At 34.2% G+C, this 144,179-nt stretch overlaps 1 protein-coding gene across 1 annotated transcript; it reads right to left on the bottom strand.

Moving 5' to 3' along the window:
• Window positions 1–70,280: 70,280 nt before the first annotated feature.
• Window positions 70,281–71,193, bottom strand: LOC306641778 (transcription initiation factor TFIID subunit 12-like). The gene has a single exon (XM_079107010.1). The coding sequence runs from the start codon at window positions 70,950–70,952 to the stop codon at window positions 70,467–70,469; it is 486 nt and encodes a 161-aa protein (XP_078963136.1). The 5' UTR covers window positions 70,953–71,193; the 3' UTR covers window positions 70,281–70,466.
• Between the last annotated feature and the right edge of the window lie 72,986 nt (window positions 71,194–144,179).

The raw sequence follows: 144,179 nt of genomic DNA, 5'->3' as shown, positions 1-144,179 counted from the left end.
CTTCTTTGTCCAATAATTAATTGAATGATATAAAATTACTCTTTTTGTAATAAGTAATGATCAAATTGTAGCAATTTCATATGTGCTAACCTCAAAGAACACAATCTAAAAGTCTTAACATGATCTAAAAACTGTGGCATAATATTATGCTTGTATTTGTTTTTCAAATTCATCCCATGACATTCTGTTTTCCCCACAGTAGGGATATATCTTTTCATCCCCAAAACAATTTTACCCCAGAGTCATAGCTTTTTCTAAATACATATCCTATCCATAGTAATTTCCCTTGCTTTATGTCTGTCTTCTCCTTTCCATCAGTATCAACATAATTAGTAAATTCGTTCAGTGATCTTTCTAATCATTGCATTGAAAGTAGTTGATTTCTTTCACGATTCCTGAGCTCAGATCCTTGCTTACTTCTTTTGCGATTTAAAAGTTCTTTCTAAATTCATCATTTTATCTATTTTTGTCACTGTCTCTCAAAATAAACCATATATGTGATATATATAATACATATATAAGATATATAATATATATATATTTTACACATCTGTTTGTAATTTGGAAATATTTTTTAGTAATTTTCAAGCCATATGCTCCTAGTGTCACAGAGATTCCAGCAAAGGGTAGATGATTAGCAACATTTGTTTAATAAGACGACATATTTTAAAAATATTTTGAGGAGAATGTAAATAAGTATATTATCATATCACAATATAATGTGAATAATTTCAATAAAATCCTTAATATTTGGAAATATGATTTTTAGAAATCTAGAACCTGTGTCACATTTAGTTACTGTTCCAAGTTTGAAAATAAAGACAGATATGGAGTTAATTTTCTCTTGCCAGTTTGCTTTATCTTTCCTCAAAATTAATTGCAAACTCCTCTGAAAGTCATAGATTAACCTCCAAAAGAAATATATCCAATTGAGAGTATTGGAGAGTTCACAAACACAGAGGATTCTGTGATTATAATTGTGTCCCTCCAAAAGTTCACTTCATAACAAAAAAAAAAAAAAAAAGGAAATGTGCTTACAGATGTGACATGTTGAAGCAAAGCCAGCATCCAAAGAGATGTATTCACAAAGGCATATTGATAGTCGTAATGTGGCTTCTGACAGTGCTATGGGGTAAAACTGACACACACACAACTTTGCTTGTTACCTGCATCTACAACAATGATCTTTTCATGTAAAACAGCACATGTATAATTAGTATTCCATGGGAAGAAAATCATCTGTGTCCTACTATGAATGCAAATCCAAAGTAAATACAGAAGTATTTAAAGTAAATACTTAAATAAAGTATTTAAGTAAAATACAGAAAAGGATTTTTTTGTTGTTGTTGTTTTTGAAGAAACTTAAACTCTTATTAATTAACTGTGAATACAAGGCACATGTAACTTGTTGTAGCTATTACTTGATGTCAGCAAATATTTAGCAAATATTTTATCCCAATACACCAGAGGCAAATAATAATATAATTAACAGTAGTTTATTTCTTATTCAAGAGACATTTGGAACTGATATAGGTAAGATTGCTAGAAACATCACATACAATGTGTGTTAGACGCCATCTTGGGGAGTTACCTTAGTATGGCAGTTATTGAGGAGAGAGATGGAATTGCAAACCTTTATACATATCCAGGACAAATTACACAATTAGAACAGTTTGATGGGGAGTAATACTAGATATCCCAAAGGAATGAGAAGACTCCCAAAGGAATTCAGGAAGCAGCTCTGTTCATTGCAGTTCACTCAGGTAACTAACATCAGCTTTAAAAGGGGATAATAATGGTTGATGAACTTTAATCTTCAAATAAAGATGGGAAATAAAAGATCATTTAAAGGCAAAATTGTGCATATTAGCAAAATGTATATTATCAAGATTAAGATAAAAAGCAAGAAATAAAAAAATCTCAGTTCTTACAATAGGATTTTCTTTCTGGTTTAAAATTGATTTGTTAATCCCAGAGCACAAAAGACATTTTAACTGAGCATTGCATTAATACATTTTCTATTGCAATAACAACAAACAAAATTCAGCATACTTTGGAGGCCGAATGTGCAATATCAGGCAGCCCCAGCTGTTTGGCCTTTAGTGAGGGTCCCCTTGATCACATCACATTACCATGGATGGCATTGCAGGAGAACAGAGAAGAGTGAGAGGTCACAGGGTGAGACAGGAAGAGAGCTGGAGGGTCTGTCCTTTCTATTTTATGAAAATTCACTCCAGTGGCAAGTAACCTGGTTCCCAGGAGGACCTCTATCATTCCTTTCAAGGACAGTATCCCTAATGACCTAATGATCTTAGTTAAGTTCCACGTCTTAAAAGTTGCACCACCTCTTAATACCACTGTTCTGGAGACCACACTTCTAACACATGAATCCTTGGGAGACAAATTACATCAAAACCATAGAAAGGAGCAATGACTCATTGAAAACTTGTGAAGTCAGTCTCATGGGAAGCAATACTAGGATTGGGACTGAAAATAAACATTCAAATGCATGCCCCAGTTGAGAAAGATAAATGTTCCGACACCATAAAGGATAGGAAAGAATATGAAGCAACACTACATCAGCCTAAAAACTTTTCATTTATTGGAAATAACATATAATTATAAAACCCCTTTTATCTGTATTTAGTTTTTAGTTAATGGAGTTAGAAGAAATACAAACAACATGCAGCATAATGTGTTAATACACAGGATAAAATTCTTTTAACTGCTCGACAGACCAAGTACAATGAACAGGTTAAGGGGTAAGTAAAACAGGTTAAGCAGCATCAAAAGTCCTAGAATTGTTGAGACAGAAATCTCTGTGAAAGATGTATTGTGATTAGGAAATAAAAGCTTCATTTCTAGAAGTTTTGTAATCTGCCACATACGCACATAAATTGTGTTTGAATGCTTTTCTGTCTCTGAGTCCACTGTACTGCATTATTTGTCTCAGTTGATCTGAACACTTGATATCTATAACAATGTCTATAGGAAACACTATAAAAAAAAAATCAAGTGCTGCAGTTCACATTTTCATCCTTCCGCTTTCTGTTTAGGAAAACGTCCATTTTAAATATTTTAGAGTTGATGATAACTTACAATACTGGGATTTAAGGATTTGTTTTGCGAAGTTCTTCAAAAGCATGGTGAAACTAAAATGTCTGCTGAATATAGGGTGGACATTTACTTAGCTTGACTTTTCACTTCATGGAGAGTTGGAAAATGAATCATTTCAGAGGTCACAGTTTTATTCTATAATGTATTTTGAAAATTCTTCTCTTTCAGATCTCTAAAGCTTCTTGGAAACTGAAAAGGAAATATAAGTACTCTGAAATCAGCATATGAAGTTATTGTATTTACTCTTAAATTTCAAGAGGCTGGGATTTGTATTGAGTGCACATATTCAGAACAATTGGAGATCCAGCCCTTATACACAAAAAGGAAGGGATTTTCTTACTAGAATGTTTCTTTTCAATATAACTTACTGTCCAAAAAAAAAAAAAAAATTCTAGACGTGCATCCATTCCATACTAAATTACAGCACTGGGTTTTCTTGTTCTCAAGCCTGCACATGGTAGAGTGTGGAACTTTGAAACCTGTATAATTATGTAAACCAATTTAATACTATATACATACATACAAACATAAATATGTTCCACATAGGATCAAATTATTAATGAGTATGATTCCTCCCTTCATATTTGGTCAATTTAAGATTTTTGTTTTAGCTTTTTAAAATATTGGTAGTACTATGTATTAAATATTCTGGCTGAAATAGTATATAGTGTTCTTTTTAAAATTATCTAATTGGAATGACATTTAATTTATACCAAATTCTTTGTTGAAAGATTTATTTTAACTGATAATTTCTAATTCAAATTTTTCATTCGGGGTCTTATAAAGCACAGCAAGCAATATGTCGCTTTGGAAGTTCAAGTGTGCATGCACAAACATATGTCCATCTCTGTGCTTTGTCACATTTTGTTATAATAGTTACAAATGCATTATGGACTCCATTCCATAGATTATTTGTTTTCTTTCATAAGACTGTGAACAAAATGTTTGAATTCCAAGAGTTAGATATGTTAAAATTGGTTTCGAACAAATTCTTTGTTGAATGAGATGTGATTAGGCAATAAACATACACTCCTGCCAACACTGATTAACACCTTCTTTATTTTGATTTGTTGGATATTAACAATATAGTTAAGATGATATTCCTTATTTATCTGGAAAAATACAAAATTTGAAGGGAGGTGAGACAGTCATATGGTGATCCTCCATGCAAAGTATTTCAACATCTTTCCTTTTGTTGTGCGAATTCCCTAAAATGTGTACATAGTACCCTTCTTGTGTTATATCTTGCTGAATCTGAAAAACTTTTTAAAGTCCTTTTATACTCCCACATTCCAGATGAATTTATAGTTGTCCCTCTGTGCCCACAACTTCGGCATCCACAATGCAATCAACTACAGAACAAAAATATTTGAAAAATATTGCATGTGTACTAATCGTGTAGACTTTTTTCCTTCTCATTATTTCATCAAACATATAATATAACAATTATTTACATGAGAATTACTTTGTATTAGTTGTTACAAGCAATTTGGAGATAATTTAAAGCTTATGGGAAGATCCCTGTAAGTTTTCTGCAAATACTAAATCTTTATAATAAGGGATTTGAGTACTTACAGATGTCAGTATTTGTGAGAGGTCTGGGATCCTTGCAGTGGTCAAAATACCTGACAAGAACTTAAAGAAGGGAAAGTTTATTTTGATTCATGGTCTCAGAAGTCTCAGTCTATGGTCGACCAACTTTCTTGCAGAAATATTTCAGCATAAGGATATGGTGGAGAAAGTTGCTTAGTTACTAACGACCAAGAAGTAAGTAGAAAGAGGAGAAAGAGAAAGAGAGAGAGAGGAGAGAGGGAAAAGATAATCTATTCCAAGGCAAGTCCCTATCCAACTGTGTCTCACCTTCCAATAGTTCATTTGACTAAGAACAGCTCAATCCATTCAATGGACTGAAGGCAGAATTCTTTAGTCCAATCATTTCCTAAAAGCCTCACTTCTGGACCTCACTGCATCAGGGATCATGGTTTTAATGGATGAGCTTCTAGGAGCACATTCCACATCCAAACCATATAAAGTAAAATTTATGTGAATTGTAGGTCTTGCACAACACCAATTTTACTAATAATTAAAAATATATGCATAAGGTAGGCAAGACACAATAGGTTTCTGGAGGAGCTTGAATCTGTCAGGTGTAGCTTCTAAGTGTCCCCTCACTGCAGTAATAATCACATGTCGGATTAACACAAAGTGTAGAATCACTGTTTTTGTAAGAACCAGTTTCAAAATGGGTATTCCATAATTTATGTTCTTTAAGTACACAGGGAAAAATGCCTATGTAACTAATTCTCCTTTTCCTACCATCCATTCAATTCTCCATAAATGCATAGATCCTATTTTGTTTACAACAATTCATCAAAGCACATCATTTTTCTTTACTGAAAGTAATTTTCAATACTCTAAATTTGAAAGAAGACCAAAGCTATTACTATCTAATCCTCAGATTCTATTGAAAAGTTGACTCAAGTGCTCAACAATAATGTCTGTAATAGCAAATAATCCATTTCACATTTATGCTTCACATTTAATTGTCTTAATATTTCTTCAGGCTAAGTTATTACCCATAAAGATGCCAATTTTAAAGCAGAATAATTACTAGAGACAAGAAAGGGTAGGAGGGCTAGAGGAAAGTTGGATAACAGGTACCAAAACATAGATAAGAGGAATAAGTTCTAGAGTTCTCCTGCAACATAGGTGGACTGTCTTTTACAGTATCCTATTTTCCATTTTATAAAGATGGAGAAAAGAGAATCTTAAAGATTCCAAGAGGCAGAAATGTTGAGACAGAAATCACCATTAATTTGACTTCAACAGAATACATTGTACTGAAATATCACACTGTATTCCATAAATATGCATAGTTATTAAGTGTTAACAATAAACAAATAAATCATTTTCTTGAACTTTGACACTTAAGACATTTTTCAGGAACTCCAACGATTCTGTAAGTAAGTTCCATCAGTATGTTTACAAAGAGGTCTGGTGGGAGACAGTCTCTCTTTCTTCAGTAAGGGAGAAATGAACTTTGTTCTTGTTCTTCATATTTTCCATACCATGTTCTTGCTGTATCTTCTCTCTGTTGTGGTTTGGATATGAGGTGTCCCCCACAAGCTCCTGTGTTACTTGAGGGATGTTCGTAGGTGAGTAGATTAGATCTTGAGATCTGTAACCTAATTAGTGGACTAGTCTACCTGAGGGATTCATCATTTGAATGGATGGGGTGGTAACTGTAGGCAGGTGGGGCATGAATGAAAGATGGAGGCCACTGGGGGCATGTCTTTGGGGTTTATATTTTATTCCTGGTGCTTCTGTTGAGTTCTTGCTCTCTCTCTGCATCCTTGCTACCATAAGGTGAGCAGTGTTCCTCCAGCATGCCCGTCTGCCATCATGCTCTGCCTCCCTTTGATCCCAGAGCAATGGGGTTGGCTGGCCAAGGACAGAGCTTCTGAAACCAAGAGCCCAAAATAAACTTTTCCTCCATAAAGTTGTTCTTCTCAGGTATTTCGGTCACAGAAACAAAACACTAACTAACACAGTGTTTCTCCAGGGAAGTGCAAGATGACCCTTATCTTATAACTAAGATAACAAAAAATGATGGATTCCTTAGAGTTATATTCTTCTTGTTTGATGCTCATGTCCTTCCTCTGGTTGCCAATAAAATTTTATGAAAAGCTTTATGCTTGCTTTCTCCCCTTATTGTAACTTATAAAGCTATACTGTAAGAGGGCAAAGGTCAGGTCTTGCAGTACCATGCTACCCAAGCATTAGTATTATATTACAAGTCCTCTCTTTTTCACAAAGGATTTGAATTGTCACATAGCAAGTTACTAAAAAGAACCCGAATCTGCAAGGACAGAATTTGTTAAATGATCTTTAGTATATTCATAACTATGTGTAAATTTTTAAAAATCTAACTTGTATTATTACTTCATAGGATCTAGAATACATATAAACACTTTTTTTACCAGTTTCTTATTGCTACAGATTAAATTGTGAAAAATAAATTTTCTCCATGTTTATTCTTCAAAGATCTTAAATCAGTTTTTTCCCACATTTAATATGTACTGAGAGAATATTCCAAAAATTTAGTGGTTTTCCTCTGGTATCTTTTCAATTTGAACTATAGAATGTTGAAAGTCCTAAAATAAAAGCTTAAGGTGGTTAATAATTCAAGTTAGTGTCAGGATGAATGCTTATTCATCACTTGACACAATTAATCCTAGAGATATTGGAATTTTGGTAGGGATGGCCTCTGGGCTACATGTTAAGTATGTCAGGTGAGAAACATAGGAGTGTGCTCCATGAGATGCAAACATTCTTTTTTTCAGTCTCAGATTAGTCACAGATCTCCACAGTGAAAATATGAAGTTAAAAAAAACTTGAGAACACCAAGCGAAAAGTTCAGGCATTTTAGTTTGTTTTCCTCATCTATGTGGAAGATGCTTGACTGTTGTTTCTATTTCCATTTTCTTCATGTGGGTCATTATTCTAGTTCTATGAATCTCTACTTTTCCCCATATCTAGGCTAATTGCTGTTTTAGGAGGCCCAAGTTCTAGTGGGTCCAAATCTTTGTGGAAGATTGATGAAAGAGAAATTCTTTCATTTTCATTCCTGAAATCTATTCATTCTGATCCTTCCATAGAGAAAGGGAGTTTTTCCCTTTTGGTTTAAGATCCAAAGTGAACTTTGCTTTATTTTTATCAACTTCCCTTAATAAAACTATTTTCCTTAACACAGCAGACAAATAGCAGAGTTCATTTAGCAAGATAAAGATCTTGAAATACATAAATGTTCTATTAATGGGATTAAAACTTGTTTTTGTATTCTTGTAGGTACTTAATGCTTTCAGACCAGTATAGTAAGTTATTTTAATAGACACACTAACAAAAAAGAAGAGAGCTTTCAATTTGTACATCGTGCTGAGCTGAAATCTGTATTTAAATGCATCTGGGGCTCTCTTTGCTAGTTGGCTAGCAATTAATCATGATTACAGTGTTTGATTGCCTAACACCTACAGGCCATTACAGAAAGACTGTTTTCTAAGTACCATAGAACCCACATTCTGTTGGTGTATTATTTGATTTTCATCATAGCAAAGACTAGAAATGAGGACACACACGGGCACTCACACACACACACACACACACACACACACACACAGATGTGTGATCTAGAAATAAATTGGTTTAGGAAAACATCTATTCAAAAAGTAAAAAATGCACCAGGTAAATTAAATTGTAAATATATATTAAAAGTATAAAGATATTTTTGATATTTCCCTAAAAGAAGTTAGGACTACTATTAAAGACTATTCAAAACTGACTAGGAATATTGAGATAAATCTTCACCAAGTACATAGTTGAATAATCTGAGTTTTACCCTGGGCACACATAATACACATCTGTTCTTCAGCCTCATTTAACAACAGACCACTCTACTGTGTCGGATAAAATTCATTAGTTCTTTGAAAGATGAAGAAAATGAAGTCACATGCTAACATCTCACAGTTATTAATTTTGTGTACAGTTTCTGATTTGTGTGCAACCACGTTTCTTTTTCTAATCTACTGCAAATTCAATTTTTAAAAAGAATGGTATGAAACTCATGCTCTGGACCTCAACATGATAGTAGCACTAGATGATTTTCATTCCACAAAGTACATAAGAAGGTAACAAAACTGTAATTAAAAGAAAAAAGTAACAACTAAAATAAGAAAATGAAAGAAAGGAAGTAGAAAAGAAAAGAAGGAACAAAGGACAGAGGAAGAACAAGCCACAGTAATTCACTGAGAGTATCAATATACAAAAAATGGCATATGTGTGTAGTAAGACTCTAATGACTATGAGTACTTGGGTAAAAATCATTTCATTTATTATTAGGCCATTACATGGAAAATATAATTTACTCAGGGCATATGGAAACATTCATTCAAGGTTAATTTTAAGCAAACTAAACATCCTAAGTCATTTATTTTTTCCACATTCACCTGAAAATTTAGGCATGCTAAAAATAAAGCAAAGAGGTTTTATCTCCCTCAAAAGCTTTAAAATCTAATTGTTATCCACTGGTATTTTTCTGAAGCAAATATGTGTATGTGTATATGCATGAGTATGTTTTAAATCTATATAAATTTGAAGATATTACTTTCCATGATTTTAATTAACAAGAAGGACAATCACCATCCATTTGAAAAGAAAATCCTCATCATAATTTAATAAATATAATTCTAAAAATTTTATTCTTGGAAAGTAGCAAACTGCTTCACTATTCATTGTTTCCCAGTAAATGTTGCTAAAAAAGTGAATGTATATAATTGGTAAAAAGGGAAATGTATAATAGTCAATATAGTTAATATTCCAAAATTTCCCAGAGAAATTATTTTAAATTCCTGAATATATCTTAATCTCAGTGCTAAGTCATGAGACTTTCTCATGAATAAGGTTACCTATAGTTCATGACTGTTTATGGCTAAAACATATAAAATGATTTGAGGATTGCTTCATAGTCGCCAATAAAACAACCAACCAAGCGACGTCATAAAAGAAAAAAAAATGTGCACTGATATTTCACAGGTATGAAATGTAACATTAATTGTGATTTTTCATTTGGAATTCTGTTCTATCAGTCTACATTATGCAACAAAAACAAGAAACACTAAATTCTTACTAACTTAAAACAAAATATCTAAATTTATTTATTACTCAATTGATGACATTATAAGTTATCCAGAGCTCTGCTCTATTTTCTTGCTACAAGCTTCATGACAAAGAGACAGCCATTTGAAAACAATTCTCTTGTATGTTAGGATGTAAATTCATTTAATATCAGTTTGAATTTCTATATGGGCAAATCGACCATCTTGGACACTTACTTTTACAAGTGACAGTGCATGTAATTTTGAACGTTCATATTCAAACATATATTCATATATTACTCTAATGTGAGAATCAGAGTGAAAGCTAGAAAATAAAAACAATAAAGCCTATGTGATCCAAACAGTAGATGTTATCAAGTATTTAAAGAATTAGAGGGGGCGATCCAAGATGGCGGACTAGAGGGTGACTGCATCTCCAGTCACTCCAGAACCCAGGATTCAAGAAGGGGAAGCACTGAGAGACTCGGGCTAAAATACAGCCACGAGGTGAGTCTCTCTCACACGGTGAAGCTAGGCCCGGGCAGCAGGCCCAGATACAGGTGGCTTATTAGAGCAGGGCATGGCAACTAGAGTCCTCCCCAGGCAGCCCTGAGCAATCCGGCGGTGGGCTCCTCCCACAGGGCCAGATTCTCCAGCTTCTCTGAGCAGGCCCCCCAGTGAGAGCCTTTCTGCACAGAACCAGCTCCAAGTCCCTGAGCCAGCACGGCGAGCTGCAGCCCGCAGGTTGCTTCAGAGACCAGGACGGGGCAGCCAGGGACTTCCCCAAGCAGCCCTGCTCCCTCCAGTGGGAAGCAACTTTCTAGGCTAGCTTCTCAGAGCAGACCGCCCAGTGAGAGCCTTTCTACACAGAGCCAGCCACAGGTCCCCAAGCCAGCAGAGACCTCTGACCCACAAGCAGCCTCTGGGACAAGGACAGGGCAGCCAGAGACCTCTCCAGGCGGCCCTGCCCCCTCCTGCCACAGGCTTTTTCCATGGGGCATTCCAAGATGGCGGACTAGAAGGGGACTGCATCTCCAGTAGCTCCAGAACCCAGAATTAAAGAAGGGGAGGCATAAGAGACTCAGACTATAATAGAGCCACGGGGTGAGTCTCCCCCACCTGGTGAAGCTTGGTTTGGGCGGCAGGCCCGGATTCAGGCGGCTTATTAGAGTAGGGCAGGGAAGCTAGAGTCTTCTCCAGGCAGCCCTGCGCACTCTGGTGGTGGGTTCCTCCCACACGGCCAGCTTCTCAGAGCAGGCCCCCCAGTGAGAGCCTTTCCACACTGAGCCAGCTCCAAGCCCTGGAACCAGTAGTGGGCTAGGGGCAGCTTTCTTCAGAAGCACTGCATTGTCAAGTTACTCCAAGACTTCAGGCTACTGAAGGCTGGGAGGTGATACCCTGGAAATCTACAGGGGCACTATAAGCCAATAGAGGAAATCTGCAATATCACAGAGTGCCACTGACATCTGACCAATATGAGAAAACAAGGGAAGAAAATGTCCCCAAACAAACCTAGATACTATATCAATAAAACCCAATGACAGCACAGCAGAAGAAATGTCAGAAAGGGAGTTCAGAATGTACATAATTAAAACAATCAGGGAAGAAAACAAGGAGATTAAAGAGCAAATGCAGGCATTGAAGGAGGAGATGAAAGAGCAAATGCAGGCATTAAATGATCGCACCAATGAACACTTAAAAGAGCAAATACGGGAAGCAAGATATCATTTCAATAAAGAGTTAGAGATACTGAAAAAAAAAAAAAAACAGAAATCCTTGAAATGAAGGAAACAATAAACCAAGTTAAAAACTCCATAGAAAGCATAACCAATAGGATAGAACACCTGTAAACAGAAACTCAGATATTGAAGACAAAACATTTAATCTTGAAAACAAAGTTGACCAAACAGAAAACATGCTAAGAAATCATGAACAGAATCTACAAGAATTATGGGATATCATGAAAAGACCAAATTTAAGAATTATTGGGATTGAGGAAGGCTTAGAGAAACAAACCAAAGGAATGAACAATCTATTCAATGAAATAATATCAGAAAATATCCCAAATCTGAAGAATGAAACGGAAAACCAAGTACAAGAGGCTTATAGGACGCCAAATATACAAAATTACAACAGACCCACACCAAGGCACATTAATTATGAAAATATCTAACATACAAAATAAAGACAGAATTTAAAAGGCCGTGAGAGAAAAGAATCAAATTACATTCAGGGGGAAACCAATAAGAATATCAGCAGATTTTTCAATCCAGACCCTAAAAACTACAAGGGCCTGGAACAACATTTACCAAGCCCTGAAAGAAAATGGATGCCAACCAAGAATTTTTTACCAAGCAAAACTTACTTTCAGATTTGACTATGAAATAAGATCCTTCCATGATAAACAAAAGCTAAAGGAATTTGCAAAAAAGAATGCTGGCATTACAAAACATTCTCAGCAAAATATTCCATGAGGAAGACATGAAAAACAATGATGCAAATCAGCCATGGAAGGAACTAGCCTAAAGGAATAGCCAAATAAAGGAGAAACAAAAACATGTCAAAAAGCAAAAATGAGTCAAATGACTGGGAATACAAATCATATCACAATAATAACCCTGAATGTTAATGGCCTGAACTCATCAATCAAAAGACATAGACTGGAAGATTGGATTAAAAAGAAAAATCCAACAATATGCTGCCTGCAAGAGATTCAGCTCATAGAAAGAGATACCCATAGACTAAAGGTGAAAGGATGGGGAAAAACATACCATGCACACGGACACAGCAAAAAAGCTGGAGTATCCATCCTCATTTCAGATAATGTGGACTTCAAGCCAAAACTAGTCAGAAGGGATAAAGAAGGACATTACATACTGCTTAAGGGAAGCATAAATCAGCAAGACATAACAATCATAAATATCTATGCCCCAAACATTGGCTCATCCATGTACCTCAAACAAATCCTTCTCAATTCCAGAAATCAAATAGACCACAACACAATAATTCTAGGCCATTTTTACACACCTCTCTCACCGCTGGATAGATCGTCCAAACAAAAATTGAATAAAGAAAACATAGATCTCAATAACACAATCAAAAATTTAGACTTAACCGACTTATATAAAATATACCATCCAACAAAGAACAAATACACTTTCTTCTCAGCAGCACATGAATCCTTCTCTAAAGTAGACCATGTTTTATGCCACAAAACTACTGTTAGCAAATACAAGAAGATAGAGATACTACCTTGTACTCTATCAGATCATAATGGATTGAAATTAGAAATAAATGACAGAATAAGAAACAGAAACTTCTCCAATACCTGGAGATTAAATAATACACTATTATATGATGAATGGATAACAGAAGACATCAGGAGGGAAATAAAAAAATTCTTAGACATAAACGATAACAAAGACACATCATATCAAAATCTCTGGGACACTATGAAAGCTTTACTTAGAGAAGATTTATTTCATGGGGCGCATTCAACAAAAGAAGTAGAAATCAACAAATAAACGACTTAACACTATAGCTCAAAGCCCTAGAAGAAGAAGAGCAGACCAACACCCAAAGTAGTAGAAGACAGGAAATAGTTAAAATCAGAGCCGAAATCAATGAAATCGAAACAAAAGAAACAATTGGAAAAATTAACAAAATAAATAGTTGGTTCTTTGAAAAAATAAACAAAATTGATAAACCCTTAGCCACGCTAACAAAGAGAAAGAGGGAGAAAACTCAAATTACAAAATTCAGAATGAACAAGGAAATATCACAACAGACACAAGTGAAATACAAAACATAATTAGAAGCTATTTTGAAAATCTATACTCCAACAAAACAGAAAACCTCAAAGACTTCAACAAGTTTCTAGAGACATATGAATTACCTAAACTGAATGAGGAGGACATACACAACTTAAATAAATCAAGTTCAAGCAATGAAATAGAAGAGGTCATCAAAAGCCTACCAACATAGAAAAGTCTGGGACCAGATGGGTTCTAAGCCGAATTCTACAAAACCTTTAAAGAAGAGCTCATTCCAATACTTCTCAAAGAATTCCATGAAATAGAAGAAGAGGGAACCCTCCCAAACTCATTCTATGAAGCCAATATCACCCCGATACCTAAACCAGACAGAGACACTTCGAGGAAAGAAATTTGAGAGCAATATCCTTAATGAACATCGATGCAAAAATTCTTAACAAAATTTTAGCAAATCGCATACAAAAATATATTAAAAAGATAGTGCACCACAATCAAGTGGGTTTTATCCCAGGGATGCCAGGTTGGTTCAACATCTGGAAATCAATAAATGCCATTCACCATATCAACAGACCAAAAGTTAAGAATCACATGATTATTTCAATATATGCAGAAAAAGCATTCGATAAAATACAGCATCCCTACATATTCAAAACACTAGAAAAAATTGGGGTAGTGGGAACATTCCTTAACATTGTAAAGGCCAACTACGGTAAGCCCATGGCCAATATCATTCTAAATGGTGAAAAACTGAAAGCATTGCCCCTAAAAACTGGAACAAGGCAGGGATGCCCTCTTTCACCCCTTCTATTCAACATCATTTTGAGACTCTAGCCAGAGCAATTAGACAAACCAAAGAAATTAAAGGATACGAATTGGAAAAGAAGAACTCAAACTATCCCTGTTCACTGATGACATGATTATATATCTAGAGGAACCTGGAAATTCCACCAGAAAACTCTTAGACCTCATAAGTGAATTCAGTGAAGTAGTAGGTTACAAGATCAATGCTCATAAATCCAATGCATTTTTATACATAAGTGATGAATCTTCAGAAAGAGATATTAGGAAAACTACCCCATTCACAATAGCATTGAAAAAAAAATACTTGGGAATCAATCTCACAAAAGAGGTGAAAGACCTCTAGAATGAGAACTACAGAACACTAAAGAAAGAAATTAAAGAAAACCTTAGAAGATGGAAAGATCTCCCATGTTCATGGATAGGCAGAATTAATATTGTCAAAATGGCCATACTACCAAAAGTGCTATACAGATTCAATGCAATTCCAATTAAAATCCCAATGATGTACCTTACAGAAATAGAGCAATCAATCATGAAATTCATCTGAAAGAATAAGAAACCCAGAATAGCTAAAGCAATCCTCAGTAGAAAGAGCGAAGCAGGGGGTATCGCAATACCAGATCTTCAACTCTATTACAAAGCAATAGTAACAAAACGGCATAGTATTGGTACCAAAATAAATAGGTAGATCAATGGTACAGAATAGAGGACATGGAGACAAACCCAAATAAATACAATTTTCTCATACTAGACAAAGGTGCCAAAAATATGCAATGGAGAAAAGATAGCCTCTTCAATAAATGCTGCTGGGAAAACTGGAAAACCATATGCAACAGAATGAAATTGAACCCCTATCTCTCACCCTGCACAAAACTCAACTCAAAATGGATCAAGGACCTCGGAATCAGACAGAGAGCCTGCATCTTATAGAAGAAAAACTAGGTCCAAACCTTCAACTTATAGGCTTAGGATCAGACTTCCTTAACAGGACTCCCTTAGCACAAGAAATAAAAGCAAGAATCATCAACTGGGATAGATTCAAACTAAAATGCTTTCTCTCAGCAAAGGAAACTATCAGTAATGTGAAGAGAGAGCCTACAGAGTGGCAGAATATCTTTGCCACTCATACTTCAGATAGAGCGCTAATTTCCAGAACCTATAAAGAACTCAAAATACTCTATTCCAAGAATACAAATTATCCAATCAACAAAGGGGCTAAGGAAATGAATAGACACTTCGCAGAAGAAGATGTACAAGCAATCAACAGATATATGAAAAAATGTTCAACATCTCTAGTAATAAGTGAAATGCAAATCAAAACTACACTAAGATTTCATCTCACCCCAATTAGAATGGTGATTATCAAGAATAGAAGCAACAATAGGTGCTGGCAAGGATGTGGGGAAAAAGGTACACTCATACATTGCTGGTGGGATTGCAAATTAGTGCAGCCACTCTGGAAAGCGGTATGGAGATTCCTCAGAAAGCTTGGAATGGAACCACCATTTGACCCAGCTATCTCACTCCTTGGCCTATACCCAAAGGACTTAAAATCAGCATACTACAGAGATACAGCCACATCAATGTTCATAGCTGCTCATTTCACCATAGCAAGATGGTGGAACCAACCTAGATGCCCTTCAGTTGATGAATGGATAAAGAAACTGTGGCATATATATACAATGGAATATTACTCTGCCATGAAGAATGATAAAATGATGTGATTTGCAGGCAAATGGATGTAATTGGAGAATATCATGCTAAGTGAGATAAGCCAATCTCAAAAAACTAAAGGACAAATGATCTCGCTGATAAGAGGATGAAGACATATAATGGGCAGTAGGAGGGGTTAGCGTTAGGGTTAGGGTTAGGTTTAGGTTTAGGGATAAGGAGGGTGGTAAGAATGGAGGAAGGAAGGAGTGTATAGAGGGAAAAGTGGGGTGGGAGGGGTGAGGGGGAAGAGAAAAAATAACAGAATGAATCAAACAACATTGCCCTATGTAAATTTATGTTTTTTAATTAAAAATTTAAAAAAAAAAGAAATTGGAAGAATGTTGCCAATGATACTCTTCAGGGTTCTTAACATTTTTGACAATTTGTGTTTGCCTTAGGAAGACATAAGGCAAAAATACAGTATCTTAAGATTTGCCTTGACTTTCTATATCCAGGATTAATGAACACTAAAAGACAAGTGCTATGATTGGAATGTTTTTGAACACCCACTTTCCCCAACTCAGGTTGAAATCTACCTACCAGTGTGATGGTATTAAGAGCTAGGCCCTGGGGGGCTGGATTAGATCTGAGGCTTTGCCCTAATGAACGGTACTAGTACCTTCGTAAAAGAGGCCCCAGAGGACCTCTTTTATGGTATCTGGTGAGATCTGGTAATCTGCTGATGCCCTTATATTGGACTTCCCAGGTTTCAGAATTGTGAGAAATAAATCTCTGTTGTTGATATGCCAAAAAAAAAAAAAAAAGAATTAGAAATAATAACACAACTGTTTTGTTTTCCATGGATGCTATGGTTTGCATGTCCTCACAAAACCCACAAGTGTAGAGATTTCAGTTCCTGTATGTAGGGAGCTAGGACCTTGAAGACGTGACTAGATTATTAGAGCTCCACATTCTTGAATAGATTGACCCCATCACTATGGGAGCGGGCTACTTTCTAAAGAGTGGTTTTGCTATAAACTCAAGCTCTCTCATACATGCATGCTTTCCTACTACTGTCTCTTTGCTTCTCACCTGCTGTCTCACCACGTCATGCCCTTGACACATTACAAAGGCCTTCACCAGGTAATGGCACCTTGGCATTGGACACCACAGACTCCAGAACTGATAGAAATAAATTTCTTTTCTAGATACACTACCCAGTCTTCAATATTTTGTAATAGCCGCATAAAATAAGATGTCAAGGCAGAATCTCCTTTTTTTTTTCTGTTATAAACTAAGGTACAGATAGAATATAGTAGATATCATGAGAATCGTACAGAAATCCTCAAAAATATTTAAGATAAAAAACAAGATTGATTGTAAATTAATTTCAATTAATTCACCATTTTTTCCTAAATTTTTAGATAAAAATAAGCATGATTTCAGTAGACAACATCCAAAAGACATTTGAATGCCTACACTGGTCTCACAGATTTCAGTAAATCAACTGTTATTTATTTTATGAAAATACGACTTCATCAATAAGAAAAAAATGACTGTGAAGATGTCTTCCCTGAGTCTGTGGTTTACCTTTTCATTCTACTAGCAAGGTTTCTCAAAGAGCAAACATTCTCAACTTGGATGAACTGAAAATTAAATTCATAATTTTTCCTTTTATGGATTGTTTGTCATATAACTTTTAAGCAGCCTGAAAACAAAGATTTTTTTCCTTATGATTTTTATTTTGTGTTTCATAGCTTTTGGATTCACATCAAAATTGAAATTTCACATGGAGGTAATTACTAAATGTAGTTAAATGGTAATGATAGAAGTTTATTTTTTGCATATGGATGTCCAATTTTTCTAGAATAGTTTGTTGAAAATTGTATTATTTCTTTGTTTAATTGCTTCTACACTTTCTAGAAAAATTATTTGGTCATATATTTATTAGTTTGTATTTGAACCCTATTCTGTGTATCAATTTATGCATATTTTCTCATTCCAACAATTGGCTTCATAGCCAGGACTTCATATAAAACTTAATATCAGGCATTCTGTGTTCTTCAAATTTGTTCTTCTGTTTGAAAATTCTTGTGACTCTTCCAGTTAATTAGTCTTGCCATATAAATATTTGAATGACTTTGTCAACTCTAAAAACAAAAGAAATCCTTGAGATTTGATTGGAACTGTATTGAATGACATCATTTTAAGAGGAGCTGATATCTTAAGGATATTGAGTCTACTGAGCTTCAGTATAGATCAATTTACGTTTCATCAATGCTTTCCAGTTTTAAGTATAGGAAAATATATTTTGTTGTGTTTACATCAAAGTATTTCATGTGTTAGGTGGTATTGTAAATAATAGGTCATGAAAAATTTTATTACTATATAAAATTCAATGAATTTTTGTGCATAAACATTATGTTTGAGAAATAGTAAATTTCATGTGTCTATTATTTTCACACATTTTTTGAGATTGTTTTTATATACAATAATTTTGTTTGCAAACTTAAATAGTATTATTTTGATTTTTTTTTTCAAAAATCTTTCCCTTTGTTTTATTAGAACAAGAATTAGTTCTTGTATTTTAGGACATCTATTATAATGTTGAACAGGAATTATGAGAGCCTGCTTCCTTGTCTTATTTCCACTTTAAGTAGAAAAACATTTAATTCTCTCCAGGAAGTGTGATCTTAAATGTAGTTTTAGACTTCGTTTTCTATTTTTCTTTTTGTAAATATCTTCATTACATGACTATATCTGCTTTCGTTCTAGCTTTAGGAATTGTGTTTTTCTTTAAATCATTAGTGGATTTTGAATTTCATCAAATGCTATTTCTATTTCTAGAGAGGGATATATATTTTTCTGCTTTGTTTTTTTTAATCTGTGAATTGTATTGACATTTGAACATAAACACAACTTTATATTTTCAGCATAATTTCACATGACCATGGAATATAATCCTTTACATTTATTGTTGAATTTGATTTTCTAATATTTTGCTGGTGATTTTTGCATCTTTGTCCATAAAACCTATTTACTCTCTTGTTATTTTCCTTAAAATATCTTGTTTCTACTCTTCACATCAGGGTAATGCTCGTCTTAAAATGACTTAGAACATTTTCATGTATTCTGGAAGAATTTGTGCAGAATTGACAATTTCTTCTCAAATAAATGGCAGGATTTTCAAGTGAAGCAATTTGAGTCTGTGATTTTCCTTGTTGAAAGGTTTCTAATTATGGCCTTAATCAATATGGTACTAGATTGTCTGTTTCTTCATGAATACTATTTGGCCATATTATCTTTTAGTAATGTGTCTGTTTCATCTAAGTCATCAATTATGGAGGTAAATTTGTTGATAATATCCTCAATTATCTTTGTAGTCTGTAATGTCAGTGATGATGTAGATTGAATTATTTATATTTGTAATAATTTATATTTTTTCACAACCTCACTCATTTGTGTTCTCACTCTTAATATTCCATTTTTTCTACTTGTTTTGAGGTAAATTTGCTCCTTTTCCTATTTTTCAAGGTAAAAAAACATATTGACTTCAGATATTAAGATTTTTAATGTAATACTAAGATATTAAGATTTTTTTTCAAATATAAGCATTTACTATTTAAAATATCTTTTTAAACATTGCTGTAACTACATCCTGAAAATTTTAATATGGTCTACCTCCTTTCTCCCTACCTTGTTCTACCTATCTTGGTGAATGTTCTTTCTGGACCTAAGAAAGATTAGTTTTTTTCTCCTGATTTGGTGTCTTTTGTGTAATAAATTTCATCTAAATTTGTTGATTCAATTTTGCTCACTTCTTCTGTATTGTAACTGATTTTCTTTCTACTTGCTCTATCAATCAAAATTTTGGATTTTTCTGATTTTTTTCCTCACATCATTTCTTTGTATTTTTGCTACATGTATTATGAACCTTTGAAGCTATTTCTGTACATACATAGGATTGATAAATCTTCTTGGACCTTGTATCCCTTTTCATTTGCACTATATTTCTCTCTTTTTTAATTTTTTTTTTTTTTACTGAAGTCTACTTTTTTGATGGTAATACAGCTATTCCCACATTCTTTTTGTTATATTTGTACAGTAATTCATTCTCTATCCTTTGAAAAAGCCATATCTTTAAATTAAGAATTGACTTCTAAGCAGAACAATATTGAAAAAGAACAAAATTGGAGGACTTATACTTTCTGATTTATAACTACAGTAATTTTCTGATTACCAGACAACAGTAATCAAATCAGTGTGGTACTGACATAAAGAAAGAAATATAAACCAACTGAATAAAATACATAGCCTAGAAATAAACCATTGCATGTATTTTTCAAGTGATTTTGCAAGGACTTCAAGACCCTTTAATGCATAAATGGACAATCATCTTAACCACTGGTGTCGGGAGACTAGGTATCTAATGCAAAATAATCAATGTTTATTCCTATCCTACAAGGAAAAATCAACTCAAAATGTATGAAAGACCTGAAGTATAAAACTCTTAGAGGAGAATACAATGAATAAAGCTTTATAACATTGGGTTCAGCAGTGATTTCTTAACTATGACAACAAAAGTACAGGCAGCAAAGAAAAAAGTAGATAATAGACTTTGAAATTAAAAATTCTGTGTATCAAAGAACCTTATCAGCAGAGCAAAAGAGCAACTGATGGTAGAGGAAAACTTGCAAATTACATATGTGATAAAGTTTTAATATTCAGCATACATAAAGATTTCCTCTAATATAACAAGAACACAAATTTACTAAAATGTAGACAAAGTATTTGAACAGATATTTGTATAAAAATATATAAAAAAGACCAAATACACATCGAAATATGCCCAAATTAAAAAATTAGGGTAACACAGGTCAAAACAATAAAGAAATGCCATGATATATACATTAGAAAGACTATTATTAAAAAACAAAAGATTAAGTTTTGGAAAAGATGGAGAAATTGAGATGCTTGTTCCATCTGGTAGAAATGTAAAATGATGCAGTTATTATGTGACACAGTATGGAAGATCCTCAAAAATATAAATGTAGAATTACCATGTGACTCAACAATTGCTTTTTTAGGTATGTACTTAAAATGATTGAAAGCAAGGACTCAAGCAAATATTTGTACACTCAGTTGCAAAACCACATCCTTTATTATAGCCAAAAAGTAAAAGAAGCTCAAGTGTCCATTTAAGGATTAAAATATAAACAAATGTGGCATTTTCATGAAATAGAATATTATTCAACCTTAAAATGGAAGGGAATTCTAATGCATATTACATGGACTAATCTTGAAGATATTATACTAAATCAAAGAGGATCACCAGAAAAAGTCATGTAGTGCATGATTCCACTAACATGAGGTACCTAAATGAGTCAGTAATTTCATAAAGCAAAATTAGAATGGTATTGTCAGGAGAATGGGGAGTTATATTTAGTTGATATGGAGCTTTAGTTTTGAAGATGAATTCATTTCTGGAGGCTCCTGGTGGTTCTGATTGTACAGTAATATGAATGAAATTAATGTCACTAACCTGTACACTTAAAAATGGGTAAAATAGTATGTGGGCCATCCTTGGAGAAAATGAAGCTATTTAAACACCATGTTCCTGAAGTGCCCTTCTTGATTCCCAGGTACCTAGCTAAGTTGAGAGAACCATGAGAACAAACCTGGGAAAGAATGTCCAGAAAATATTGTCTTGGAAGACACTGGCTTTCTCTCAAATGTGTAAGTTAGTGTTATCTGTAAAAATCGGCTTTTTTGCATTCCTGCCAAGTTCCTAGGAATGTTTGTCATATTATGGGACAAAGAGAGCTAAGCTGATGCTTTCTCTGTAAACTAATTTATGAAACCCCTCTCCCTGTGAAAACTGGTGCTAATCAGGGCACCATGGAGAAGAAAGTGTTCATGCAGCCAGTAACCACTGGAAAAAATGTCCTGGGAGAATGGAGGCGCAGTTTTTGGATGAAGCACCAGTGGCACGGTGAGCAACAGAGACAGAGCTGTACAGTCCATCATCTCTGGACTTCCTAGCAGAGCACCTGTCCAGCCTCTGCCACTGATCTTCCCATGAACATTTCTCAATAAACCTTGTCTTACATCCCATTTCTGGGTCTTTTTTGGTCTCTGTGAAATTAATCCCACTGTCCTGGTACAAGTGGTCTGTAGATGATACACCATGTTATGTATACATAGTTCAGCAAAACAAAAATGAATTCGTAGTAATTTTTGATTTCTCATCCTATCACATAATCTATGTCTTTTAAGTCATTTGAATTTAGCATTAATTTTTTATGTGTTTGGATTAAAATAAATCATCTTTGGTGGGAATGGTTAACATGTACAGGTGGACAGTTGAATGGGAGAAATCATTTCTAATGTTCTATAACAAAGTAGAATGACTATGGTTGACAATTAAATATTTCTAGGTAACTAGTAGAAAGAAAGAATTAGGAATGTTCTCAATACAAAAAATAGTAAATGTTGGAGGTGATATGTATATATATATGCCAATTGCCCTATTTTATACATGTATTTAAGTGTCATACTATACTGCATAAATATATACAATTACTATGTGGTGATAAAAATATATTTTAAAAATAATTAAAATAAACTAGATCATCTTTTTTTCATTTTACTATCGTACTCTCCAATTTTTGTTTCTAATTTCCTGCCTTCCTTTTTAATAATGAGACTTAAGACAAAAACAAAAGCCTTCCATTTTCTCTCCTTATTAACATATTTATACATCTTTAAAAATATTTTCAGTGATTGCTGCAGGGCTTACAATGCGTGACAATAACTTAATAAAGTGAATTCTTTTCAAACAATATCATACCACTTTACTAATAATATATGTGCCGATAACACTATAGTTGGAAAATAGTGCCAATTTCCCACTCCTCTCCTTTTTTGTACTGTGATCGCAGATGTTGACTTCCTCCCTCCCTCCCTCCCTCCCTCCCTCCCTCCCTCCCTCCCTCCCTCCCTCCCTTCCTTCCTTCCTTCCTTCCTTCCTTCCTTCCTTCCTTCCTTCCTTCCTTCCTTGTTTTTGGTGCTCAGGACTGAACCTATGGGTGCTTTGCTACCAAGGCAGATCCCCAGCCCTTTTTGTTTTCTTAGACAGAGTGTTGCTAAGGTGCTAAGACTGGCCTCGAACTTGTGATTCTCCTGCTTGGTCTCCCAGGTTACTGGAATTACAGACATGTACCACCATTTCCAGCTCACAGACTTTACTCCTTCATATTCTATAAATATAGTACATTGCTACTTATTTTGCTTTAGAAAAATTAAATTAAAAAACATACAATATAAAAACAATTAAAATAAGGGAATGTTTATTTCATTTTGTTTTTTTAATTTAATTTTCATCTTTCTTTATTTCTTTGTTTAAAGTCAAGTGACCTAAAGAACTTAACATAGATAATACAGCATTTTGACTGTTGATGTATTTTTCTCATTTTCAACTCACATGAAAACTACTTTAGTTTTCCTAAGTTTTAAAAATGCACTTGATTTTTTATGGCTATAGAAATTGGCAATGACATTTATTTCCTCATGCTTTCTTAGGTAAACTTTTAATATATCTTTTCACTTTAATATGCCTAGTAATATGAATGATAACATTTTCATTTTTGTTCTGATGAAAGTCCATTGTGTTTTGGACTAATTGTGGCTAAACAGACATTAAGTGTTATATTTATTCCTATTTAATTCATAAATTAATTGACTCAATTTTCTATTGCTGTGCAACCCGCACATAACTTAGTCTAGTAAAACAAAACAAAACAAAACAAAATATTTAGCTCTTGTTTTTGTCCTGCTCTGGGCAGGCATCATAAGATCACAGCAAATTTTGCTCATGGATCTACAGTCCATTTGTTTAACTGGGATTTTCTGGTCTAAACTGACTTCAGTCACATCTGGAAGCTGGCTGTCCATTTGTTGAAGCATCTTAGTTATCTACCTGCACAAGGGCCCAAAAGTATTTCTATGGTAGCAGTTTTTGTTTTCTGCTTTTTATGGAGTCTCTCCCAAGGGAAAGGCATTTTAAAATTGCAATATTAGCAAAGCTGCAAGGTTTCCTTATTCCTCTAGTCAAAACCAATGCAATTCAATTCCTATCTTAAGAACTGAAATCTATAGAAATAATTAAAGGCAAAGTGGAATTTCTTAGGTGTTTCCTCAGTTTTCTTGTTGACAACTAGGCAAATGATTGTGAGAAACTTAATCTTCCATTGTGCTGTTATTTAAAGATAAATATTAATTTTTGATATTTATTATTAAAGCAAAGAGATGAAATGCAATGCAAATTGAATATTCCTCAGTATGTGAGAAAATATGTCTAGAATTATGTCTCTAATATTTGAAGCACTAATATACAGCAAGTTAACATCTTTGAGTTAAAAATAAGGTAGGGTAAGATTTTGCTTCAAATATCTTTCCTTGCCCTACCACTTAGGTTCACCTATTTCTTTGTGGGTAAAACCAAAACTAATGCTTCAAAATATGGCTGTGAGAATTCTTAAGAGCAAAGGTAATGCGTTTCCTGAATAATTAAAATGCTATTTATTTCATTTACTGGGATGACATTAACAGGATGTACATTATCAGTTTTCTAATAACATAAAATGTCTCTTCATCCTCATAAGCATGTACCATTTTAACAATTGTGACAGAGTGACACTATATTTCAAACACAGTTTTGCCCAGAGCGAAACTTAACATCTCTTTCAGTGGTTTAAAAGATCCAAGGCTTATCTCCAGAGGGTGTCTTCTACTGCTATTACAGTGCACAAAAGACTTGCCATAAAAATTCAGATGGCCTACTAGTTAATTTCAAATGCACATATGGCTGCCTACTCAAAAAAATCATCAAATATTAGAGAAAAATGAACACTGTGAAAGTAAGGTAAACTCAACCAGGTGAAGAACCTATACCTGTGAAAGTTACTAACTTAATCAGGACAAATTCTCCAAATATTATATTAATATTCCACATTGTAGACATTTGACATTTCCATAGTCAATTACTCTCCTATTCTCCTAGAGATATTTCACACTCTCTCTTCTGAGTTTTCTTCCACACCATCTTCACTATATGTTAAAGCTGTTTTCTAGTGAGAATATTGAAATAGAAGCTTCCACTAGTTGTATTCTCTGAAAAGCATTTGCATCCATATCCTTTCCAGGATTTTTTTTTTCTAACTACTTATAAATGAACTTTTCAGGCTGCTATTAAAGGACATCAATCCATATAAGGACACTTGTTCCCAGATCTCATTTTCTTTGAATTATTCTGGGACATTTCTCAATCAATTTTCTATTCTCTCTTCTGTATCTTCAATCTTTCATTCTCTTCTACAAGAAAACCACTAAAAAAAATGGTCATTTTTTTTTCTCATCTTTAAGACATTTATTTTAAACTCACTTCTGTCACTCATGACTTCTTGTTGCTTAAATTGAAATTCCACAGGTTAACTTTAGACCCAATTTCCAGTTTCTCTCCTTCTGTAGCTTACTATTCTCAATGCACTTACACTCTTGGCAATTACCTTATAAGAACTGTTGTTAATATTGTTAATGACCTCCATAACTGTAAGTGAAATGACCACCCCTCTGTACTTGTTCTAGTAACATTTTTGACAACATCTCAGATTTTTGATTATAATTTCTCTTCTCAGCTTCCATAAACTCATTTTGCTTTCTTTTCCTTTCACTAAACATTCTATTTTGAAATAACTGTTAATTTATTTGCTGTAATAAAAAACAATAAAGAGATATCCCTTGTACACTTCAGTCAGTTTCCTCTAACTGTAACATTTTATAAATCGATGGTGTAATATCACAGTCACTATATTGACATTGATATAATAAAAAAACAAAAAATTTTCATTACCAGTAAGTTTGTGTTGCTTTTTTATAACCAAATTAACTTCCCTTTGGCTTCCAGCCCATTTTTAATGCCTGGTAATAACTAATCTATTCTCTGTTTCTATAATATCTTATTTAATGAATGACAAAATGGGATCATAAAATATGTGGACTTTTTAACCTATTGAAGTAACTTTTGTCATTGGGTCACATTTCCCTGGAGTTTTAGGCAAATACAAATGTTGTATTTATTAAGCGTTTGTTTCTATTTTTTAAAAAGCAGTATTCAATGATACCACGTTGTAGATAACTACCATAGCTTGTATAAACATTCATTTGAGTTATATGGCTTTTTATTATTATTACATATAATAGTTAATATAGATACATATTAATTGTGCATTAATTTCTTACTGAGACATTTGAACAAAAGTTTGTAGTTATGACTCATAATTTTAGTGATATCTCATAATTTTAATGTATAGTTTCCTAACATGTTTTATTTGCATTCTATATATCTTAATTGGTAAACTGTCTCCCCAAGCCTTTGACCAATTTTCTTAGAAAATAGTCTGATTTTTCAGAGTTTATTTATTCTAAATATGTATATTTGTTATTTCATTTGTATTTTCCCTATATGCAGCTTATTTTTTCATCTTCTTAACTGGGTCTTAAGCAGAGTAACATTTTTTAATTTTAATTAAATTCTACTTATTATCTTTATTAGTTTTTGCTTTTGGTTTCAAGTCTAACTATCGCCTAGCCCTGGATAATGAAGATTCTCTGCATTTGTGTTTCTCTCTCTCTCTCTCTCCCTGCCTCCCTCTCTCTCTCTCTCTCTGTAAGTTTTATAGTTTGTATTTCAGTCTGTGAGTTAGTTGATTTAAATTTTGTGTAAGATATGCAACTTACATCGAGGTTCTTTTTCTCTTTGTTTCTTTTTTCTCCATCCTTTTCTTGCCCTTCTGGTCATCCAGTTGCTCCAGTACTATTTATTTGAAAATGTTGTCCTTTTCTCCAATTGTTATTACAAATTTGTCACAAATAAGTGGGGCCCTTTCGTAGCGGTCTATCTGTGAGTTCCCTATTCTGTGCCATTGATGGGTGTTTGCTTCTGCCAACACCTTTATGAGTACAGCTGTAACACAGGTTTTTAAATTAGCTCGATTTCTCCTCAAACCTTAATCTTTTCACACTTATTTTACGTACTTTTCTTTATTTACATACACATTTGAGGATGATCTTGTCTGTAACTACAAAAATCCATATGAGAACTTGACAGCAATTGAGTCATACTTACCTATCAACTTGGGGAAAAAGTTCATCTCTACCTTTTCTCAGTCTTCCAATCTGTAATATGTCTCTCCGTTTTCTTAGATCACGTTTTATTTATTTCATCAGTGTTTTGTAATTTTAGAAGCATTTTCTGTATATCTTTTATATTATACCTAACCATTTCCTTTTTGTTTGAGTGGCTGAAAAAGGCATTAGATTTTTAAATTTCAGTGTCTGTGAGTCTACTGTCAATACAGGTAAATATGAGTGATGTTTCTATGGTTGTTTTATACTCTGATCTTGTAAAGATCACCTATTGGATCTAGGGTTGCTTTTTTTTCCCTTTATTTCTTCATGTTTTTAACAAATATTTTTCAAGGTTTTCTATGCAGACAACTATATCCTCTGCAGACACAGTTAATCTTTTTGCTTTCTTCTTATCATTATGTATTTTATGTCTTTGCCTGGCCTCTAGGACTATTATGAATAAAAACTTTGAGTGTAGATATCCTTGCCTGGTTTGTTCTCAATATTAGAGAAAATTTATTCAGTCTTTACCTATTAAATATCATGTTATGTTCTTATAGGTATTCTTAATTAAGTTAAGGACATTTCAATCTACTGTTTTTCTGAGAGTTTTTATTAGGAATGGATTTTAAACTTTATCAAATGTTTCTGTGTAAAATTATATGCTAATGTGACTTTTCTCTTTGGCCTGTTTTTATGGTGGATTGCATCAAATGGTTTCCAATATTGAATCAACTTTGCATTCTTGGAATAAATCCTATGTAATTACAGCGTATAATTCTTTTTATACATATATATATTTGGGGGAGTGGGTACTGGGGATTGAACTAAGAGGCACTCAACCACTGAGCCAAATCCCTGACCCTATTTTGCATTTTATCCAGGTCAGGATCTCAATGAGTTGCTTAGTTCCTCACTTTTGCTGAGGTTGACTCTGAACTTGCGATCCTCCTGTCCCAGCCTCCTCAGCTGCTGGGATTACAGGCATGGGCCACTGTGCCCAGCTTCTATTTGATATTTTTGATAAAGCTATTTACATCTATATTCACCAGGGATATTGATTTTTAATTTGTTTTGTACGATCTTTATCTGATTTTGGTATCAGTGTAATATATTATGAAATGAATTGGGAAATATTCCTTTCTTTTCTATTTTCTGGAGAAGAAAAAATAAAATTGATATTAACTCTTTCCTAAGTATTTGTTAGGATGATCCAGTGAAATCATCTTGGCCCAGAGGTTTCCTTTCTGGGGAACTTAAATTTATAAATCAATTTTTTAAATGATTATTAGGGTATATAAATGCTCCCTTTCCTATTGAGAGTGCTATGGTGGTGATGCTCTTAGTTAGAAGTTGACTATGATTTTCCTCATTTTGATTTCTTTGGGTTCATTGTATTTCAGATTTAGGCAGCTCTTTAAATATGGTGATTTATATTTGGTGAAATTTTGAATATTATCAGTATTATTATTGCTTCATGTACTTTTTAAGCTCTATATTTCTTTTAATTTTTTTACTCTGTGAACACAATGAAATGATGAAGTCTTTTTGTTGTTGTTGTTGTTATAGTCCCATGGATTCCTGGGACCTGTTGTTACTTATTTTTAGCCTATTTTCTCTCTTTTTTTCAGACTGGGTAATTTTTATTGTTCTCATTTCAAATTTATGAATCGCCTCTCTGTTCAACCCCTTGTATTTTTAAGTCCATCCACTGAGTTTTTGTAATTTTTAATTCCCATTTATATATTTTCTAACTTTAAATATTCCATTTTTTCTTCCATGTCTCTCTTTGCTAAGACTATTTGCTGAAACTCTGTTTTTTATTTGTTTAAAGCCTGTTTGTAAATACTTCTTAAAACATTTTCGTGATGACTGCTGAAAACATTCATCAGAACATTCTAGTATCTCATTCAGATAATTCTAAGCATGTTGGTATTGTAATCTGTTATCAGTTTAATTTTTCATTGATCTTTAAAAGCTTCTGAATCTTGGTGTAAAAATTCATGTTTATTAAAATCCGGTAATATGAGATGTTGTGAGTCATGGATCTCATCTAAAGAATTCACGTTAGCTGGATCCTCTGCCAGTGCCCTAAAGAGGAAGCAGGGAAGAGGCATGGGCGCTGCTTTGTTGGTCTAAGCAGAGAAACCAGATTCCCCACTCAGCCTCCATTGACACTCAAGGTTCAGAGAAGTCATTTCATGTTCACAGGTAGGAGTGGGAATTCTAGCTCCCAATGCGGCCTCCAGGAATGACATGTACAGATGACTGAACCATGTCACATGCACAGAAATAAGACTATTTGGGTTTTTTTAAACTTTTTTATTTGATTCATTCTGTTATTTTTTTCCTTCCCCCCCACCCTTCCCACCCCTCTTTTCCCTCTATACAGTCCCTCCTTCCTCCATTCTTGCCCCGCTCCTACCCCCATTATGTGTCATCATCTGCTTATCAGCGAGATCATTCGCCCTTTGGTTTTAGGAGATTGGCTTATCTCACTTGTTGGGAACTATGCCATGCGGACTATGCCAAGATGGTGCCTGGCAGCCAGCCAGAAGTTATTTGATCACAGCGGAGATGAGGAAGTCGGTTAACATAAACACACTCAGGTGCTTTATCATTGGCTGTATTCAAATAAGTCCACGCACACAACGCGTGCACGTGTTCCCGAGTGCTCCTGCTCGTGCCTGCTGGTGCCTGCTCCTTTTGACCTTTACCATGATTGGACAGCTAGCTCATTGCCTGATCTTCGCTTAACTAGCAGTTGGCCCTACCCTCTGCCTCCTGGAGGGAATATAAACCGGCTCTCCTCCAGCACCGGTGATTCCGGATTCCTGAATCATCAATAAACTGCTTCAAATTCAAGAGTCTCTCTGCCCGTTTGTCTCCCATGCAAATTGACTCCGCTGGACGGTGTCACTCACTTAGCATGATATTCTCCAATTTCATCCATTTGCCTGCAAATGCCATAATCTTATTATTCTTTATGGCTGAGTAATATTCCATTGTATATATATATATATATATATATACCACAGTTTCTCTATCCATTCATCAGTTGAGGGGCATCTAGGTTGGTTCCATAATCTGGCTATTGTGAATTGAGCAGCTATGAACATTGATGTGGCTGTATCTCTGTAGTATGCTGATTTTAAGTCCTTTGGGTATAGGCCGAGGAGTGGGAAAGCTGAGTCAAATGGTGGTTCCGTTCCAAGCTTTCTGAGGAATCTCTACTCTAATTTCCAGAGTGGCTGCACTAATCTGCAACCCCATCACCAATGTATGAGTGTACCTTTCTCCCCACATCCTCGCCAACACCTATTGTTGCTTGTATTCTTGATAATCGCCATTCTAATTGGGGTGAGATGAAATCTTAGGTAGTTTTGATTTGCATTTCTCTTATTACTAGAGATGTTGAACATTTTTTCATATATCTGTTGATTGCTTATACATCTGTGAAGTGTCTGTTCATATCCTTAGCCCATTTGTTGATTGGGTTATTTGTATTCTTGGTGTAGAGTATTTTGAGTTCTTTATAGATTCTGGAAATTAGCGCTCTTTCTGAAGTATTTGTCCTTGCAGAACCATCCTGTTCCCAAGAGATTGAGAGAATACTGTCTTATTACACCCTGTGTCAAGCAGAAATCTGAACACCTCACATGATCTGTGCTTTTCTGGGTGCGACAAGGCCACAGTGTTTATCTGTGGTGTTTGGATGTAGTAGTAGAACAGTTATTAAAAAAGAATTCATCTTGCTAGAGTTGTTCCTTTTCTAGACTTTACCTAGAAACAGGAAGACATTTATTGGGGCTATTTTTAGTCCATTTCTCTTGACATGTCAGCATGGTCAGTTTTTCCAGCAATCAGTCTAATGTAAAAGAGTCCTTAAGAAAATCCAAGGTATTCACCAAAATTCTGTTATTTAGATGACAAGATTTCAAATTGCAGACTACATTCCATCTTCCAGAGTCTCAAGTTTGCATTATATGTTACATGTAGGAACTTCAGGTGCACTTAGAGGAATAGGAATATATCTACTCTATCTTCCACTTTCCTTTAACTCAATCATGACTCTTTTTAACATTCCTCACCAACATGACTATCTGAGAGAAGACAATGCTGAAAATAATCTTCTAAAACAGTGAGGAAAATGCTTTTGAAACTCAATCTGTATTCATGCAAACTGGTAAGCATGGACTCAAGCATTAATCTATTATTTAGAGTGAGATGCACGTTCTCATATAAGCCAGAAATCAGAATCTTTAAAATTTAGAGATCTTTTTTGATAATTTGGGGAATAGGTATTACAGCAAAAGAAAAATAAATCAAGGAGTGACATGTAAAAATCAATGATTCCTTTTATAGAAGTTTCATTTTTGATTTAAAAAAAACTAAACAGGAATTAGATATTTTAGACAAAAATTAGCCTATGAGAAGATGAAGAAGAGATGGGAGAAGCAAAAGATAACACATTACGTGCATTGTTTGATTAGAGACTGATTAAACTCTGACTTTGTTAGAAAAGAAAATACTTAAATGAAAGCATAACCCAAGCAAAATACAGTGAGATTTCTAATTTCATAAATGATAGTGTTAAAAAAAAGATGAGAAAAATATTGAGTTTAAAAAGGAAAGGATAATTTAGAACTTGGAGGTTGCCACATGAAATTGGGATAAATAGAAAATTAAAAATGTTAGCAATACATGAACTTAGAATTAATAAGAATTCTAAAAATCAATAGTTTAAGCATTACTACTGTCTCCAAAGAAAACACTTCGTATTGTGTACTAAGCTGATTTCCAAACTCATTAATATATGTATATATTACAGTATACATATTATTAGATATGTTACAGTAAAGACTGCAATTCAATATAATACAATACTGTCTTTAAAATATAAAGGGCAATGAGGCCAGTGCCACACACAAAATGTCACAAATAATAAGCAGAGGACATTTTATTTTTATATTAACTGTTTGGAAATAAAGCATATTTATTAATCAACATATTTTATGTGTTAACATTTGCCTGTATTTGCTTTTAATTTTTTTTCAATATTTTATGGTGAGGGACATGGAATATTACAATAGAAGTGACATTTTACCTATCTATAAACTCTTTTCCAAACACTTTTCTCAAGGTAATTATTTTTTCTGAGGAATGTTTTTTTTTCTTTGTTTTTATATTGTGTAAAAATTTGAAACAGGGCAGAAAGGACTTGAAGCAGAAAAGGTTAAGTTCTAATCTTTGCTCCTTCAGTGGCATAATAAATGTCTATGAATAAAATTCAACTACTTATAGACAGTAATTAGATTTTTGAAAAACTTTATAAAAATAGGAAGAATGATCCATAATACACAAATGGAATATGGTACTTTGGACTAGTTAATAAGAGCGGAACATTAGAATCTGGTAGAGGTTATGGACTGCTTTATTTTTTATAACATCGAGTATGAGAAGCAAAGAGGTGAACGTGCTCTCTCTCTAGCCTGAGGGAGTAGGCGAAGAAGTATGACTGATAGAAACTCAAACTCTGCCCGGACTCTAGCAACCCGGCTCAGTCTTACAGCTGATTTAAATTCGTCCTAGTATGTTAACAGAGTAAGCAGCAGTATGCCCCTGGCAACCCACCCATCACCAGTTCAGAAGAACACCCCAAACAACCACTTCTCAACAAAATCTCATAAAGGTACCTAATTTCTTTACTAGCGGTCACAGAAATTCCTCTCCTTATGAGGTTACCTTAGTCAGATTTCTCCCAGTAGAACCAAATACCCACTTGGTAGCAAAAAGGGAAAGGAGGAATGAACTTAAAGGAAAAGAACTTTTTGCCTCAAGAGAATTTAAATACAATTTTTTTCTTCAATACCCATCCTTCCCTTCTTTAAGAGTCTGATTTTTAGTGTTGCATATAGTCCAAAGAAATATTTTTGGGGGGCCAGGGGTCTAGGGATTGAACCCAGGAGGGACGCTTAATCACGGAGCCACGTCCTCAACCCCTCTCCTTTTTTTTTTTTTTTTTTTTTTTTAATTAGAGACAGGGTCTTGCTGAGTTAAGCTTTAAAATAATCCTCCATTATTGCTGAGGCTGGGTTGCTGAGGCTGGGTTCGAATTTGCGATCCTCCTGCCTCAGCCTCCAGAGTAGTTGGAATTACAGGCATGCGCCACCGTGCCCTGCTTAGTCCAAACAATTTTTTTTTTTTTTTAATCAGATTAAGAAAAAAATTCCTTCAAGTACCATCCATTCACTCTACCTGATGAGGCCACATGACCGAGTTTGGCAAACAGCCCTGTAGAAAGTGTCTGGGCTCCCAGTGGCCCAGAGCCACCACACTAGGCTGCTGCTCACCTCCACACTATAAGTAGGACATAAAGTAATTCTTACCCTGTACCTTTCTCACATATTTTTTGTTGTTTTTGTTTATCCTTATAGCTAAATATAACCCTAATAAGTATGAGAATAATTTTAACTGATTACATCTGTCTCCACTGAATTTAAAATGGTTGGTCTAAGATTATTTTCCTATTACCCAGTATATGGGGCATGTAAGAAAGCTCAGTGAGTCGAGATAAATATAGAGAAAAAATATTTGCTTTTCAGATTTACATATTTGTTTATACTTAGTATCAGTCTACAGTGAGCAATACACTACTGTTTTTTCTTTCTGTTGTTATACTCAGGAGCCATGCAATTTGAGGTCAGCGACTGAAAAGTTGTTGAACAACCACATGTAATATCGTAGAGGGAATCAAAAGTCCACCAAAAAGATAGAAAATGTATTTTAAAATAGACATCACCAATTTATTTGTTTATGGCTAAATTCTCCTGAGCATGCAGTTTCTGTTTCTTTCCCCTTAATATATAGATCAAGTTTGAGATGTTTGTTGTCTCCGGGGAACACATTGGGAGGAATAAACAAATAGTTTTTTTCTCTTCAAAACTTGCTACTGTCCTTCACCTTCTGTGTTCTTTGAAAGTTTGTCTCTCATTTAATCTATTTTATGGCACCTTAGTGCCCTACAGGAGTCTTCCACAGTCCTATTTATCTTCTCTATGGAGGATTATTTTAAAGCCTAACTGTTTAATAGTGACTAAATATAGTAGAGGGCATGTATTAGGACACTTCAAACAGACTTCTAGTTATTTTGGTGTAAAGGATGAAAATACTACTATACATTTGATAGGTTGTATTATGTTATTATGTCTCCAAGCCTTTTAAGATTATTCATCAAAAGAATATTTTTAAAACATGACACTATGTGGAATATATTTTGTTAAATTTACGCCAGCATTTTTCAGGTTCTATTAAAATTGGGTCTCCTTAAAGATGATCAAAAAGGGAAGTGGGAAGACAGTTAAATGGAAAAATGTAATAAATATACTTTGATAAGGACATCAATAGACCTGTCCCTAGGTGATATTATTTCTTTAAAATAGATATAAAAATCTCAAAAAGGAGGTGAATAGGAAAAGAATTTGTGATGAGTGTAACATTAAGAGCAATCCACAGTAGTCGAGTTAAGAAGAGCAAGAAGGTTCAGAAGGTTGTTAGACCAGAGCAGATAGATGTATGTGGCAGATCGAAGAGGCTTGAGAAACTGCAGCATATCCTAAGAGGCTGTTTGAAGAAAATCTTAGTGTGCCTAGAGAAAAGTGTGCCCAGTAAGTATGTCTATAGGAAGACTTGCTGAAAGAAGTAATCAGATATCACATTTTGAATTGATTTGTTAAGAATTGCAAATTTTATCCCAAGAACTAATTGTGAAGGAAAAAAAAAATCACATGGTTGCATTTACATTAGGAAACACTACCCTGGAATCACTAGAGAAATGGTGGGGGACAAGCAATACAATTAATAATGAGAACATTAATTAAATGGAGTGCAGGAAAATCATAGACAATATGTAAAATGCAAAGATCGTGGAATACATATGACATTGATTAGACAAGGGAGTAACATCAAGTAATATCCCAGCTTGGGTGATTTTGTCAATCTAGTTTATGAGGGACAGATTTTGAAGAGAAAGTGATGAGTTTTCATTGGCATTTTTGAGTGTACATATAGAACAAATAGTTAAACATATTAAATAGAGGATTGATGCTCAGTAGGATGTATGGACATTAATGCCTGTATGTGTGAATTTTTTTTAAGTTTAAGTTTACATGGGAATATTAGAAAGCATTACATGGGTATACAACATTCACCCAATATTTCAAGAACATTTATAAAAAAATCAGAGAAAAATAGACATTATACCAGAAATAAATGTTCGAAGTATCACTCCTGAACACCAGAAAATTAAATGGTAATATCTGCTATGAATACTGGGAATCCTTTCTTGTCTCTAATAATTTCCAGGACTTGCATTTGTCTAAAGAGACTTGAGCCAATTTTTTTAAATGAATGCACCTGTTGAGGAGGACTCAGAATTACAGTGTCATGGCCCCCACCCCTGGTCATGATGTTTAATTCTAATCAAGAATTAAACATATGAGGCAAACTTCTTGTCAGCAGACATGATTGTAATTCTCAAATAAAAAGAAACTTATAGAATAATTTTCAACACCTCTAATTAAGAGCAAGTAATCTATAAGGGAACAAAATTAAATACTAGATAATTATAGAAGTGTACTTACGGAGAGTGATTGAAATTTAAAATTAAAAGGGAACAAATATCAAAACCAAAAGTATCATATTTTACATGGCACAACCAGGAAACATGAGCCATATGGTAATTCGAACAGGGAAATTTTGATGTAATTACTTATTGTAAAAAGAATAAAATAACTAGGAATTGATTATTAAAAAATAAGAAAACTCCAAAGACTTAGGGATCCTGCAGAGTAGGTACAACAAAAAGACCTGACATAACACTCAAAGAAGAATTGCCTTTTCCCCAACAAGGCTGAAGTCTAGGCCTCCTGGAGAGAAGAACATGGCTGTGGCTTATGGGTTTGCAGAGAAGTTGCTGTGGTGCTAAAATACATGCCCTCCAGAGTGCAGGAGAAGTTGTGCACTGGAGATGCTACTGAGCCACCTAAGAGGTTGTCTGGGGAGGACAGCGGGTATCTAGTAGTGCTGACCATGGTGCACTGCAGGTCTTGGATATGGAAGCAGCTCTCTGCTGTACATGACCTGGGTGGTGAAGAAGCCAGCTGCTTTGGAGATCTGAGGCCCCGCAGCACTACCACTGCTGAAAGACATACCATCTATGCTCTCAGATCGTCTCACTTTGTAATTAAAAGATGCATGGATCAGTTCTGAGAACCGACAACAAATATATTCACATTTAAGATGGCTGCTGTCTCCTGAACAGTGAGAGGAAATACATCATCCAGGAGCTTCAAGGAGACCAATCAATTGCCCCCATCTAACTTCTTCACTGCAAGGAAAATGGGGAAAGTGGGAGCACTATGGTTTGCTGAGTCATCTGAATGTACTGTTCAGCTTGAAGAAAGGATGATATGCAAAAGTAAGTGGTATTTCTATCATCGAGAATGAAGGAAAGAGCCAGGCATGGTGGTGCGCACCTGTAAACCCAGAGGCTCCAGAGGCTGAGGCAGGAGGATTTCAAGCTCAAAGACAGCCTCAGCAACTTAGCAAGGCTCTAAGTAACTCAGTGAGACCCTGTCTCAAGAATATAAAGAAGGGCTGGTGATGTGATTCAATGGTCAAGTGTCCCTAAGTTCAACCCACAGTGCTAAAAGAAAAGAAGAAGAAGAAGAAGGAGGAGGAGGAGGAGGAGGAGGAGGAGGAGGAGGAGGAGGAGGAGGAGGAGGAGGAGGAGGAGGGGAAGGAAAGATACAGGTAGGATGCCACCCTGATATAATAGGATATAACAAAGGAAGAAGAGATAAATAATATAAAACACACATTTAAGGAATTTGTATAATCAAGAAAATGTCATAAAGTTTTTTGATTTTTTTAATTAAATTTATTTTTAACTGATATATGAAAGCACAAAATTATACATGTCCGTGGGGTTGCATGTGATGCTTTAGTACATACATACACTGTGGAATCAGTTTGAACATATCTCCTCAAACATTCATCACTTCTTTATGGTAAAAACATCCAAAACCCTTTCTTTTAGTTTCTTGAGATATACAGTATAAAAACCACCATCTCTAGTATGCGGATGTGCAATAACATAACTTATTCCTACCTATCTGCAAATAGTAGCCATTGACAAGTGGTTGCCCTTCCCACCCTCCATCACTGCTTTCCTAGCCTCTGGAATCCACCATCTCTATTCTCATTTTCCCTGAGATCAAGGTTTTATACTCTACACGTGAGTGAGATCATACAGTACTTATTTTCTGTGCCAATCTGGTTATTTTTTTTTTTTTTTGAATCAACAGCAATTTCTTTTCTTTTTTTTTTTGTAAACAAATGGGGTAAAACTTGTTTCTCTGGTTGTACATGAAGTAGAGGCATACCATTTGTGTAATCATACATTGACATAGGGTAATAGTGTTTGATTCATTCTGTTATTTTTCCTCCCCCCCCACCCCTCCCACCCCTCTTTTTCCTCTATACAGTCCCCCCTCCTTCCTCCATTCTTGCCCCCCCTCCCACCTCCTATTAGTGTCATCATCCGATTATCAGCAAGAACATCTCTCTTTGGTTTTTTGAGATTGGCTTATCTCACTTAGGATGATATTCTTCAGTTTCATCCATTTGCCTGCAAATGCCATAATTTTATTATTCTTTATAGCTGAGTAATATTCCATTATATATATATACCACAGTTTCTTTATCCATTCATCAATTGAATGACATCTAGGTTGGTTCCACAGTCTGGCTATTGTGAATTGAGCAGCTATGAACATTGATGTGGCTGCATCACTGTAGTATGCTGATTTTAAGTCCTTTGGGTATAGGCCTAGGAGTGGGATAGCTGGATCAAATGGTGGTTCCATTCCAAGTTTTCTAAGGAATCTCCACACTGCTTTCCAGAGTGGCTGCACTAATTTGCAACCCCACCAAGCAATGTATGAGTGTACCTTTTCCCCCACATCCTTGTCAACACCTATTGTTGCTTGTATTCTTGATAATCGCCATTCTAATTGGGGTGAGATGGAATCTTAGGGTAGTTTTGATTTGCATTTCTCTTATTACTAGAGATGTTGAACATTTTTTCATGTATCTGTTGATTGCTTGTACATCTTCTGTGAAGTGTCTATTCATTTTCTTAGCCCATTTGTTGATTGGATTATTTGTATTCTTGGTGTAGAGTATTTTGAGTTCTTTATAGGTTCTGGAAATTAGTGCTCTATCTGAAGTATGAGTGGCGAAGATTTTCTCCCACTCTGTAGACTCTCTCTTCACATTGCTGATAGTTTCCTTTGCTGAGAGAAAGCTTTTTAGTTTGAATCTATCCCAGTTGTTGATTCTTGCTTTTATTTCTTGTACTATGGGAGTCCTATTAAGGAAGTCTGATCCTAATCCGACATGTTGAAGATTTGTACCTACTTTTTCTTCTGTAAGATGCAGGGTCTCTTGTCTAATTCCAAGATCATTGATTTCATTTGTTCCAAAAACTTTTACATGACAGTAGAATGTATTTTGATAGATCATTCATAAATGGAGTGTAATTTCTCATTTTTCTGATTATACATATTGTTGGATCACATCGGTCATGCAGTCATATATGTACATGAGGTACTAATGTCTGTTTCACACTACTATCTTTCCTATCCCCAGAGCCTGTCCCCTCACTTCACTCCCTACTACCAAATATAAAGTAACTCTATTCTTCCCTAGTCCCCCCAAATTATGGTGAATTATCATCTGCATATCAGAGAAATCAGCCTATTTTTTTTTAGTTTTGGCTTAGTTCACTTAGCATGATATTCTCCAGCTCCATTCACTTACCAGCAAATTCATGATTTCATTCTTTAAAGCTGAGTATTCTATCATATGTATTTACCACGTTTTCTTTATCCATTCATCTATTGAAGGGCACCTAGACTGGTTCCATAGTTTAACTATTGTGAGTAAACATTGGTGTTCATAACAGCTCAACTTATAGAATTTAATGCCATCAATTAATAGCTGTGGAAATAAGAAAAGACCTAAAATAGTTTCCAAGAAAAGACCTGAAAGAGTTTCAATATAAGATAAGCACACAGTATTTCTATAAATACCAACAATAATACAGAACTTAAAATAGATACAGATTCAAAAACTGAATGAGAATAATTGCCCAAATCTTGGTTTAAAATTGCCCAAACTTTCTTGAAAGTCATAAAATGGCATTAAGATAAAGATATTGTATTACTGCACCATATAACAAATTAGGAAGAGAATATTTTGAAATAAGGAAATCATTCTACTAATTATCTGTAAGTATAAAGAGATATAAATAAGTTAAATTAATAAAGCCATTTAATGTGAAATAATACTGAGATTAGGAACAACCTCATGAGTGTAAGCAATTAGTATATAACATTTGTCAAATCAGTGAAGAAAGATATGTGAATATATACAAAGTTAAGGCACTCAATCTTATAAAATTAATTTATGTCTACTTCATAGAGAATAGAAAGTGGAATAAATAAAGCAAAATACAAACTTGCAAAACAATAAAAAATAACATGAACAAATATTACAAATTATTTAGGAGTAAGGAAAGTCTCTTTAAGAAGGATATTTAGGTAAGTCATAAAATAGACCACATTAGAGAAAACAAAATCACAATTCAAAGCTTGAAATCCTTCAGTGTATATTTTCTAGTAAGAGTCAAGCAAGATATCAAATTACAAAAGAATATTTTGAAAACGTTCAATTGCTTTGACATTTAGAAATGCTAACTCTAATTAAAGGAAACTGAAGTAGATACATTAATTTTAGAAAAAGCAGAATTATAAAGGAATGAAACACGTATTAAGAATAAAGAGGAATAAAACATAATGATAAATCAATTCTCCCTTTTTAGGATATAAAGATCTAAAACGTGTATGCATTAACAACATTGGGTATAAATACTAGAGAAAGACTGATAGAACTGCAAGGAGAAATCTCCAAATGTAATTGAGGAGTTTGCCACTCTTCTTCCAATAAATAAAAAGCACACAGAAAATCCACAAGGATATATTTGGCCTGAAGAGCGTTTTCAATTCACTTGATCTAACTGGCATTTATAGGGTTCTCCATCCAGTATCATTCTTCTGAAGTTCCCATGACACATTTAACATGATAGACCACCTTCTGGGCTGGAAAACACACCCACACAAATGTAATGGACTAGATAACAAGCAAAATATGTCCTCAGACCATGAGGGAATTAAACTTTAAATCAAATAACAGAAAGATAGCTGGGAATTTCCCGAATATTAGAAAACTAAAGGCACATTTCTACATTTCCAGTGATCAAAAATGTAACCTTCAGAAAATAAAAAAGAACATTTTGAGCTAAATGAAAATAAAACTACAAAAAAACTTAAAAACGAGGGTCATAGTAAAAGAAATGCTTAAATAAAAATTTATAACATTTGATGCATATTTTAGAGAAAAATTTCAAATAAAAACAAACTTTCATTACATAAAACTTGAGGAGAAGAGCAAATTTACATGAAGGCAGACAGAAGAAACAAAATAAAAATGGAGAAATCAAAATTGAAACAAAAAAATTCATGGAGAAATTAGCAATACTAAAGGCTATTTATTTGAAAAAACAGGAAGAGAGGAGACAGAGTATAAATTATCAATATACAACATAAGAGAGTGGTCATCCCTACTAATATTACTAATCTCATGGACATAAAAAAAACAGTAAGATCCTATGAACAAAACTGTGATTACTTATATGAATTGGATAATTCAAAAGGCACTAACCTTCAAATCTCACAAATAGGAAAAATTCTATTTACACAACTGGTTTCTAACTACATTAATTTTTACTTTTTGGATAAAAGCACCACCTATTAGTCATTGATTGAAATTATATAAATTGTCTTTCATGTGACATTTTAAAAGCACATTGTATTATTGCTTCCAGCAATGTCATAACTGAGACTTCAATAGACAATTCCCTTGTGTTAAAAGCTTATCTACTCCAGTAGAGCAGATCACAGAGTAAAGCATTTAAATACAGTTTTATAACTTGAAAGACACGAACCTTCAAAGCTCACAAAGGGAGTATTGATAACATAATTAGTGCATTACTAAAAATTTAGTAAAAAATAAAAAACACTTCTAAAAAATTAGATTTAGATATTTTCATCATAGGTAGCTCCAAATATTTAAGAAGAAATGAAAAATCTCTTTTGGTATGTATATGTAGAAGCAATACTCAGCTTTTAATGGATGGAAGAAAACCCAATATTTCATGGGTTATGATTAGATTGTATCAAACTGAAGAAGATTCTTGTTGAAAATATCAAAATTAATTGAATAGATACTTTAATCACATCTAAAATTTCCCTTTTGTCATTTTATATACTCATGTTTATGTTATTTTTCTTATGGTACTCAAAATTCCAGGCATTGCAAGAAATTGAAGGCAATGCATATTGGAATTCTGCCTATCACATTCACTAATACACTGTTAGGAATACACTGGTGGTAGCTCCTTTTATTTATTTATTTTCAAAATTCTTCTCTTTCTCCAGTAAATCCAGACATCAGGAGAAAAATGAATACTGAAAATATGCATAACTAAGTTGGCCCCTTTTAGCAAATTTCACTGGGTGTCTTTGCTTACATTCATTCATTTGATTTATGACATACATTCAAGCATAGAAGCAGAGGTTATTTATAAAACTGAGAGATTTTAGTTGTGCAAAACACTGCATACTCTCTCCATCGTCCCAGCTGGTACTCTGTTATTAGAAGGAAGAACATAGTGTATATTATATGGGAAACTAGGTATGTCTAAATAAATCAGAGTTACCAATTATTATGTCTCATAATATGTTTTCTATATACTTTCCTGTCTTCATTTATGTGTGCACAGAGGTAATTTTGTTTAGTCTTAAATAGCATAGTACTTCCTTAATGATTTATGGGACTTATTGTTGAATTTGGTAATAGTTTAAGTAATGGGAAACTCTTTTTAAAAAAAATGAGCTAAAAGAAAATAAGCTCATTCTTTTATTCAGGTCTTCTGTGGTTTATAATCATTCTATTTCAATATTTATTTTGGGAAATGAGATGGTGAAACTTTAGAAAATTGTATTTAAATTCTACTCAAGTTGAATAAATATTTTGATTAATAATGGTAGTAGTGAAAATATTAGCCTTGGTAATAACAACATTTAACAGTTAATGCTTAAAAAATATGTTTTGTTCTTGATAACTTACATATTTTAATTTAATCATTGTTAGCATTAAACCATTGAGTATTCTTATTATTCTCATTTTATATAAACTAAGAAACATAGATGTTAGATGATTTATCCAGATACCACAATACATAGATTCATTCTATAGCTAATGCAGTTCAATTGTGAATGAAATAATTACACTTTCCACCAATTTGAGTAATTTACTATATTGTTCATCTTTTGTTGCATGTATTTTTGTATTCAATATACATTACAGTCAGAAACTTCTGGTTACATCTTATGAAAAAAAAACAGATGTATGTTTTATTGTTATTGTTTGGATATGAAATGTCCCCCAAAGCTCCTGGTAATGCAGGAATATCCATAGGCAAAATGGTTAGATTATGAGATCTGTAACCTAATCCATTCATTCTAGTTACTCAGGGGTAATTGTAAGCAGGTAGGTCCTGGCTGGGGGAGGCAGGTCAGTGGGCCCTGCCCTGGAACGGTGATTCTTCCCTGTGAACTGGTCCCCCACAAAACTCCTCTGTTTCCTTACCCTGCCATGAACTGAGAAGCTCTCCCTCACAGGGCCCTTCCCCTATGATATGCTGACTCATGTTGGGTCCAGAGTGATGAAATTGGCCATCGATGGACTGAGACCTCTGAACCTGTCAGTCCCAAATAAACTTTTTCTTCTTTGAGTTGTTCTTGTTGGAATTTTGGTCACCATGATGCAAAAACTGAGTAAAATAATTATGTTCATTTTAAAGTCAGTATAATTTAAGTCATACTTTTAATGTCAGAGAAGATTGCAACATAAAATCTGGGATCTGAAATAGCACCTAACTCAAGGCATCTGCCTTTGATGTTTCTCCCAGCCTTCTGGACAAGTATGCATTACAAGAACATAGTTGAAGGTGCAGATTCATCCACTAAAATTACAATCATGGTACCACTTGAAAAGTATCTGTTGAGGAATTTCATAACTCTTCTTATCCATATAATAGTTAATTTGACAATGGCTTCATGTCTTGATTTTACTATAATTGCACATCTGAGACTGAACACTTAAAAAAAAAAAACAGAGATTTATTTGCAGTTTTGGAGGTTGAGAAGTCCAACACTGAGGTACTTCCAGGTTCTATCTTATGAGGAGTATCCTCCAAGAGTGGGAAAGCCATGTGCTCACATGTCAGGACATGAAAGAGCAAGAGCAAGAGTCAAATGCTTCATGGAGTCTCATTCATAAGGGCCTTAATCCCATTTAGGAGGGAGGATCCCTCATGGCATTATACCCTTTTTAAAGACCCTACCTCTTAGTAATATCACATTGGCAATGCTTGAATTTTGGAGGTGACACATTCAAAAACTGTTTTGCAAGTGAATTTAGGAATTTAGGAATACTTTCCAAGGTAAGTACAATGGAAAGAACAATGCTAGGTATTTCAAAGAGAATTAATTATAACACAGGTAAGTGATTACACAATTATTAGATGACTAAAAAGGCAGAAAAGGATGCTGAGATTAAGCCATCATGGATAGCCATAGAAGCAATTACCATGTCTAGGTCATAGGAAAAAGAATATAGGAGGAGGAATTCATAGGAGACAGGGACTCTTGCAGGGCAAGGGCTTGTATATTTCAAGCTCAGAAATAACCGCCATACCTGTGCCCACACCTGTGAAGAACAGTGAAGCTGATGCTCTGACTCTTCAAGGTTGGAGTGCTTTTCCATACACAGATCTTTTTTTCAGAAATTCAGTTTTCTGTTCCCTCTTGAAATTTATACCCAATGGCACAATCCCAATCATGAATCCCCCTTAATCCTCGCCATCCTGTGTCATAGGGGCATTTTCAATTTCCAATTTAATTAAACAGCTGCTATATACACTAGTAATAAAACATCTAAACCAAGAGAGCCAAAAATTGGTAGTAGGTAGATAAAATGCAATTATTCATGTTAATTATTTGAAAGATAAAGAAAAAAAATTTCTATCAACTTAAACTACAGAAATAGAAAGAATCCTAATTTTCAACTTATTTTCAAAAAAATATTTTAATAGCTACTTTATTAAGATATAATTCAAAGACCATAAGATTTGCCCTTTTAAAGTAATAACACAAGTAAAATAAGCAAAACTCAAGCTCAGGGGTCATATGTTTTGCCTTATTTGTGGTAGCTATAGAGGAAAAGGAACAAGGGGAAGGGAGGAGGGAATGGAGTCAGGAAGTGCTGGGGAGGGATATTGGCCAAATTACACTGTTATATTGTGTGCGTGTTTGAATATGTAAAAACAAATTCCATTATGTACAACTGTAAAGCACCAATAGAAAAAATGTGGCCAAAAATCATGGGAAAGCCTGTTTCCAAATCAGTCATTTGCTATTTCTTGTTGACTAAAATACCCACCTTTAAAAAAATCTTTCCCTTATAACACAATGTACAATATCTTGAGTGGAAATACCACTAAATTTTATCAGACAGCATTGTCATGCAAATTAGTTCACCAGGTTGCTCTCCTACAAAAAATAAATAAAATAATTTCTATAAAAAATTAAAGTAATAACAGAGGTTTCAGGTCAGTCATGTCAGCCATCAGCACTATCAAATTTTGGAATATTTTTAGCACCCCTTACCCACTAGCAGTCACTACCCATGCACTCTACTATCTCTATAGACATATATCTTGAATATTTCATATAAATGAAATCACACTGTATATGTTTTCTCCACAAAATATGTTCATTTCAGTTGTGACTGAAAGTACTATTTATTTGCAACATTTAATACCAGAAGGTGTTGCCTCTCTCTGTATTATAATGTAGACTTCAATATAAAATTCTTCTGTTTTGAAAGTCTAACTACTTTTCTATGACAGAGTACAGAGTCACACAGATGAAACTGATTATCAGTCCATGGTGGTCAGATTCAGCTTGCTGTTAGATGAGTTCCCTAGGCAGAGAGAAGTTTGGATGTAATACCACTGTTGTGAATACTCTGTAATAAGTTCCTAAGTGTGTTATTGGTACAAATATTAAGGACAGGACTGGGAAACAAATGTTTTGTCAAAACTTTGTGTTGGCCAAACCCAAAGAGAAAGCAAAAGATGGCACATGAATATCCACGACTATGACAAGTAAATATCATCTGCTAGGATACAGAGCAGTGTAGGTAAGTAAAGAGAATAATATGGATGTTCCAATGAATATCCTCTAGCAAATCATCATGAAGTCAGGGTTTTAAATGTAGAGGTAAAACATTCTTTCTTTTCCTTCCTTCCTCCCTTCCCTTCCTTTCTCTTCCCTTCTCTTTCCTTTTTTTTTTCTTTATAATGAGGATTGAGCCCTGGGTCACTCTACCAGTGAGTGAGCTACTTCCCCAGCCCTTCCTTTTTTATTTTGGGTCAGTCTCATCAAGTTGGCCTTGAACTTATTATCCTTCTGCCTTAGTCTCCCAAGTAGCTGGGATTATAGGTCCCTGCCTTTTCTTATGTATTTATTTGTAAGTACTGTTTCACACAATTCTATTTTTTCATACCAGTGGTATACACCATTCCACAACCTAGTTTTCTCCACTCATAAGTATACTCACAGGAACTGATTATGCTGCTTCCAATAGATCTAGTGCACTCTCATCCATTACTGTGCATTAATGGAAAAATTACTGTACATCTATGGAAAAATTAGATTTTACTTATCAGGTTCCTTGATTGACTCAGGTAATTTTCATTAGAAAACTCCTTTTTCAGTCTCATCTAACACAGTGGAAATCTCTTTAATGGAAATAACTGGCATAGAATTGATGATTATTAAGGTGTTTTTATTTGTATTTCAAGTATGATAATACCATCAATTTGGTCTACAGAATAGCTGTAGCAATTTTTATTCCATCTGGAAAACCAAGAAAGTTATTTCAATTAAAATACTGTTTTATTGTAATTCCTCCTTATTTGTCAGTATCTGTCAGTTTGATTTTTAAAATGATTTTGTTCTTCTTAACTTTAACTCAACAGTTGTTTATATATTTAATCATCTTTCTATTCATTTTTCTTGTGATACTGGTGTTTGAACCTGGTGACTTGCACAGGCTAGAAAACATTCTATCACTGAGCTACACTGCCAGCTATGATCATCTTTTTTAAAAATATCTATTCAATTATTTCATTTGTTAATTTTTACTCAAGTAACTTATGCCCACATATATCATGGAGTTTGATATATAACAATGTGTTATGTTTTAGACATGAGGTGTCCCCCCAAAACTCCTGTGTTAAGGCAGAATTTGAAGTGATTAGATACTGAGATCTGTAGTCTAATCAATCCATAACCTGATTTGAGTGGACTAACTGGGTGGTAACTACAAGTAGGTGATTCATGACTGGAGGAAGTTAGGTCACTGGAGTCATGCTACTGGGAATTTAGCATGACCCCCTGGTTCATCCCTTTCTCTACTTCTCTGCTGTAATGAGCTGAGTAATTATTGTCATCTACCATGATGTTCTACTTCATCTTGGGCCCAAACAAGATGAATGACCATGGACTAAAACCTATGAAACCATGAGCCCCAAAAGAACCTTTTCTTTTATAAGTGTTCTTGTCAGATATATTGGTCCAAGGGATGAAAAGATGACTAACACAGTGAAATATTTTTTTAAAAAATTCACAGTGCTCAAAGATCTTACAATTCTAATTAAATGTGAGATATAAAATCAACAAAAGAAGTAAATTATTTGTCATGGATCTCTTGGGGAGCAGAATGAATAGGATATATACATATATAAGAGATTTATTTGTGGGACTTTATCAACATGATTATAGCAGCCAGTAAATCTCATGAATCTCATGATCTACTATCTGCAGGAAACCAGGAAAACTGGTTGTATAATTCTGCCTGAATCTAAAGGCCTAGAAACTAAGAGTTTTGAAGTATGTTCCAACTCAAGAAGTTGAAAGGATAGAAGCCTATTTGTTCTATCCTTGTTCTCAACAGATTGGGCAGACATTGTAAGGGCTAATCTTCTTTACTCAGTTTCCTGACTCAAGTACTAATCTCTTCCAGGAACACCCTAGCAGATACACGCGAAAAAGTGTTTTATCAGCTGTAGAGGCATTCTCATCAAGTTGACACATAATATTAAATATCACACTTATGTAATGTATAGAAAGTAAATCCCTGTGGTAGCACAGTTAGGGGAAGGACACTACAATTTTACATTGGTTGATTGAGACTATGAGTTTTGAACTAAGATTTGAATGACTTGAACAATGTAACATATAGTATTCACATCATTGTGTGTCTGCTCTGTTTTTACATGCAAGCATTTGGGAGACCCGTATATCAGGAAATGTAATCAACTTTAGAATGTTGGGGGTGGTGAGAAATGAGAGAATAATGGGGGAACTTTAGAATATGTAGAAGGAAATGAGAGGGAGGGGGTTATGAAAAATGGTGGAATGAGACAGACATCATCACCCTATGCACATGTATGATTACATGAATTGTGTGAATCTACTTCCTGTACAACCATAGAAACAAAATTATGTACCCCATTTGTGTACAATGAATCAAAATGCAGTCTGTAAAAAATTAAAAGCTAAATAAAAACAATAATAATACTTAAAATAAAAACTTGAATTGAGAGTAACCTAGTTGCTTTTCCAATTTGATTTTATTAATTATATTCCAAACACCTATTCATTTTATCTCATATCTGTCTTGATTTTCTATAGTTGCAAAAGCAAAATTTCAAAAATTTGGTAGCTTAAGCAACAGTAATTTATTTTCTCACAGGCTAGAATTCCAAGATCAAAGTGTTGGCAGGTTTGAGTTTTGGGTGGCTTCTGCGCCTGGCGTGCAGATGGCTGTGTTCCCTGTGGGCCCTCATATGGTCTTTACTCTGAGTTTGCGCATGTGTCTACCCTCATTTCCTCTTCTTAAGAGGAAAATGTTATATATTAGATAAAGACACACCTTACCGACCTTGATTGAACCTACCTTCTTTTATTTTTTCAAATACAGTATACTCTGAGGCACTAGTAATTAGGACTTCAAAATATAAATTTTCAGCTCATAAAATATATCCTTGCCAACTTTACCAAATCCATCTGACGAACCACTGAGGTAACTGAAGCAACCATCTATAATATTCCTAAAACCATCACTTAGTGTTTAGAAAAAATATATATAAATTATCACCTAATTTAAGATTGATTTCCTCCATTTGGGAACCCAATCAAGACATTTTAAAAGTAATTTTAATAAAAGAAATTTTTCTGTACGTGTGTGTAAACCTTTATAAACTGCTCTTTAAATTCATTTAAAAGAACGAAAGGACAGGAGAACTAATTGTGATAGGCATGTAATGGCTCCCTCCAAAATCTCCACATCCTAATCCTTAGTACCTATGTATGTGCTATCTGACATGGCTAAAAAGGATTTTGTACACTGAAATAATTATCGTAAAGAGGTGACATTAGCCTTTTCCACAGGGCGATACAAGATGGCGGACGAGAGGGTGACTGCATCTCCAGTCGCTCCAGAACCCAGGATTCAAGAAGGGGAGGCACTGAGAGACTCAGACTAAAATAGAGCCACGAGGCGAGTCTCCCCCACCTGGTGAAGCTCTGCCCGGGCAGCAGGCCCAGATTTGGAAGGCTTATTAGAGTAGGGCTGGGCAGCTAGAGTCTCCCCCAGGCAGCCCTGAGCACTCCGGCAGTGGGCACCTCCCACAAGGCCAGATTCTCCAGCTTCTTGGAGCAGGCCCCCCAGTGAGACCCTTTCTGCACAGAACCAGCTCCAAGTCCCTGAGCCAGCACAGTGAGCTCTGGCCTGCCCGCTGGTTGTTTCAGAGACCAAGACAGGGAAGCCAGGGACTTCCCCAAGCAGCCCGGCTCCCTTCGGTGGGAAGAGCCTTTCTAGGCTAGCTTCTCGGACCAGACAGCCCAGTGAGAGTCTTTCTACATAGAGCCAGCCACAAGTCCCCAAGCCAGCAGAGACCTCCGACCCGCAAGCAGCCTCTGGGACCAGGGCAGGGCAGCCAGAGAACTCTCCAGGTGGCCCTGCCCCCTCCGGCCACAAGCTTTTTCCACGGGGCGATTCAAGATGGCAGATTAGAGGGGGACTGCATCTCCAGTTGCTCCAAAACCCAGGATTCAAGAAGGGGAGGCATTGAGAGATACAGACTAAAATAGAGCCATGGGGTGAGTCTCCCCCACCCGGTAAACCTCGGCCTGGGCGGCAGGCCTGGATTCAGGTGGTGTATTAGAGTAGGGCAGGGCAGCTAGAGTCTTCTCCAGGCAGCCCTGGGCACTCCAGCGGTGGGCTCCTCCCACACGGCCAGCTTCTCGGAGCAGGCCCCCCAGTGAGAGCATTTCCACACAGAGCCAGCTCCAAGGATTGGAACCAGTAGTGGGCCAGGGGCAGCTTTCTTTGGAAGCACTGCATTATCAAGTTACTCCAAGACTTCAGGCTACTGAAGGCTGGGAGGTGATACACTGGAAATCTACAGGGACACTATAAGCAAACAGAGGAAATCTGCAATATCACAGAGTCCTACTGACATCTGACCAATATGACAAAACAAGGGAAGAAAATGTCCCAAACAAACCTAGATACTATATCAATAAAACCCAATGACAGCACAGCAGAAGAAATGTCAGAAAAGGAGTTCAGAATGTACATAATTAAAACAATCAGGGAAGCAAACGAGGAGATGAAAGAACAAATGCAGGCATTGAAGGAGGAGATGAAAGAGCAAATGCAGGCATTAAATGATTGCACAAATCAACAGTTAAAAGAGCAAATATGGGAAGCAAGAGATCATTTCAATAAAGAGTTAGAGATACTGAAAAAAAAAAACAAAGAGAAATCCTTGAAATGAAGGAAACAATAAACCAAGTTAAAAACTCCATAGAAAGCATAACCAATAGGATAGAACACCTGGAAGACAGAACCTCAGATATTGAAGACAAAATATTTAATCTTGAAAACAAAGTTGACCAAACAGAAAAGATGGTAAGAAATCATGAACAGAAACTACAAGAATTATGGGATATCAAAAAAAGGCCAAATTTAAGAATTATTGGGATTGAGGAAGGCTTAGAGAAACAGACCAAAGGAATGAACAATCTATTCAATGAAATAATATCAGAAAATATCCCAAATCAGAAGAATGAAATGGAAAACCAAGTACAAGAAGCTTATAGGACTCCAAATATACAAAATTACAACAGACCCACACCAAGGCACATTATTATGAAAATACCTAACATACAAAATAAAGACAGAATTTTAAAGGCCGCAAGAGGAAAGATTCAAATTACATTCAGGGGGAAACCAATAAGAATATGAGCAGACTTTTCAATCCAACCCTTAAAGCTAGAGGGCCTGGAACAACATTTACCAAGCCCTGGAAGAAAACGGATGCCAACCAAGAATATTTACCCAGCAAAACTTACTTTCAGATTTGACAATGAAATAAGATCCTTCCATGATAAACAAAAGCTAAAGGAATTTACAAAAAGAAAGCCAGCATTACAGAACATTCTCAGCAAAATATTCCATGAGGAAGAGATGAAAAACAATGATGTAAATCAGCCATGGGAGGAACTAGCCTAAAGGAATAGCCAAAAAAAGGAGAAACCAAATCATGTAAAAAAAAAAACAAAAATGAGTCAAATGACTGGGAATACAAATCATATCACAATGATAACCCTGAAAGTTAATGACCTGAACTCATCAATCAAAAGACATAGACTGGCAGATCAGATTAAAAAGAAAAATCCAACAACATGCTGCCTGCAAGAGACTCATCTCATAGAAAGAGATACCCAGAGACTAAAGGTGAAAGGATGGGAAAAAACATACCATGCACACGGACACAGCAAAAAAGCTGGAGTATCCATCCTCATTTCAGATAATGTGGACTTCAAGCCAAAACTAGTCAGAAGGGATAAAGAAGGACATTTCGTACTGCTTAAAGGAAGCATAAATCAGTAAGACATAACAATCATAAATATCTATGCCCCGAACATTGGCTCATCCATGTATGTCAAACAAATCCTTCTCAATTCCAGAAATCAAATAGACCACAACACAATAATACTAGGCGATTTTAACACACCTCTCTCACCGCTGGATAGATCATCCAAACAAAAATTGAATAAAGAAACCATAGATCTCAAAAACACAATCAACAATTTAGACTTAACCGACTTATATAGAGTATACCATTCAACAAAGAACAAATACACTTTCTTCTCAGCAGCACATGGATCCTTCTCTAAAATAGACCATGTTTTATGACACAAAGCTACTGTTAGCAAATACAAGAAGATAGAGATACTACCTTGTACTCTATCAGATCATAATGGATTGAAATTAGAAATAAACGACAGAATAAAAAACAGAAACTTCTCTAATACTTGGAGATTAAATAATACACTATTTACCATGAATGGATAACAGAAGACATCAGGAGGGAAATAAAAAACTTCTTAGAAGTAAACAAGAACAAAGACACATCATATAAAAATCTCTGGGACACTATGAAAGCAGTACTTAGAGGAAGATTTATTTCATGGGGCGCATTCAATAAAAGAAGTAGAAATCAACAAACAAATGACTTAACGCTACAGCTCAAAGCCCTAGAAAAAGAAGAGCAGACCAACACCAAAAGTAGTAGAAGACAGGAAATAGTTAAAATCAGAGCAGAAATCAATGAAATTGAAACAGAAGAAACAATTGGAAAAATTAACAAAATAAATAGTTGGTTCTTTGAAAAAATAAACAAAATTCATAAACCCTTAGCCACACTAACAAATAGAAAGAGGGAGAAAATTCAAATTACTAAAATTTGGAATGAACAAGGAAATATCACAAGAGACACGAGTGAAATACAAAACATAATTAGAAGCTATTTTGAAAATCTATACTCCAACAAAACAGAAAACCTCAGAGACTTCAACAAGTTTCTAGAGACATAGGAATTACCTAAACTGAACGAGGAGGACATATACAACCTAAATAAATCAATTTCAAGCAATGAAATAGAAGAGGTCATCAAAAGCCTACCAACAAAGAAAAGTCTGGGACCAGATGGGTTCTCAGCCAAGTTCTACAAAACCTTTAAAGAAGAGCTCATTCCAATATTCCTCAAAATATTCCAAGAAATAGAAGAGGGAACCCTCCCAAACACATTCTATGAAGCCAGTGTCACCCTGATACCTAACCCAGACAGAGACACTTCGAGGAAAGAAAATTTCAGAGCAATATCCTTAATGAACATCGACGCAAAAATTCTCAACAAAATTTTGGCAAATCGCATACAAAAATATATTAAAAAATAGTGCACCAAGATCAAGTGGGTTTTATCCCAGGGATGCAAGATTGGTTCAACATCCAGAAATCAATAAATGTCATTCACCATATCAACAGACTAAAAGTTAAGAATCACATGATTATTTCAATAGATGCAGAAAAAGCATTCGATAAAATACAGCATCCCTTCATGCTCAAAACACTAGAAAAAATTGGGGTAGTAGGAACATTCCTTAACCTTGGAAAGGCCATCTACGCTAAGCCCATGGCCAATATCATTCTAAATGGTGAAAAACTGAAAGCATTGCCCCTAAAAACTGGAACAAGGCAGGGATGCCCTCTTTCACCCCTTCTATTCAACATCGTTCTTGAGACTCTAGCCAAAGCAATTAGAGAAACCAAAGAAATTAAAGGGATATGAATTGGAAAAGAAGAATTCAAACTATCCCTGTTCACTGATGGCATGATTATATATCTAGAGGAACCTGGAAATTCCACCAGAAAACTTTTAGAACTCATAAGTGAATTCAGTAAAGTAGCAGCTGACAAAATCAATGCTCATAAATCCAATTCATTTTTATGCATAAGTGATAAATCTTCAGAAAGAGAAATTAGGAAAACTACCCCAATCACAATAGCATCGAAAAAAATAAAATACTTGGGAATCAATCTCACAAAAGAGGTGAAAGACCTCTACAATGAGAACTACAGAACACTAAAGAAAGAAATTAAAGAAAACCTTAGAAGATGGAAAGATCTCCCATGTTTTTGGATAGGCAGAATTAATATTGTCAAAATGGCCATACTACCAAAAGTGCTATACAGATTCAATGCAATTCCAATTAAAATCCCAATGATGTACGTTACACAAATAGAGCAAGGATTCATGAAATTCATCTGGAAGAATAAGAAACCCAGAATAGCTAAAGCAATCCGCAGTAGAAAGAGCGAAGCAGGGGGTATCGCAATACCAGATCTTCAACTCTATTACAAAGCAATAGTAACAAAATGGCATGGTATTGGTACCAAAATAGACAGGTAGATCAATGGTACAGAATAGAGGACATGGACACAAACCCAAATAAATAGAATTTTCTCATACTAGACAAAGGTGCCAAAAATATGCAATGGAGAAAAGATAGCCTCTTTAACAAATGGTGCTGGGAAAACTGGAAAACCATATGCAACAGAATGAAATTAAACCCCTATCTTTCACCCTGCACAAAAATGGATCAAGGACCTCAGAATCAGAGAAGAGACCCTGCATCTTATAGAATAAAAAGTAGGTCTAAACCTTCAACTTGTTGGCTTAGGATCAGACTTCCTTAACAGGACTCCCATAGCACAAGAAATAAAAGCAAGAATCAACAACTGGGATAGATTCAAACTAAAAAGCTTTCTCTGAGCAAAGGAAACTATCAGTAATGTGAAGAGAGAGCCTACAGAGTGGGAGAATATCTTTGCCACTCATACTTCAGATAGAGCGCTAATTTCCAGAACCTAATAAGAACTCAAAAAACTCTACACCAAGAATACAAATAATCCAATCAACAAATGGGCTAAGGAAATGAACAGACACTTCACAGAAGAAGATCTACAAGCAATCAACAGATATATGAAAAAATGTTCAACATCTCTAGTAATAAGAGAAATGCAAATCAAAACTACCGTAAGATTCCATCTCACCCCAATTAGAATGGCGATTAACAAGAACACAAGCAACAATTGGTGTTGGCGAGGATGTGGGGAAAAAGGTACCCTCATACATTGCTGGTGGGGTTGCAAATTAGTGCAGCCACTCTGGAAAGCAGTATGGAGATTTCTCAGAATGCTTGGAATGGAACCACCATTTGACCCAGCTATCCCACTCCTTGGCCTATACCCAAAGGACTTAAAATCAGCATACTACAGAGATACAGCCACATCAATATTCATAACTACTCAATTCACCATAGCCAGATTGTGGAACCAAACTAGGTGCCCTTCAGTTGATGAATGTATAAAGAATCTGTAGCATATATACACAATGAAATATTACTCTGCCATGAAGAATGATAAAATTATGGCATTTGCACGCAAATGGAAGAAATTGGAGAATATCATGTTAAGTGAGATAAGGCAATCTCAAAAAACTGAAGGACGAATGATCTCGCTATAAGCGGATGAGGACATATAATGGGGGGTAGGAGTGGTTAGCGTTAGGGTTAGGGTTAGGTTTAGGGTTCGGGATAAGGAGGGTGGTAAGAATGGAGGAAGGAAGGACTGTATATAGGAAAAAGAGGGGTGTGAGGGTGGGGGGAAGGGAAAAAAATAACAGAATGAATCAAACAACATTGTCCTATGTAAATTTATGATTTTTAATTAAAAAAAAAAGGTGAGATTATTCTGATTTGTACAGATGGATTCAATATAATCACATGGGTCTTTGGAAGCAGATTATCTTTCCTGGTTGTGGTCAGAGAAAGAGAGGAGCAAATGGAAGCAAAGAAATGTAAAGTTCCTGTGTAGAAAAAACTTCACAAGCTAAGGAATGCAGACAGTCTCTAGAAGCACTCACATGCGTTAAGTCTTATCACAGTTAAAAATCACGGCCCTCTATTTGGGTTTCCTCATAATAGGTCAGTGGTAGATACTGTTATTTTCTCCCATTACACTGAAGAGGAAAAAACTAAATCACTTGCCCAATATTATAGGTTATAACTATCAAAATTATATTTTGAATACAGTCTGACTCCAAAGCATGATTTTCCGCTAATTAGGAGAAATGACAAATTAAATTAAAAATAATACAAAAACCAGAATAATTATCGGTAAGAATGTATAGAAACTTAAGGCTTTTCAGTGAGAACACAAAGAATCTAAGACTTGAAATCAGTGATGATTATCATATATCTATAATTGTCATATATGCCTTTTTCTTTTTCTTCTTGACAATAGCTTCTGAGAAAATAAAGCTATTCAACATTATTATTACCAAAGTAATTGCCTTAGAGCATATCCAAAGGAATAATTTATCTGAATATGTGTCATATACTGAGATTTCTAAATTCAAAAGGAATATTAAGATGTTATAAATATAAAACATACCTTTAGGGGTACATAATATGAAAAATATACAGTGAAAATCTTTTATTAATTCTCTGGAACTCGGTTCTTCAAAATCAAGGCAAAATTAAAGTATGATATATTTTCTTGAACTTAATTTTATTATATTTGGCAGGAAGCAAACCAAATATTAAGGAAATAAAAGGTAAATTTTAAATGCATAACACCAACCAAATTAGTCATTATTGATATAAAGTACATCAACATTAAAAATTTCAGTGATAACTGTTGTGTTAACCATTATTTAAATTTCATTGTATGTCATTTAAAAAGCATTCTTCTATAGCATTTTTGTGTTCATACATAGAAGCTGGAATAATATATATACCCAACATATGCAAATTAAAATATTCATTTTAGAATTTAATGATTTCAACAGCTTTTTATTTTTATTGTTGAACAGTAACATTTTTCCTTAAGTGATTATTGCCATTATATGTTGACTGATAGATTATAGGTCATAACTGATAGCTATCAATATGAATATATGCATATGATATTTATATGAATATGTACACATATATTTCTACTTTAAGTACATATGTACACATGTATATAAGCTAAGAGTTATTTCTTTCTTTAATTTGCAAAACAAAATTGGTATATCATAGAAAATTTAAGATTTTCAAGAAATTAAACTAATTATTTAAAAATATAATGCATTGAATTCACCTCTACAAAAACTGAACTACAAGGGGCCACGTTAGTTATTCAGACTAAAAAAATTAAAAACACACATGGAACATTAGGCTCCTCAGAAGAGACCCCTGAAAAAAGAAGAACAACTGAAGGAACTCGAGAATTTGCCATTTCTGTCTAGAGAAGGTTTGCAGGCCACAACGCAGGCAGAAGGAACCAGATGGAAGACAGAGTCTTCATGAGTTGAGAAGACAGTGGTGGGATGTGAGACCAAGTTTTATTTTGGCTTATGTTAAACTCGTGCATTACAGTTGTACATAATGGTGGAATTTGTCATTACGTATTTGTACGTATATTCAATATGCAATATAATTTGACCAAGTTCATTCCAGCATTTCTTTTTTCTTCCCATTTTCTCTCCCGTTCCTTTCCTCAGCTCATAGCCCTTCAATTTTCTTGAGGTCCACCTCCAACCATTTTTCCTTTTTTCTTCTCTAGCTTCCACATTTGAGAGAAAACATTTGACCCTTGACCTTCTGGATTTGGCTTATTTCATTTAACATAACGTTCCCAAGTTTTGCCCATTTTCCTGCAAATGGCAAAATTTCATTTTTTCTTTTGGATGAATAAAACTCCACTGTACACATTTACCACATTTTTGTTATGCATTTATCTGGTGATGGGCACCTAGACTGGTTCCATAGTGTGGCTATTGTAAACAGTGCTGTTATAAACACGGGAATGCATGTATCGCTTTGGTATGACTAATTCTTCAGGATAAATACTGAAGAGTTGAATAGCTAGGTCATAGGGTGCTTCCACTCCTAGTCTTTTTTTTTTTTTTTTTTCTTTTTTCTTTTTTTTGGGGGGGAGTGTGGCAGGGAGTGCTGGAGATTGAACTCAGAGGCAATCAACCACTGAGCCATATCCCCAATCCTATTTTGTATTTTATTTAGAGATAGGGTATCACTAAGTTGCTTAGCACTCGCTTTTGCTGAGGCTAGCTTTGAACTTGCAATCCTCCTGCTGCAGCCTCCCTAGCCAGTGGGATTAGAGTTGTGTGCCACTGTGTCTGGCCCATCCCTAGTCTTTTGAGAAAACTTCATTCTGATTTTCATAGTGGTTGTACTAATTTACAATCCCACCAACAGTGTAAAAATGTTCCTTTTCTTCCACGTGCTCTCCAGGATTTATTATTGTTTGTTTTCTTGGTGGCTGCTATTGTGACAGGAGTGAGATGAAATTTGAGTGTAGTTTTGATTTGCATTTCCATAATTGCTAATGTTGTTGAACATTTTTCCATGTTTGCTGAGGTTGAGGTCTTTAGACAGAGTACTGGAGAAGTGAAGGCTGCATATAGATAGAGCTCCAGATATCCGCAAGGGGCTCTACTCAGTTCTTCAGCTGAGAACAGAGTAGAATCAGAGAAAATTACCCGGGAAAGTGCAAATAATACTCCAAAAGGAGGAGAGTGAAAGACAATTCTCACACATTTCTGAAAACTTGTTTGTGATCTGACATAGGAAGCTGTAGCATTCAAGTGACATGGAAGATCCTACAGAAATCTTATGTCTCTGTGGAAGAGCAAAATCTGCTCTGATTCCCACTCCATGCGAAGAAAATAAGAATTCTTGTCATACAAAGAAGGAAAGAAAAAATACAACCAATAATAATAAGGAGCAGTCAATATATAGGGATCTGGAAATCACATGAATGCTGAAGTTAGGAAATAAAGACATTTTACATTATTTAGTAATAATGCATATGTTAAAGTATAGAGGAGAAATTAAATAAGCTAGAGACATAGAAGACAGGAAAGACAAATTAATCTTGTAAAGACGAAAAATATAGCATCTGATATAAAAGTTACTCTGGATTGGAGTAATAGTAGAGAGATACTGAAAAAACAGAAAAATTTTAAGGCTTATATAAAAACATTCAAAAAGATATAGAGAAAAAGAAGACCCCCCTACACACATATAGATCGTGTAACATGACAAGATTTCAATTGGCCTAATGAACATATAATTGAAAAATGCAAAGGAGTTGAGGTAGTAAAATTATTTGGAGACATGGCTAAAATTGCTTTAAATTCTATAAATTTGATAAGTCCACAAACTTAAGAAGCTCAAGAAACACAAAGCACGGGAAGCAAGAAGACAACTATAGCAAGTCATATAGTAATCATGTTTCATATAGCTGATAGAGAAAAAACAAAAGCAACCATTTAAAATAAAATATAAAACCAAAAATCTTGGAAGAAAAGATAAAAGGAAGAGAGAAAAAGGGAGTATTGGAACACTAAAAAATCTTAGAGGTGAAAGAACAAGTAGAAGGTGGCAGAGAAGCACACAATTGGTAAGATATTTACATGTTGGAGGAAACAAGAAAAATCAGCAGAATTTGTAGAACACAACTGTGTTCATAAGGAAGGATAGAGAAAGGAAAGGAAAATACAAATGTAAATTCCTTACATTCTCAGCTCTGAGATTTCCTTATTATGTCAATGCTATTCATTAGTTTGCATTATTTTTCAACTATTTTCTGGGGAGAAAATTTTCTTGAAAAGAGTGATACAGTTTCTCAGGTGCATCCCTTGTATCCACCTCAATTTCTTCTAGCATTTCTTTTTCCAATTCACTATCACTATTTCATATATTAATGATTTTCTGACTTGCTATTAGAGGAATATCTATTTTACATAGCCTTAAATATTCAGGATCTTTTATTAGATCAGTGGTGATCACAAATACTTCAACAAATTCACCCATCTGAAGGACTTACACAAAGAATCCATCTTCATCATCAATTTTTTGGGAAAAATGAAATGAAAATACAAAGAAACACATAAATTTATATACAGAGTCAAGTGTTTTTATGCAAACAAAAATTCTGGGTGCAAGTAGGTAGTCAAAAGTGCTAAATCTGGAGTTGTTAGACATTTTCTTAGTTTTAGCAAACAGCAGGTATTTGTGTTGAGCTCTGATGTTGTTTTACATAATTGCTTAGCAGGTTTACTCTGAGTTTTTTCTTCATAAACGTATAGCAGTATTTTTTATATTTGTTTATGACAGTACTTATCACACGTAATTAGTCATACACTTCAACATAACTTAGTGAGGTTTAAATAAGTCTAGTTTCTTCACAATGCTCAGAAAATATTTTGCAAAACAAAAAGGAAATACAGAAATATAAATCCAAAAATCTATCACCAACAGAGCCCACTGTAAGAATATTTAAGATATTCCAAAAGCAGAGAAAAATGATAACATGAGGAATCTGCATGAGATCTTCCCAAAGACCATGCTAAATGGTGAATGCATTTGACTTTTTAACTTTTTCACAGAAAAAAAATGTTAGTTAAAAGCAACAATAATTACAGCATTTATTAGGTTTTCAACACATAAAGTTTAAAAAAATGATTAAAATAAAACAGGGATCTCATGTGGGAAAATATGTTTATTATTGTAAGGTTTTTAACCTAAATATGAGGTAGTTTTATCACATTTGAATATAGATTTTGATAAGTAAAATATGTATTTTATATATCCTAAGGAAATCACTAGCATGAAAATTATAGCTATAAGTCAAAGAACATAAAATAGAATAAAATATTCAAATCAAAATAAGGTAGAAATAAAGAAAAAACATGATAATTAAAATAATTATGAAATAGCAAGATGGAAATTAAAGTCATATCTAGTGAAAATATTATCTTAACTTGCATTAGAAAATAAGAAAGTTATTAAATCTCAGCTTTCACACTAAGAAAAGAAAAGAAAATCCAAGACAAACAACACAAGGAGATAATTGGGAACAAAGTGAAATTGTTGATATACAAACAAAAAATAATGAAAATTAAGTAAATCAAAAACTGGTTCTTTCGGAAGAAAAATAAAATTTATTAACCCATAACAATACTAATAAGTAAAAAAGAAAGCATGAGAAGTTACAAATCTGGGCAATGAGATAAGACCATTACAGATGTATAGTTATTAAAATCATAAAGTGGGGGCTGGGGATGTAGCTCAGTTGATAGAGTGCTGGTCTTGCAAGCAAAAGGCCATGGGTTCAATCCTCAGCACTGCCAAAAAAAGAAAATCATAAAGGGATGTTATGAATGCTTTATGTTAATGTACCCAATAATCCAGGACTTTAGTATTAGATATTAGATCTCTATTAGATATTAGATGTCCCCCAAGAGCTTATATGTGAGAAAATAGAAGGTTTAGAGGTAAAATGATTGGGTTTGAGACCCTTAACTGAGTGGTAACTGTAGGCAGGTGGGGTCCCCTGGGGTCCTGCCATTGAGGTATATATTTTGTCTGAGTTGAAGGGGAATGTGCTTTCTCTCTCTCTCTCCTCCCTGATGTGATGTCTTGAGCTTCTCTCTACCACACTCTTCCTTCCACTCTGATATTCTGCCTTACCTCAAGCTCAGAGGAATGGAGCCAGGTGTCAATGGACTAAGACTTCTGAAACAATGAGCCCCCAAATAAACATTTCCTCCTCTAAAATTGTTCTTGTCAAATATTTTATTCAGTGCAGCAAAACAACTCACTAAACCAGGTAAGACAAATTTCTTAAGTGAAAAAAATCCCCTATAGCTTAATTTAAAGTATTTGTAAAACTTTATATCTTTTTTCAAAGAAGTGAGTTTGTAATTATCACAAAGAAAACTCTAAATGTAAATGACTTTCTCAATATTACTAAATATTATGGAGAAACATTGGCAATTCTACATAAACTGCTGCATAAAATCGAAGAAAAGAGAATACTCCCAACTCTTTCTGTGAATCCAACCAAAATTAGAACTACTTTAAACCTGGGTAAATATTTCCCAAGACAGCAAAATAGCAACCCAATCTCCTGTAAAATATGTACAAATATTTATTTAAATATTTTAGAAAATTAATTCCAATAAAATATCATAGATAAATGTTTATAACCATTTTAATAAATATAAGGAAAATACTTGAAAAATCTATTATCTATTTATCATTCCAGAAAAGAAAGTCTCAATAAGCAAGGGAATGAAGTGAACTTCTTCAACTTCATAAAAAGAATTGATAAGTACTTGAAATTAACATGAAACTTAGCGTGAAAGAATGCATGTTTTTCCACTAAAACCAGGGACAACATAAGATTTTTCCTAATAACTGTATATATTTAACATTTTACTAGACTTCTAGCTAGATTATTAGGTTAAGAAAAAGATAAAAACAGGCTTCTGATTTAGAATAAGACAATACTGTTATTATTAATAGACAAATGGCATTGATAACATAAAAAGCTATTAATAATAAATTTGACAGATTTCTAGACAGTAACAGTAATGTACAAAAATTTATTGCATTTTCAAACTAGTAACAATTAGAAAATATTTTAATATGATGAAATTTTTAAGATACAAAATATCAAATCAGAGATAAATTGACAAGAATATGTATAACATCTGCACACTGAACACTACAAAGTTGTGCCGAAATAAATGAAAGAAATCTGCATGATTAGAGAGCTCTATTATGCTTTTATATATTGCAAAATTCAATTCAACCCCAATTGATTTTTAAAGTCAACCCAAATCCCACCAATAAACAATGACAACTTACGTAGGAGAGCAAATAAGATAGTAAAAACAACTTTATGAAAGCAATGATAAAATTAGTATTGTTTGGTTTAGTTTCATTGGGGATTGACTCCAGGGGCCTCTACCACTGAGCTATACTCCTAGTTCCTTTTATTTTTTTTTATTTTGAGAAAGTGTCACAACATTGCTGAAGTTGGCCTGGAACTTGCCATTCTCTCAATGAGCCTATCAAGTTGCTGAAATTACAGGTATGCACCACTGTGCCTGGCCAAATTTAGAGTATTTATACTATCTGATTTAAACACTATTATAAAGTTATAATAACTTTAAAAAGTATATATCAAAATAGAGTAGCACAATAGAGAAAAAGACCAGAGTAGAAATAAACAGATTCACCCATTGTAGGATCAACTGATTTTCAACAAATACACTTGTCATACTAGAAAATGGCAACCTCTTTAGCAGAAGATTTTGCTCCAAGATCCTACATGCTATAGTTATCTCTACATTTATCATACAATTTAATATAAATACTAAATCTGTGAAACTTCTGGAAGACAACACAGTAGAAATTATTAGTGAAATTAGGTTTAGCAAATATTTCAAAATCTGACTTAAAACTATGGAAGGAGTTTATTTTAGTACATTGGATTTCATAAAAATTTTAAATGAAAATGTATGAAGATACTCTTATGAAATTGAATATGTAAGCCAGGTGCAACGGCACACACCTGTAATCCCAGCAACTCAGGAGGCTGAGGCAAGAGAATCTCAAGTTTAGGACCAATCTCAGCTACTTAGCAGGCCCTCAGCCTTAGAACCTGGCTCAAAAAATAAGAAAAGGGCTGTGGATGTGGCTTAGTAGTAAAGTACTCCGGGGTTAAATCCCCAGTACTGAAATGAAAACAAACAAAAAGTTGTATATATAAACCATTGTCTCATAGAAAATACTTATAAAACTAATATCCTATAAAATAAATGTGTCTAAGCATACATAAAGAAGCATTAAAACTCATGTTAAATTCAATTAAAATACACAAAAAGATTTGAACTGCCACTTCATAAAAGTCATGCTGGCAAATGAATACTTGAAAAGCTGCTGAACTCCTTTAGTCCTTAAGAAATGAAAAGTTAGAAAACGGAATGCCACCATATATGAAATGAATGGTTAAAATTAAGAAAACAGGCCATGCCAAATGCTGAAAGAATTTGGCACATCTGCAACTCTCTTAACTTGGTGGTAGAGGTGTTAAATGTTGCGAAAACTTTGAAAATCTTGTTCAGATATTTTTAAATGTAAGAGAACACCTGTTACTTCATCTCCAGTTCCGCAAGACACTAAAATATATTTATGAAAAGATTCCTACACCAATGTTTATAACCTCTGTTTATTTCTATGTATGTATATAGATATAATCTTTATAGTGCTGGGGTTTGAACCCAGGACCTCATGCATGCTAGGCAAGCACTCTACCACAGAGCTACACCTCTAGTCCTTATAATACCTTATTATAATACCTTATAATAAGTCAAGCATTAAAAACTACCCCAGAAATCCATCAACACATAATGATTGAAAAAATTGTAATATACAATGGAATAATACTTAGAAATAAGAAGAAACATTCTTAACATACACAACTGCATGGGTTAATATCAAAATAATTAATAAGAATGAAAGATGTTAGGCAAAAGTAGTAGGATTTATTTATATAGAATTCTAGAATATGTAAATAAGTCTATAGTGAAATAAAGCAGTAAATGTTTACCTGTGTGAAGAAGGAAGGGAAATTCAGGAGGGTGAGTTCACAAAGAGAGAGTCATACATTTGTACATTATCTTGATTGTTCTGGTGATGTTAAAGGTGTATACATATGTAAAAACTCGTTAAATTGTATACATTAAATACGAGCAGCTTATGTTAACAATACTCCCAAAAGCTTTAAGAAGCATAAAAAAGATATACAAATATAATTATTCAAGCATTCACATATACTCTTTGTAAAAATACAGCATGTCTAGATGTATATATGTATAAATGCATGTGTGTTTAATACTGTTAGCATATGCATGATTCAGAGTCTAGTTCTGGCTTCAGTTGTCAGTTCTACCTAGAAGTTACATAAATTATTTTCATGTATGAAATGAGACTAAATATAAAATCTTTTTCATTTGGTAGTCATGATGACATAGACTAATTAGAAGAGTGTCCCAGCAAATATTGTGCACAGTGTCTTACGACTGCTTTTAAATTTATCATCACAATTAATTCTATCATTAAATTATTTTCTAAAACAGTTTTTATATACTACATAGTATTTCATGGTCTAAAAACATAATAATCTAATCAATTTATTTTTCATTTTGTTATTTGAGCTAAATTCCAGTGAGTAAAAGTCAAAAAAAAAAAGCCTGTGTACATAGCAATGCTTAAGTTCCTGATGACAACGTAGTGTAGTGTGATAGAAAACCTAAGAGTGTTCATTTCTCCCTCTATCCCACTTTTACTATCATATTTAAATCATCATCACTTCTTGCCTGTAATATTCCAGTACTAGCATAGCAGGAAGATCAATCTTCAAGAAGTAATAGCCTTATTCTCTGTTTAGGATCATCCAGTATCTTTGCATTGGAATAGCATGCAGAAAAAGGCAAGTTGCTTTCCATCGACATTTTACAAACAGTGGGATGGACAAACTGGTGGCAGAATTGCAGTTCTGCCAAAAAGAACCACAAATGCCAAATAAAATATACAATTGTTAACAAAATAATTAAGAGCTTCTGAAGCAACAAATGGAAACACATTGGAGAAGTAACAAATGGAAGAGACACTAGTGAAGAGACTAGCAAAGGACAATTGGCTTCAGGGTTCTTTACCTGAGGACATTTTTCAATTTAGGGGACAGAGAGCAACATTATCCTGACCCTTCAATTGAATTACCTTCAATTCATCCATTGTTCAATATAATAAATGGTTTCTAATATGTACAGTTAGAACACTTCTAGTTTTATCTATATTACCACAGCAAAAAAAATAGTGGATATTAACTAAACCTTAAGATAAATAAAAAGGTTAATGTTGAAGTTAAGGAGAATTTTAATTAATTAGCATAAAATCACAGTGACAATTCTAGTCCTACTGCACTTGGAGAAAATGAACAATTACATTTCTTTTTCTGGATATGAAGAAAGACTAAAGATGTGGTGAATAATTAATTGAAATAAGCATTAAACATCATGTTCCCTACTCAAGAGGAGGAGCAAAGTAATGATTATTTTTCTTGGTATGTGAGCAAGTAAAAAAACGTTGAATACCAATTAACTCCTGACCATTGGGTCAGAACAGAGTTTATTAAGAGCTTCCCTGTCAAATAATTCACAGTACTTCACACTGGACTGAGACATTTTCTTAAAATGTATAACTCCTTAAAATATGACCTGAGAAATATTGCAAAGGGAGAGTAGTTCAATTCTGAATCAGTCTCAACTTTGTAGAAATTTTAAATTCTTGTAGCTATAGATTAACCATTTTTTTAAAAAAAGTATTATCCACCTACTCTAAGTTTTTTTTAATTTTATGGTAATCCAAATAAATTTTCACTTCTATTTACATTTAAATATGTGAAAAAATATTCTGATGTAGTGCATAACTGAGAAATTCTCCATGGAGTCCTATAAATTCTCTAAGAAATCAGTGAAAAGAAGCAATGATAGCCTATTTCCTAGTAAATATCACATGTTACTATCACATATTATTATTTGCCTGTTACAAACACAGCACACTGTAAATGATGAAAAAGTTACTTCTATTAAGATTCCATTGTTAATTGTGCATATCGGAAAAAGATACACTGAAAACCACAAATTATACAAGGCAACTGATAAGGTGAAAAAGCAAAGGCAGTTTATATCTAAAAAGGAGATGAATGAAAATGGCACAGGCAAGAAGCACCTTCCACGGGAGTCTATTCAAAGAGTTAAAACTTGAAAGAAGGGGAGAATTGGCTAGGGAGGTGAGAAATAGAGAACAAAGAGCACAAAATCAAAGGTAAGTTTGAGCACAAAGTCTTGTTAGGACAGAGAAAACATTGATTTAACAAGAGGAAGGAAAGCATTCAGCAGTGATAAAGGTTGTCAGTGGGAAAGAAAGCATAAACAAAATGTTTGATGATATATTTAATGAAGTGTATTTTTTTGTCATCTAACAAATTATTCTGAGAACGTGTGCTGTGTAGGTGAAGAGAATGTTTAATGGAATCAGATGACAGGTTCAGATCTTCTATCTACCATTTGCTAGTTGCATGACCTTGGAAAGCTACTTAATATCCCTGTTTCAGCTTAAAAATAATGCAGACATTAATAGTGTCTAGCTCAGAAAGCTGTTGTGAAGAATAAAAGGCTTAGTGCCTGGACATATTTATTTTTTGTTGCTGCCTTAAGAAATTACCAAATATGTAACAACTTCAAATAGCATTGACTTATTTACTCAGTTTTGCAGATAAGAAGTCTTGGTACAATAGACTCAGCAGGTGCTCTGCTTCAGATTTCACAGCGCTGAAATCAAGTCCTGGGCAGGTCTACTTTCCTAGTTGGAGACTCTGAGGATGAAGCCATTGAAGCCTATTCTGGTTGCTTGCAGAATTCAGTTGCATACACTTTTTTGATTCAGGTTCATTGCTGGTTGTCAGCTGAGGCTCCTTTTCAGTGTCTAGAGGGCTCCCCTATTCCTAGGCTGGTGGCTGTCTTTCTTCATCTTTAAAGTCAAGTCAGAGTTAAGTCAATCCTAATCTCTTTGATCTCATTTCTGTCCCTGTTTTCCTCTTCAGCTGTTTCTTTATGATTAATTATTCTGCCTTCTTCTTATAATGGTATAAGAGTTGAAATGATTACATTGGGTCCACCAAGAAAAACAAGAATAATCTTTCTTCTAAGGCTACGCACTGATTTGCATATTAGGTGTTCCCAAAAACTCATGTTAGATAATTTAGGAATGTTTAAAGATGAAGTGATCACATTAGGAGAGTCATTACTGAAAGCACCCAGAAACCACCCCGGACACAGGAACTCACACAAGAGATTTTTTTAAGCAGACAGGCAGAGTGTCTGCCCTCAGGGTGAGAGAGAGAGAGAGAGAGTAAGTGAGAGAGAGCAAGAACCAGTGAGAGAGAGTGAGAGAGTCAAAAGGAGAGAGAGAAAGAGAGAGGAGGAGAGAGAGAGAGAAAGAAAAATTGAGAATGAGTGAGAGAGAGAGAGAGATGGCAGGGGAGCTATTCTTAAGTAGTGGAATTATGTGGGGCTAATAACAATGGACCAATCACTGACTAGGGAGTTGGTGGGCTAACCATCTACACCAATGACTGCTGAGAATGTTCACAGGCTGATGAGCGGGTCATGGCTGGCTAGGATGTTCACAGATTGATGATCTGGGTTGTAAAATGGTGTGTGTGCGGGGACAGAATACTGGTGACAGCAAAATAGCAGATCTGATGCCAATATTCCTCCCTTTTTGTTTTTATAGATACAGGGGGTGGGAAGATGGTCTTTCTTCTGTAGCTTTTTCCTGCTGTTTAGGGGTGAAGAGTCTCATTCCTGTCAAAAAAGAGGATTAGGGAGGATTTTAGGTGGAAGCAGAGTTTTTGGAGCAGGAGGTGTCAATTGTGAATCGCAGGTCTCAGCTTTGGGTGTCAGAGGCTGGTGGTCTTGAGGGAGAAGTGATTGACTGGCCAATTGGTTGGTGAACTTGTGTGTGTCTTCTAGCTCCGAAACTTGTGTATCTGAACTTGTAGGAACTTCTGTAGGCAATTTAGCAGGCATGGTCTGGTTTAGGAAGATCTGTAGACCTTAAAATGACCAAAAATTTCTGACTCTGGCAGTTTTTCTTGATGGTTATCAGGCACTCCTGCTAAGAATCTCTTTTGTAGCCTCCAGTCTTACTTATTCTTGAAGCTAAAGTGTATACCTTACATTATGTTTAACTATTGTTTCTTCTTTTAAATGCCCAGGAATGACTATGTTTTGGTTCTAACTGTTTTGCTAGGCATTCAAATCAAACTGGTCAAATTGACCTTGTTCTTATCTGTTGTTAAGTGTCAACTGTGTTCCCACAGGGGTTACTCATAGAGAACTGGAGAGCAGCTTCTTAGCTCCTTTAGTGCCATTTACTAGGGAGGGTCTTCTTGATGAGGTAGCTTTCTTTGGAAGCATCAGGGATGTCTCCCTTTTTCAATGACCCTCCTCTTTGAAGCAGGTGCACTGATTGACTTTTTATCCTGTAGTGGTCTCATCATCTCCCTGATCAGGAGGTCATGTGACCCAGAGTTACAAAACTCCTTACAGAAGTTCTCTCATTCCCTGGGTTCCAACTGACTTAGAGGGCAAGAAACAAATATTGGTTTTCTTGGCCCATATATTTTAATCTCAATTCTAAGTTTGATCTTAAACATACAACAAGCCAGTCTCACCAGTCACAAAGTAAGAGTACTGGACTTTAACTTTAATGTTTATGACTTTACAGTTATTTACCCCCTTTTATTTAATTGGGGTCTATATTATCTTATCTGTCCTATAGGTGATGGTTTATTATCTCAAATTAATTTAGGTCTTTTGTTCTTGAAGCAATACTTCTGCTAAACATTAATCAAGCAACAGTTATAGAGTTTACAAGGAAAATACAAAATGGAATTAACAATAGTACAACATTTAGTTTGTGTAAGAGCTATCTTGAATTTTGGCTGAGCTATACATTATATCCCCTGTTTGAGATCACAGTAATTTTACAACAAAAAACAATCATTTGAATATAACTTTAAATAATCCAATGTCTGGATTATTTTCGAGCCATTCTGACATGCAACAGGGTGGGAGGCAGAGTCTTATCTCAGGTAAGGTAGGGCTCTTCACAAATCTTAGGTAAAGTGCTCTAGTTCTGAAGCTGATCAGGATATTAACCTTTAAAGAAATCAGGCTCTAAAAGGTCCTGTCATAGAATATTAAATGATATAAATAAATCCCCAATACTATTCTTATTGACACAAAGAGGGGCAAGAGTGACAAGAAGAGAAGGTTTGAACATAGGGAATCTCTACCGGCTTGCTGCTGCAGTGACAGATGATGTATCCAGAGTCCGGTTCTGTGGTGGGTGAGGGGTTCGGCAACTGCAAGAGGCAGAAACACCCTTTGGCGGCTATTGGCCAGGGAGGAGGGGGCACAGTCAAGGTGGCTCAGATGCCCATGATGGGAGAGCCAGCAGGCAATAATCATGGATCCCATTCTGGGTTTCATAACCTTGTTTTTAGTGATGACATAAAGCAATTTTAAAGCAATCTATGAAAACACCAATAATGTTTAAGTATGTTACTCCATGGAATTTAAGGAGCTAAGAGTACTCAATGTTATTTAACACTTAGTGTCTTAACTTTGTAAATCAATCAGATGTTTCTAACAAACACATTTGAGTAATACTATATATGTCAAATCTAATTCACTCATCTTATTGTGATGAGACACAATAAGACAAGTATATTGAAAGGTATCTGCTGTCTCTTTCCTGTTGAAGAAAATTCCAAGAAGTAATTGATATTAGACATTTTATAGATGTCAACATTTTATTAGTTTGATTACCTAGAGAGACTTGTATGTTAAGTGATTTTAAAGATATTTTGCCTTCATTTGTTTACCCAATTTAAATGGAATCTTTTTAAATCATGTGAATTAAAGGTATCTGGATCCATTTTTTTAATTTTAATTCATGAGCACTATATTTGGATGCACATATATAGACAGACAACGGGATATCAGCAAATAGGACATACACATAAAACAAAAGCAAAGGCCTTGTAGCTTTTCGTAAGTGAATCTCCATTGCAATGTTACAGATTTTTAAAAACATGAACTTTATTTATTTATTTTTTTTTTCGATTAATAACTTCTTTATTCTGGAAAAGCAAATCAAATTCATATTCATATAAACACTGACATTACAAAGTACAGGGAAAGGGGGAAGGGAGGAGGAAACAAAACTCTCTACAAATCCTGCTAATACTGTCTCACCCAACAAGACCATAATGCTTTGTCCCATATTCAATCACTTATATAATAAACCACAAATAAAATCTTCTCTGGAAGATACACTGCTCCTCTTTGAGATGGCAGGGAAAAGGGACCGGAAGGAAGGGTAGGAGGCTTTATTCTTTTGGCAGATCCTCTCAGTCATTATAGATATTGCTGCACTGTTAATAAAAAATATATGCTTCTCTGTAAAGCATTTAAAAAAAAAATTCCAAGGATGAGATGGCTGAAATCTCAGCTCAAGTATCTCCAAATACATTGTTGTCCATTCCCTGACCTTTCCGTGTGTTATTTCTTGGTTGTTTTCCAGATCAATGCCATTCTCTGTTTATGAGCTTCTGTGGTGCAAGCTTTTTTGTAGGGCCGTATTTCTTCAGAGCCAAATCCTGGGATCCACATGTTCCACTGGCGTTCTAGATGCAGCTGGACATCTTTCACCTCCAGAGTGCTGGACTTGCGATGCCGAGCAAGCTGGCAGGCTGCTGTCACCACGCTCTCAATAAAATCATCAGCAATCTGCAGCAGCATCTCCTCTACATCTTCATCCAACTGCTCATTTGGATCCACTTCTCTTACTAAGTCTTGTAATTTCTTCTTGGTCAATACCTGATTGTTTTCAGGGCTAAGACGACCTCCTGTCCCAGGAGTGCCTGGAATTTTTACCACTGTAGTGCTATTGGCCATGGAGCCTTGTGGAGGAGTACTGGCTGGTTCCGGTTTTATAGATGAGAAATTGGAGAGGTTAATTAGTGCTGAGCGGCCAAACTGGTTCATAATCTGCCGAGCTTTGGATTTCAGCTCATAGAGCTTATCAAGATCCTGTTTCTTTTTGGGGCTGTAAGGACCAAGGCCAATCAAATTCGTCCGGGGTCCCTAAGTCTCCTTCGGAGCCCGGGTCCCCACAGCCGCGTCTTCTCCGAGCCTGATCCCCACAAGTCCCATCCCAAGAGCCTGATTCCTCACATCCCAGTCTTCTCCATAACCTGGTTCTTCACACGCTGACCCACTGTGGGTTTGGGTCCTGACTCCCTCCTCCCGCTCTTCTTCCTCAACTGCCAGGGCCCAAGACTCACAGGCAGCAGCGTCTATCTCCCCATGATATGCGGAGACTGCCCCAGTGAAGCTTTCGTCTCAGCAGCCGGTCCGACTGCGCGGCCCTCCCCGAGAAAAAACATGAACTTTAGAGTTGAATAAAAAATAGAACTGATAAGAAAAACATTAACCTAGATAAGTAGGATCAAAATTGTGAGCTTAAAAATATATAGCATTTAAAAAAAAAAATAAAACAAGTGTCCTAGAAGAAAAAACAATAATGGCCACTGATTACAGCATGAGAGAGAGAGAGAAAGAGAAATACAGAGGTGGGGAAGGGAGAGAGAGGGAGAGAAAAAGAGAGAGAGAGAGAGAGAGAGGGGGCGGAGAGAGAGGGGGGGGAGAGAGAGAGAGAGAGAGAGAGGGGGAGAGAGAGAGAGGGGGGGAGAGAGAGAGGGGGGGGGAGAGAGAGAGAGAGAGAGAGAGAGAGAGAGAGAGACAGAGAGAGAGAGAGGAAGAGTTTCGTGTTGCAGCCCAGGAGAAGTTTTAAACAGACACTAATTTTCTCAGGTTGGTCCCTCACTGAGCCTGCTGCAGTCTACATTCCAAAGTTAGGTTTCAGCAAGGTTAAGCAGGGAAAATTGCCAGGAATTTTTAAAGGAGCTGGAGGAGCAGGAGCCAGAGGGCCCTCTGCTGCAGGGGACTGATATGAGGGTGGTTCTTCAGCTGAACTGAAGTCAGAGGTGGAGGGGGGATTAAGAGGGGGAGAACAAGCCGAAAGGAGGTGTTTGGGTTTGCAGGAAGAGTAAAGATGAGGTTTAGTGCACAATAAAGGAAACAGCTGGAAGATAAAAAAAATCTCTTTCCACTTGCTGACTCACTCACAGAAGTTGTATGCCATTACATAACCATTTTGGATTGATTATCTCAAGGACATGTTTTGGTGGTTTTAGACCAGGGTTCAGGTAAGGAGGTTTAAGATTGTCTAGTAGGCACCCAGGGGTTAATCTGCTGGAATGGAGGACCCAGATCCCATGGTGGAGACTGATACGTCCGAGTCAGTGTCCAAGGTGTCCCAAGGTCACAGACTAATTGACTGGAGATGAGAAGGCAGCACAGTGATGGGGTCATCACCTGACCATTATTGTGTTCTGGGAAAAGCTGAGAGAGTTGAGGACCTGACGTCAGGATTTTTGAAAGAATGAGAGTGAAGAGGAGCCTCAATTTTGAGATAGAATCTCCACCATAAAGATCAGGGATCCACCCATCAGATAAGGTCAACCAAGGGGGCCAATCATAACTGTAAAAGTCATGGCTGGGGGAACCCCCACTCCTCAACTGCCTCAAGATTGCCAGATGATCAACAGTCATGTCTCAGGTCAGCAGACGGGTATTTAAGTCAACCTAGGGTAGAACTCACCAATCTGAAGCCAGTGGTGAATGTGGAGGAGAGTGTCTGGGAAAATGGAAGGTGAGACCAACATCTCAGAGTTCTGGGGCAACAGATCGGGTTCCACTTGCCTAAGTGGCAGTGGAAGAGTCCATCTGAGTCCATCTGAGTCATGGTACCAATGAAAGCACCCAGAAACCACTCTGGACATGGGAACTCATGCAAGAGATTTTATTAAGTGGACAGGCAGAGTGTCTGCCCACAGGGTGAGAGAGGGAGAGAGGAATGAGAGAGAGCGAGAGCGAAAGTGAGAGTGAGAGAAAGAAAAAGTGAGAGCGTGAGGGAGAGTGAGTGAGAGAAAGAGAGAGATGGCGGGGAAGCTATTCTTAAGTAGTGGAATTTCATGAGCTAATAACAACTGACCCATGACTGACTAGGGAGTTAGTGGTCTAACAGTCTGGACCAAGGACTGCCAAGAATGTTCTCAGGTTGACGATTTGGGTTGTAAGATGGTGTGGGAGGGGGCAGAATACTGGTGACAGCAAAATAGCAGATCTGATGCCAATAGTTATCTAATTGGTGAATTAATCCATATGATGGATGAATTGAGAGAAGTACTGTACAGGGTGGTAACTATGGGCAGATAGGGTGTGGTTGGAGAAAGTGAGTCTCTGGGGTCATGAGGTTGGATTATATGTCATTCCCTGCTGCTGGCTTTGTCTGTCTGTCTCTCTCCCTCTTTCACTCGTTGCTTTAAGGTTGCCATAAGCTGAGCAGCTTTCCTCTGCCATGCCCTTCCACCCTGATGTTCTGCCTCATCTCAGACCCAGAAGAGTGGATTTGGCCTACCAGGGACTAAGACCTCTGAAACCATGAGCTAGAAATAGCTTCTCCCACTCTTAAGTAGTTTTTGTCAGATATTTTGGTCACAGTGAAAAACATGAACTCTACCTAAATATATCTGAAAAATTATTTCAGACAAGTATCTAGATTAGTGTTTTACTCACCAGGGAACAAGAATATTGGGGGAAAGTCTGGAGAATTCTGCCAACCATATTGACCAATATTTAACACATCCTAAACACTGACTACTAACATTATATTGATTCAAATTGATTCAAGACTGAAATTTAATCTCCTAAAATTAAAGTATTAGGCAACTCTCAAAATTTCACAGAAACAGACATGTGAAGTAAAAGCAACTTTCTAAATGTTGTACTCAAACATTTATATGTATCCTAATTCTAAGAAAGTCAGTTAAAGCTATTGCTTAAATAAATGTAATAGTTTTCATTGTGAAACTCATTTTCTCAACCATGATCTTTTTGAGATCCAGTAGCCTAGACCTTGATAAGAATTAAATTAGCAGGAAAAAAATTACTTTTATACATGTATTTGAAATATGTGGTAGAAATAAACAAAATGACAAAATTGTCATTTCAAACCATGTTGCCAGAAAAAACTTCATTATTTTAGAAATTCATATATTTATCTATATAGCTATATTTTCACTTGCTGTACTTTTCTCCCCAAATGAATATTATAATTTAATAACAAATTATGATTAAGTGTGAAGAAATAAAATATACCTGTGGTCTCCCTTATTTGTAGGCTTATGATCTACTGATATCATGTTTAAATACTCCATGTTGAATTTTTAAAAATATACCTAAATACAAAACAGAATAAGTTAGAATTCTAGTGTGATGTTTACTTTGTACCTTAAAATAATTGTTCTGAAAAGATTTGGTCTCAGGAACCTTCCATATTCTTAAAAATTATCAGGGATTCTAAACAATTATTTTTCATTCATACGAATTTAATATTAAAATATTTGTAATACTAGGAATTAAAACTAAGAAAGTTTTTTGAACATCTATTGGGTTTAAAAGAAAATTAAGAACTCTATTATTATTTAACAAGGTACCATATTTATCAAAACAAACATTTTTCTAGGATTAAAAAAATGTGTAAAGGTGGCATTATTTTAGGATTTTACAAAATTCTTTAAAAAGATAAAGTATATTGAGTTCTAACATTTTTTTCTACCTTTAATTTGTTATAATATAAAGAAAAAGTCCGATCCTACATGTATGGACTGATAAAGGTGATTCTTGCAGACCTTTAGAAAGTTGTCAGGAATCCTCTGGTCCCCCAAATTACAGTCTTGAAGGAAGATGAAGACAGGGTAGATATGACTTTATATTTGTTCACTACATAATTCAAACCAAAGATGGAGACACATTTGGTCTTTTGTGCAGTGGGTGTTCTGCATGGACCATAGTAGAAGCTTTCTTAAAGGTGTTTCTTAAAGATATTATATGACCTGATGATGTTTTTTCTCACTTTTATTTCCTTCAATAAGAAAATCTCCTTCTTTTTTCTTTTTCTATTTTCTAGAGCATTTGCATAATAAGGCATTACTTCCTGTAATGGTGGGACTCAGACAAGGGATTCACTTAGGCTTGGGTTCTCAGTCACGAAGAGGAAACTCTGCTTTTCATTGTTAACACTTTTGATTCACTCGTTTATTCGTTTCTTCTTGGTTCAGGTTTTACCTTCCATTTTTCTATAACTCTTTCAATCTCATTTGACTTTTAACATAGTTAACATATTTTATTTTTTATTTTAAATCTATTACTCATTTGTTTTTTTCTGTTTTTTTTTGTTTTGTTTTGTTTTTATTTCTCCTTTCCACTTTCTTTTTTAACTTTAGTCTTCTTAGTTTGATGCTGTTCTTAGATGTATTCCACTTTCATTATTTCACTCAAGTTATATTCTTCTCATCTCTTTTTATTTTCCTTTCTGTCTTTCTGTGATGGGCTGACAGATCTGGCTCCATGAGAATGTTATAGGCCAGACAGACTCCATTTTGCTCTGAGACTCCATGTTATGTAGGAAATAAGCTTCTCCCATGGGAACACCCCGCCTCTGTCCCCATCATTGGTTACTTGGTGTGACGTGTTTAACAATATAAAATGACAATTCCTATGTAATGAAAAATTGCTCTCCTTTGATCTTTATTGATCCTAACCAATGTACCATGTAAACATAATTGCGTAGTTATTAGTAATCATTCTTTAGTTTGTACCTAGATGACCCACTTCCCCCTCTGTCGATGATCTCATGATGTTAATGTGTAATTTCAAATCATAGCAACAGACACTTATGATTAATGTAATTTTTGGTATAAAAACCCCTACAAACCTATGGTTGGGGCTGTTCTCCCAATAGCCATTTTTTGGGGCATTGTGTGAGACAGTTAGCTGGCCGGCTTAATAAAGATTTTAAAATTTGGACTTCTCAGTGGTGGTGATCAGTCTGTTCTTAAGTTGTGCCCCATAACATTTCCAACATAATAAAAATTATTATTATTAGTAATAGTAGTAGTAGTAGTAGTACATAAGGGATTGTTCACGCATTCTTGGTGGAATATCGAGGCAATCTGGCACCATTTAGTCAAACTAAGTAGCCCTATACTAAAACATTCTAAATTTCTGCTCTTGAGATATATCAAATAAATAACCTTACACATTTCCATAAAAGACTGTTTTTTGTGTATATCTACAAAAATACATGTAGTGTGTTGCAGTAGGAAACTAGAAGTAAGTTGTAGAATTAATAGGTAAAATATTACCACACAGTATAGAGTCTTACAATAAATCTAGAGTAAACAGATTTAGTGAATTGAGAGAAAAGTGACTGGATCCTTAAAATGTGTTGCTTAGAGATGAGGAACAGAACTATGTGTACAAAATAAAACATTAGGTTAGAATAATGCAGGCATACAAAAGAACATCACTCATTTTTCAAGAATCTGTACACATATGTAAGAAAACATTTGAAAAGTAGTGCACACATTAAAACATTAAAATGATTGTTTCAATCTATGTGTACACATGGAATGTTGTAAAGCAAAGAAGGTGAATAAATGATGAGACCTGAATCCTATTCAGATATAATTGGCCAGTAACTGATGAGTAGGTACCACTTAAATCTTTGCATTTTCGTTATGAAGCAGCTACCATATATACTAATTAAATTACATATTTATATACATACATGTATACCTAAATATAATTATTATCTATACTGTGTATATACATAAGTTTTCTCTTGTTTTAATATTTTTATGAATTGCATTCAGTAGTTATGTCTTAAAACTATCCCTATAATGTTATTTTTTATTAGCACATGCTAACCAGGTATTGTTTTCATGGCAAATTCTTTGTCCAATTATTTCATGGCCTTGGAATACTAACTTGTGAGCTTCTATATAATTTAATGATCCAACATTTTATTCAAAACATAAATATCACTCCTTAGCAGGAACCACAGGTCTCTTGATAATCGGTCCTTACTTTTGTGAACTGAAGTTGACAACATTCCATGTGGAAGTTAATTTGAGTTCTGAAAATCATCCTTGGGGATTTATTAATGATAACAAAAGAAATATGAAAAGGTGGGTGTGCTCTTTAGTGGAGCTTTAGCCAGTGGTCTCTGATAGTGTTGTGAAAATCACAATTTCTATAGCATAATTTATGTGAAATAAAATACACATTATACAGTTGAATGAGTCTTGGTGAAAGAATGCAAGTAAAACAATCAAGACATAGAAAGTTCTACTAATAACCCTTAAGAAAAGTTACAGAAGATATTTTTACAATTATTCTGTTGCATATCTCTAGGCAAAATCTCCACCTCTGAAACAAAACAAAACAACACTGTTATAAACCAGAAGAGACTAAGGAGACATGACAACTAGTGTAATTTGGAATTGTGATTGATAACATTGTTGGAAAAATTGGTGAAATTCTGTCATTTAGTTAGTAGTATTACAACAGTGTGAATTGCTAGTTTTGATACATATACCCTAGTTATGCTGCTACTGACATTAGGGGGAGCTGGTTGAAGAGTGTAAAGGAGCTCTCTCTGTAGTATCTTCTTAACTTTTCTGTAAATTAAAAACTAAGACTTAACAAGTTTAATAAGAATTTTAAAGGCAAGAATGAATTTCAAATATATAAGAATAACTATTTCTTGAAAACAAGAATTGTGTCTTATTTATCCCAGGATTTCTGGATAGTAGATTGGTACATGAAGAATGAAATACAATAAAGCAAGTTATTAATTAATTAAATGAATATTTTCCAAATGCTTGACATCACTATTTTCTATAGAGTCAAAATGTGAAAAATATAGCTTCTTCTAAAAATGAACTGAAGTATTTTTTCAGGAAAGCTACACAATACCACAACAATTTTAGCACAATAACTTGTCAAAACCATCACCTGGAGAGCTCAGTTTCATTTTGATATAATACTGTATAGCAGAGAATATTTTGGCATGTACAAGATAGAAAAGAAGTACATATCATACATCTCACTGAATTAAAACTTTCTATAAGTTTCTGAAACTTTTTATTTTGCTTGTAGAAAATCATTTGTTGGTAAGTTGGCACAATTGACTTTTTTTTTTTTTTTTTTTTTTTTTCTTTTTTTTAGTACTGAGGATAGAGCCCAGGGGTTCTTTACAATTGAACTACAGTGCTATTCCTTCTTATTTTTTAATTTGACAAACGGTCTCTCCAAGTTGCTGAGTCTCACCTGGAATTTATGATCCTCCTGCTTCAGCCTCCCAAGTTGAAGGGATTACAGGTGTGTGCAACTATGCCTGACCAATTGTCATCTTCTGAAGCTATGCAATGTCTTGTACTTACTGTGCAGATTTCTTAATGCATTGACTAAAATTATCATATGCCAAGTTTTAAAAGCAGAGATAACAGCTCCATATTTCACACATAAGAATGTCATTGTATCAGAAAAATGTCAATGCTTACCCACACTATCAGTGCCTTGCATAAATAATGTGGGTCTTCACAATGGATTCCACAGAAGACAGTGCTGCTGATGATATCAGTAGTTTGAACTTGGCAAAATAAAAGTAATGGAAATAAATCACTTCCATTTAAGTTATTAAATCACATTATTTGGTCATCCAGGTGGAATAGTTAACCATTTACTATGAAAGCCAGAAATTTGATTCCTTGTAAGATTCATTAATTACCTTTTTAGGAAATTAAGAATATTATGAATATTTCAAATTCATATGAAATAGCAAAGCTCAACATTTATTTACTTATTTATTTTGGTATTTATGTGTTTATTTTATGGTGCTAAGTTTGAATCTAGGAGTGCTTCACCTCTGACCCACATTCTCAGTCATTTTATGTTTTAGCTTTGAGACAGAAACTTACTAAGTTGTTGAGCCTGGCCTCAATTTTCCATCTACTTGCCTTAGCCTCCTTAATTGCTAAAATTACAAATATGAGCCACAACACCTATCAAAACTGTGTTTAAACATCATCAATCTAAATTCTGAAAGTAACGCTAATCTGTATAATAACGAATATGTGTTATTTTTATTTTTGCATTCTAAGAATCATACATTATAACATTTGATATTACATACATGTCAAATACTGTATTTTGTGATTTTTACTGTTATTTCTGTGTTTGTAGACTTTTTTAAAACTTCAAATTGTAAAAATTGGGCTTGATCAAGAAAACATAAACGTGCTTAAAAGTAATATTTAAGCATTCTTTTAAAGACTTAAATTTTTATTTAACTCAGTTTCAGCGTTTTCTTACTGGATGCATACTTGACTTGAAGCTCTTTAGAAATTAAACACTGTGGTGCACCCTCAAGGTGTCAACATAGGTTTTTCAATCATATTCAGAAATCCAAAACACTAAATGTACTACAACCACCTATACAGCAAATGAATTCCTTAATTCATTATTTGAAGACCCATATGTTTAAATATTTCACTTGTCTTCTGTATGATATTACCAAGAGTATACTTAAGATGCAGTAATTAATTTTATTTTGGATTTATGACTCTGTAAATAATGAACTTCCTTTTCTTAAAGTTAGATGCACCCACAAAGTGCTAAGAAATGCAGTATTTGCAGTTTAAAAGAGCTGCATGTTGAAATTCTGTCATAGAGTGTTATGCAGAGTAATGAATGTAAATCAAGATTCTTAATCTAAATCCATGATTGATTTCAGAGTTTTACAATAGATTTTCCTAAGCACAGAGGACACATCAGGTAGATATATAACACTTTATTCCCAGAAATGTCTTTGACTCCACCTTTCTATAGTTATCTCTTCTGGTGATGCTGCTGGCCACGTTTCAACTGACACTTAGTCTTCCATATGCAAACTATGAGATCTCATGACAATAGTGGACAATGAGGAAATTAAATCTCCCAGAACGTAGAGCCAGGGACCACAGGCGACATGGACAGACATGTCTGGCCAACAGCAAAATCAAGACCAAATTAGAGAGTCATTCATGTCATATTGTCTCATACAATTTCAGATTGGCTACTGAGCAGTGAGTAGTTCTTCCACCGATCCACACATATATACCCTCCTTTTATGAGCTGAGCTCAGACAAGTTCTATGACATGTTACTTAAGTTCTCTGAACTTCACCTTCTATTTATGAAAAATGGAGGTGACAATTTTCCAGATTGGGTATACAGAAAAAGCTGTGCATGTAAATACTAAGCATAGTACCTGCTATATCTAAGTTTTCTCAGTCCATTCATGCTCTTCAAAAATACCTGAGTAATTTATAAATATCAGAAATGTTTTCCTCACAGCTCTGAAGACTAAGAAATCCAAGATAAAGTTTCTGGCAGACTCATCATCTGGAAACAGCTGCTTTTTCAGAGAGAAACATACATTCAAACTATAGCATAGATACTTGTAAACAATATTTTTTTAAAATAGCAGTATTAAAATAATATCTATTGCTTAATTGATCTAAACAAAATTCTCCTTGGAAAATTTTAATTTTTTTAAAAAAATGTAGCTTGTGTGTTTTTCATTTTGGGTCACTTAACATTAAAAATTGTTTTTATAAAAGAAGTCCTTACAAACAGGATTAATCATGAAGGAAAAACATCACAGTACAAAAAACTATCAACATTTTGACTAACCATTCATAAAATAACTTAAAAATCACTAAGAAAATGTTATTAATATTTAGAATTCTTACATTGAAAATAATGTCCAAAAATGCAGTCTGTAAAAAATTAAAAATAAATAAATAAATAAATAAATAAAATAAAATAATGTCCATTTAACTGCAGGTGGTGGGTGCCAACCCAGGAAGAGAAATCTCTCCCTTAATGTAGCTGTTTTGCACAAACCTTTGTTCACCTACACATGTGATCTCCAACTGTGCTCCAAGGAACTACATTAAATATAGCTAAACTTCATCTTTTTTAATGAACTCACTGTGTTTGCGTGCAATCGCATTCTACTACATTCTAGATCTCCTATCTCTGACATGCTAACAAAACAGGTCTAGTCTTCATCTGGAGCATCTGTCCATGTTCATGTGTATAAATTATAATTTAGATGCACTAACAAGAGGTTTCTGTCCCTAACCTGACTGGAATGCAGGGTGTACAATGCAACCTTGATTGAGAATTGAAATTTATTTAAGTTTCCTCTAGTCTCTCATTGTTGTGTTTAAAAGAATATAATTCATCCTAAGCTTCTTTTTTCTCTCTCATCATGAAGTATTTTTCTGCTCAAATGTCCAATGTGTTTTTTTCAGTTTGTCTTGAATTTATAACAAAAAGTCGTCTATTTCTACTGCCTAATCTTCCTCTCATACATTAATTTCCTCTGCATTAGAATTCTCCATTATGTCTTTAGTTTTCTCAATATTTATTCCTCATATGTTCTTTTTATTTATACTTTTGAGAAAATAACCCTAATCAATTTAAAACTCTCAGAATTTAAGTCATTACTGATTGTTTTGAACATTTGGCATTTTATTTAATCATTAAAGTAATTCCACAATTTGAAATATTTTTAAGAAATACTAAGTAGTTTGGTTTTTAAAAATGGAAATTTTACTTTGATCATGGAGAAACGATGAACTAAAATATATGTTGGCATTGAAACAGACCATTAAACAAAAGGAATAGATGATCAAAGGAGTTTTAAGCTGAATTAATGAAGATGGAATACATTAACTTTTAAAAATTATTGTTTTTGATATTGGTATATAATATTTCTATGCAGTTATGAAGTACAATGTGATATTTTGATTCATATATACTTTGTGTAGTGATTCACTCAGGATAATTAACACATAAATCATCTTAAAATCTTGTCATTTCTTTGTGGTGAGTTCATTCCCATTCTCTCCCAAAGCAATAGATATACAGAAATACTCATTCTAGCATCTATAGACAAAAAGCACAGGCCTGGGTTCAAAGGCAGGTGGGTTTGAATCTTGGGATAGAGCCAGAAGAGTTGCACTCTGAGCATACTATTTGGCCCTCTTCTCTTAGCTTTATCATCTCTAAAATGAAGTAGAGGGCAACAATTATTTTAATCACTTCAGACAATTTAAAAACATAAACAATGTATTTAAAATATTTTTGGTTTCTTACTGTGCTTTGTTGTGATTACAATGGTAGTTAATCAATGTTAAAATGGATCAGTCCTGGGTAGAACAGATCTCAATAATTCATGGTGCACTGGTTTCATGAGGGCCAATAAAATTGCACAAGCCAGGTGGAGTCTCCTCTACACACACTTCTCAGCACATTGCAGCTACAGGATCGCAAAAGCATGTTTCATCAGGTTTTATATCTGAGGGTAGGCTAAAGCACTGCAGGTCATCCTGATCCCGGTAGGATGGGAACAAACAAAACTTGGGATGTTCTGATTAGTGCTTCTTCATCTCGAGATGTTCCATTGTCAACATATTTTGCAGTTATTCTGAGAATAGCGGTTCAGAAAGGTTAAGACTTGGGTCACCAAGGCCACCTGGGTCTTTTCCTGCATTCCTTAGTTTGAAAAATAAACACAACACCCATTCTTTCATTAAGCACTAAATGAAGTCTGATGTGACATAGGACCATAGTAAATGAGCAAAAACAATGTGGGATTTTCTTTCAGGGACTTATAGTCTAGAAGACATATGCAATCAAATTTCAACTAACCTCATTAAGTGATACCTTCAACAAATACTTGGTGAACATGCACTCGTTAATAAGATGCTGCAAAAGTGAACAAACAGACAAAAATGTACTTGTTGTACATTCTAGTTGTAATGTTTGAAAATTAGGAGAAATGAAGAAGGAAGGAGGAAAAGGCAAAAGATGCTCATTGAGAATTTGATCTAATTATTGCTTTCCTGGGAGTTTCCCTGATACAGTCAATATTGAGTTAGGACATAAAAGAATAATTGGGATTGCCAGGCAAATAGAGGGAAAGAGCCCTCTAACCACAAAGAGTGAAATGTAAAATATCTCTGCTTTTTCCTGGTTTAAAAATTGTCCACTAATGAAAAAAATGCTCTTACATTTAGCAGTGCAACTAATGACTATTTTAACTTTTTCATGTCTACTACATGGATAATTAAAGTATTTTTTTTCCAATCTCTTTGTGGTGTTTTAGCTCTGTCCTGGATAATAAAAAATCCTGCATAACTAACATTCAGGTTGATGATGTATTCTTATCTGAGAGAATATAAAAATATTGTTCAAACTTTATTTAATAGAGATTCATTATAGCTCCAAGTAAGTGATCAACATTGTTTGTGAGAAATAGAGTGACAATGTATAATATATATCTTTGCTATGTATAATATATATCTCTATTAAGTTATAATAATACCTCTAATTTACTAATTTTATATTGAAGAGGAAATGGATATAAAATACACATAAATGGATTCAAGTGACTGAAACCATTTTGCTCCTTCCTAAACAAATAATTTCCAAAAAAGTGACAAAAATTGAACAAAATCCATTAATGCTCTTTCCAATTAGTCTGAGAATTTTGATTTTATATATATATACATCTATATATGCATAACACACACACATATATATATACACACACATTTTATAAATACATACGCACATATATAGATAGTATAATGGTTTACTCTTAGGAACAAACGTTATAACTTCTGTGGTCATAATGACAATGATCTGTACTATTAAATTTTAATAAATTAACCATTTTAAATCTAAATAATATGTGTAAATTGAGCTATCAGTGAAAGTGTCTCATTTTTTCAGTGAGAAATTAGCAAAGATATATATTAGATATTGTCATATTATTTCTTAAAAACAATATTTTTTACTCTTGGTGACATTTAATTTTAACATTATGCATACGCTGAATTCACATATCTTTCCAGAAGAAATGAGATTTTCACTTTAAATCGCACAGGCACAAATGTAAGGTCAAGCTGGTGCCAAATCGATCTGAAGGAGAACGGATCTATTACTTGAAAGTGGTGCTTGATATTTCTTATCCTTGGTGATGAAATCGGCTTCACTTGCTGCTGGGAAATCTCTGTCTAGTTATAATGATACCTCTAATTTACTGATTTTACTCTGAAGAAGAATTGGATGTAAAAATACACATAATTGGATATAAATGATTGAAACCATTTTGCTCCTTCTGAGAAAATAACAATCTTAAGCAAATACTATCTGTTCCTAAAGCTAGTAAAAGACTGAGCAAAATATATTAATGCTCCTTCCAATTATTCAGAGATTTTTTTGATTATAAAGTAAGATGTAAGATCACTTTTAAAAACCAAGATAGGAAGGAAATATCTAAATATATATTATCCCCCTTTGAAAAGTTTGTGTAATATGCTACTTTTTTTTATTTCCATGATGTCACCTTGCTCAAAATAAATTTCGACATACTTTCACTGCCCTTGTTATAGTATTTTATTATATTCTGGAACAGGAAATCTGTCTTTTGTGAGAAATTGTGATATTTTGACATTTTATAGCTCATATTCAATAAAAATTGATGGAAAAAGTTGAAAAAGGAAGGCCAATAAAGTGAATTAGGAAGCTGAATAATACTATTTTTAATAAAAATAATATGTGACTGTAAAGCAAGAAAAATAATATTTCTAGGGCTCAAACCATATATGGAAAATTTTATTAAAAGAAATATTGATTTATTACTGCAAAGGTAATGTAAGCATCAACTTGGTGTGATTATCACCAAAAACATGCTTAAATCATGTTTGGATTTATTCTGTAATATAACCAAGATATAATCACATTTTTATATAGTAAAATAAAAGGTTTACAATGGCTTTAATTTTAATATGATGGATGGAATACATGCTGAAACCTTCTCCTCTGTTCACTTCAGATATACCAACAAGATAGCCCACATAGGAAAACAAGGACGAAAACTTGCCAAGGTTCAAAGGGCAGAGGCCTCTTATGAAAAAGTAAAGTTATAACCCCAAAACTCCGAGGAACTCAAATTCAACTACCTGTGGAACTTAAGAGTTAAATTAGGATTTATTTCTATGACTGGGACATGGGGTCTTCAGGAGTATGCAGGGTTTACTGGGGCAAGAGGAAAAATCTACATAAACTATGCAAGACTGGGGAGAGGTATACATCTTATCAATAGGTAAGAAATTTGACATAGAAACCCTATACTTCACTATGGGAGTCAAAAATGATATCCTTTAACAAGCCAAGATTATTATAACAGTGTGACATTAGTGCCAACATTCAAAAACACAACAGGAACACACACACACACACACACACACACACACACACACACACACACTACAGCAACCAAAAGAACTCATATAAAGTAATTTTAGATATTATGGGGGAATGCTGTTAATCATTTGGGAAAAATGCATAAAAGTTATTGAGAAAATGCATTGTTCATTATTGGGTTGTAATGAGATGTGTAAATTGGGTTATTTTAAACAAAATGGAGTCTTTGCAAAGATAAGGAAAATGAATTAAAGCTGCATTCCTTAACATGGCAGAATAGCAATCTTACAATATTGAGTTAGAATAACATGGAATAATTTATGATCTATATCCATCTCTGTATGTCCATCTCTGCATACATAAAGTAAGGTCAAAGGGAAAAATATCATTTAGAGTTATGTAAATACAGTAAATCTATAAATCAAAGAACAGAAAAGAGTAACATATATTCAAGTTTTTCACTATCTCTGAGGGAAGGTGGCATTTTGGAGCACAAGAAGTTAAGAAAACAAAAAATAAGAATGAAGCATTAAGATATGTGGGCTGATAGTAATCTTCCTTGTCAATTACACTGCATTGCTCATCAATGTATGAAATTTAGATCCTAATACAATTTTTAATATGCACAAAATTATAGTTAATATAATTAATGTCTGTACCCTTACATATTTCAGAATACAGTTTTTTTCTATTATATAAAACATCTATTTTACTTGTTTCAGTTTTGAGTGTTTATTATAAATACATTTGATGTCATTAAAATCTAATTGATATTTAGTATAAGTGCATTAGGAGGAAACTGATTAAGTTATGTGTATTCCTTTCTAATAAAATCATCCATTAGGAATCATTTGTAGAAATGTTTTTGGAAGGACTTATTCTGAGATTTTCTAGAAACATAAAATAGAATTTTAAAATAAGTATATAGAATTTTTATACATGTAATTAACTGGTTGTATCTCATAGGTCTTTAAAACTGAAATAGACAAAGGTCCTCCTCAATTTTCTCTATATAAAACAATGTAGGACAAACCATTGCTTACCAGATACGCCAAGGAACACTTGATGGACAAAGTGATCAGATGGTAGATCTAAGTTCAGAGATAGATTAATCAGTTGATAAATAGATGCTATACAAAAAAGAGAAATTCCTTCTTCAACTTCTATTTTATTTTATTTTATTTTATTTATTTATTTTTTCGCAGTACTGGGATCAAACTCAGGGCCTTGTGCTTGCAGGGCAAGCACTCTACCAGCTGAGCTATCTCCCCAGCCCCCTTCTTCAACTTCTAAAGAAAATGATTGATCACAACATCATTGCCTAGAGTAAAATGAGGAGATTCCTTTGACCTCTCTTCTGTTTTCTGATTATTTTATCTAGTCTTCTCAAATTCTCATTTCGTTCTATAGAAACCATTTCCACTCTTCTTTTTTAATAGTCTTTTTCCCAAACCACAGTCAACCTAAACGTTCGACCCAGTTTCTAGTATCCCCATGTAGTCTTGAAGATCATGAAATTTCATTGTAATATGGAACATATGGTAGACAATGAAAGACAGGAAATGTGTGGGTTTTCTGAAAAGATGAACACATGAAACTATCAGGAAATTAAGCATATTTAAAAATTCTTATTTATTAGACAAAATGCATTGCTAAAGAAATTTTTAAACAAAAACCACACTTTTTTATAAAACATTTTTTTCAGTCATGGTGACACACACTTATAATCCCAGCAACTAGAAATCCTTAGGCAGCAGAATTCGAACTTCAAAGCCAGCCTCAGCAACTTAGCAAGGCTCTAAGCAATTTAGGAAGACCCTGTCTCAAAATAAATAAAATTAAATGAGTTGGAGATGTGACTCTGTGGTTAAGCACACCTAGATTCAATCTCCTGCACCAAAATAAATAGAGTAAGTTTCAACGAATATGAATCGTGATTCAACAAATTTCTTAAACTTTCTATATATTCATATTTTTTCACTTTACATTTATATAACAAACCACATCCCTATTGTTGTTTCTCTGTATCACTGTAGATTAAGAGATGAAGGCAGAAAAATTGACTGTAATAAACAGGAAGGTAGTCACACAAAATAAGTAAAATAAAATTTATAAATTCCTAAAATATTGGAAAAGCAGAACCAAGATTTCTGACTCTTTTAAGGTATTTAGGGACTGACTAAAGCCCAAAATAAAATAAATTTTGTGACTATATAGATAGTAAAAAAAGTATTTATTTTCATTTTAATTAATTAACTGTTGTTATGGTTTGGATGTTAGGTGTCCACCAAAAGCTCACAAATGAGGCATTTCTCCTCATTTGAGAGAAATGATTGGGTTGTGAGAGTCCTAATCAGCAGTTTAATCCCCTGATAGGTATTAACGGAGCGGTAAATGAAGTGGTAGTGGTGTGGCTGGAGGTGGTGGGAATTGGGGTGTGGCTTTGGGGTATATATTTTGTATCTGGAAAGTGGAGTCTCTCTCTGCTTCCTGATAGTGCAAGCTGCTTCCCACTGCCACACTCTTTCACCATGATGTTCTGCCTCATCTCAAACCCCAGGAATAGAGCAGGCCTCCTAAGGAGTAAGACATTTGAAACTGTGAGCCCTCAAATAAACCTTTCCTCCTCTATAATTGTAATGACCATTTAGTCATAGCAGTGAAAAAGCTGACTAAAACAACTGCTATATACAAAGGTTCATAAGAAAATAACCAAAATTATATTTCTCCAAAAATATTAAATGATATTAAGTAAAGCACACAACTAATCATCAGGGATTCAACAATATGCTAAACAATTGAGTTTGTGATATTTAAAAGTTATTAGAAACTTTTAAGTACAAATATAAGAATTAAAAACATGAGGCTGAGGCAGGAGGATTGCAAGTTTGAAGCCAGCCTCAGCAACTTAGCAAGGCCCTAAGCAACTTAGAAAGAACCTGTCTCAAAATAAAAAAATAAAAAGGGTCGGGGATGTGGTTTAGTGGTTAAGCACCTGGGGTTCCTTCCCCAGTACCAGTAGGGGAGGAAAAATGAAAGAAATCTAAACATCGTCAAATTTTTAAAAAGTACACCCGAAAATGAAATTAAAAGAAAGAAAGACTGTCTGGGAAGTGGGGTCTAGAAACGGGTAAAATAAATAAAACATAAAACCTAGTGCTGGCTCACTGAAAGTAATATCAAAGCAGACTTGAGGACATTTTTCTGATTCATTTACTTCTATTTTTCAAGTGACTTCAGAGGAAGACCTATATTTTTAAAAATTATTTATTTTTTTATATTTTACAGACTGCATTTTAATTCATGTACATAAATGGGGTACATCATTCCATTTCTACAGTTGTACATGATGAAGATTCATTCCATTCGTGCAATCATACATGTACATATGGTAATGGTGTCTGTCTCATTCCACCATTTTTCATACTCCTTCGCTTTCATTTCCTTCTACATAATCTAAAGCACCTTTATTCTTCTCTCACTCCCCACTCTCCCCCACCCTCATTATATATCATCATCCACTTATCAGGGAAAACATCCAGCCTTTGGTTTTCGGGATTGGTTTATTTCACTTAGCATGATATTCTCCAACTCCATTCATTTACCTGCAAATGCCATAATATTATTCTTCTTTATGGCTGAATAATATTCTATTATGTATATATACCATAGTTTCTTTATCCATTCCTCTGTTGAAGGGCATCTAGGTTGGTTCCACAATCTAGCTATTGTGAATTCAGCTGCTATAAACATGGATGTGACTGTGTTACTATAGTACACTAACTTTAAGTCCTTTGGGTATAAACTGAGGAGTGGGATAACTGGGTCAAAAGGTGGATCCATTTCAAGTTTTCTGAGGATTCTCCACAATGCTTTCCAGAGTGGCTGAACCAATTTGCAATTCTACCAGCAATGTAAAAGTGTGCCTTTTTCCCCACATCCATGCCAACATCTATTATTGTTTCTGTTCTTGATAATAGCCATTCTAATTGGAATAAGATGAAAGCTTAGAATTGTTTTAATTTGCATTTCTCTAATTACTAGAGATGTTGAACACTTTTTTATATATTTGTTAATTGCCTGTATGTCTTTTTCTGTCAAGTGTCTGTCCAGTTCCTTGGCCCATTTATTGATTGGATTCTCTGTATTTTTGGTGTACAGTTTTGTAAGTTCTTTATAAATTTTGGAGATGAGTGCTGGATGTGCATGTGGAAAAGATTTTCTCCCATTCTTTAGGCTCTCTTTTCACATTATTGAATGTACACTTTGCTGAGAAAAACTTTTTTTTAATTTGAGTCCATCCCATTTATTGATTCTTGCTTCAATTTCTTGTGCTTTGGAAGTCCTATTTTTATAGAAATAACAAAGCCAGATAAAGTGCCAGCTGGAAAAAAGAGTGGAAGCCATAATCACAGTCAGAGCAAAAGGAGGAATGTGACAAGGACTCTGGCTACAGGCAAGGAGTACATAGTCAGATTGCCTGTGAAGTTGAATAGGTATAAGTCCTTTGTACTTCTGTTTCTTTACTGATAAAATGGGGGGGAACGGGGCGGGAGTTAACAGTGAATACCTCATGTGGTTCTCATGAGAGCTAAATGAATTATTCTATATGGACATCTCTCAGAATATTTTGCACATAGTAAGTGCCCAGTGTATGCTAGTAAATACCATTTTCTACATAAAGATTACAGATAAAGTCCAGAATCATGACAATTTTAGCAAGTATCATTATATGTGCAAGATGCCAGTCTCAATTTCACTTGCTATGTTAATATTACTTGAAAACTACCTGGTCCCCCCACACACATATTCTAACCATAGGAGAAAAAGCCATTTTTTAGTAATGCTAAACTTTAAACTTCACAAAGTTTTTCTATTAACTATTATGGTAACAGGATTTTATTAAACCATTTGATGTTCCCCTAAAGCAGCAGTCTCTCTGAATAAAGTAGGATACGGTAATGGTAAGACTGATGAATTCTCGAGCACCTTAAGTCGCTTTATTTTTTCATACAAAATGAGTAGAATAATTAGAAACAAAATGTAGTGAGATATCATGATGTTCAAAACATATTAATTATTTAGAGACTATTAGTGGTAAAATCTCAGAAGTTGAAAAAAATTCAAGCATATATGATTTATGTTAATAAAAAATCATTGTCTTCTATCACATGAAAATAATTAAACAAAATAAATGTGTGACCAAGAAACTTGCTGGATCCCTGGGGGAAATGAAGACTTCAGTTCAGTCAACTGATCAGGTTTTATGCAGTCAAGTCACCCTGTCCACTGTGGCCTGGAATAGCAACTGAATAACACACAGGACCTCTGCAGTGTTATTATCCTCTTCTCAGAGAGCCTCATTTCCCTGGGCATCTCTATGTTTCCTCCTATTAACTATTCTCCACACTTTCATTACAAATACTTTCCTAGGTTCATATTATTTTGCTTTGACTTGTCCTTCCTATATCCAAATTATAATACTAAGAAAGACCTTTTTGGAGCAACAGCTAAACATGTATGTTCTTCCAGGAAACAAAGGTGATATAATTCTTAGATTTCTACCGCTGGGAGAATTTGTTTTCCATTCCTAGGAAAAATAAAGAGATACTCACTCATCTGAAGAGGTTGACTGTGCTGCAGTGGAAAAATAGACTACCAACAAATTTTTAGTAACACTGACTACTATAAATTTATGACTTTATTGATTAATCATACCTAATTCATGGATAAGCACCTGTATTTGTTTGTTTTCTTTTTTATAATAAAACATCTGAGACTGTGAACTTTATAAAGAAAAGAGGTTAATTAAGTTCACATTTTAAAGGCTGGAAAACAGAATAATGTTGTCTCTGGTGAGGGCCCCACTAATTTCATCACTTCATGGTGAATGACACCATAACCGAAGGGCCTGCAAAAGAGAAGATCACTTGGTAAGACAAGAAGTAAAGGAGAGAAGGGAGAGGAGTCGATCTTGCTCTTTTAATAGCACTCACTCTGATGAGAATTAACAGAGTTCGAAGAGAACCACTTCATCTGTCCTGAGGGCAGCACCCCTAATAACCTAATGATCTTCCACTAGACCTCACTTCCCAAAAGTCTCATCACCTCTTAACAGTGGCACCTAAGGACAGTCTTCCACAACATACCACTTGGGGACTTATTCAAACCATTCCCAAGCTACAGCAGCACCTTAGATCACTTACCATTTATTTTCCATATTCAAGTTTACAATTTCTTCAAGGGCCTAGAAGTAAGCCAAGATCTATTCTTCAAATGAAAGAGAGTTAACTTCTGAAGAAAAGTGTTCCAAAACCTCGAGACCCTTAGATGTGATTCTCCAATATGGTCTTTCCATGAGTTCTGTATTGCATTTCATTTTCGAGAGACACTGTGCACTGCTAGAAGCAGGTCATAGGATCCACCTGGGAGACATGCTCTAACCACCTCCTATACCAGTCAGGACCCATTTGTTCTCCTTTCCACCTATATTGCCATAGTTCCCTTTTAACAGTAAGAATATAAGCTACACCAAACTTGGTTTTCACTTTGGAGGGGAAAGTCAAAATATTCCACATCACAAGAATTTGAATGTTGTCCATATGGAAACCTCAGCTTCTGGGGTTTTTAACATGACTATTGTGGTTTCCAATACCTTCTGTGTACAAAATTGCGCAAAATAAGTTGGAGAATTTTTTCTTGAGCATACTAGATACCCATTCTCATCAAGAACAAATGAATTCATCTAATTTACTTTTTTAAGAAAAAAAAATTCTGTCAGCATTGTATTTGTTGGATCATTTCTATTTATTACTAAAAGTGAAACAATGTGATTTTATTAGACCTCCTTTACTTTTTTTTTCTATTTGGTAATTTGCACTCAAAGGGTGCTACTTAAATTTTTCTTTACTTTCAAGTAAGTAAATGTGTCTAAGCACATTAAAGTTAAGTTGGTATTTATATCCTCATTTATAAATGTAAAGGTCTACTGCACTTTTGTGCCTCTTGCTTTATTGGAGTTTATTATTCCTCTTGAGACCTATAATCCCAAACTACATAATTTAAGAATAAACAGTTTTTTGGCATTATTTTTCTACATTGTGTAACACAATATAGAAATAATACTCTTTTGGTTATAAATTTAATAAATGCTCATAACTAATAAGAGAAATTTTAGAATAGTGAAAAATATTAAGGTATCTATAAACTCATTACCTGGTATTAGAAATATACACATGATTATGTAATATGTATGAGTCACAAATGGCACTTTCTCCGTATGTATATATGACATGCATATACATGTGTGTACAAGCATATCTAATAAAGTCTGTAAATATGCATATAAAGGATTGAACCCTAAAAATATTAATAAAGGAAATGAAAATAATTTTGAAGTAGTAAAAAATCAGCAATAATAATATAAACATTTTTATTTCAAACTCTAAGTTCTAAGCTCTTTACAAATAAAAATCGATTTGATGTTTAATACTACTCTGTGGAATGAATGTTACATTCAAGTAAAAAATCAATTTGTAAGTATAAAACGAATATAATGAGAATATATATTGTTCACAAGAGCATTTTAAAGAAAATATAAATCAGTCTAACTAAATAGTAAATGACTTAGAGATAGAGTTTAATAAAGAATGATGAAGAAGAAAAAACATTCAGAACAGATACTAATAGTGTGCTTAGTGATATATTATGTAAGTACTAAAGAAGGAGTCTTTTGTAAACTTTTGATATATTTTAAGAAAAAAATTAATTGAAATTCCTGTTATGAATTAAGTAAATAATAAATTTACGGAGGGTACTGTTATATGAAAGAAAGAAATACACCTTTCCAAATATATTATTTGGAATGGAACATGAGGTAGAACACAGAAAGTTTGTGGTAATATAATGTCTGACTTTCACACATTGGTAGAGAAATGAGTGTTTATTTTCAACAAAGCAAAAGGGAAATTAATATGAAAAGCAGGGAATTAAATATGAACTCCCAGATTAATAACCAGGACATATGAATAAATAGCAACTTGATTAAACCAGCAAAATATTGACTAAAACTTGAAAAGATAATGAGTAGTAAACACAGGTAAGATGAAAGGAAAGAATCAAGTTATCCACTTTTACACTAATGCAAATTGTTCATTAAATCTGTTATTGAAAGCAGAGCTGGTCAGATTATAAGAAAATTTAGAGTGAAAATATTTTATGCATTATTTTAAAAGAATCAGTCACCTATCTTAGAATAGAAGGAGTATGTAAACAAATATTTTAAAATATTATAACAAATTTCATTCAAGAGATATATAGACTGGTATGATGGCTAGTGTCTATAATTTCAGCTGCTATTCAGGAGACTGAGGCAGGAGGTCACAAGTTTAAGGTCAGTCTGGGCAATTTAGTGGGACTTTGTCTCAAAATAAAATAAAAAAGCACTAGGGACATAGCTCAGTGATAGAGTGATTACCTACCATGTATGAGGCTGTGGGTTTAATCCTCAATCCAAGAAAAATAAGTTTAAAAGGGAGAGGTATATATTATCTTAGTCCTAAAATAGAGAATCAAAATTCTCCGTATCGTCATATAATCATTATATTGGGCTAAAAGGACAAGACAGTTTGGGGGCATCAGTGTTGGGGATCAAACTCAAGTCCTCACACATGCTAGGCAAACTCTCACCCACAAAGCTATAGCTCAGCTCATAATGAATATTTTTAAGGTAGAGATGGTATAGGACACATTTTCTTATTTTAATTTCACCTTGTCTGTATTGTCCCACAGCCCCTTCATGCCAGCGGAGTGAAATAATGCCAAGAGACGGAAGGAGACACCTGGAGATGGGATGTAAGGCAGAGGTGTACTGTGAAATGTTTACAGGAAGACTCAGTGACAATGGGCTGGACAGTTTCTTTAACAGAATGTCCTGTGGGGAAGGGCTGAATAGGTGCACCTTCATTTCACATGATGCTTCCTGGGCTTCAACAGAAAGAAGGCCTCCATCCCACAAGCCTTTCTACAGTGATCACCAGCAGGAAGAGCAGCCTCCTCTCCACAGCCCTCTGATCCGCACCATTCAACACAGGGAAAGGAATTTTATTACAACATGGGCTACAGAAGCGGTGACATCACTAGCTCAGCTTGCTTTTCCCCATTACATGACCAGCATCCCAAGGAACTTGGCATGCATGCAAGAAAGCAGCTTTCTATAGATAACACCAACGTGCCCTAATTCCCAGCATAGAGGGAAAAGCCAGTGTTCTTCAAGATAATGTTTATCTGAACATTTCAGCCCACGCTTGCTTTCATTGTTCCCTTAGCTTAGCTAGGTACTTGGGAATGAGTGGGGCCATTCAGGAACGTGATGTTTTACACTCTTCCTTTTCTCCAAGGTAGACAGAAGCTTATATAAAGTGACAAAAAGTTTTCTAATATGTTTTAAGTAGGAAAAGTTTAAATTTGTAATCCTGTAACACAAAAAATAAAAAGAGGAAAGATTAACAAAAAATAAAAGTTATAAATCATAAATATTTTTGAAAGTGCTTATTTTGTAGAATTATAAAATGATTACAACATTTATTATGGAAAGGGATGATATAAAAATAACAAAACAGGGATGGCAGATGTGTCAAAAATCACTGATTAAAGGTTTAGGAGAAATATACAACAATCTTGACAGTAAGTTTGCAAATCTAGAAGAAATTAATAATTTCTATCAAAATACAGATTTAAAAAGCCATATTAGAATCAGCCCAAAATGAAAGTCCATTTACCCCACTGAACAAATAATAAAATTAAATTTAAATTTAAAAAGAGAGCTGAAAAAACTATATGAAAATGTATATAAAAATCTCATTAGAGGATTCAAAACTAGATACTAAATAAAAATAGTATGTTTTTGTGTACAAGAACCTAATGACATGCAAAATGTTCACGCTTCTGAAATCACAATCCATACTTCAATTTTAAATTAGAATTTAATTTAAATTACAATTAGAATCATATTTTAACTATAATTTTCTAATAGGCAATTTAGAAAGGAGGAATATTTAGGGTGATTTCCTTTATGTATTAAGAATATACTCTAGTAATAACAGATAATTAGATCATCAGTCAATACTTGCAATTAAATGAAATCTGAATCATAAATAATAATACTATGGGAGAGATACCGTGGTCTCTCCTCTTTCAGGAGGTAAGTCTGTTTATTCTGAAGTGGGATTTGGGAAGCATAGAATTAAAAACCTGGTTTATACTTCAAGTTATAAATGGATTTAACACCATCTGTAGAAGTCAAGGATTAAGTGGAGCTCAGAGGAATGCTTTCGAGAGTAAATCTGTCCTGACTTTCAGAGGTGAATGCTTTATACTGATTGGTCATTTAAAAAACTGAGTTCATTGAGGTACACTGATCAGATAACAGATTTAAATCTGGTTCTGGTGACTGTTTCTATGGCTACAGACCAATGAATCTTTTTCAATCTTTGTGAATACTTTTTGTATACATTAGTCAACAATGTAGGAGAGAACATCAAAGTTCCTCCCCACCTCTCCTCCCATAATTCATCTTCATTTTAAATTGTTTCATTTGTGTATATTTTATTTTCATATCACATATTAATCACATATTGATCATTATGAACCACATCTCATTTTAACATTTAAAGTTGTTTTTAGAATGGCCTACTGGGACTGTGATTGTGGCAAAGCATTCATAACTCTTAGCAACAGATATCAAACAATAGCAAAAGAAATAAGAATAACAAAATGATTATACAATAAAATTGTAACTTTGATAAAAAATACTTTGGAAACATTATCTAAGGTTTTTTCATCATGAACAATGAAACATGTCTTCTGACTTTCTGAGTCTTCTTGGTGTAACTTTGTGTATCTTACTTGATGTGTCAATCTAAGTACGATTTAAATTCCTATTGATTATAGAGATTTTTCTTAGGTTATCTAAAATAAAATTCATCTGATTTTCTATAATTACTTGGGCTAATAAAATTGGTTTGGCTTTTTTTTTAACCTCTTCATCACTTATTCTCTACTATTTACCGTGTGAATAAATGTGAAAGGACACATTTATTGACAAAACCTCAAATTGTCACATTTGAATGGAAACATGTTCCTCAGCAATTTTCTGCACAAAATACTTTACCCTTTTGTACTTGTAAGAGTGCTTTAGGAAGTCATTGCCATGGAATTCTTTAATTATTATCTTCACAATAAATTCTACAAGAGTTATACAAAACATGAAGGAAGCTTTGTAGAGCTAGAGATATACTTACCTCATGAATATTTTGCTCTGTTTACTCTAAGGATATTTTTTTCATTCATGTATTATATGCAAACTTTCACTTTCAATGAAATTTGTGCAACATATCTTGAGGTAATTTTTTCATATTTGCTACAGAACTAAGTGGGAATGTTGTATTATTGAATTAGTTGGTGATTACCTAGAATAATTAAAGTAGAGATATAAATAAGTGATGATATTTCATAGGATATTTTACCAAATTTCTACCTGAGACTTACTCGTATTATCAAGTGGACATTTTGATTTTAACAGAACTTTTTCTTATGAATCTTATTACTTGAAAACTCCCAATGCATTTTTTAAAGACTTCAGCATTCCTGATTGAATCTATGTATCAGTGATGGAATCTTTGAATTTCTGTTCAAGTTTCTTATCATTTTTTCACTCTCATTTTACATAAGACCTTTCATAACGGCTTTGTGTGGAACAGCCTGATTAGCATGATCATACATAAAATGCACTTATATCATGCTACAGAAGTTTTAATAATATTATGTGGTAACCTCTTTATTTCTACCTTGGGGAGCATTTGTTATATTATATAAATCATGGCATCCTAGGTAGCAAGAAAACATTAGGTGATTCACATTTCCAGTTTATATTAAAAATCTCGCAAGCTGTATTTATAGCATTTGTAATGAGTGAATGATTTTAAAGTTGATATGTATGTATATGCACAAATATTTTCATGTGTACACCTTTATAATACATGTCTGTACACACCTACACATACATTTACATGATTCTTTTAGTACTTTTTATTCCCTAGAAAATGTCACAGTCTATTCATTTGAATCATGCAAGTGTGGGTTAGGTATTGAATTTTTTATTTTTCTTCACTGTTAATGTCCAGCCTTTTTATAAATCATTATGATTTATAATGTAAACTTTACCAGCAAATAATATTGTCAAAATTCATATTAGAGTTTTTTAGACAATCTGTAACAAAGCACAAATGCAATTCTGTACCAAAATACAAAAGCAAAACTGAATAAAATAAGAAGCTTAATGGAAAAATGTCTAATGACTTTATTCAAGAAGAATTACTCAGTTATGGAAATCTTTAGGCATGATTACCTTATAAAAAGCCATATATATAGTGATTTTTAGAAAGAAACCTATTTGATTACAACTGCTAGGATAACAAAGCAAATTCAGCAGTTAGAGTCAATCAAACTGAACAAAGTTCAGATCCTTACTTAGATTGACTCATCTGGCAGCCTGCTTAAAGGACAAAAGAAGTCTGGGCATAAGAGACTCATTGAGGACAGGACAACTATTGGCCCAATGACCTCCTAAAATTCTGCCAAAGGAGTGTGATGAAGGCACTTTCAGTGAAATTTCCCTAATTCTCGTTGAATGATGTAGTATAAAAGGAGAAACTTATATTTATTGCTTTTTATATTGCAGAGGCCTAGGGTTAAGAATGGTCTTCTTAAGTAGAACAGATTGTGGATCTTACAGGCTGATAGGTCCAGTATGATACCTACTGGCCAATATAGATATGGTCATTTTTAAATATATTTAATGCTTCAGTTCCTAATACTACCACATAGGCACATTTCACATGATTAACAGCCACATGTGGCTAGTAGGTCTCACACTTAACATTGAGATTTTGTTACTTCCCACATTTGCAGAAAGCTGTTTGGGACAGCATTGCTATCTAGGATTTATTAAAAAGACCATCAGAGGCATAACTGATTAACATCACCTGTAGAATTCAGGTTACATGAATGACAGTGTTATTGAAGAGTTGTCACTCAAAAGCATGCTTATTGGAGTGAGTCTGTTCCTGATTAGTTGACTTTTAAAAGTGGTAACAGGGGCAGGGGTGGTTAGACTAACACTGATTGTTCAACTGAAAAAAATATGTTCACTGAGGTGAGTTGTTCATAGCTTGAAACTGTTTCTGCTGATTATTTATTACAGTGGCTCTAGAATAATCAGAATTAGCTTCTAAGTGTGTATGAACTTCCTTTAATCTCAAAGAATTGGCAAAAGAAATAAATAAAATGTCAGTAGAATATTTAAAAATCTATAAAAATCACTTAAAACAAATAAAATAGGCTTACAACAAAGGTAGTTTTTCAGTGCATAATGGGATTTACTAAATAAGGAGCATCTATCTGGAAGAGAATCAACATTTCCCCCCTTTTTAACGCCATGTACAAATATAAAATTCACTTGTGGCTAAATTACCAATAAAGCAAAATGCTTTAAAAGCATTTTCAGAATATAAGATGTAGACTCTCAATATTTTTCACTTGAAAAAAAACTGTGTACCAAAAGGAAAATGAGTATTTAGCTACTTGTCTATAAAACATGTATAAATTATTCTAGGAAAATATTATTTATTTTTCCCATAGATAAATTTTAGCTTTATAAAGCAGAAGACTGACAAAACCTCTTGAAACTTCTTTATTTTATGAGAATAAGTCTGATGATTGATTGTTATTTATGCATCCTTGATTTACTTGTCATGAAAAGCAACTGCTTATAATTTTAAAATATCATATGTAGTAGAGAATAGGTATATTGGTATGAAGTGATTTTAAAATTCCAAGGGAAATAAATTTGTAAACTAATTTTTGTTATATGTGCAGTTTGTTACATGTCCAATTGGTAACTTTATTTCAAAAGTGTATTTCTTCTTGAATGCATAAAGCCAATTATAACCTGGTCTTAGGAACACATGTCCATGTCATTATGAGGTGAGACATAAAAAGAAAGTAACTTAACAACCAAAGAATTCCAACAATTGTGTTTCAGGAATTACCCTTAGCATGGAATGACTTAGTGAGGGTGCACTGTAGGAATACTGAAAGATAATATTGGAAAAGAAACTCTTTTGGAACCTAATAAATAAAATGGTTAACACACACAGACATACACATACAAATTATACATATATATATATATATATATATATATACTGATTATAGAAGAATATTATCTATTCCACAAATTTTAAATGTGTCATGAGCAAGGTCAGCTATTTATTAGGAGCCCAACTGATTCAATATCTCAATTTCTTTTACCATGCTTTCTTTTTAAATATGTGTGTTATAATAAACCTATAAGAAAAATTACAAATTTCCACTTAACTTTGCAAAAATGTAAGGGAAACTGTTCTAAAAAAAGTAATCTTAACAAAGTATCACCAGTACAGCTTTGTAAATAATGGCTCAAAAATTGTATCAAATTGCATTTGCTTTGAGCGTGTTTTTTTGCTGTTTTTGTTAATGTGTATTAATTAAGTCATAATTTGATTTTTCTAAAAACTAATCTTTTGATAAAAATGCTATTAGCAGTGGCTAATGGTGAATTCATATATGAAGTGAACCATTGCATAGCTCATTAAAAGTAGTTACAGAGTTAGACAAACTGTTAGAAAAAATTAACGAATAAAAAGTGTCTTTCATAGTAAGATGCTATTTTTTAAATAATCACACTATTGGAATTTTGACAAATTGTGAAATATTTGAAAGGACAACAAACCTTTTTACTTTCTCAAAAATGTCTAAACATTTTGAAACTATTTTTAATATTCTTGCTATTAGTTTTCTCAAAGAGCACTACTTTTTTGTGCTTTCTAGGTTTTTTGATTTTTTGGTTCTTAATGTTGATCAATGAGTCCCCAAAATGTCTATTGTGGTTCTTCTTGGAATTCACCTAGTCTTAATCCTCTTACAATGATTTGCCTCATTTGTATAAACCTTGGCTGAACAGTTGAGAAGGCAAAGTTCCATTACCCGACAAGATGGTGACAACAAATATTGAAAGACGAGTTCAAGAGTTTTTTCATCAAGTCTCATCAATAGCATGCTGTTCTGTCCTCAAAATAGCCATGTTTGATAGGCTTAAGTGTCCTGCCCAAAAATCAAAACCCAGGGCATGACTGCTAGGCAGCGTTATTTAATATGCAATCCCTCTCTCATTGCTCATCTTGTAAAGAACAGGAGGTGAACCCAGTGAGAAAATTTTATATTTTTCAACCTTCAATGTCAAAGTATAATTTTTCAAAAAATTCTAGTTAAGTATAGACAAATACAAAACTCTCATTGCTAATCCAAATGTATAAAATGTAATAAAGAGGTCTCCTCTGTATTTAGTGGGTTACCACTCTTGCTATTTGCAAATAAGTAATATCTGATGGCATATGGTGTTTTTTAAGGGTACCCGTTAAAAAATGTAGAAATGACTAAGATACTTAAAAGTGATTTCTTTACTTGATTATATAATTCATTGTCTCTGCTTGCCCTTATTTATCATACAATCATTCTTTAAGTATTATATACTCATATACTAAGTCAGTAACAATAAACAAAGCTGAATATTCACTTATTTATTCATTGATTCTATTTATTGCACTTCCTACTAGGCCCTCTTCTGGGTGTTTATGATAGATCAGTAACAACAACAATATCAAAGATTTTTCTCCATACTTAGTACATTCCACAGGAGAGGAAAGACAAGAAGATCATATGGAAGGATAATAGGTGAAATTATCCACATGGTTTGTGACAGCATTTCCATCAGAGCAAGGAGAATCAGTGAGACATGCTTAGATCAGTATTAGGAAGAAAATTTTCAATGTTATATTTTTAACTCATCCATTCACCCTTACATTCAAGGTTACAGAATACCTGTTTTTCAAAAGAAGCTACAAAACAGATTTTGAGATGAAATCACCCACTTTAAATGGTTCCTACAAAACATCTGATATTATGAAAATATTTCAGTTGCATTTAGCTAAAAGTCTTCATTTCCAATCTGAATACATGTGTCAGGCCTGCCTTCCCCATAGTCCCACATGAGTTTATAGTTATCAGATGTACTGTTGGGACTAATGACACTTAACTAACTCAGGCTGACTCCTTACTTCCTGGTGGGCGAGCAGGATCAGGGCCTCAAAGGTGGTTTCAAGGGTTGGTAACGATGAATCTGACCACCATCAGGGATTGGTTAACAACAATTCCGCGAACATGATCAGCTCGTGCTTGCCATATAGTCCTATGGGGTGCTTGCCATATAGTCCTATGGGACTCTCACCTACGTGAACCCCCCATGCCTTGCTGACCTTTAAGCTGATTGGTTCCCACCTAGCCCCCGCCCTACATAAAAGCTGTCGTGACTTCCTCAATAAACGAGTTCCTGCTGTGACTGGTCTCCCTGGCGCGTCTGATTGTCCTCCGCCCGGAGGGCTGGGAGCTGGCGGTCAGTAGGCCCTACCTAACCAGGTCTGACCTTGTTGGGGAGTGTCCCCATCCCTTGTCACTGGTCGAGAAGAGCAAGGGGGCTTAAGACCCCGATAATGTACAAGAAGGATCCAGAGGATGACAGACAGGCTTAACTAGGTAAACCAGAGCCCTATAATTAATTTTTTTAAATCAAAGTTGAAAAGTTTTGGAATCAAAATTATCTAGCCAAAATTTTTAAAAATATTTTTGGACAAAAAATTTTTTATTACCACAAGAATTAATAAAAATGCTGAATAAAATACACTAGAAAATATACATTTTTCTTTAATGCATTCTGATGAACCCCTTTAAGTAAGAGTGTGTGATTTATGTTTTTGCATGATCTAAGCTGATGTGATCTTTGCTTTCCTAAATTTATCCTAGGAAATGATATTTTTCCTGCTATAAAATAATTACTAGAATTATTCATTGTCACTCCAAAAATCCAAATACTGTGGAAATAATGTACATAATCATCTTTTTTTCATTAGAAAATGTTATATTCAAGTCAAAATTGATATAATTTTGAAATAGTCTTACTGAAAGAGACTTAGTGCAGCTTTTTAATTTATAACTTCAAAATCACCACAGATTTTGATATGTAATAAGCTTATATGAGAGGTTTCAGTTGGTGGAATAGAGCAGGATGCTTTCCTGGCTGCTCATGGCATGACCAAGAAAGCAGACAGGTAGCTTCTCCGCAAGGAATTCTGCCTACAAGATTATCTCTTCCACTCAGCAATCTAAAGGGTGGAGCATCATGCTACAGATGATCCCACCTAAAACTACTAAGAAGAGAAGCTGAGAATCTTTTGAACTCCAACAGAAGAATTCCTTAACTTTTTGAGGTTCTTCTTCCTCTTTATTTTTTTTTTAATTTTTTTATCTTTCATCTGTTTAATTGTGACCTTAGTGGTTTATAGTATATACATACCCATATTTTATTTTTTCTCATGTCTAGCAGCTTTGAAACCAGGTATTTTTCATAGATTAGTTTTCAAAAACTGGGATGTTTGATTAATATATATCAGTTTTGTTTTATATTTTTATTTTTAATTATTAAAATTGTTTACCTTATATATATTTTTCTCACCTATTTTCCTTGATTCTCTTTTTATCTTTTCTTCAATAAGGCCATACTCTATTGTTCTCTTTCATGCTTCCTTTAATTTTTTAGTTCTATCTTCTCTCCTCCTCCATTATAATCATCACATCTATATTGCTTCTGTTCTCTGCCTGTACACCACTTGAAATTTTAAACCCTTTTGCAAACTGTTGTTTTTATTGTGGGCAATAACTGATTTTATCATTTCTCTTTATTTTGATAATTAACATTATAGATATCACAGTAGGAAATATTTGCTTCAATGCTGTATATTGTCTGCATTAGTTATTGTTATTTCTTTTCTCCCTAAAAACAGTGAGGTAAGAGAAAGCTTCAGGGACACTAGGAGATCACAGGGTAGAAACTCTACTACCTTGGATCCATACTGTTAGATGCATAGACACATTAAAAATAAAATAAAAAACCAAGGGGACAAATTGACCCAAACAAACCAAGATATTCCAATAACAGAATCCATCAAAACCATAGTAGAAAAAATGTGAGAGAATGAGTTTAGAATGTACATTGTTAAGCTGATCTGCGAGGTAGAGGGTGATATAAGGAGTTAAGTCAGAGAGAAAATGCAGGAAGTCAAAGTTAACTTCAATAAAGTAATAGAGAGTCTGAAAAAAAAAAAAAGCAGAAAACCTCAAAATGAAGGAATCAATAAACCAAACTAAAAATTCAAGGGAAAATATCACCAAAAGATGAAATCACTTGGAAGACAGAGTTTCAGGCAATGAAGACAAAATATATAACGTTGAAAACAAAGTAGACCATCAGGAAAAGATGTTAGGAAACTGAAGAGAACTTCCAAGAAATATGGGATAACCTGAAAAGATCAAATTAAGATTTAGCAGGATCGATGAAGGTGCAAGGATACAAATAAAAGAAATGCACAATCTTTTAAAGGAAATAATATTAATATTTCCCAATACTAAAGAATGTAATGGAAAATCAAATACAGGAGACTTACAGGACCCAAAACATACAAAATTGCAACAGACCCACACCAAGACACATTATTATGAAAATGCCTAACACACAGAATAAGGGTAGAATTTTAAAGGTTGCCAGAGAAAAATGACAGGTAACTTTTAGAGGAAAACAAATCTGGATCTTAATTGACCTCTCAACCAAAACCCTCAGAGCTAGGAGGTCTTGGAATAATAAATAACAAACTCTGAAAGAAAAAAAAAAAAAAGGATGTCATCCAAGAATACTATATCCAGCAAAATTAAACTTCAGAATTAATCCTCTGAAAGAAAAATTAGGAAAACCACTCCATTCACAATAGCCTCAAAAATAAAATTCTTTGGAATCAATCTAACAAAAGAGGTGAAATACCTCTACAATGAAAACTGCAGAAGACTAAAGAAAAAAATTGAAGAAAATCTTAGAAGATGGAAAGATCTTCCATGTTCATGGGTAGGCAGAATTAATATTGTCAAAATGACCATTCTATCAAAGGCACTATACAGATTCAATGCAATTCCAATTAAAATCCCAATGACATTCCTCATAGAAATAGAGAAAGCAATCATGAATTTCATCTGGAAGAATAAGAGACCTTGAAGAGTCAAAACAATTGTGAGCATAAAAAGTGAAGGAGGAGGTAACACCATACCAGACCTTAAAGTATACTACCGAGCAATAGTAACAAAAACAGCATGGTAATGGCACTAAAATAGACAGGTAGACCAATGGTGCAGAATAGAAGACACAGAGACAAAACCACATAAATACAATTACCTCATACTAGACAAAGGAGACAAAAATATACAATGGAGAAAAGATAGCTTATTCAACAAATGATGCTGGGAACACTGAAAATTCATATGCAGTAGAATGAAAATAAATCTCTCTCTCACCCTGTACAAAACAACTCCACGTGGATCAAGGACTTCGGAATTAGATCAGAGACCCTGCACCAAATAGAAGACAAAGTAGGTCTGAATCTTCATCATGTTGACTTAGGACTGAACTTCCTTAACAAGACTTCCAAAGAACAAGAAATGAAAGTAAGGATCAATAAATGGGATGAACTCAAACTAAAAAGTCTTTTTCTCAGCAAAGGATACAATGAATAATGTGAAAAGAGAGCCTGCAGAGTGGGAGAAAATCTTTCCACACATACACTTCAGATAGAGTACTAATCTCAAAACTTTATAAAGAACTTACAAAACTGTACACCAAAAATACAAAGGACCCAATCAATAAATGGTCAAAGAAACTGGACAGACACTTTACAGAAAAAAGACATACAGGCAATTAACAAATATATAAAAAAGTGTTCAACATCTCTAGTAATTAGAGAAATGCAAATTAAAACAACTCTAAGCTTTCAGCTTATACCAATTAGAATGGCTATTATCAAGAACACAAACAATATTATATGTTGGTGTGGATGTGGGAAAAAGGCACACTTTGACATTGCTGGTGGAGTTGCAAATTGGTACAGCTACTCTGGAAAGCAGTGTGAAGATTTCTCAGAAAATTTGGAATGAATCCACCTTTTGACCCAGTTATCCCACTCCTTGGTTTATATCCAAAGGACTTAAAATTAGCATACTACAGTAACACAGCCACATCCATGTTTATAGCAGCTCAATTCATAGTAGCTAGATTGTGGAACCAAACTTGATGACTTTCAACAGATGAATGGATAAAGAAACTGAATGGATAAAGAAAATGTTATATTATTCAGCCATAAAGAAAATAATACTATGGCATTTGCAGATAAATGGATAGAATTGGAGGATATCATGCTAAGTGAAATAAGCCAATCCCTAAAAAACAAAGACGGAATGTTTTCCCTGATAAGTGGATAATGATATATAATGGGGATCAAGGGGTGGGAGTGAGAGAAGAATGGAGGAACTTTAGATTATGTAGAGGGAAATGAGAGGGAGGGGGGTATGGATAATCATGGAATGAGACAGACTTCATTGTTCTATGTACATGTATGATTACAAGAAAGGTATGAATCTACATCATGCACAACCATAGAAATGAACAGATGTACCCCATTTGTATACAATTCTCAGCTGAATTCTACAAGACCTTCAAAGAAGAACTAACACCAACCCTCCTCAAATTATTCCATGAAATAGAAAAGGAAGCAACCCTTCCAAACTAATTCTATGAAGGTTCTATTACCCTGATCCCAAAACCAGATAAAGACACATCAAGGAAAGAAAATTTCAGATCAATATCTTTGATGATAATAGATGCAAAAATTCTGAATAAAATGCTGGTAAATTGCATATAAAACATGTTAATTAGGTAGTGCACCAAGATCAAGTGGGGTTCATCCCAGGGATGCAAGGTTGGTTCAACATACCGAAATCCATAAATGTAATTTATCACATCATAGACTTAAAGACAAAAATTATATGATTATCTCAACAGATGCAGAAAAAGCATTTGACAAAATACAACATCCATTCATGTTCAAAATACTAGAAAAATTAGGGATATTAGGAACATACCTCAACATCGTAAAAGCTATCTCTGCTGAGTCCACAGCCAACATCATTCTAAATGGAGAGAAATTGAAAGCATTCCCTCTAAAAACTGGGGAAAAAAGAAAAAAAAAAAAAAACAGATTCCCTCTTTCACCACTTGTATTTAATATAGTCCTGGAAACTCTACCCAAAATGATTAAACATAAGAAAGAAATTAAAGGATACAAAAGGTAAAGAAGAAATTCAATCTATCCCTATTTCCTGACAAGACCCAAAAACTCCATCAGGAAACTTCTAGAACCCATAAATGAGTTCAGTAATGTAGCAGGATATAAAATTAACACCCATAAATCAATTACATTCCTATACATTAGTGATTAATCAACAGAAAGAGAAATTAGAAAAGCTATCCTATTCACAATAGCCTTAAAAATTAAATATTTAGGAATCAATCTAATGAAATAGCTGAAAGGCCTCTACGATGAAAACTACAGAACACAAAAGTAAGAAATTGAAGAAGACCTTAGAAGATGGAAAGATCTCCCATGTTCTTGAATAGGCAGAATTAATATTGTCAAAATGGCCATACTACCAAAAAAGCACTAATCAGATTTAATGTAATTCCCATCAAAATTCCAATGATGTTCTTCATAGACATAGAAAAAGCAGTCAGGATATTCATTTGGAAAAGTAAATAGGCCCAGAATAGCCAAAAACAATCCTCAATAAGAAAAGTGAAATAGGAGGCATCACAATATCAGAGTTTAATTATACTACAGAGCTATAAAAATTTTTTTTTTAAAAAGTGGCATGGTATTGGCACCACAACAGACATGAAGACCAATGGTACAGAATAGAAGACATAGAAATAAAACCATATAAATACAATTCTCATACTAGACAAAGGCACCATAAGATAACCTCTTCAACAAATGGTGCTGAGGAAACTGGAAATTCATATGTTAAAATAAATGAAATTAGATCCCTATCTCTCACCCTGCACAAAACTCAACTCAAAGAGAGAAGAAACAGTAGGCTCAAATTTCCATCATGTGAACTGACCTCCTCAACAAGACTCCTGAAGCATAAGAAGTAAATTCAATTTACTTTTGAAATTGAAATTTTTGAAATTTTGAATCAATCTTCGAAATTTCTACCACATGCACCTCAGATAGAGCATTAATCTCCAGGATATATAAAGAACTCAAAAAAATTAATACCAAAAAACAAATAACCTAACTAATAAATGGGCTAAAGAACTGAATAAGCAAGCACTCCACAGAAGAAGAAATACCATCAGTCAACAAATACATGAAAAAATATTCAACATCCCTAGAAGTTACAGAAATGCAAATTAAAATTATACTGAGATTTCATCTCACTCCAGTCAGAATGGCAATTATGAAGAATACGAGTAACAACAAATATTGGTGAGGATTGGGGAAAAAGGCACACTCATACATTGATGGTAGGAATGCAAATTGGTGCAACCACTCTGGAAAGCAGTGCGGAAATTCCTTAGCAAACTTGGAATGGAACCACTATTTGATCAAGTTATCTCACTCCTTGGCATATATCCAAAGGATTTAAAATCAGTATATTATAACAACATGATCACATCAATGTTTGTAGCAGCTCAATTCACAGTAACTAAGCTATGCAATCAATGTAGGTGCCTTTCAACCAATGAATGGCTAAAGAAAATGTGGTACATATGCACAATGGAATATTACTCAGCCATAAAGAAGAATGAAATTATGACATTTGCCAGTAAATGGATGGAGTTGAAGATTATCATAGTAAGTGAAATGAGCCAATCCCCCAAACACCAAAGTCTGAATGTTCTCTCTGATATGCTGATGCTGACTCACAATAGGCAGGGAAGCAGTGGAGGTTCACCTGGTTGGACAGGGGCCAGTGCAGTGGGAGAAGAGAGGGGTGATGGGAATGGGCAAGACAGTAGAATGAATCAGATGTAACTTTCCTATGTTCATATATGAATACATGACCAGTGTAACTCCACATCATGTACAATCGCAAGAATGGAGGTTATTCTCATGTACATATGATATGTGAAAATACATTCTGCTGTCATGCATAACTAAAAAGAGCCAAAAAAAAAAACCTGATATGTTTTTATCATGTTTTCTATTTGAAAACTTTCTCAGCACAAGTATAGTAAACAGAATAAAAATTTAGTTATAATAGTATTATAAAATAAAAGGAAAGTTAGAGAAGAAAAATCTCTTCCCAAAAATGTTCATTAAGTTAAATTCAGTGCCTCACTATGAGAAAATAAGCATTAAGGTGCATTTAGTATAATCTAAGTTACTTTCGCTTTAAACAATCCCAAGAAAGTACAACATGAATGCATAATTTTCTGAAGATAGACACAGGTTTCTCCTATAGACTCATAAAGTGTGTAAAATACAAACGACTTTGTTGACTTTATATCACATGATGGCTCTAGCATTCGTATTGATGGCAGAAATTGGTAGAAAAGAAGATGTGCTCTTGATGCCTGGAGGAACTTTTTCAGGAAGCAGAAAAAAATGAAGTGAAGAAGCTTGGAGATCAAAACTGTAAATGTAAATACGTTGGGAGTTTAAGTGAATGTCGTTTTTGAGTTGGGGACCATGAGCAGTCTCTGAGTTGGTGTGTTCAAAAGGAGGTGTAGGTCTTACAGGATACCTGTAGAGAGAGGTACCCAAGAAGGGCATTTTGACTCCTGGATGTTATAAAATCCTCATTATTTATGAATATTTATTTTCATTGTATTGCAAATTCCTCTGCTCTAATTTTTCTTTTTTTTTTTATTGTAAACAAATGGGATACATGTTGTTTCTCTGTTTGTACATGGAGTCAAGGCATACCATTTGTGTAATCGTAAATTTACATAGGGTAATGTTGTTTGATTCATTGTTATTATTTTTCCCCCTTTCCCCCCAGCCCTCCCACCCCTCTTTTCTCTCTATACACTCCTTCCTTCCTCCATTCTTACCACCCTCCTTATCCCTAATCCTAAACCTAACCTTTTGCAAAAAAAACAATAGAGCTAGAATGAGGGACAGGCATTCATCCAAGTTTGTCCATTGCCTCTACTGTCTTTTGCCACACTTCCCATGGCCTTTGACTCCGTGCTTTTCTCAAGCATATTCCTCAGATGTCTGTAAGGATGATACAGTTTGTGAATCTTCGCCTCTTCACAAATCTCCTCCTTTCATTCCACCTACATATAGGATTATCAGGCTAGTACTGTTCCTTTCTTTTAATAGCCTTGCTATTATCCCACCAATTCCAGCAGATAAGATATCCTGTATAGCCCTGAATCATTTTTGCTTTGTACCTTATACTTTCTTTTTGTCTGAAAATAGCATTATTTTTCTTTTCCTTAGGAATTCTGCCACCTTACCAGGATATGGCTATGCATATCTGTTTTATAGTCAATTTTCACAGGAATTTAGTGTGAAACAGATGTAACATTAAAAATCAGGTTTCTCTTCAGTTTGAAATAGTTATATTATCTGTAATGTTGCCTCTGCTCCATTCAGAATCACCAAACACAGCTTTCTGCCATAGTGCAATACAACAGTGCTGTCTCCATTTGCTCTATTTTCTCCTTTTACATTTCTCCAGTTTTCATTTCATATTCCCTGGGTTATTTCTTCTGTACCTTCTGTTTCTCTTAACAAAGTCTTTTGTTTCATACTTGCAGTTTTGCTTTGAGAGACTTCTTTCAGGACTTTAAGGCCTAAATTGACATGACAATGACCTTCATCTTCATTTCATGAATGCTTTTTATAAAATGCATTCATTTTTTTACATTGTTTTCATCTTGTCTTTGGAATTCTATGAGTTCTCGACTCACACAGATAGGTGCATACGTAAAAACAGACACAGACACACACATATACGTATGTGCGTACACACATGCACAGATGCATATAGACCGACATGTGTTTGACAGGAGTTTACCATCTGGTGTTCACCTCTGGCCGATAGGCCCCCTTGGGTGTGCTGTTCAGTGTTTTTCTGGACTAGGGGTTTATAAGTCCTCAGGTTATTAGTTATCTCTTGAAGTACAAGGAGGAAACTTCCCCAGTTCCATGTTTCCTAAGCTTTACTCAGAATGAAAAACCACAGGCACCTATTCATCTGCTATTCCCTTCTTGAGTCCCAGGGAAATAGCTCTTCTCACAAGGCCAACTTATACTTCACATCTTGAGTTGTTTTTCAGATTTCTCTCCTGGACTCATTCTCATTCCAGGCTGAACTCTCTCCCTCGGGTCTTTTCTAGTGCTTAAGAGAAGGTGCCAGCGTTTAGCAACTGCGCTGCACAGTTTCTCATGGAAAATGGGGATGAATTTAAAAAAAAAAAAAAAACCCAAATATGCTAGCTGAATATCTGAGATTAGATGGGTTTGAGTCATAAGAAGATTGACAAAGGTAATTTAAATTAAGAATCACTTTATTTGCTTTTTAATACTTGCTTGACATATATGATCTGCTAAGATATTTTTTTTTCTGAAGGCACGAATACGTTAGCTTTCGGTTGCTGTGACAAAAGCCTGCACTAAACAACTTTTAAGGAGAAAAAGGTTATTTGGGCTTCAGATTTCAGAAGTTTCACTCTGTGGTTGTTTGACCATGTGGCTTTTGGACCTTTGGTAAGACAACATTATACTGGGAACAAGTGACAGAGTGGGCCTGTTTACCTCATGGTGACCAGAAAATGAAAAAGAGAGGAATGAAGGGGCAGGGGTCTCATATTCTCTTTAAAGGAGTGTCCCAATGACCTAATTCCTTCCATTACTGCCCACCTGCTAAAGGTTCTACCACCTTCCACTAGTACAGCAGGCTGGTGACCAGACCTTTAGCACATGGCATTTAGGTGTCATTGAAGATATGAACCATAATAAGGAAAATGGAAACAAAGAATAAAGAAACTGTGGTGTATATGCACAAAGGAATATTACTCAGCCATAAAGAAAAATAAAATTATGGTAATTGCTGGTAAATGGATGAAGTTGTAAAATATCATGCTAAGTGAAATAGGCCAAGCCCAAAGAACCAAAGCCTGAATATTTTCTCTGACAAGTGCATGACAATATATAATGGAGGGGGATGAAGCGGGGAAGAGAAGAATGAAGGAACTTTGAATGGTGAAGAGGAAAAAGGGGTGGGAGGGAGTAGGGATGGAAAAACAGTAGAATGGAACAGACAGTATTACCCTATACATATGTATGATTACATGAATGGTGTGAGTCTACATTGTGTACAACCATAGAAATGAAAAGTTGTACCCCATTTGTGTGCAATGAATCAAAATGTGTCTGTAAAAATTAAAAAAAAATATTTTAATTAAAAAAAGATTATAGATCTTCATGCTAAAAGGGGTAATATTATATATAATACCTTATAGGATAAGTGATTCTGATTTCAATATTAATAAACATTAGAAATAAATGTTACAATAAGAGAAAACAAATAATAAAAACTTGATAAAAGTCTTCCGTGGTTTAAATAGCAGAATAATACTCTCTTCTTTATACAAACTCTAGTGGTTTAAAAACAGGTGCTATAGATTTCTTTTTCCCATATAAATCCTGTGATCCTTCTATCTGGGCCTTTAAATCTTTCTAAATTGCTCTGGCAGATGACCATGTAACAATTCAATATTGTTAAATTCTTCAAAGAATTGGGTGACTGAGACTTTTATCAGTTCACTTTTCTAAGAACAAAAATATTGAAGTTTATTTGGGAAACCTGTAAATTTTTCCCCCTTCAGGTTTGTGTCTTGGAGCTCCACATTTACTTCTAACCTTAGCGTCACCCTAGAGAAAAGACTGGTTTTATGTGAATATGTCATATGTACATAAAGGTTGAAGTGTAGGAGAACAAAGAGTGAGCATTGTGTTTATCTGACATAAATGCTTTCACATTCTTTGTCTTGATAAGTGCTGGCTTACTTAATTCACTAATTTCCAGTCCATTGCAAGCCATGTAAGTCCAAAACATCAGAATTTTTTGAGATAGAGCTAAAGCATACAGAAATGGGTGGGTAATGTGAAATGAACTTAAATAAAAGGAAAAGGAATGAAAATATGTGTTTTGAAAATGACTGAGGGGAAAATAGAAACATAAAATTGAATTTGTAACAGTGAAAGGGAGGTAATGAAAGGGACTGGGTGTAGATGTGTCTCTGGGCAGGTGGAGAAAGGATAGAAAAAATCCTATCAGAATTGTGAGGGGGTTAGTAATGTGTGCATTGCTGATGAAATGAAAGGGAAGCTACCAAGTTACTAGCATAGCAGAAACTTGGGCCCTGGACTGTGACCTTCCCCTCCCTTCATTTCTACTACTCAATATTCCTGAAAGCTCAGAAATGCCATCTTGTTTCCCATTTCTATGCCTCCTCACATGTGATCCAGGTTGTGTAACTCTGGTTCTGATCTGGAAGGTCTGTAAAATAATCCCTTCCCCACCAAGAGGCCCCTACATATATTGCTGTGTTTTTAGCAGTATTAGGAATAATGGAAGCAGGGTGGGTAGATATCACAAATGAAGAATAAGATCTGAACATTTTGGGGGGAACACTGAGTTGAATTATGCATGCAATTTGGGTTTTCAGGAGGTTAATTTTTTCTAATGAGGAAAATACTATGATTTATACTTGCAAAGTCCTTTCCCAAACTTACTGGATTTTTTTCAAGGAACCATGCCTGTGACTACCATGTAAATGGGGTAGATGCCCCAACTTTTCACCTAGCTCCCAAACCTACATACATTGACACCCGTACCAGTTACTCCAGTCTGTGCTTACTCCTAGCCAAGCTTGCAAGCCAGTGGCAACTCATCAGGGCAGAGGGCCTCTTACTTCAGTGGCAATTAGCTTTCTCCCAGAATTGTCAACCTGATCTTTCAGAATCTTCCCTGCTTATTGGTGCAAGATCATAAGAATAAGATTTTAATCAACAAATTGACAAAACCTCCTTCAATGGTGCACACTCTCAAAAACACACTACTTTTCAAAATTTCTTACAAAAATTGAGCTGTGGGTTTAAAAAAAATTACAAAGGCTAAGTTACTCTTCCTTTGAAATTACTATACAGAATAAAGATGTAAGACATTTAAGTTAGTGTGATTCAGAATAAATGCAAATATTAAATTTGTGAAGAAGAGTGTACGATCCAATAAAAGAGATGAATGAGTAGAGGAAATAACTTTTTAATGAATGTGACAAATGCTAAAATGTCAGAAAATGTAGGCACAGTGGACAAGAGAGAAGTCAACTGAAATAACAAAATGACTTAAAACAGAAATCATTCTTAAAAATCAGCAGATATTTAGCAATTATATTACAATTTGTTTAAAAAGAGCTATTTTTCTCCCAAAATTAAAAAAAAAAAAACTCAGTAAAGTACCTTGTCCACATGAATAATATAAAAAGAAAATTCTATAAAAATGGAGACCTATTCAAACAACTCTAACATAATCAGGTCACTCCAATAAAATAGACTTATCTATGAATTATTCACTATCTCTATTAGCAGGCAAAGTACTAAAGTTTCTTGTTGTCCAAAAAGATTTCAGACAACCTAAATGGTCATAACCAATCTTCTAGTTGCATGTAAAGTACTTTGTTCTTTATTTGTTTCATATTTCCCTAGTAAATAATATAAGGTTTTAATTATAAAATGTCAGCTTTATTACATTAATGTAATCAACAAGCATATGAACTTACATTCAATCTTATTAGGGATCAGGGAAATGCAAATCAATACTAAAATATATATATTTTATATCAATTCAATGGACAAATGTTAAAATATGACAACTTTTGGGGAGAAAGTGAATTTCATAGTGTCAATTAAGCATTACTAATGAGAGTTAAAAATACCTTGGGAAACACTTGGGAATTTTCTTATAATACTGCATGTACTCCTACGCAATAGGGAGCTTTCTCTTCTAGGTAAAAGCTAAAAAGAAAAACCTTATACCTGTCCACCAGAAGATATGTATGAAAATACAGTGGGTCACTCACTTATATGTAACAAAACCTGAACTTACCCAAATATCTATAAAGGGGAACGTAAATTTTTTTAAAAAATCAGACAATTAGATGCTATATCAAATTAATAATGAATTAATGTCAGCAACATTAATGGATAAAACTTAGCAATATAATATTACAAATAAAAATAAGTCCAACTATTAAATGTATCATAGCACTATATTTTGAAAGTTAAAGACTGTAAAACACTAACCTTGTATAACACACACATATAAGAAGGCATATCATTTAGATACATAAGCATGACTTTCTTGTTCCTATGTTTACGTTGGGTGTTGCTGGCTTCCCTTCTACAAATGATCATATTAGTATGTGAGTGAAGATCATGTGTGGATCAATGATGAAAGTTTCTTACACCACAGATTTTGAACTCATAATTGCACTCAGAAAGACTAGATTGACTACTGATAAATAATTTAGTGCTGGGAGTTAATTTGGACAATCCATCTTGTCAGGATACTTTTCATACCTTGATTTTTTTATGCTCATCATTCTCTATTTAAATTTATTTTTCCTTTCATTGTGTTAAAATTTCAAAGGTGGATCCAACATCGATCAAGTAAGCACATAAATAGCCCCTATTGTTAGGTTTTAAGCTTTTAAATTCAGAGTTGTAATAAGTAAGTTTTGGCTACTGCCTTTAGAAAATAACAGAATAGCTTTGCACTGAGCACATAGTTTCTACCACTAAGCTATCTTGAAGTTCCATGAAAGCAGAGACTTTCCCAAGTCTCTTAAATGATTTCACTTAAATGATAAGTGAATGTCAAAATCACAGCTACAACTGGAATCCATGTCAAACATTTCTAGATTTTCTAACTTTTCACTATTAGAGTTTATCAAGAATGATACAAACTGTCTAAGGATTACTTTAGAAAACAACTACAATGTATTCTTTTTTTTTAATTTATTTTTATTGTAAACAAATGGGATACATGTTGTTTCAGTTTGTACATGGAGTAACAGTATACCATTTGCATATTCATATATTTACATAGAGTAATGATGTTTGATTCATTCCATTATTTTTTTCCTTCCCCCCAACCCCTCCCACCTCTCTTTTCTCTCTATACAGTCCCTCCTTCCTCCATTCTTGTCCCCCTCCCACCCCCCATTAAGTGTCATCATCCACTTATCAGTGAGATCATTCCTCTTTTGGATTATTGAGATTGGCTTATCTCACTTAACATGATATTCTCCAATTTCATCCATTTGCCTGCAAATGCCATAATTTTATTATTCTTTATAGCTGAGTAATATTCCATTGTATATATATACCACAGTTTCTCAATCCATTCATCAATTGAAGGGCATCTAGGTTGGTTCCATAGTTTGGCTATTGTGAATTGAGCCGCTATGAACATTAATGTGGCTGTATCTCTGCAGTGTGCTGATTTTAAGTCCTTTGGGTATAGGCCAAGGAGTGGGATAGCTGGGTCAAATGGTAGGTCCATTCCAAGTTTTCTAAGGAATCTCCACAATGCTTTCCAGAGTGGCTGCACTAATTTGCAGTCCCACCAGCAATGAATGAGTGTACCTTTTTCCCCACATCCTCGCCAACACCTATTGTTGCTTGTGTTCTTGATAACCGCCATTCTAATTGGGGTGAGATGGAATCTTAGTGTAGTTTCGATTTGTATTTCTCTTATTACTAAAGATGGTGAACATTTTTTCATATATCTGTTGATTGCTCGTACATCTTCTTCTGTGAAGTGTCTGTTCATTTCCTTAGCCCATTTGTTGATTGGGTTATTGGTATTCTTGGTGTAGAGTTTTTTGAGTTCTTTATCTATTCTGGAAATTAGTGCTCTATCTGAAGTATGAGTGGCAAAGATATTCTGCCACTCTGTAGGCTCTCTCTTCACATTACTGATAGTTTCCTTTGCTGAGAGAAAGCTATTTAGTTTGAATCTATCCCAGTTGTTGATTCTTGCTTTTATTTCTTGTGCTATGGGAGTCCTGTTAAGGAAGTCTGATCCTAAGCCAACAAGGTGAAGATTTGGACCTACTTTTTCTTCTATAAGATGCAGGGTCTCTGGTCTGATTTCAAGGTCCTTGATCCATTGTGAGTTGAGTTTTGTGCAGGGTGAGAGATAGGGGTTTAGTTTCATTCTGTTGCATATGGATTTCCAGTTTTCCCAGCACCATTTGTTGAAGAGGCTATCTTTTCTCCATTGCATATTTTTGGCACATTTGTCTAGTATGAGAAAATTTTATTTATTTGGGTTTGTGTCCATGTCCTCTATTCTGTACCATTGATCTACCTGTCTATTTTGGTGCCAATACCATTCTGTTTTTGTTACTATTGCTTTGTAGAATAGTTGAAGTTCTGGTATTGTGATACCCCCTGTTTCATTCTTCCTGCTAAGGATTGCTTTAGCTATTCTGGGTTTCTTATTCTTCCAGATGAATTTCATGACTGCTTGCTCTATTTCTGTAAGGTATGTCATTGGGATTTTAATTGGAATTGCATTGAATCTGTATAGCACTTTTGGTAGTATGGCCATTTTGACAATATTAATTCTGCCTATCCAAGAACATGGGAGATCTTTCCATCTTCTAAGGTCTTCCTTAATTTCTTTTTTCAGTGTTTTGTAGTTTTCTTTGTAAAGATCTTTTACCTCTTTGGTTAGATTGATACCCAAGTATTTTTTTTTTTTTTTTTTTTTGAGGCTATTGCAAATGGAGTTGTTTTCCTCATTTCCCTTTCAGCTGTTTCATCGCTTGCGTATAAAAGTGCTGTAGATTTATGTGTGTTGATTTTATAGCCTGCTACTTTGCTGAATTCATTGATGAGGTCTAGAAGTTTTCTGGAGGAGGTTTTTGGATCCTCTAAATATAGAATCATGTCATCCGCAAATACTGACAGCTTAAATTCCTCTTTTCCTATTCGTATCCATTTAATTTCTTTAGTCTGCCTAATTGCTCTGGCTAGAGTTTCGAGGACAATGTTGAATAGAAGTGGTGAAAGAGGACATCCCTGTCTTGTTCCCATTTTTAAAGGGAATGGTTTCAGTTTTTCTCCATTAAGAATGATGTTGGCCATGGGCTTAGCATAAATAGCTTTTACAATGTTCAGGTATGTTCCTACTATCCCTATTTTTTCTAGTGTTTCGAGCATGAAGGGGTGTTGTATTTTGTCAAATGCTTTTTCTGCGTCAATTAAAATAACCATATGATTCTTATCCTTAAGTCTATTGATATGATGGATTACATTTATTGATTTACAAATGTTGAACCATACTTGCATTCCAGGAATGAGCCCCACTTGATGGTGGTGCACAAATTTCTTAATATGTTTTTGGATACGGTTTGCCAATATTTTGTTAAGGATCTTAGCATCTATATTCATCAAGGATATTGGTCTAAAATTTTCTTTCCTTGATGTGTCTTTTCCTGGTTTGGGTATGAGGGTGATATTAGCTTCATAGAATGAGTTTGGTAGGGTACCCTCCTTTTCTATTTCCTGGAATACTTTGAGAAGTATTGGAATGAGTTCTTCTTTGAAAGTCTTGTAGAACTCGGCTGAGAATCCGTCTGGTCCTGGGCGTTTCTTGGATGGTAGATTTTTAATGGCTTCTTCTATTTCATTGCTTGATATTGATCTGTTTAAATTGTGTATGTCCTCCTGGTTCAGTTTGGGAGGAGCATATGTCTCTAGAAATTTGTCAATGTCTTCGGTACTTTCTATTTTGTTGGAATACAGATTTTCAAAGTAGCTTCTCATTATGTTCTGTATCTCAGTGTTGTCTGTCGTGATATTTCCTGTTGCATCATGTATTTTAGTAATTTGAGTCTTCTCTCTCCTCTTTGTTAGTGTGGCTAAGGGTTTGTCTATTTTGTTTACTTTCTCAAAGAACCAACTTTTTGTTATGTCAATTTTTTGAATAGTTTCTTTTGTTTCAATTTCATTGATTTCAGCTCTGATTTTAATTAGCCTGTCTTCTACTCTTTTGCTGTTATTCTGTTCTTTTTCTAGGGCTTTGAGCTGTAATGTTAGTTCATTTAATTGTTGACTTTTCATTCTTTTCTGGAATGCGCTCCATGAAATGAATTTTCCTCTTAGTACTGCTTTCATAGCATCCCAGAGATTTTGATATGTTGTATCATCATTCTCATTGACCTCTAAGAATTTTTTAATCTCCTCCCTGATGTTTTTTGTTATCCATGTTTCATTCAATAGCATATTATTTAGTCTCCAAGTGTTGGAGTAATTTCCTTTTTTTACTTTGTCATTGATTTCTACTCTCAGTCCATTATGATCTGATAGAACACAAGGCAGTATCTCTACTTTTTTGCATTTCCTAAGAGCTGCTTTGTGGCATAACATATGGCCTATTTTCAAGAAGGTTCCATGTGCTGCTGAGAAGAAAGTGAATCCACTCGTAGATGGATGGAATATTCTATATATGTCTATTAAGTCTAGGTTATTGATTGTGTTATTGAGTTCTATGGTTTCTTTGGTTGGATTTTGTTTGGAAGATCTATCTAGTGGTGACAGCGGTGCATTAAAGTCGCCCAGAATTATTGTGTTGTGGTCTATGTGATTCCTGAAATTGAGAAGGATTTGTTTGATGTACAGGGATGCACCATTGTTTGGGGCATAAATATTTACTATCATTATGTCTTCCTGATTTATGGTTCCCTTAAGCAATATGAAATGTCCTTCTTTATCCCTTCTGACCAACTTTGGCTTGAAGTCCACATTATCTGAAAGGAGGATGAATACTCTGACATTTTTGCTGAGTCCATATGCATGGTATGTTTTTCCCCATCCTTTCACCTTTAGTCTGTGGATGTCTTTTTCTATGAGATGAGTCTCTTACAGGCAGCATATTGTTGGGTCTTTCTTTTTAATCCATTCTGCCAGTCTATGTCTTTTGATTGATGAGTTTAGGCCATTAACGTTCAGGGTTATTATTGAGAAATGATTTGTATTCCCAGTCATTTGGCTTATTTTTGGTTTTTAAGTTGGCTCGGTTTCTCCTTTGAGTGGTTTTTCTCTAAGGTATTTCCTCCCTTTGCTGACCTACATTGTTGTTTTTCATTTCCTCCTCATGAAATATTTTGTTGAGAACATTCTATAGTGCAGGCTTTCTATTTGTAAATTCTTTTAACTTTTGTTTATCATGGAAGGATTTTATTTCATCTCAAATCTGAAGGTTAGTTTTGCTGGGTATAGGATTCTTGGTTGGCAACCATGTTCTTTCAGAGCTTGAAATATGTTGTTCCAGGCCCTTCTACTTTTAGAGGCTGGGTTGAGAAGTCTGCTGCTATCCGTATTGGTCTCCCCCTATATGTAATCTGATGCGTTTCTCTCACGGCCTTCAAAATCCTATCTTTATTTTGAATATTAGGCATTTTCATTATAATGTGCCTTGGTGTGGATCTGTTGTGATTTTGTGCATTTGGTGTTCTGTAAGCCTCTTATATTTGATTTTCCATTTCATTCTTCAGGTTTGGGAAATTTTCGGATATTATTTCATTGAATAGGTTGCTCATTCCTTTGGTTTGTATCTCTGTGCCTTCCTTAATCCCAATAATTGTTAAATTTGGTCTTTTCATGATGTCCCATAGTTCTTGGAGATTCTGTTCATGATTTCTTACCATCTTCTCTGTTTGGGCAGCTTTATTTTCAAGATTAAATATTTTGTCTTCATTGTCTGAGGTTCTGTCTTCCAAGTGGTCTAGTCTGTTGGTGATGCTTTCCATTGAGTTTTTTATTTGGTTTATTGTCTCCTTCATTTCAAGGATTTCTTTTTTTTTTTTTTTTTTTTTTTTTTTGAGAATCTCTATCTCTTTGTTGAAATGATCTTTTGCTTCCTGCAGGTGCTCTTTCAGCTTATTGGTATTATCATTCATTGCCTGCATTTGCTCTCTTATCTCATCCTTTGCTTCGTGAATCATCTTAATCATGTATAATCTGAAGTCATTTTCTGACATTTCTTCTAACATGCTGTCATTGGATTCTATTACTATAGAATCTAGATTTGTTTGGATCATTTTTTTTCCCTTGTTTTTTCATGTTGTTCATGTATCTTCCCCTTTAGCACTGCAGATCTGGGGTATTGCAGATTTCCCCCTATAGGCTTATAGTGGCCCTATAGGTGTCCAAAACCTTTTCTTTAAGGGGAGATCAATATTAGCAGTGCCCAAATCAGACACTATGCAATCCTAGACCAAATAGTCCCTCTGGGGACAATAACAAAATTGCCATAATAAACAAAATGAGGTCAAATGTTATCTTCGGTAAAACAAACAGATTTACAATAATGTCTGCAGTTTCTGACAATGAGCTTCAAGGCTCCAGCAGGCATCTCAGGATGGGATTTGCCCCACCCGAAGATCGGAGTTAAGGCTTCCAGAATTATCCAAGATGGCTGCTCTGGCTTCCAAATATGTTGGCAAATGGGGAGCTGCAGCTCAGGGGTGGACGTGGTCAGCTGGAGTTCCTGGAGACAGGATGCAGTTGGTCCGGCAGTGGTCCTGGAGGTCGGGTGTGTTTGGTGTGGTTGTGGGATCCAGGAGGCCGGGTGCAATCAGTTCATCTGGGTTCCTGGTGATAGGGCACTGTCAGTTGGTCTGGGGGTCCTGGCAGCAGGGAGCAGTCAGTTGATGTGAGGGCCCCAGAGGCAGGGAGTGATCGGTCGGGCTGAGGGATCCTGCAGGTACTGTAACAGTGTACTTATTGGCAGCAGCAGGCAGCTGGTTGTCCACTGGCGGTCTGCGGTCAGTCTGCTGGCAGCTGTCGGACAATCGGGAGGTGAACCTCGAGCGTTGGGTGATGGATAGGGGTAAGGCAGGCGATGGACAGGTGAGAGGCAGGCAAATGGCGTATGATAGATGCCTGAGAGTGAGCAATCTGCTCTCAAAAAAGGCGTGGATATGCTGGCAGATTGCAGGTGATAACAGCAGACAAATGGGGTAAAGAGCAGGGGATCGATAAGCAGCAAAAACTGGCTCACCAAGAAACAGATAACCTCTGCTTGAATCCAGCTTTGCGGAGCGACAAGGAACGCAGCCTCCCTCTAGTCCACCATCTTGGATCTCCTCTACAATGTATTCTTTCTGTAACTTTTTTAAAAACATGATTTTTCCGAGAAATGTAATGGAAAGGAAAAGCAAAAAATTGTGCAATATGCCTTCTTTTCTTCATTAATTAATCAATTCATTCATTATTTTGAAATCTAGTTATTGATTTTTCAAGCTCATTTCAAATAGTTCATTAATTATATTCAAGACATAATTAATGTATAATATGATGTGTTCTCTAAACTTTACTATAAGATTTTCAATAGTAAAATAACAGAACATAAATATTTATTATCTTCAAGTACTGTGATTAAAATTTCAAGCAAGGAAAAAGTATACAAAACTCATTTTCTTGAGATCTTGACTAATAATATTATGTAGCATATTGGCTTATTCATCTTCACTGATAAATAATTGTGAAATCTGTTCTTTCAATAATATCAATATAATTTTAAAGGAAAAGTGTTACTTTCAAGAATATAAAATATTTTTACTTTGAAACTACTATGATCAGTTCTTAAAAGTGTAAATTAAAGCTGTTTATGATACAATGAATATTATATATAACTATTTATTAGCCAATAATCTTAAAAATCCGTATTTTTCTATGTAAGACAGTAGAAAGAACATCAGAATCTTTGAAAAATGCAGCAGATTAAATATCCATCATCTATAATAGTGACAATTTTATTATAAGCTATCTTTAAGTCTTTTATGTTAAAAAAATACAAGAAAGAATTTGTTAAGCATCAATAAGAAATAAGAAAAACTTAATTTCAGAAAAAGAGCATTCTAAGTATCTAACACTTTTTCTTGGTATTTTTACCAAATAATTTTTTTTGAGATTTAGGAGTATTATTTTACATGAATGAACATAACATGGTTCAAATATTGTTTCTTTGAGTGTTATTTGCTAATTCTTCAGGCATACATGGTTTCATACTCATATATCTCAAGTAGTTTTAGAAAATGTTTATACAAGTTAAACTCTACCACAGACCATTGTTAAATCCAGTTTTGATATTTCACAGATTACATTCTTTAAATATTTCAATTTCTAGTTTGAAATTGGCATAATTTTTGACAATTATGTAAGTAATTGACCCTGAGAAGGGTATAGGAATACTTAATGCTATAACAGACCCTCTAAAGTTTCAGTGAACTAGTTAGTAGAAACGTTTCTGGCTTGCAATTTATAGGATGAGATAAATATATCGGACATTTGAGTTATACATGTTTATTTTATTTTTATGATTTCCCACAAACATTCATTCTTCCCTAACAAAAGGTGTCAATTCTTACAAAGAAAGCTACAACATTTGTGGGGAAACATTAATATTTTCTTAATTGACTGAAATCTAAAAGTGTATATTCAGGCCATTTTCATAGTTACAGCTTTACAATTTTATGTTATTAGGAAAAATGTTATACAGCAAAACTTGAAGATGGAAACTTCTAATTTTAACACTGCCAAGTGATACAATTTCTTATGCGGAAGCCTGAGAATTTTCAGATTTTCATGATGGACATGAGTGAATTTCTGTTTCTTAGTAAACACTGAAACATGAGTTTGCTAGGTCTCCTAGAAACCCTGGCTTTTAACTTCTTAAAATCCCTTGTGACTTAAGTCTCAGACCAGATTGATTTTCAAAGCTGTGCAGGGATAACTTTATGAAAGAGCTATCTACAAACTGAATATTCTCAGTAGTGTCACAGAGTTCTGTCTGCCTTGAGATTTTCTATTTCTTTCTACAACAGAAGCTATCTTTTAAAAATTAACTTCACAGATACATTGATTGGGAAGAGATAACTTTAAGATATCTGAACTGCATTGAAGATTAAATTGGAGAGATTCATGAAATATTCTGCATGTTTATTTTTCAACTACAATTATCAGAAACTTGATATTGTATTTACATGGTTGAGGTTGGGTTCATAATAAAGCAATTATCACAATCCATTTGAGGACTGACAATTGTAAAACGGTAACCATTGTAGATAGATGTAATGTTCCATCATATTTATATCACCAGAGGCATAAATAAAGAATGGTTGTATCTTAATGAGTAATATTGCAGAGTGAATGCTACTATAATGAATTTTGCTATGTATAATGTAGTATCTAGGACTGCTGGCTTTGGGGCAATGAATGAAGAGTTTGTTTAAGAAAGAAAAGAATCAAAAGTCACCTTTGTTAATGAGATACACAGTGGCTTCTCTTCTAACCTAGTAAAATAACAGTTCCCTTCCAATCAAAAAGTGGGTGAATGTTCTAAAATTCCTCTGGGTACCTAACAAAAACGTGTAAATCTGTTCATGTAATGTTCATTTTTACATTACTATTGAAATTTGGAGTCATTGTAGATTTTAAAGAAAATTCTTACTGCTAAGGAAAATATTTATTTACTTAGGTGATAATTCTGTTTTGTTTTGTTTTCTATTTTTCTGGAATGATCTCAGAGTCATCAAGGTGCACAATTTTAGCTATGAGAGCATCCAAGTTAGAAGAAATGAAGTGATATGTTTGAAGTTATGAACAAGTTAATGTGGGTAGTATCTGCATTAGATTTTATGATTCTACAACTCAACTAAAATGTTTTCTCTGTTGTAGCAATATTTTCCTAAATCTTGAGTTAAGAATTAGCTAAAGCTCATGGAAAACAAAATCACAGTTAATGAAAATGGGTTCAAGGTCAGTTTAAGAATCAGTCTTAGTGAAGGTATTCACTTAATTTGCAGGAGGTTAAATCTAGTTGTCAATTTCTTATTAATATAATGATAATTGAAACAAATTACATTACTGTTGCATAGCACGTAAGAGAATAGAAAACCCACGATTAGTCACAGATTCTACAAAATGGACTAAAGAGAAATTTGTAAAACTGAAATCAATATTACTTTTAGGAAAACAGCAATTACTTTACTTCTAAATGCTTATACCATCTAGGTATTAAGTTTTAAAGACAAATAATTTTAAAGTATGGAAGAATATAGAATGGTTAGTGCTCCACAAGAAAAACTATTTCTGAAATATCTTTTCGTAGTGTTTAATGACTCTTATTGGAGCCATTAAATAAAATCCAAACTTCTTGATATCTAACATCTGAACTCCCCACCTGACTCCCTTTCATACCAGAGCCCCACTAAACTTTAACTTTCATTTATAAAGTGTATTTTTTCACAGTTTTTCAACATTTCTTGACAGTTTTGTGTATTGGTACATGATATTATTTGTGGAGTGGCTTCCTTTTTACCCCTTAAAATGTCAACCCTCTCATGATTATCTCAATTGGTGGATTCCTACTTATTTTTCAGAACTGAACACATCTGTCCCTGCCTTCCTGGAGGCTTCCCAATCATTTTATGCACAACATGAATTTCTAACCTCTGCCATCCCTGCAAACGCAGTGCTTAGGACACGCAGCTGCCACAGCACTTATGAAACTGGGTGTTCTGGCTGCATTGAAATTTTTCTATATAACTTTCCCTGAATTAACATCATAAAATTAAGTTTAGTATAAGAGATTTAACAGGAGGTGTTGTTTGTGCGCGCCCGCGTACGCATGTGTGTCCATGCATGTTGCATTTTTTGCTATTAAATGAAAAATTACTTTCATCTTGATGTTATAAATCTTGAAACATATGCTTTTTCAACACATAATACAGGAAATGGTGGAAGTACATTTAAAAAAAAGTTGAAAGAATTTGACCCATACCTGAAACCATGTATTAACAATATTTCAGAATTTATCACAGTCCTCAGTGTAAATCCTAAAAATACAGAATTTCCATATAAAAATATTTTGATCATGAAATGCCTCAAAATATTTATTCTGTATGAGAGTAATAGCATGATCCCTAAAACCAAAAATTGACAATTATGATTTAATAAAAAGTGAGAACATCTTCTCTTTAAAAAGGACTATAAAGAAAATAAAAAGAAAAGCTACAATTGAGAAAAAATATTAGCTATTGATATATAAAGAATTTTAAATATTTTAATATTATATAAAATGTTATATAATATCCAATTTAATATTTTTGATAAAGAATTTTATACAGATTATGTAAAGAATTTCAAACCTAGTAATAAAACTCAAACAAAGAAAATTCAATATAAACAGGATAGGGAGATGTGATGGCTAAATAACACCCCAGTGATTGTTGACTCACAGAGACTTGGATTAACACATATATTCACACATAAGCCACTTTAATGAGACATAAGGAAGCCAAGCAAGAGACCACATGCATAATTTAGCATAAAAATAAGGAAAGGTGCATAGATGAAGGCAGGAAGGGAAGATTAGCCAGGATCAGCCCGTCCCCAAATCTAAGCAACAGTAGCATGAACAGAGATGTCTTGCCTAGGGGAAGGAAAAGGAATTAAGTCCAGATTGTAGACTTAATTAATGGTTGAACAAGGCTCCAAAGTCCCTGACCCCAGGCTTATGCCTTCAAACTGAGCTTTGGGTCTCCTTAGCTAGGTGACTAAAGTATTGCTTCCATTACCCTTCCATCAACCTCAGCAGACAGTAAGGAGCAAGCTTCCAGTGCCTGGAAGCATTTTACTAGGTCTGGTTTGGTGAGACCCAGCATCAGGTAAACCATGAAAACTGTTATAGCCAGGATAGTACTCAGATGGAGCCTTCAACCTGCACCATTCTAAGGAAGACAGACTTGCACCCTGGTGGGATGGACTCATATTTCCACCTGCATCACTACCAGCCTTGAGCAGAAACTGCATAGATACTTGAAACAGTGAGAATTGGGTGTGAACCAGGTTAGCATCAGCCTGGGCAGCAAAAGCACTTGTCTTCACATCCCTCTGTCAATATTGGGCAGACAGAGGAGAGAGACTGTAGATACTAAAGAGTAAAACAGGGTAGGAAGCACAGGACTGTCTTGGATCTCATGGTGAGGATGGTAAAACCTAACCCTGGGCACAACCTAGTGGTCCTTGTTTTCAGATCATGCATATTGAACTGAGGATATATGTGGCTTATTGCAGTGGTCTTGGTCAATATTTCACATTAGCAGCAGGGCTCTATAGTAGCATGAACCTTAGTCCCACATCTGTGCTGATTGGTCTCGGGTTGTGGAATCTGAGTATAGTCTTCAATCATGGTGGCAGTGGCTACAGGACTGTCTTCCACTTTTCTTCCCCAAACCCAGACAACACAACATGGAGAAGATAATTAAGGTCCCTCTATGGGAAGTCCCAGCCAGACAGAATCCTATAGTGCCTGGTGACAGACCAGTAAATGTGAAAAGTGTCATCTGGGCACATCCTGGTCCTAGACAGAGACTTTAAAAAGTGAAGTTCCCTTTTTTCAGATACTATCTCAAGTCATTCAGAACAACACATTAAGTGCTTGAGAAAATCCTAGGCTTGGAATACTCTCAATTTGTGAAACAGTAACGACATACCAACTGTAGATTTGTGCAAACCAGGACTTAGGCTGCCAAATCATGCTCAGCAAAAATAATTAGCCTGCTTTGACTTTTTTGAAATAATAGACATATGACGAGACCAGATTAAGAAGACAAGAATAAACGTCTAATCCTTCAATGTCCAGGTCACATTACATACTATAAAAAAAAAAGAAATTTCAAGGAACCATGACTTTAGTAAATCTTTAAAATAAGCACCAGAAATCAATAATAGTTTTTAGTATGTGTGAATTTTCCAAGAATCTAAAACACTTGTTTTAATGAGGAAATGAAAGATATTTAAGAAAGCACAGAGGGAAAAATTTAATATTCTAACAAAAAACTAACAGAGAGATTTAAAATTTTTTTAAAAATTAAACAGAAATCCTTGATCTGAAAAGTACATTAAGCAAAATTTGAAATATTCTAGAAGATATCAAAAGCAGGGTACATCAAACAAAAGACAGTGAACTTGAAGACAGACTATTTGAAAATTCTCAGAGAAGAAAAGAAAAAATAAAGAGGAGTGAACAAAGCTTGGGTAACTTTGGAATAATATACCAACAATATTTGAATTGTTTGCACTCAGGAAGAACTTGGTAATGCCAAAAGGATAGATAGAAGTTTTACTCATACAGATGATAATAGAAGATTTGCCAAGTCTAGAGAAAAACATAACTATGGAGGTACAGGAAAGTTAAAAGTCAATAGTCAGAGTCAACCCAAACAAGTTTACCACAAGATATCTTATAATCAAGCTCTTTGAGGTTATAAGTGAAAACAGAATTCTCAATTCAGCAAGTGGAAAGAAATTTGTAACACAAAAAGTTGCCTCAATTCACCTTGCTGTAGACTGCTCAATGTAAGGCTGACAGACCAAGAGAAAGTAGCATGAGATTTTGCACAGTACTGAAAGAAAAAAATAATAACTCTGTGATCCAAAGCACAATACCTAGCGATGCTGCCCTTAAAAAACGAAGAGAAAAAGTTTCAAAGAAAAGTTGAGAGAACATATTTCCATTTGACCTCTTCTACAAGAAATAAGAGAAATTTTCAACCTGAAAGAAAGAGATGCTAACAAAAAAAAAGTATTGGAAGTTACAAAACTCTTTATGAGAGTAACTATACAGAAAGATCCAGAAATATCTAAATGTGATGCTTATACCATTCAAATCTTTAAAGTCTAAAAATCAATACAAAGCAATTAAAAGTAATAATAACTACATTGAGATGTTGCAAGGCAAGAAATATAGAAAGATAAAAAATGGAATGTTAAAAATTCAAAATGTGGAGATGAATTGGGTTCAAGTTTAGAGTACTTTTATTTGTGTATTTTTTTTATTGTAAACAAATGGGATACATGTTGTTTCTGTTTGTACATGGCATAAAGCATACCATTTGTGTAATCATAAATTTACATAGGGTAATGTTGTTTGATTCATTCTGTTATTATTCCCTTTCCCCCACCCCTCCAAACACTCTTTTCCCTCTATACAGTAATAATAACTACATTGAGATGTTGCAATGTCCTTCCTTCCTCCATTCTTGTCCCCCTCCCTAACCCTAACTCTAACCCTAACACTAACCCCTCCCACCCCCCATTATGTGTCATCATCCACTTATTAGTGATATCATTCATCCTTTGGTTTTTTGAGATTGGCTTATCTCACTTAGCATGATATTCTCCAATTTCATCCATTTGCCTGCAAATGCCATAATTTTATCATTCTTTATGGTTGAGTAATATTCCATTGTATATATATACCACAGTTTCTTTATTCATTCATCAACTGAAGGACATCTAGGTTGGTTCCACAATCTGGTTATTGTGAATTGAGCAGCTATGAACATTGTTGTGGCTGTATCTCTGTAGTGTGCTGATTTTAAGTCCTTTGGGTATAGGCCAAGGAGTGGGATAGCTGGGTCAAATGGTGGTTCCATTCCAAGTTTTCTAAGGAATCTCCACACTGCTTTCCAGAGTGGCTGCACTCATTTTCAGCCCACCAGCAATGTTATTTGTGTATTTTTCTCCCCAGTTTTTGTTTCTTTTCACATCTTTATGATCAATGTTAAGTTGCTATCATTTCAAAGTATTTTGTTACAACCAAAATTCTTTTTATATATAATTCTATGCATGTCCTTAGAGATGAAGTGTGCCCACACTTCACAACAAAAATAATCACAAAGAAAAAGGCTATATGTGGACTCACCAAAAATAATAAGGAAGGAATCAAAACAGATTATAGAGTAAATCACTTAAGTATAAAGAAGGCTAAGACAGGGAGAAAGAAGAAAAGAAACTAAGAATAGAAAATAAGGATTAAATGACAGTAATAGATATTACCTATCAACAATTTTACCTTAAATGTAAAGGTAACAAAGTATCTTAAAATACATAGAGAGAATGAATGTATTTTAAAAACACCTGGCTATATGCTACTAATAAGAAACATACCATCTAAGATTATGCATAGACTAAAGTTTAAGGATGGAATAACATTTCATGCAAATGAAAACCAAAAGAAAGGGAAAGCCATACTTATAGCAGATAGAATAGATTTTAAATCAAACTAAGAAAGGAGGTTATTATATAATGACAAATATCAATTCAATAAGAGAAAATAATAATTATAAATATATGCACTCAATATTGGAAGATCCAAATATGTAAAATAACTATTAACAGGCCTAACAGAAGAAAAAAAACTGCAATACAATAATAATAGGGCACTTTAGAGCCCGATTTTCAGCGAAGTACAGATCATTCAGACAGAATATCTAAAAAGAAATAACAGAGTTAAACTGTAAGATAGATTAATTATATGTAATGGACAGCTACAGATCATTTCATCCAGCTCTGTAATGCCTACATTCTTCAAATCAACACATGGAACAATCTTTAGAATAATTCCTGTAGTAAGTCAAAATACAAGTCTCAACAAATTTTTAAAAATTGAAATCATATTGAGTATCTTACCACAGTACAATAAAGCAAGAAACCAATAACAAGAAAAACTTTGAAAACCATACAAATGTATGGGAATTTTAAAATGTACTACTGAACAACCAATGGATCAATGAAGAAATCAATAAGGAAATTTAAATGTTCTTGAAATAAATGAAAATGGAGACACAACGTTATAAAATCTATGGGGTACAGCAAAAGCAGTACTAAGAAGGAAGTTCATTACTATCAAGGTTACTTTATAACAACAGAGAGATCTCAACCGAGAGCTAGAAGAATAAGAATAAACTAAGCCCCAAATTAATAGAAAAATATGTAACAAGGATGGCAGAAGAAATAAATGAGATAGAAACTGATAGTTTGCATTAAGACCAAGATGACTCTAACTACAGCAAAATGCTCAGTCATACGTGGAATACAAAGTAGATTTTATGCAAGTTCAGAGTAGAATACTGATCACCAAAGTCTGGGAAAAATAGGAAAGAAGTATGAGGAAAGGTTGATTAAAACCATACATAGTAGATTCCATTTATGTATAACTCCAGAAAATGTAAAGCAATCTGTAGTGACGGGACCCCTCTTTGTTGAGGTGTGGTGGTAAGGCTTGAGAGACACCAAAAGAAATGTTTGAGGATGAAGAATAAATGAATTATTTTGCTTGTTATGAGTATTTCCTCTGGGATGTTTGTGTGTGTGTGTGTGTGTGTGTGTGTGTGTGTGTGTGTGTGTATAAATTTATTAAAATGCAATTTTAACTATGTGGAGTTCTTGGTTTACACAGTTTATATTTTCTGTCATCATAGCTGTTAAAATCATAGAAAAGGAAACAATAATAAAAAATAAACTGCACAAAAAATATGTGGATTAATTTACATTATTCTAAATGCCTATGAGGGAATAAGCTTTTAAATCTATCTCCTTCTTCTCTCTTTATCCATATATATAAAGATTTAGATAGATCTATCTTTACACACACACACATACACACACACACACAAGCACCATATTTTCAAATTAGGATTTGGCCTTGGTCCTTTCCTAAGATATCAAAGTCCTGATAATTCAGGTTAATTTAAAATATATCTTCTAAATAAAGGCTTAATTAACAGTGCCTGTCATAAATTCAATATATTTTCACCTCTTAGAATTCAGTTATCTGTAAGGCTAGACAATAGATCAATACATCACCTCCTTAAGGACAAAGCAGTTAATAGTGAATAAAATAATCCATTCACCCAGTCAGCATTCTATCAAAAAGGATGAGAGGAACTGTCACTAAAACAGATACAGTTATAACACAAGTTCAAATTTGTACCTTTGAGGGTTTTACCTACTTTGTTTTCTTGTTTTGGACTTCACACTTGATTTTGATGAAAAGAGCACAAAACATGTTTATTCACATTAGTTAAATAGACTCATGGGTTTCATTGTGGCCTATTCATACATTCATACAACATATTTTGATCATTGTGATTTCCAGGTAAACCTGAAAAGAATACATAATTGGAACTTTTTTCTGTAACTATTTGCACAATTGAATAGAGCAATGAAAGGTTGTCATTTGTACAAACACAAATCTATATTAATTCAGTCTTTCAAGACTCAGATAGCTTAATTTGCAACCATGAGCAAAAAGCCATCACATAGATATTGAGTAGACAAATAAAAATAATGCCCAGACTCTGAATAAGTGAAACTATTTAGAAAGGCAGAGAACTAAACAAAAGTACAATGTAATAAAATCAGTAGAAATGACAGATAAGCATATTGAAAAAAATGATTAGGCATAAAAAAATTTCAAATTTAATTTTTGTCTGTTCTACTTACTAACTTTAAACAAAAATATAATTTCCATTATCCCTTATTTATTTTCATGAATAAACTCGTGAAAGTTACTGTCATTTCAAATAATTTAAGCACTAAATCAGACAATGTTTTTAGCTAAGGCAACAAAATGAATTAAAAGAAATTTTGAAGCATAAGCAAAACATACTTATTGCAGATATAGTAACTATCTAGAAAACTCTGAGACAAATTTACAAGTTAACATGAGGATAATGAATTTATCATGTACATAAAGAAGAAAAAGTGAACACACACTTTCCCATGTATTTTACATGATAGGACCAAATATTAGGACAATTAAATGAATAATTCTATTTATTTTATATCCTTACATATAACATACTAAGGAATAAATTTAACAAAGGAAGTGTGGGAAATGACAAAATTCTCAGAAAATTAAAAATGACATGAAAATGTTTGCATATATTTCATGAATTAAAATATCTCAGTTGCTAAGATTTTTAACTTCCTGCAAATTAACCTATAGTTTAATCTAATTCTAATGTTACTTATATCAGGTTTTAATTTTTTTTTTTCAAAGACAGATGTTATCCTAAAATGTATACTGAGTTCAAAGGACCTGATATATTCAAATCAATGCAGGAGGAGAAAAATAAAGTTGGAGGACTTACATTACCTTATCTTCAGACTTACTAGTAGATAAAGCTATAATAAAGCTGTTTGGTGTTAGCATGAGAATAGACATTCTGACCAATAAGAAGGAATACAGAGTTGAGAAGAATCATGCACATACAATGTAAATGCTTTTTAGCTAAATTATCAATTTAAAAATAGACGAATAATCTTTATAACAAATAGTGGTGAAACAATTCTATATTCAAATGGAAAAAAACAATGATCTTCAACACTTATAATGCAAAAAACTAAAATTTTGTCATAACACTAAAAGTGTAAAAATTTTAGAATGAAACAGAGGAGAAAGCTTTGTAAACTTGGAATAGGTAAACAATTTTATTTTAAGAAATTGTATGATGCATAAAAGGGAAAGAAAAGAACTCCATCTTTTCTTTAGAAACCACCTCGTAAAAAATGTAAAGGCATTCCAAAACCGGGAGAGATTTTTATAACACATTTATCACATAAAGTACTTACAGAATGTACAAGGAACTTACAAATCAGTAACAAGACAATCCAAATGAAATATTTGAGCATACTTTGTACAAAAGAAAATACGTGAATGCCAAACTAGTCTGTGAAAAGGCTCTCTTTATCCGTAGACCTCAGAGAACTGAAAATTAGTATGAATATACACAGAGACTGAAATCTGAGAACCCAAAACCTTGGCAATACAGGTGTAAGGATATGGAGCTAATGGAACCCCTATGCATTGATTATTAAGAATACAAAATGATGACATCATTTTGAAAAAAAAAAAATTAAACATTTATTGTATGACCCACTAATTTTACTCCAAGGTGTTTATGCTCACATAACAAGTTAAACACAAATTCTTTTAACAGTATTATTAATGACAAGTTGAATCTGGAAACAACCCAAATGTCCATCCAAAAGTGAATAGACAAACAATTTATGATGAATCGTTTCAATTAAGAGGACAGCTACAAATAAATGAAACAAAGTGAAGGAAACACGAATTCTGCTGTGTGAATACTGGCTGATCAAAATGAACCTGCAGTATAATTTCATTTTTATGCAGTTGTTAAAAAAAAAAAAAAAAGCAAAACTGATCCATGGTTGCAGAATGTGCATTAGTTCCTGAGACTCAGTGTGTAGATAGATGAAAGGGTGTTGACAGCAACTTGACAGGCAAGATTTTGAATATTCGAATGTAGTGCTGAAAACAGATGAGATAAAACTTGATCCCCTGCTTCTGCATGTGGGTATGTGGATGGGCTCTGTGTAAGCTGCAGGCTTCTGCAGCCCAGTAAGTCTGTTTTAGGATAGCAGCTAATCACTGCAGGGAATGCCTGCTGGTGTCAGTTCTGAGGGTTGCAGTCTGCAAAACACAGTTCTTCACTACAATCCAGTGGTGCATTGCAGCTCTTAATGGTGGGCTATGCCATCCAGTGTTGCAGCAAACCCCAAGAGCTCACCACCAATCTTTCTGGACTTTTGTCTCTCAAAGAATGAAATCCATACACAACACCAAAGTCAAGAGTGAAAGGAGTAGCATTTATTTAAGTGAGATGGAAAGAGGTGTTGGGGGACCAGAGAGGGGTTGCTGCTTAAGTGTACTAGTCTAGGGGTTTATATAACTCTTGAACCACTGCTATTGGTGAAATAAATGCTAATCAGGTCTTGGGAAAGTACTGATGCTATTGGTCAAAATTTATGCTAATTAAGTTTTGGAAAAGTACCAATGCTATTGATTAGCCCTTGTGTGTAAACTTTCCTGTAACTTCCATTTGGCTCTGCCCCCAACTCAGTTTTCCCAGCAGTCCAAGACAAGATTTGGATTCACTATGCCTTGATTGTAGTATTTGACAGGGATGTATATATTCATCATGGTTTAGCCATAGTGTATTAATCAGGGTTTTCTAGAGGAACAGAATCAACATGATTCTGTGCTGCCCACACTTAGGTTGGGGCTATGCCTCAGTTTGCTGCCCCACAAGCCAATGTTAGAAATACCCTCATTAAGACACCAGAAGCCTCTTAAACTTAGGTATCTCTAAATCTAATCCACTTAACAATTCAGATAACCATCACACATAAGAAACCTTAAGATGTATACATTGTACTATATGTAACTTATAGCTCAAATATTATAATTCAAAAAATTAACACAGTGAAGTTTAAAATCTTCACAAATTCTATAACTTTCATAGAGTAGCACTGGTTAAAAGTAGACTCAAAGATATTTATAAGGGATGTGTGGGTAGAACTCAATCTGAAATACTTCCTTTCTACCTCTTCTTCTTTGAACTTACATTCACTGAAGTTAAGTGGTGGAATAGAAATGGATCATGCTCAAATGTTATTGCTCAAAGAAATAGAAATGTCTTTGGTCCCATTCAGTTTAAGCCTAATCCTTCCTGCTGATAATAACTTCTGTTGATACGACAGCTGCATATTAATGGTTTTAATTTTTATGCTGAGATGGTGCTCAGCTTCTCAGTCTCTTTATTATAGAAAATTATCACAACACCCTTGATGTTTACTCAGTTTCCCCAATCTAGGGCGGGGAGTCAGATTAGAATTATTAATGAGAAATTTAAGAAATAAAGACAAGACACAGAAATAAGCGAAAAGCAGGGGCATGGTGGGACGATCCAGCTCTGATGGAGACTGGCTCTAACAACAAAATGAAACCTGCAAGCTTTATTTAAATGGGTAGGAAGACGGATGGGATTCAGAGTGGAGGATTTCCTGGGGAAAACAGGAAGAAGATGGCAAAGACAACTTGGTCGGTGCTTAGCAGTATGCCCACCTCCTCCACTCTGGTCTGCTGCGTTTGAACCTGGGACTGTCTGAGCCAAGGGGCAGGGTGTGGGCATAATCTGAGCAGTCTCAAATCGGTGCAATTTCGCTGAAAGTTTTCAGAACAGCAATGCCCCTGCCTTGAGATAGCTCAAACAAACCCTTAATTCATTAAAGGCCCGGCAGAGGATCATTACAGATGTCCAGCCTTAACTCCTTTTGATCCCAGTAGAAGTCTACCCACAAAAATCATCCCAGTGGGATTCTTTTTTTTTTTTTTTTTTTTTTTTTCCAGTAATGGTGATTGAACTCACGGGCACTTGACCACTGAGCCACAACCCCAGCCCTATTTTGTATTTTATTTGGACTCAGGGGCTCACTGAGTTGCTTAGCTTCTCGCCATTGGTGAGGCTGGCTTTGAACTCGCGGTCCTCGAGTCTCAGCCTCCTGCCACTGGGATTACAGGCGTGCGCACCTAGCCTGCCAGTGTCCCCACTCTTGATTCTGTAAAACTAGCTCCTGACCATTCTCTAACATCTGCATTGCTTTCTACTGGCCAGAGGATCAGATGGGGCCTTCTGCATTATGTTCTGAGAAGTGGCATAATTGACATGGTGTCCATATTCTTCCCAGGAATACTACTACATCATGGTCCTGTCAACTCTTCTGACAGAATAATCTAGTGGATGCTTAAAACCCATTTTTATATATAACTTACCCCTAAACTCTGGAGGACCCATGCTAAATTCTTCCAAGAATTCCCTCCAATATCCTGTTTTATTCTGGTGGATATACATGGTTTGCTTGCAGGTTTTATAGTGCAGCAACCATTTAGGGGAAGATTGCAGAAGTTGTCAGTCTCCACTAATATTTTATTTTAGAGTCCTCTTCACTCACTGGTTGCACTTTTCTTCTCTCACATTAGCCAAGGAAGTAACTTATCACCATGAATGCTGTAGTATATGACAGTCAAATAAATATCTTTCTTATTTCATGTTGTTTCTTACATAAACTAGAGATATACCATGGTGATGGAAGATTGATGGAAACTGGATATTTCTCTGGCTTCCAAGTAAGGCCTAAGGAAATCACAACAGCTTATCAGGACCTCTTAGCTCTTTTTCTGTTTGGAGAGTTTTAGTACTACTATGGTACAACATGACAGGTCCTTCTCAAACTCTGCTATCATTCTTATTTTTGTTTATATACTTATTTTATGTGTTACAAGCTAAATATTATACACATAACTTGTATTTAGCTTTTAAAGCCCTAATATTTTAATCGTAAACCTGAATGTAAAGTCCAATTTATATTACATAAAAAATTGAATATATAGTTCAAATACAATTAGGCATTTGACAAAAATCAAAAATAACTTGATTTTTAAGGATAATCCTTTTTATAGAGAGCAAAGTATTTTCTATAATTGGGTACTGTTAATAACAACACTAATCAATAATACAGACAAGTGATCATTTTATGTGTATTGCTCAGAAATTCTTAAATATTTATAGTGTTCATTAAACATCTCATAGAACATAAAACTATTGTGCAGAATATTTTCATACTGAAAGTCAATGAATTTACTTGCTTCTGGAAATCATTTGAATCATGGATCCCAGCTAAAGTATATTTTAAAAATTATGCCTGAATGAAAATGAAAATGTATAATAAAATGTGCAACTTCAAATGCTTAATTATTGGGAATAATCTTATACCTTAACCTCCGTTAGCAATTATCACTACAAAGAGATCATTCTTCTGACCTTACAAGATCTTCACATTAGCTATTTTTTATGAGCCCTGTATTCCACCCAGAGGAACTCAATTCCAAAGGGATTTGAAAGCCCACAGTTTTGGCTATGAGCATCATGCAAATTTGAATCACTCTTCAAGGTCTGCTCTTTGACGGTTCATGTCAGATTTACCATTTCTGAAATATTATAATAAATAATCATAGTTGGATTGCTTTTTTTGAAAAAAAAAAAAAAACAGAGGAAAAATATGCAGTAATCCATTCCCTTATGGAAAATTGGGTATGGGATTTTAATCCTTATTTTATTCAGGAAGAAAATAAACATGCAGCACTGGAGAAGTACAGAACAGAATTGTGAAAGCTTTGTGAGCTTTTAAGTGTACTTTTGAGTCATAAAATTCATGAGCTTTTCCAGAAAATTTCAAACTTCAATATGTTAGGCTCTTGTTGACATGTTATCATCCTATTATAGAAATGTCATACTTTATGCCATACACAAAAACAATTTAGTTAGAAAATTTATGGGATACTGTGATTTCAGTACAGAAATAAGATACAATCAAGTGTTTATCTGAACTGACATGGGGCTTTATTTTGGGGAATTTAAAACAAATGTGGTACAAATCAGCTGTGCATGTTTTTCCTGTAACAACCAAAAAAATCTGGAGAAAATACTTTGTGCTTTGTATTAACTCATTAATTTTTTCTTGCCAGGAAAAGGGCCAATAGAGAAATGCGGTGCCCATTACTAAATGCTTCATCAAACCTAATAGATACTAACATCTCTAGTTGGGACCAGAAAGGAAGGAAAAAATAGAGACTTAGATTTATCAAATGTCTTTTAAAGTCAGCCTCTGCACTTGGGCTTTTATACAGGAGTGCAATATAATGAACTGAGTGACCCTGTGTAACTGAGAGGTCCCTGATGTGAAATAATGGCTTAAAGACAAATATTATATCCACTTCTTACAGAAACTCAAATAATGTGATACTAAGAATAATAGGAAAATGTATAAAACAAAGGAATCCAAATTGAGGAAAAGTGGTTGACTATATAAGAAATAAACATTTGGAAGAAGAGACACAAATATTAATTGTAGCTGAGTTAGCAAAGTGGAAAAGGCAGAAACAAATGTGTCTGCAATGAGGGAAAGGTACAGGAGTATAGTTAAATTATGGTACAAAAATTAATAAAAAATCATCTAAAGCTCAATACTCAAGATATAGTTATCTACACAAGCATGAGGGATTTGAATATGATTCTGTCTCTAAATGGCTGGGATTGAGAAAGGGTTGAACAGGTAACTGCTTAAGCCTTGAGGTACCATTCCTTTTTTAAAAATTGAATTCATGCACCACATAAAGAAAAATGCTTAAAAAAGATAAGGAAAGACAGCTTCTTTCTCAGTTCAAAGTAACAATTCTAACCTTTGCACAGTGTCTGGCATCTCATAAGAATACAATAATGACTACATACATGAGTGGAGGCTGTCCCAAAGCAATCCCAATAGCTGCCTGTTGAAGAAATAGAAACTTGGGAAATGTATTTATTTTAATGTCATATAGTAGTAGGTAGAATTGAGTACCCCTTGTACATTCAGTGATTTGCCATCTACATCATACTAGACATTTTCCATTGAGAAATAAAGACATAACTAGAAAGGAAGAAGAATATATCTATGTTCACCAAATAAATCAGATAATGTTTGTATCAGTGAAAGAATTAGAGTTTATGAACAAATTGGACTTTGTGACAAAACGAAAAATAACATTTGACTTACATACAGGAGTTTTATGGGAGTATTAAAAGATTAGACCACTCTTACAACCAAATTAAAATGACTGCAAGCGCTAAGGTTATGCAAGTCATCAGACCTCAAATTGGGGTGTGCACACATAGAACTTACCTGACCATTTTGGATAAATAAACAAGGCTATTCAAAGGAAATCATAATTCATATACTGACATTTTATATATACTAGGTGTAGTCTGCCTGGGCTGAGAGAATGTCTTTTGTTGAGGCATTATGTTACATAGTTCATGGTTTCTTTTCTTATCTAAACTATTAAAAAATAAAGGCAAATACTTGCTTATGTGTAGGGTTCAAAGTTCCCTACACATAGGCAGATCATAATTTTGAGGAAACTGAAGGTTATAAAAGTTATAAAAGGTAAGGACCAGCCAGGTGTGGTGGTGCATACCCATAAACCCAGCTGCTTGTGAGGCAGAGGCAGGAAGATGGCTGGAGCCCATGAATTCAAAATCAGCCTGAGCAACATAGAATAATCACATCGAAAAAAAAAAAAAAATTAAGGACTATCTATGCTTTAAGAAAGAGAATACAAAATTGCAACTATAAAATCAGGCATGAATATACTATTTATCTGGAATTTAAAAAATCATAAATTCTAATGCTCCAGCATTAGATTGCTTGTGAATTCTAGGTCGATTTCTTGTGAAATTGTTTTAGGCAATTTACCAGAACTACTTACATAGAAATGTTCCATATTTGCAATCTGTCTTCATTTTTCGTCCCAGAACAGTGTACAACTAACAGTAACTCCAAGCAATAATACAAATCTGTTTTAGGAAGTGGCTCTGAAACTTGAGGTTCATTAGCTTCAAGGTCATTTGCTCCTTCCTCCAGGCCACCAAAGACACAATTTGAAATGAGTGGTAGTGAAGCTTTCCTTCACTATTGAAATCACCCCACAAATCATGGAGGGGCCACGGTTCTTGGACACATTTGTGCTGAGGGTGAAGAATGGAAGTAGAAAAAGATATTTTGGTCTATGCTTGAAATTCAGAACATTGAAAAAGCATCATGATGAATTTAACTTAAAGACTACATCATATCTCCGGACATTTACCTGTGGCCAAACAGTCATGACACATTTTGAGCCTCTAACTCTAAAAAAAAAGTATTAAATCCGAATAACATGTATGATACCACTATTTTTAGGCAGTGGACAAAAGTCAGCACAACAATGTGATCATAAAGAGTTGGAAATTCAAACGTTGAAATTGCTACTTAACAATCACATTTTCAAAAAATGGAGGCCCATAGCTAAGAGTGAAAGGAGAGCTCACAGAATGAAATATAATATTTGCAAACATATAGAGTCAGTCCTTTCTATGTAGGTTTGGCATCTGTGAATTCAAACAGAATTCAACCAAATGGAAAATATGAAGAAATCTGGTGTCCATACTGAACAAGAACAGACGTTTTTGTTTCTTGTCATTGTATCCTAAGCAACATAGTATAATAAATTTACGTAGTACAATTTATAGGTGTTTTAAATGCACAGGGGAATGCATGTAGAGTCTATGCAAATACTACATGATTTTCTGTAAGTGATGTGGGTAGACACAAATTTTAGTACCCATTTGGTTCCTGAAACCAATCCTCCACAAATACTGAGGAGAAACCACTGATCTGATTGAAAATAGGCAGAGGTCTGGAATAGACATCTCTCTCTCCCTGTCTCTTTCTGTACTGAGGATTGAACCCACAGGTGTTCTACCACTAGACAGATCTCCAGCCCTTTTTATTTTTATTTTGAGACAGGGTCTCACTAAGTTGCTTAGTCCCTCGCTTAGTTGATGAGTCTGACCTTCAACTTGTGATTCCCCTCTCTTCCTGAGTCTCTGGGCTCACAGGCAAGCTTCATCACTCCAGGCTAGTGATAGACACTTCTCTAAAGAAGATATACACATGGGTACTAAGTAAATGAAAAGATGTTAGACATTTCAAATATTTGGAAAATGCAAAATGAAATCACAATGAGATACCCCTTTTTATCTATTAGTACGGTTTTTACTGAAAAAAAAAATCTTGGCAAGGATATAGAGAAATCAGAAGACTTGGTAGCAGGAATATAAAGTGGTACAACTGCTATGAAAAACATTGTGGTGTTTCCACAAAATGTCAGCAGTAGAATTACAATATAACCCAGCAATTCCACTTGTAGGTGTACAGTCAAAATAATAGAAATAAGGGACAAATCAGATTATTTTTACATCGATGTTCAAGGTAGAATTATTCATAATTGGCAAAAGGTAGAAATAACCCAAGAGCTTAATTTCAGAAGAATGGAGAAACAAAATAGGGCATGTAATATATATACAATGGAATATTATTCAGCCTTATAAAGGAAAGATGTTCTGACATATGTGCAATACAGATAAATTTGGAAGACTTCGTTCTAAATCAGATAAGCAAAATCAAACAAATATTTAATGATTATATGATTTTGCTTAGGTAACCAGACAGTTATATGATTTTTCTAAGTAACTAGAAAAATAAAAATAATAGAAACAGAAAGTAGACTAGTAATTACCAGGGACTTAGTAGATGAAGATTGCTAATAGGTAGTTTGATCTTGGGGTAATGAAAAAGTTCTAGAGACAGTGGTGATGGATGTACAATAATGTATATCATCTAATGTCATTTATTTAAATTGTATTTAATCGTCTACTTGTATACTTAAAATAATTAAAAGGGTAAATTTATATTTATATTTTACCAAAATTTTTAAATATTAAAAAATAATGAAAACATCTTAGAAACTAATTGAATAAAATATTTATAAGACCTCTTTCAAAAATCTCCAAAAACTGCTGAGAGAAATGAGGAAAGAAGGGATCAAAAGAGATATCATGAACATTAATTGGATAAATCAATATTATAGAAATATCCATTATCCCTAAAAAGATCTGAAATTTTAATCTAATTGTAATCAAAATTCTAGAAAGCATTTGTTTTGTAATACTTCAAGAAATGGATTCTATATAATGTTATATGCAAATGCAAAAGATCTAGTATAGTCACAACTATTGATTTAAAATAAAAATAAAGTTCAAAAATATATGCTACCCAATTTATTTTGTAATTTACTATAAAACCATGGTAAATAATATTATGTGGTTAAGGTGTTGAGAGATGCATATAAACCATCAGAATGAATATGAAGCTGAAAATTAATAAATTTATATATTAATAAATTTATATATATAAATTAATAAATTTTTATATATATGTATAAATCGATTTTTCTATACATCCACCAAAACAAACCCAGAGGAAAAGGACAACTAATTTCAGGACAAATAGATATCTGTATGGAGGGAAAAAAAGAAGAAGAAAAAGAAAGAAAAAACACCAGTATTGAGCCCTTTCTACATATAAGGATATTTAGTTAAAATAGATGGTAGATCTAGGGGTAAAAACCACAGCTAAACCTGAGGCAGAAGGGAGTGGGCAGCTAGGTAGCTGCTCTTCCCAGCCCTGGGCCTGCAGTTTGTGGGAGACTTTCTTAGGGTCCTTGACCTGCTCTCAGTCTTTCTCCTAAGAATTCAGTGAGGTCAGAGAAGGAAGAGCTGGGAGTGGCTGCATCATGCTTGTAGTGTTAGGTTATGTCTCTCACACTGGCTCCCCTGTGGCCTTTAGTCAACAATTTTAGCAGAATTCTCAGGGCTTGATGTGTTCTAGCCAGGGAAGCAAGTCCTTGCCTCCAGTCCCTCCTTAGCATTGAAGGTCATTTTGTTGTCCTGTGACCTTGGCTCTCTGAAACATTTAAGAAAAGTTGCCATTTTGCAAGTCATCTGTCCGTTGCTGTCCTGTGGTGGAAGACATGCTCTAGTCCAGTTTTCAGCATTCCAGGTGGAAGCTGGAAATCAGCATCATACCATCTAGACAGGTCCAAAAAATATCTAGAAAATTGAAACAGGCTGAAGTATAGATCTTTTCATGCTTGATGGATATATTTGGCAAGATCTAAGATGGCACTATTTACAATTACATGCTAAGAATTTTCTTCATTTCATTTAATTTTAGTACAATAAACTAGGTGAAATGAAATTATTGAAGGTACAATTAAGTTATTTGTTAAGTCTTGATCAATAAGTGGTTTCATTTGTGGTTTTCAACAAAATTAAAGGGAAATTTATAAAATGATGACAGATGGATTGAAGATCAGAGTCCTGACCCACCTTAGTAAAGAGTACATTTCATTTTTACCTACTTGCTTATATATTAAAAAATTCTCAATATAAAGGAAGATGAGAATGGATACTAAAACTTTTTTCTTATAATATGTAATATTCATCCATGAATTCTTAAAGTAATGGAAAATACAAACTCCACCTAAATATTTAGCAATGAATTTCCAATAAAGTGAATTTATCATTTATATACGAGTATAGCTTGTAATGACAGCTCAATTAGAAAGATGTCACTTTCAGAGTCTTAGGTCCATAGAAAATTTTAACAAATAACGAAAGTAGATGTGTGTTGTTTGATTCAAGAAGCAAAATAAGGTAATCTGTAAAATATAATTTCCAAAATATAAGCATATTACATGAGGATAAAATACTGGGACCTGAAGAGAAACTGGGAAAATCAAGTAAGACACACTTACCAATGATAAATAAAATATCATAAATAAAATATCAATTAAATAAAATATTTAATTGATTATTATAGGTACCAAATTTGAGGTGTATTGATTTCTTTGTCACTCAATGCCATAACGGATAGTTTTTAAAGTGTCAAAGATGTATAATATTTTTGATGTCATATTCTTTGCATGTATTTAAACTTTGTAAATGCATGTGCCAAGTTCAAATGTGATAAAGGTATATATAATGTGAAATTATTTTAGGAAACTTGACCAAAAATATTTAAAAATCCCTGAAGTAAGATACAAATCATTCTTAATATTTCTCCTCCCATGATAAAAGAAGGAATTGGAGGTGTAAACTTAATAGTTTTCAGTGACACTTTCAGTCATAGGAAGGAGCCCAACAAGAACAAAGGAAGAGAATGTGGTTTAAGTTGTATGTAAATGTGTGATTCTAAACTTCTGGTTGAGCATTTATCCATGTTTAGTTTTTATTCCACTCAATTATTGCTACTGTTTTTAATAAATCCAATTAGAAACAGTGCATTACCCAGCCTTTTCTGAGAATTGCCCAGCAAAAAAGGTCCAAGGATCAGAGACTATGGAATTGATAAACTCCATTGTATGAATGTTGGCTGCCTCAACTCTTTTTTCTATGTATATGCTATTCCCTGTGAAGGCCAAGATCTATACTGAGTATGAAATAAAGAGGAAATCATCAGCAATTGTATATCGTGGTACTTTGACCAAGGAGAACACATTGAAATACCATTATTTCTTTGGAATTATGGGAGGTGGTTGTATAAAAACTTAAAGAAACCTGGTAATTCAGTAGCTAAAATTTCTCCACTAATATAGTTCACTCATTCCTGCAGACAGCATTACAAAACCAGAGGGCATTGCTTACCAACGTGTTCTTAGGAAC

The sequence above is a fragment of the Sciurus vulgaris genome (assembly GCF_902686455.1).
Source record: "Sciurus vulgaris genome assembly, chromosome: 12".
Classification (NCBI taxonomy): Eukaryota; Metazoa; Chordata; class Mammalia; order Rodentia; family Sciuridae; genus Sciurus; species Sciurus vulgaris.
The sequence above is the reverse complement of the archived record's forward strand: the minus strand, read 5'-3'. Positions and strand labels throughout refer to the sequence as shown.

Bases quoted from the DNA above. Each gene is read 5' to 3' on its own strand.
- LOC306641778 (XM_079107010.1), bottom strand. From the start codon at position 70,952: ATGAACCAGTTTGGCCGCTCAGCACTAATTAACCTCTCCAATTTCTCA.